Genomic DNA, 143,063 nt, shown 5'->3' with positions numbered 1-143,063 from the left:
ACTTGAGCCCAGGAGTTCAAAACCAGCCTGGGCAACATAGTGAGACCTTGAATCTACAAAAAAATTTTTTAAAAAAATTAGCCAAGCATGGTGGTGCACACCTGTAATCCCAGCTACTTGGGAGGCTGAGCCAGGATGATCTCTTGAGCCCAAAAGTTCAAGGTTAAAGTGAGCTATGATTGTACCACTGCACTCTAGCCTAGGTGAAAGAGTGAGACCCCATCTCTAAAAAATAAAATTAAAAATTTTAAAAAAGAGAATGGAAACCATTGTCAAGGATGGCAGAGAAGAAAATTAGGAGATGCCTGTGACCTTAAAAACATCCAGGGAGCTACTGGATTACCTAAGTCTAGGCTTCTCTTACAAAAGATAAAATTAAAACCTTATCTTATTTAAGTCACCACTTTTGGGTCTGTTACTTGCAGACGAAAGCAATTCCTAGTTATATAGGTGACAAGTTTGAGGGAAGAGTTATTTTCTTCGTCTAAGTTCCAAATCTATTTGATTAGATCCAGAACTGATATACTTAGAACAAAGACTCTCATAAATATGTTCCAGATGAAACTTTAAATTTGTCATCCATCCATCCAAAGCATTCTCCAAGTCTCTAAGAAGAGAGATAAGAGAGAGAAAAAGTCAAAGCATCATGACTAAGAGGGTCCCAGTTCTCTTGCTCTCTTCTCTCTGAGGCTACCGGACCTTTCTCAGATCAGAGATCCCTGTGGTAGATAGGAAAGAGTGGGGTTCACACAGAGCACCCAGCTTTCTCTGTGGCCTGACAGGCTGTCCCACCTGTTCTAAGAGCTGAGGAAGGGGTGGGGAAGGACTGATTGTATACATCATTTGGAGGAGACACCACTCTTTCTCTCCCAGACTTCAAACTCTGTAGTTGCCAAAAATAAGGTAACCTAACCTTACTGAATATACAGTGTCATGTCCTGGTTACAAGCACTGACTCTGTAGGCAGCTCACCAGGGCTCACAGCCCATCTGGGCTTCCTGGTGTCTTGACCCTGGACAACTCTCTTCACTGCTCCACATGAAGCCCTGACTACACAGCTGCACATGCGTCATGAAGGAACCATCCCACTTTGGACCATTACTCAGGTCCACAGTGAGGAGCAAAGTACCTGTCCCACCAGATCTCCATGTCCCAGAACCCCTGCAGCTGGGCGCAACCACGTGACAGGTTTACCCAAAGCAGTATGAGAAGTGGCTGTGGCTCTGCCGGCCGGGCCCTTGAGGCAATGGGCTTATTCTCCCCCACACTCTCCTCCTGGCTCTGCACGGAGCCACCACCTGCCAGGAGCACGGGCCTGAGTCAAGGTCAGGGAAGCCCCACTGAAGACCAGCATTGCCACATTGGACTGGTCTATGAACCAGAAATAAACTTCCCCTTTGTTTAGCCACTGAAATGTTGGGGTTGCCTTGTCACAGCAGCTAGCATCACCACACTGATATACCAATGTCACTGTCACTGCCTTCCCTAGGGCCAGTGCGATCCGTCTGTCTGATTCCTTTAACAGCTCCCTAACTCACCCCCTCCCTGTCTTGCCCTCCTATGATCCATGCTACATCCTACACCAAGGTCATCTTTTTTCCCACATGCAAAATCTTAACGAGCCTCTTCCTTCGTAAAATCCTTCCATGGCTCCACTCTCTGCTGTTGTGAAGTCTCAGCTCCCCAACTCAGCTTAGGAGAACTCAGCTCCTGCCACTCCCTCCTGGCAGCTCACGCCCCACTGCACTTCTTTCAGACCCTCACACCCCACCTCCCCCTTTCCATCCGCCCTTCACTCAGCCATATTCTCTCTGCCTGGAAGACAGCCCTCACCTGACCCCACCACACCAGCTCCCTGAGCTCAGACTTCCAGACTCCATAACTGTGAGAAATAAACATCTATTGTTCGTAAGCCACATTGTTAATGGTGCTCTGTAATAGCAGCCTGAACGAGGACGGTGGCTATTCAGTAAAATGCAGATCTTGTTATCATCTTTGTCACAGGGAGAGAGAATTTCAGGCTATAGCCATATGCACGAATTCCTAAATCCTCAGTAAAAATACCTTTATACCTGAACATGTAAAGCCATATATAGACTCTTTCAGGTAGGAGGTAGATATCTGATTTCAAACAAAGAAATGCAACATTTTGGCAACCAAGCACAGGGTCACACCTGTAGAGTTATTGTGATAATTAGAGACCCCCTTAAGACCCAGACTAATCTACACATGCACATTTTCACTTAATTTTGTTCAGGATCCGAGTAGGAACCTCACAAAAGTCAGAGAAGAGCCCCAAGTAAATAATTCTGGGAAGGGTTGCCAAACACTCCTCGGGTGCCCGTTCACTGGGAAAAGGAAAAGAAAAGCCCCATGGATTGTGCCTGCGGGAACTGCCACCCCCTGGGGAGAGTGTGAGGCCTTCTGGGACCTGCACCAAGGGTGACCCACAGTCAAGGCCAGAGCAGCGGATTTCCGGTTCACCCCAACAGAGGGATGAGCGGGAGTGAGGTCGGCTCCAGGAGAGCCCTGAGTGTGAGAAGAGACAGGCCAGGTGGGTGTGGGGTGGGTGTGGCCGCAGCGTGGCCAGACAGGCTGCTGGAGAGCCAGGTATGCCTGCGGGGTCTGGAGGAGAAGAGGGGTGGCCAGGGATGGGGCCCGATGCCCCATGGGAAGGGCACGGGCAGCTTACAGACAGTGTCCCATGAGGTCTGAGAAGACAACATTCTTCCATTCCTTTGCTCAACAAACAGCTATGGAGCACTTCCTGAGCACCGTGCTGGGCCCCGGGGAGAAGAAGGACGTGAACAAAACACAAAAACCCCTGCGTTCCGGAGCTACTCTCTGCTAGCCGCAGACAGGCCACGGATGAGACGGTGTGGGGGAGTGAGGAGGGCTGTGAGGTCGGGGGACAGGGCCAGGCACAGGCCACAGCGAAGTGCTGCACCTCAGTGTGGTCCCAGGAGGCCTCTCTGAGAGGGGACATTTGCGTTGAGATCCGGATGAAGAGGAGGCAGCCAAGTCAAGGTCTGGGGCAGAACATTCCAGAAGAAGGAAGGAGAAAAGGGCAGAGGGCTCCCTGCTGAGGGAAGAAGCTGGAGCCCCCATCTCTCCTCTTCTTACCCCACTCTCCCTGCTCCACTGTGGTGCAACTTCCTCTCCAACCGCCCCGAAGTGGGCCTTGCTGGGCGACGCATCTCATCCAGCTGGTTCTTCCCACTCTCTCTGGTTCGTATGGCTGGGGCTGTTTTGTTTTGTTTTTTCTAATTTCTTAGGATCTACAGTAGCTTTTAAATAAAATTTGTAAATTAAAATACGGCAAACTTTCAAATATGTGAGACGACCATGTTCCAGAGATGTGTCGTACAGCGTGGCGCCTCTGCTTAACAGCCGGGTCCCGCACACCTGAACACCTGAAAGCGTGTTGAGAGGGTGGAGTTCACGGTCAGTGTCTCAGTGGCGCCACAGCACCCAGCTCTGCAAAACGGAAAACCGGTTGTCCACAATGACCCCTTCCCTTCCCTCACCCCGAGTTGAATCTGTCTGAATCTGTCTGTTGGTTTCACCCCTTGCTTGTCTCTCAAACTGATCCACCGCTTCCCATCCTCCCCGACCCCGCGCCCTCCTCTTGCCAGGTGGGCTGCAAGGTGCTTCCTGCTTAGCATAACCCCTCCCATCCCTGCGCCCCGTGATCTGCTCTCTACACAGCAGCAGGCGCCTCTGTAGAAAAACATGGCTCACATCCTCTTCTGCGTGAAACTCTCCCGCAGCGTCCCAGCGCTCCCAGGAAAAAGATGCTAACACAGCCCTCTGCCCGCTCCTCCACTCTGCCCCAGCCACGTGGGCAGTGCTGCCTGTACCACATGGCATTTGCACACATGCCTGCCTCTGCCCGAAGCCTCCTCTTCACCCAGCCTCACCTGCTCATCCTCTGAGCCTCAGCTCCACCCTCAGAGCCCAGGGAAGCCTTGATCTGAATCCTCTTTTTCACATTCTCATAGGATCCAGGTCCTTTACCTTCAACCCCGATCTCTGTCATGTTACACGTTGGTTTACACGACTGGTTAATGTAATGTCTGCTTTCCCACTCCCCTTTCTCTTTCTCCCTCTCCCCACTTTAAGCACCCTGAAGGCAAGCACCATGTTCCTCCTGCTCCCTTACACCTGGCCTTGCATCTGAGGATGTCTTGGTGGCTCAGGAGAGCTGAGCCAGAGTCCCACAGGAGCCCACAGGTGGGGAGGCAGGTGGGCCTGGAGCTCTGGGCCCGGAGCTGCAGGTGGAGATGCCCAAGCAGAGTCTCTGGACCCCAGCTCTGGGCCTGGCAGGGAGAGGAAGGGAGTCACAGACAGCCAGGCCCTGTGGCGGTGTAACCCTGGAACCTTGCGATCGCGCTTGGCACCTGATTGCTCCTAAGGCAGCCTAGTGACGGCCAGAAAATGGTGACAGAAAGATACGTTCTAGCACCAAACCCAGCAGCTCTGCTGGCCATGCCACCTTAGGATTTATATCCCGACACCTCTTACTGTGCGCCCAGCAGTGGACGCAGAGCTGAGTGCCAGCAGAAACAGGCAGCAACACCAAGCGTGTGAGGAGACGCAGATGTGCGGCAGGTGGCTGGGGTGCTGGGTTCCCCTGCTCCAGAAGGCTCCAAGCCACTGTCATGGAAGCAGTTTGCTTAAGGAAGGGGGACTGGGGGCTACTTCCCCAGAGACGGGGGAGGAAGAGAGGAAACAGACAGAGGGATTTTGAGTAGAGCTGAGTGGAGTTGGGGGCATTTTCCAAGAAGCTGGGAGTGACCCGGGAGTTATTAAATGAATCTACTCAGCAAACACTCGGTGCTGGGTTACCGGGGAGAAGGCAGAGCCACTCCCTCACTGAAACGGATGCCCGGCCCAGGGAGGGGACAGAGCTCGACAAACTACTTCAATAAATGTAACAGGCACAGTCATAAAAGTAAATGTTAAATTAAATGGGAATCTGCTTTTCACGCTAGGATATCTACTAGGGTAACCATTATCAAAGGGACAGAAAACAACAGATTGTGGTGAGGAGGTGAAGAGATTGGAACCCTCCTACACCACTGCCGAGAATGTAAAACGGTGCAGCCACTATGGGAAACAGAATGCAGTTCCTAAAAAAATTAAACGTAGAATCACCACATGGTCCCGAAATTTCACTTCTGGGTGTGCACAGTGTACTGATTGAAGCCAGGGACTCAGATCTTGGTGCACCCGTGTTTGCAGCAGCACCAGTCACGGCAGACACGGGAGAAGCAATCCGAGGCCGTCCACAAATGAACAGATAAACAGAGTGCGGCATATTCATGGAGTGGAGGGCTGGTTGGCCTCTACAAGGAAGGAAATGCTGACACACGCTGCAACAGGGATGAACCTTGAGGACATTATGCTAAATGAAATACATCAGTCGCAAAAGGACAAACATTGTATGATTTCAGTTATATGAGGTAGCTACAGTAGTCAAATTCATAGAGACGGAAAGTAAAATGGTGGTTGCCATGGTCTGTGGGGAGAACGGGAGTTGTTTAATGAGTACAGAGCTTCATTTTGGTCTTTTTTTTTTAATTCCTTTTTTGTTTTGCTTTGTCTTGGGCTTCTTTTTCTTTCTTTTTTTTTTTTTTTTTTGAGACAGGATCTTGCTCTGTCACCTGAGCTACAGTGTAGCGGCACCATAATAGCTCACTATGGCCTCAACTCCTGGGCTCCAGCGATCCTCCTGCCTCAGCCTCCCAAGTAGCTGGGACTACAGGCATGGGCCACCACAGCCAGCTAATTTTTTTTTTTTTTTTTTTTTTTTTTGGTAGAGACAGGGGTCTCATTATGTTGCCCAGGCTGGTCTTGAACTCCTGGCCTCAAGCAACCCTCCCACCTCGGCCTCCCAAAGTGCTGAGATTACAGGCATGAACCACCGGGCCCAGCCTTAGATTTTCATGTGGGGATGATGAAAAAGTCCTGGCAATGGAAGGTGGTAGCAGCTGCACAGCAATGTGACTGCACTTAATGCCACTAAACCATACACTTAAAAATGGTTAAAAATGGTAAATTTTATGTCGTGTATATTTTACCACAATTAAAACAAATATTTTTTAATTTACAAAAAATTTAATTAAATGGGAATAAGAAAGAAACTAACTTCATTCTCCAAGGATGTCAGAGAAAAAGCTGGCCTGAGAGCGAAAAGCAGGGGAGGGAAGAAGCCGTGTTGGTATTGAATGCACACCGGCCACAGGACCAGGTTCCAGCTGCAGCTCTGTCTCCTGCTTGCTGGCGACCGTAGGCAAATCTCTTCACTATCATCAGCTCTGGAAGAGGTACAGGGCTGCTGGGAGGACAAGGATATGCTGAAAGTGGACAGATGGCCATTGTATGGTAAAGTGCAACTCAAGTGCATGGAAAGAGTGTTGTGTGTGCATGGCCAAGGTCATCCGCCGGCAGAGAAGGAAAGGTGATGAGCCAGGGGAGAGGTAATGAGGTGCTTCTAAGGTCTGGGTGAGAGTCAGGAAGGGTTAGATCAGCCCAGCGGGGAATGAGATGGGAAGACCAGGGGACAGGGCTACAAAGTTTGCTGAGCAGCAGGGAGGGCCCCCGAGCATGAGTTCTAGAGGCCCATGCAGCACACTTTAGAGAATTCCCGTGAAGTCGCCCAGGTAGCCTAACAGAGGAGAAATGACAAGCTTTGAAAATCATCAGGGGCTCCTAAGATAAAAGTGAATATATTTCTGAAAATACAGACCCTAATTTCCAGCCTGGGGAAAAAGAGTAGTAAATGAAGATTGATTGGAGGTCATTGATGAAGGTGGATGTTTTTCCAGATTCTGGCACTATCTCCTGGGGATATGTAAACTGATTTCAGCTGGCACACAGGCTCACACTCAAAAGCATAGCTGTTTCAGTTTTCAGTCTTTCACATGCCTTCCAGGACAAAGTCTCTGGTCGGTGGTGTTATGTTTTATGCACCTTTCTAAATTTTGTGAATCTTGGGCCTTTATTTGACAAATAGAGAATAGGCCTTGGATTCAGCAGTTTCCGTATGCAACAGTGTGTAGTTCAGAAATCAACAAATCCGGCCCACTGCCTGGTTTTGCCAGTAAAGTTTTATTGGAACACAGCCATACTCGTTCACTTACATATCCTCTCTGGCTGTTTCACTGCCATGCAGTGCTGAGCGGCTGTGACAGAGACCAACAATATGGTCTGCGAAGCCTAAAACTGTTCATTGTCTGGCTCATTACGGAAGAAGTTTGAGGACAGTGTATATATTCCTAAATACTTTCTGTCTGTTATAAGTCATAACACTTTTTTTCACTGATGATAATAATTGATTGAAGTAAAAAAGATCCATTTAAAAACAAAAACAAAATAATACTAACAAATGATTGTGATATTATATGATAAGTATATTGCAGCAAAGTTGTGGGGCTGGTACATCTATAGCTGAGGCTTGATAAACACTGGATTAGGGAGCAGGGGAAATGGAGGGATTTGAGGACGATAATGATAAAAAGCCACTTTGATGGAGGTAAGGGATTTGAAGGACAAGTAGGGGTCTGGGAAGGGGGTTTCATGAAAATAAGGGATTTGTATCCATCCAAGGGTGGAGAGAGGGCTCAGCACGTCCTAATGGACTCAGTGGGGGTGGCATGGCAAGGCCAAGGGACAGGGAGTTGCAACCAAGTGAAGCCAAGGCTGATAAAGGGGAGACAATGATGGTACAAGAGGGTTGAGAATGGATCCCTTCCAATCTGGGGTTTTTCCTACAGAAGTATCATGGGAGAAAGAATGTAGACATCCATGACAACCACAACAGTGACACTTGTCAGTGTTTACAGGGTGAAGGTTCTAAGCACTTTATACCTACAAACTCATTTAATCCTTGTAGTAACCATGTGAAACAGGGATTCTTTTACAATGAGGAAATTGAGGCCCAGAGAGGGTAAATGACTTGCCTAAGGTCACACAGCAGGTGAGTGGCACTGACAGGCACTCTCCTGAGCTCTGCACTATGAAAAGGCAAGGAGGCCTAGTGGACAGGCTGGCATGGCTAGACCCACCCAACATCTGAGCACTGCCACCCAGGAAGTGACTGGGCCTTGGTCATTCATAGAGTCAGGTGTGGGAACTGTGACATTGGGTCAGCTGAGCGCCTGGCCTGCCCTTCAGGATCCAGGTCATGGAAAGGCTGTCATCCAGTGACATCACGGGGAGATGACAGATCATGATGACTTTGCCGAGGGAGTGACAAGGTGTCAATTGTTCAGAGGAGGCAGAACCTTGAGGCAGAAGGACAAACCTCTCTGAGCCACAGGGGTGGCCAGAGCCCAATAGCTCAGAGAAATCTCCGAAGTAGAGGGACAAAGGGGCCCTAAGTGACCAAACCTGGAAGTCACAGGCCAGGCGCTGGGCATACACCTGCGTGCCATATCATGCTCATGGTTCAGAAGGCAAACACTCAGAGCAGTGTAGCAAATGCCTACTGCCTTACATTTTCCTGCTTTGTAATTTTTTCCATGATATTTACTACCATCTAAAAGTATATTACTCATGGATTATATAATTATTAACCATCTCCCCCCCTTAGAATGTTAACTCTGTGATGTTAGATTTCTGTACTTGATCTTGTTCTCTGCTGCCTGACACATAGGAGGTGCTCGATAGTATTGGTTTCATTTAAATCCCACTACAGCTCCAGCATCTAAATGTGTGGAGATCACTCAGGGTGGCCTGCTCCTGGAGGACAAGCTCCCTGGCTTGGCTGAACAAAGGGGACGGCCATTCAGAGCAGAAAGACCGTGCCTTCTCAGCCTCTCCCAGTGGCGCAGGGACAGCCAGTGGCATCTCAGTGTCCCAGGGTCGGAAGCTATTCGTGGTGCCTGGTACATGGTGGACCACCTTTAATGGGGCGCTGACTTTGCAGTTATGTTTGTGTTTCTGAAAACTTGGTTTGAGAGTCTAAATTTTCCATCTATAGTACAGCTAGATGTCAAAGGATGTCCAAAACAAATGAACAAACATTTTGGTTATGGGTTGAATTGTGTCCTCTAAATGTATATGCTAAAGTCCTAACCCCCGTAACTCAGAATGTGACTTTATTCGGAAATAGGTCTTTGCAGATGTAACTAGCTAAGATGAGATCACAGTGGAGTAGGATGAGCCTGAATCCAATACGACTGGTGTCCTTATGAAAGGGGAGTTTGGACACAGACACATGCACCCAGGGAGAACAGCGCATGAAGATGAAAGCAGACATCACAGTCATGCGTCTCCACGCCGAGGCCCGTCAGAGACCCCCAGCAAACCACCAGAGGCCAAGAGAGAGGCCAGAACAGAGCCTCCTTCACAGGCCTCAGAGCAGCTACCCCTGAAGACACCTCGATCTCAGACTCCCAGCCTCCAGAGCCGTGAGACAGTACATTTCTGTTGCTCAGGCCACCCAGACTGCGGTACTCGGTTACAGCAGCCCTGGCAAACCTATACAGCTATTTCCAACAGTGGCTCCAAGCCTTGGCAAGCAAACAAGTCACAAAGGATCTCTCTGGGAAGAAGAGGGTGGTGGCGTCCTTTTTGCTAAAGGGGTGCAGCCAACTGCTCCCCATCAGGGCAGCTGACTGCTTCTTGCCAATGACCTGCCTCTGGTCCACGCCATCCTCCCCCCAGGCAGTTTCTGTTTCCCACACTTGGAGCCACTCTCCGCGTACTTAGTCTTGCCTCCCGCCTCCTCTTTCCAGCCTGGAAAGACTCCTCCAGGGCCGGAGTCTCCATTGGCTTTGCACCCCACGCCCCAGTCGGTCTCTCCAGCCACGTACCCAGCCAGTCTGCCTCGGTGTACAGCAGTGGGAACTTCAGGAGACAGCAGTAAGAAAGCGACACAGGGCAGGTGTGGAGGGACACTTGGCAACTGACCGGTCACCTGGGGGGCCCACGGTGAGCGATATGCTAGAATGGGCAAGAATTATGAGAAGGGAACGGCAGACGGCAGACCCTAGAGCACCGTGCATCCCGTTTCTGGAAGGAAGAAAAGAGATATTTAGGGTTCTGGGGGATGCATAGCAAGGAGTTGATGCTAATCAGCTCTGGATACTGAAATAGTGAGTGGTTCCGATTTTGTTCCTTTTGCTTGTGAATTTATCATCATTTTTTCACCTGGAAATGCGTGTGTGTGTTTGCGTGTGTGTGTGCGTGTGTATGTGTGAAAACTGTAGTACCGTCAGCCCTCTGTATCTGGGGGTTCCACATCCACAGATTCAAGCAACCGTGGATCAAAAATATTCAGGAAAAATACAAATAAAAAATAACAATATAACAATAAAAAAATATAAATAAAAAATACAGTTAATAACTATTTACATGGCATTACATTGTATTGGGTATTCTAAGTAATCTGGAGAGGAATTTAAGTACACAGGAGGGTGTGTATGGGTTTTATATAAGGGACTGAGCATCATGGATTTGGGGATCCGTGGGGGTCCTGAAACCCACCCCTACTCCCCGGATACCGAGGGGCGACTGCAGTGATAACCTTGAGGAGATCCAGAGCCCAGGGAACCGGCATTTCCCTGGAATGCCCAGTGTCTGAGTCGAGTGAGGCCGGCCTGAGGTGGGGACAGAGAGAGAAGTTCCTTGTTACTTGCCCCTCTTTGACCCAGCACGACGCATGGGAGTTCATGGAGCAGCCGTCCTGGTTGACCCAAGACCAAGGGGTTTCCCATCACGCAGAAATGTCAGTGCTAAAATTGCTGTTCATCCTAGACCAGAGCGCCCGCCCCCGCCACCACAGGACTCTGCAGAGGCACCTGGGGGCCTGTGTATAGCCAGGCCAGGACGTGGCGGCCCGTCCCCGCACAGCCTCCGCAGCGGCATCCGGCCTGCCCCTGGGGGAGGCCATTGCCAGTCACCAACTGCTCTTCCCAGGAAACGCTCTCCCGGTCAAAGCCGGGGCAATAGGTCGGAAGAGCCTGGCTTCCCATCAATGGCAGGGGTCCCGTACAGGGGCCGAGCCCCTTCTGAGGATCACCTGGGAGAGGGATGCCAGTACCGGGAGGGAGGTTGGCCTTGGCTACCTCTCACTTTGAGGTGCTCCAAGTTATTACCTAGCTTGGGTCAAATATCCTGGTGTTTCCGATCCTACAAACTAGGGCTGTGTCATTATCAGCTCCACCCTCCCCAGTACTTTTCCTGGAAGATTCTCTCTCGTGTGGCTTATTTCACACACAGGAAAGTAAACGTGAAACACCTATTCGTTCTCATCCTCCCGGATGGCACAAGAAAGAACGGAGATTCTGTCCTTCATTTGTCTGGCACATGGAGGCCCAGAGAGGGTTGGTGCCTTGTTCAGGCCCCGCTGTGCATCAGGGACAGAGTGTTGTCGTCGGGGTAGCTCTGCAGAGGCGGCCAAGGGCTGCTACTGTGTCACCTCATTCAGTGTCCACGCCACACTCCCTGTGAGCAGCCACAGTGGTGACATCCCCCCGTTTCATACACAGCCCTGTAGGATGCACACAGTGTCTGGAAGGCACACGGGTGTAGTTCATCACGAGGACGAAAGTAAACACAGTCAGTGTAGAAAACACGGAGTCAACGGGCCGTGTAAACATCTGTTGGCTGTTTCCTGGGAGTTGCCTTCCAGCCCACACTGCGTCCACGGCAGACAGAGGCCAGCAGTCCCTTCTCTCCCCGCCGTCCTCTCTGTCCGCTCGGTCTTCTTCACGTCTACCGTTTTCCCGAGTCTGTCTTTCTCTGTACTGTCCCTTCTCACAGAAGCTCGGGTCCTTCAGTCTGCAGAGTGGAGACTCGACAAGACAGGACACCTTCTCTTGCTAGCATTGACCCATTCTGACAGCAGCATTCCAAACTCTACTGAAGCCACAAACTCTCTCCCGTGTCCTTTACATAAAACCTCCCTCCCCACCAGGAGGAGTAGGGCAGGAGGGGGAAGCGGGATGGAAACCCCACTCCACCACAGTAGATGAAGCAACCGTGTCCCAGAAACAGGACAACCAGGCTCTCTGGCTCCCTGGCTCCCACGTCAGAGGACAAGGCACAGGACGGCCCCTCCTCCTGGGCCACAGGACCCCTGAGTTTGGCAAATCCACTCGGGGGCACCCTGACTGCTCTGACACGTGGCTGGGTTGGTCTCAGCGACAACCAGCCCAGTTAACAGTGAGGTCAGACTGTTTTGGTCAGGACCATTCCTGAGGCATGAAACAGTTAAGAAATATCCTGCCCCACTGGCTGCCGTGCTCATAAAGGTGGACCCACGTGTACTTCCTTGTGGCTCCAGGACGCGCCGGCTGGCTCATTTGCTCACACCCGGCAGGGAGAAGAGGCAGCAGCAGGCAGGACCGCCACCTCCCATGCAAATCGCCCCCGGGAGTGCAGCTGGGCTCCTCCCGCTCCTCCTGGGCAATGCTCCTGGGGGGCCCGTGGGGGAGATGCCATGTCGGGCGCTGCGTGTTCTTTCTCATCCTCGCGCTCCTGCTGGATGCCCTGGGACTGGTCCTCTTGCTGCTGGGGATATTCGCTGTGCTGAGTTACTGGGACTTCTTCGTCTACACGGGGGCCCTGATCCTGGCTCTCAGCCTGGTGCTCTGGGTCATCTGGTATACCCTCAACATCGAGGTGCCTCCTGAGAAACTGGACTTGTAGTTTGGCCGTGGGCAGAGGAGGAGAGACGCAGGTGCCGTACAGGCCACCTGGCAGCGACACATTACAGCCTCCACCACCCACGTGTGTCCCGCCAGGACCAGGTGAGTACACATGAGATCTTCCTGGCAGGGTGGCCAGAGAGGCTCGGATGAGCAGAGACAGGCCGGGGCCTCTGGGGGCCAAATGAGCGAGCAGCCAGACCACTGCGCCCCGGCGGGGGGACTCGGTGAGCCTGGGCTCAGTCCTGCCAGGAGGTGGTGGACCAGCCAGGGGACATGGGGCAGGCGTTTTTTCCTCTGGGGACCCTTTTCCTCAGGAGGCTGGACAAAGGGTCTGGACGGCCCTGCCCGCTCTGATCTGCCGCAAGTGACTCTGACTGTTACGCAGGGCGGGAAGTTGGCCCTTCAGCTTGGAACTCGGGAGAAAAGCCCCCATCTGGATTCTCTGCTGGGAGAATCCCTGCTGGGGAGAAAAGCCTTTAGTGCCAGGAGAGGATGGAAAGTTCCCCACTGGCTGCCGGCGCCCTCGCATGCCTGGAGGGGTGTGAACAGGGCTGCGGGGGCAGCAGACAGAGCAGAACCACCCAGAAGGGCCCTTCTCGCTCACTCTCTTCCTGCACCTGCCCGAGGGGACACACAGGAGGGGCCTCTGTGCCCACTCAGTGCACCTGCCTCCTCTCTCAGCAGCGCCCCCCCTCCCTCCTCACTCACACTCACATGTGTCCAGGCTGCCCCGAGCCAGAAGTCAAGGGACCGTGACTTCGTGGATTTCGTCGACTGAGCGGTATGTCACAGCTGGGCAAGCAGCTCTGCGTGTAACCAAAGAGGCAGATAAAGATAGAGCTGGTCCAGCCCGTACGAGCCCGAATCAGAGACGGGCAACTCTCCCCAGGGGACTGAAGTCGAAGCCCTGGTTGGTTTGACAGCCATACCCTGCTCCCCAGGTGAGCCCAGACCTGGCGCAGGCGCAGCCGGGCACTCCCTTTTGATTATGAGACGTAAGAGCAAAGGTCAGTGCTGAGTTGGAAGAAGGAAATAATAATTGTACCTTTTCTGGGAGATAACATCTGGCCCTCGGAACTCAGAGAAAAGAGCTGTGTTACCGGGGACAAACCGAGGAGGTTTCAGGACAACAGGGTAAACTCGTACCTGGTAGATGTTATGGAAAGAGACGAGATCTCAGAACAGCTGGGTCCCACTTTGAGTTTCCACACTTGTTAGCTGGGCGATGCCGGGCAGGTTGCGCGGTGCTCTGAGGCCAGGGATTCGTATTTGTAAAATGAGGATAATATTCCCTGCCCTGGGTGTGGCGGGTAAGGCAGGCAACGGCTCTCTGCAATTCCTGTGGTTTTCACAAATGTCAGGGGTACAAAACATGTACTCTGGGATGAGGAAACTGGTCCAGAGTCCAAACTGGGAGTACCTTGGTGTCTCTCAGATTGGCAGTGGCAGGGGGTCAGCTCACACTTTGCATCATGAAACTTCAAAGCAAGAAGGGACCCCAGATGTGTTTGCTTGTTCACCAAAGTGTATCAGGCACTGTGCAAGGTGCTGGGGACGCCGTGAGGAATAAGACACATGAGAGCTCCACCCTCAGGGAGCTTACCGTCAGGTGAAGAAGACAGACATGAGCCAAATAGTCACCCTAACAGAAGTATGATAACAAAGTCCGGTCTGGACTAGGAAGGAGAGAAGAAATATTATGCCACAACAATGTCCAATAGTAAAACTGACCCAGAAGGTGCAGTCAGGAAAGCCTTCCTGGAAGAGGTGATGTTAGGCCAAACATCAAAGGAAGAGTAGGAGTTTCATGGAAAGTCTTACGGGGAAACTTCCAGGCAGAGGTAATGGCTTGGGTACAGGTCCTGGGGTAGCCGGAAATAAAAGACAGCAGGGAGATTGAAGGGCAGAGAGCAAGTGCAGGAGAGGGTCACGGCCCCGCAGCAGGCAGAGGTCAGATCTGGCAGGGCCTTGAAGGCCCGCTGAAGGATTCTGGTCATTACCTTAAGAAAATAAGAAGCCATTGAAGAGATGTAAGCAGAGGTGAGACTTGACTAATTGGATTCCAAAAGACCACCCTGGCCACAGTGCAGATTATTATGATGATTATCATCATAACCAGTTGAAACCCACTTGGGGAGCTAAGACACGTGCCCGGACCACACGGAGTCCCCAGGGTGAGGCTCCTTCCCTTGCTGAACAGAAGTTCAAGAGTTGGAGAGCACGGGCTGTACCAGACTGCATGGTGTGCATCTAGTTTTGTTCCTTCCTGGCTGTGTTAGCTGGGGCAAGCCCCTTCACCTCTCCATGACCCAGAATTCCAAATCTGTAAAACAGAGATGATGTGCTAGGAGGAGCCCCTACCTCAGAGGATGGTGTGCAGAGTAAGTGGATTAATATTTGTTCAGCCAGCGCAAGTAATGATTAAATAAAGCAATGGCGCACCATTAAACCTCAGTCACAACGCAGGTAGCTGGCACATTACCGAGGGTGCGACCTTCCTCCAAGGCAGACACCCCTGCAGCACCGTGACCCATTCCAAAGGCAGCGCAGCATTAAGACTTTTCCCTAGGTGCTAGGGTTTCTGTCCTGGCTCAAAGGGGCTTCAGAGGTTGAGAGATTCACTGTGTTCTTTATGGAACACAGTCATGCAAATGGCACTTGTTCCTTTTAGTCCCCAGACTCCGTGTCCCCAGGACCCTCAAAGCCAGCCAGCCCACCCACCTAGCCTCCCTTGGTCCCTCGGTCCCCTGCCACATCTCAGGGCTGGCTCAGAGCAACAGACTCCTGTTGGCTGGGACCTGCTGTTTAGGAGGCTGCTCCTTTGTGGGGCTGCCCAGCCCTCCCCGCCCATGACCTTGGGCAAGTCATTTTGCTTCCCTTTCGAATGAGAGATGTGATCTCCAGAGGCGGTTTCAAACTGTGCTCTGCCCAGGCCCCTGGGAGGGGTGGGCGCTGGGGTGAGGGGCAGAGGGAGGGGGCGGGAGTCCAGCAGCCCCACCCACCCGCCACACGCAAGTTCACCCACAGCAGAACTCGAGTGAACCCACAGTGAACACAAGCTTCTGATGTCAACAACATTTCTAAAGGCTCAGTTCCCTTCCATTCCGTGACCCTTGGCCTGGCTGTCACCGCCAGCCACACTCACAGTTCGTGGGCAGATTGTAACTGGCTTTGCCAGTTCTCTCATTCTCACAGCGGGGTCGAAGGCGAGAACGTGGGGCGCTGTGTTCACAGCCTGGCGCCACCAGTCCCAGCTCCGCCTCCAGAGTCTCCCTAGACCTGCCCAGCCTGCCCCGCCTGCCCCGGGGGCAAGGAGACCCACTGGTCAGGACTGGGCAGGGGCTGCAGCCTGCTTGGGCTCCTGGACTAGAGGACAGTGTGGCTGCTAAACCTCAAACCGCCCCCCAGAAGTTTCGGGCTGAGTGGCTCACTCTCATAGCCCAGCTGTGCGCCAAGAGGCAGCAGGTCGTTTGATGTTATCACTCGGTACCTGCATTTTCAGAATCTTTGTTTGCTCCATTTTCTATGTCTCGGGCATTTCCCGCAGATAAAGTCTCCAGGCACAGTCGGGTGAGGACTCCTGTCCCTTTACAAGAAAGTGTCCACGACTACACCCCTCCAGCAACACTCACAGATCCAACCTCCTTCGCCTCATGAACACCCCCCAACATGCACACACGTGCCCCTCCCCCACTGCACATACGTGTTCATGCACACAACACACCCCACGCACACACGCTCCCGCAAACCCACCCCACATATCCTCCACGGCCACACCCAGCCCTGCACACACGCACACCCAGAAACACGCACTCACAGAAACAAACACACCCACTGCCCAGCAAACAAAGCCAAAAGGCAGGGAAGGCTCCCAGCCCTGAGCCCTGGAAAATTAAACTCATTCCTCCTGTGTCAACTTTTTCCAACACACAGCCTCGCCTCTCTGCCATGGAGGAGGCCGATGGGGCTGCCAAGTAGGCTCAAAGGTGAGCCGAGCAAAAAGGCCTCCGTCCCTGCTCAGCGAGCCCATGCCCGGGCGGACGCGGTGCCAGGGCTGTGTGGAGGGCCAAACGTTTCTCTCATCTCTCCAGGGATTTTCAATCTAAAGGGAGAAATAAAGCAGGTACACGATACGTTACAAAAGCGCGTGGGAAATCACATTCCAGGAGGTAAGCACTGTCTTGCCAGGGCTCTGGAAACTGAGATGAGCCACGGAGCCTCCTGGCTGGGGGGAGGGCAGGTGTGGTCGTGTTTGTCTGGCCTGGTTCCCAAGGAACAGGTAAGAACGTGATGGGCGGAGATGGCACAGGGAGGGCAGTCCAGGCAAAAAGGACTGCAGAAGTGAAAGAACTAGTGTCCAGGAAAGTCTGAGCAGACACACTGGAAGGGAGTCGGGGTCTTCTGTGCTGACTGTGCAGGACTTTAAATGCCAGGTGAGGATTCTGACACTTGGCGAGGAGGGAGGAGGCTTCCAGGACTTTCCATAGCAGAGAGCAGCATGACCGGCCTCTGCTTCAGAGAGAGTGACCTGCAGCAGGGAGACAGGGAGACCATTCCGCAAGCCGAGGTAGCAGGTGATAAGGGCTTGAGCTGAACTGATGGCCACGGAGGGGAGAGAGGAAGGGCAGAGACTGAGCGGATGGAGAACGGCCTGTCCTGGTCCCCTGCAGGGGAGGAATGAGGGAGGTCAGGAGAAGGCGTGAGTTTGGTTACCATAATGCATTTTCTTTTGAACATACAGAGGTCGAGATGCAAATGGTGCGTATGAGCAGAACTACACAATTGGCATTGAACATGCAGATTTTAAACTCAGAAGAGAGACCAGAAGTGGAGGCGGAGGTAGGGTTTAGAGACACACCTGCGGATGAGATTGCAGAGGGTGAGGAGGTCAAGAGAAAGGTGAAGAAAACAGGGCTTAGGAGAGCAGAGAGGGAAGGAAGGAGGGAAGAGAGGAAGGAAGGAAGGATAGGAGGGAGGGAGGGAGGGGAAAAGACCACCGGGATTCACTGAGCCAGGCCCTAAGGCAGAGCACATTATCCCATTTTACCCTATCAACAACTCAATGGGAAAAGTATTATTATCATCATCATCATTATTATTCTCCTTCTACAGATAAGGAAAATCAGGTGCATGGAGGTTAAGTAACCAGCCCAACATACTGGAGCTGGGCAGTGGGAAACTAGGTGTATCTGACCCTGATGTTCATGTTCTTTCCTCTAGACTAGGGGTTGGCCATTGCGGCCCATGGGCCAAGTCTGCCCACCTCCTGTTTTTGTAAATATTCAGTGGAATACAGCCTGGCTCATTCACTTAATGTATCATCCATGGCTGCTTCATGCTTTAACATCAGAGTTGAGTCAGGGTAACAGAGAGCATATGGCCTATAAAACCTACAACATTTACTTCTGGCCCCTTGTAGAAAGGGTTTGCCAACCCCTGCCCTGGCCACCACAGATGCTTCCCCTAGGAGCCAAGGTCAGAGCCTGGGGCCACAGCTGCATTTGGGGAATGGTGAAAGGAAGGCAGGTTGAGGAGCCCAAGGGGAAGTTCCCAGTAATGATGAAGGAGGGACACCATGCAGGTGGCAAGGCGGACAGAGGGAGACATAGTATCGGGAGTGAAGGAAACTGACCATCAGACACTTCCGAGCCATCCAGAAAGGCTGAAGCCTGAGGAAAGGCTTTGTCAGGAAACGGTGGGGACAGACATGAGATAATGCTACTTACAGAGTGGCTGTGGGATGCGTGAGGATTGAGCGCAGATTCGTCTGCTAAGTATTTGGTGACGAAGTTAGGGGGGCCGGGCAGTCGCCTGCTGTTGTAGCTGCTTTGAGGTGGGGATTTTTAGAGGAAGGGATACAGAAAATTGCGCAGCATGGGAAGAGGAGGAGAGAGGCCAGTGCAGAGGAAAAGAGGATGCTGGAGTTACAGGTGCAGATGCACCTCTGACCACGTCCAAGGCAGAGCTGAGGGGCTGAATCCGGAGCCCTGCAAGGGAGGGTGCAGAGAGGGAACTACGATTTGATAGGCACCTCAGTATTTATTAGGCCAATCACTTGTTTCCATGAGTTCATTCTGTGCTCACAACTCTGTGAGTTACGTATTCCAATCCCCATTTTGCAGGTGAAAGAAACTGAGTCTCAAGTGGTCTCAGGGCTGGCCCAGGGCAACAGCTGTGGAAGGGCCACTCTAGGATTCAAACCCAAGACTGGTGACTCCATGGACTATGCTAGTTTCACCACATACAGGCTTGAAATCGATGGATTTGCGTCGTGGGTTCACCCATTTCATCTTCCTTTGTTCAACACAGGCTCCGTCTGATGGAGAAGAATCCAATCAAGACTCCCTCCCTTGGCAGCACACCCGCTAACAGCATCCAGAAGGAGCCGAGGCTGCAATGTCAGGGCTTTCAAAGCATTTGCAAGGATGGCCGTGAAAGGGTGTGAATTCCAGGCTTCTGGCAAATTCCAGGCTCCATCACAAGCCCAGCACCCCTGCACAAGAGCACGGACATCACTGTGGCCACCCCAGCTGCCTTAAAGTTCTCCCAGTGGGACATTTATGGCAGCAGCCTGCAGAGGACTTAGACACCAAAAGAGGAGTCTCATCCTCTGCTACTTCTCTTGTCAGTGTCCTTTTTAAAAACTATGAGCAAAAGTCCGAATGGGATCTCCTGCGAGAGCACATCACGCAGTATTGTTGCCGCTTCTTCTCTTGGGCTCCTGGGCTAGACTGTGTGAGCCTCTGGAGTCTGCACCTCGTCATCCCTGGATACCGCCCCATTGGCACACGGTGACATATTCCGATATGTTGGTTGCAGACGCCCCCGTGCTGTGGGGACACAGCAGCCCCGTCCGTTTGCACAGCCCAGCCACGCAGGCGGCTCGTATTGAGCTTTTAGTCACCTGACCCCCCTAGTATTTTTGTGACAAGAAAGCTAGCCCTCTGCCATGCTGTCCTTGTGTCCTTCATTTCATGACCTTAAGGGCAGGACTTCATTTTGTCTCCAATTGCATCTGGTCACCTGCAGCCCAATGACAGCAACTCCTGAGAGTTAACCGTCCTGGGCGAGTCACAGAGATGTGCTCTGCTCTGTCACCCGGGCCCGACCTGCTGCACTAGTTTATATGTCTCCTGGTCTAATTTTGTACTTATTATTTATATGTCACCCTAAAAACTTGTGTGTTTCTTATAAGCTGCCTCTTATGGTTAGAGGTGGTTACCTAAATAAAGAAGTAGATCTGGCCTTTTGTTTTACGGTGGTTTAACATATTTCTGAGTCACCCGATCTCATAACAATTCTCAAACTCCCAATTTCAGGGCATTTTCTTCCCGTTCGTTTAACCCGCCTTGGTCCGAGTCCTGCAGAGCTACTTTGGCACAACATCTGCTGGGAAGGAACACAGGTAGCACAGTGAGCTGGAGACAGAGCGCAGGTTACCCTGACACCGTGGAATCTTCTGGCATCTCTGTGCTCAGCCACCCGCCTAGTTTCTCTGAATAAGGCTGAGTTCAGAAACCTGAAGAGATACCTGAAGAGATATCATGGAAGAACATTCTAGTCAAGACACCAAGAAGAAAGATTTCTGTTGATCTTCCTAATTGGAAATTTGCTTGTGTGTCTGAGCTGACTGCATACCGTGAGGGGCCAGCTCCTCTTACCTGAGGCTCTAAAGTTAGCACAGAAGGCAAAGTCACATACGATCAAAGTCACTCTGAAGAATTCCTTAGTTCTATGTGTTGGAGGCCATGTAACTTCTCTTCATGAGACCAACACAGTTGTTTTGTTTCATTTTTAAATTCTAGAAATGGAACCATTTTTGTTTTTATTTTTGACTGGGTACCAAAGGCAATCATCTGGCAGCAGCCACGTTGCTCAAAATATGCAAATCCTGAAACCCTAGGCCCACACTCAGCCCACAGCACGTGTTGGCGTCTCAGAGAGACCGGAGGAGCTGAGCCTGGCTGAGCAGCAGGCCCTGACCTCACACTTGCGCTCCCTCCGGAGAACTTCTGTGCTGCTTGCAACCTCCTCACCCTCTTGCCTTCCAAATGCGTGTATGACGATTCTCCACATAGAGCATTTGTTCGACTCCCGGACGGTCTCCTCAATTAGAGGACATGCTGCCTTGGAGGATGAGGGCAGAATAAGTCAGTTGTAATCGGAGTAGGGGCTGAATTAAATTCAGTATCAACTGATTACTTGCTCTCCCTTGGATTAGTCCCAGGAAGGAAACGGAGACCCACACAGGAGGGATTCCTGGAATTTATCACCAGCCACCCAGCAACTGTCTTTAAGCCTAGGCAGTGTGCGTGGAAACTGGAGGACAATCCCTCCAGGGCAAGGCTTGATCTGCAACTGAGCATCTTCCAGGACACTGCTGGGAGACTCTTTACGGTACAGAATTAGAGGACACGAGTACCTAATGTCATCTTAAAAATCACGGAGCCACGCTTCTCCAGCTGTGTTCGATGCAGATTCAGATTCAGTGGGAGCTGGGGGGGGGGCGGGCCTGAGACTCTGCTTTCTTCACAAGCTCCCAGGCCCTGCTGCAGCTGCTGGTCCCTGTGCCACTTCGAAGAGTGAGGACCTCAAGCAGCCCCATCCTTTCAGAGGTGGGGAAGCTGAAGCCAGCGGGCGAAGTTGCTTAGCAAATCCAAGCGGCTGAACAGGCGCAGATCCAGGCCTGGAGCCCAGGTCTCCAGGCTGCCAGCCAAGTGCCCTTTCCCCTCTGTGCATGGCTGACTGGCTTCCCCAGCCCTGCTGAGCCTCAGGCAGAGCAAGCTGGCCAGCGGCCAGGGGAAGTGAGGCGTGCTCACGCCGCAGGTGGGTCACTCACCTGCACAGCTCGGGCACCGACCTGGCGTGCCACGCGCAGGGGGATAGGCAGCCTCCACGCTGCTCCGTGTCACTTCAGATGCCAGAGTGCTGAGCCCATGGGTGCCCATCACGCAGGGCAGGGAGGGAAGAGGAAATAGGTGCGGCCACCTTGCCAACAGGCACGGCCACGGAGAGCCAGGCTAAGTCTAATCTGGACTCCTCCTCCCAGAAAGTTCTTCCAACAGTCTGGGCCTGGGGGGCTCCTGCTGTTCCACAGGACATCTCCCCTCCTCCTGTTCGTTCTCCAGGGAGGCAGCTGGGCTTTTCAGGTGACCTGAACTCAGTCCACCTGGCCATTCCCGGGCTGAGTGACTTTCTAGGTGGTCCGCCCCTATTAGGAGATAATACTAATGACAGCACAACCACGGCTGACTCAGCATTGGCCTTCAGGACTGCAGCCTCCTCAATTGACAGACATCACAGCCTTTCTCCTTTGTAGAAATCAAGATGTAGAGCTCCTAGGTCATGTCCTCATGATTCCAGGACCACAGGACCTGTCATTTTAAAAATTATTTTCAGTAAAGTCTTCCATCATGATCAAGTCCACACTTCATGCAATCTCATGCCCAAGGTTTGTTGCAGAGATGACCAATGGGCACCCACAAAGCCTAGGGAGAAGGGCATACCAGGTGGAAGGGGAGTCCCCCACTCAGCAGCCTCAAAGCCCCTTGGATTCAACTCATCTCTTGGTGAAATTACAGTGTGGGGGAGGAAGGGGAGCTTGTCCTGGCTGGGTCACAAGCTGACTCCAGCACCACTGAGCCAGGCTCGGAAATGTATTTGCATGAAGGGCCAAAGAGCCTCCTGGGTAAAAACCAACCCTAAGGGTAAAGGGATTCAGGCAGACAAGCTGGGCCCAGTAACAGGAACTCAACATAGCTGTGTTCAGCTTCCTTCATCTTCCTACTATCTGTATGTTCCCCGGGGAGGAGGGCTGTGAGAAGGATCAGATTGAATTTGGGGAAGAAAGATATATAGTTATATATCTATGTGATACTTGTGTCTGTATCCCAGCACTTGGAAACGTCCACCATAGATTTGTTTTGTGTTAGTTCCTGGTAGATGCAGTGATGATCTGGCAGAAAATCGAAACAGTAGGTGCCACCTAATAGCTGACTGAACTTGTTTATGAGCTCAATTGGCTCTTCTAAGATGCCTAGAAGTTTCTTGGCAGGGTAGGCACACAAGGGGAGGGGGGAGCCAGGAAAACAAGGATAACAGCAAACCACTCCTTGTCAGGCATGTTGGGAGGCAAGACTGGGAATGCCAGAAACTAATTATGAGCCCGGGATGCCAGTTTTGCTGTGTGAGCAAGTGCTTTGTGCACAGCCAAGAACTAAGCAAAGGGAAGGCGGGGCAGGAGTTGTCGCTGACCATACCGCAGCCGCCGAGCCTCATGAGACATTCACTCCTTCATTCAACACATTGTCACCTGGGGCCTCATGCCAGCCCGGGCCCCAAAGACTGCCCCTACTAGGAGGTTCCTTAGCTTTAGAAAGGGAGGTGGAAGTGGGGTACATATTCCCACTGGGGCCACCCCTGACCTCTCTGCAATGCCCCACACTGTGCGGGGCTGTGTGCCCCAAAACTCCCCAAGTCAGCATGCAACGAAATAATTTGCGTAACACTCTACATACTATTAACATTTTACAAGTTAACAGACGCTTTACCTGGCCTGACTCTGCTCCCCAAATATGTACACCCAGTGCGCAATTATCTGTTTCTTTCCTTTCTGGCATCTTCTGCTCCAGCCCTCGCTCCAGCACTCGGGAACAGCCTGTATCCTCTCCCCTGCCTCCCTTCCAGCCCAAGCCACAGGCTTAGCCCACAGTGAGGAGGGTCCCGGGACCCCCAGGTTATATTCACTGGGACATGCCCCCAGCACACACAGCCTCAGCTCGGATGTCCTCTCACCCCAGCCCCTGGCTCTCTGATCAGTCCCCCTCCCTGCCTCATCGACCTGGGCTCTGTGGCTGTCCCCTGCCAAGGCCACACCCACCCCCCTGACTGCAGCTCTGTGGAGTCTGGACCCCTGCTGGAGCCCCTCACTCTGAAGAGGAGTCCAGGCCGCGACACCCTGCCCTAGGTCTCTACAGCTGCCTGGGAACAGCGAAGCTGTGATTCTCGCAGTGCACCTCTGCACCAGCAGCAGCAGCCGCCCTGCGAACATGTCAGAAACGCAAAGTCCCCAGCCCTGCAGAGGGTGACCACCTTGTCCCAGTTTGCCCAGGACTTTCCTGGCTTTGGTATTGAAAGTCTCACATCCTGGAAACTCTATTTGGTCCTGGGCAAGCCGGGACAGTTGGTCACCCTAACCCTATCCCAGACCTGCTAAATGAGCAGCTCTGGAGTGGAGCCCAAGCCCTCCGAGAGAGTCTGCCACCCACTCAATTCTCAGAACTTCTCTGGGAGAGTGGTTTGGATGCTGACCCTGTGCCCGCCTGAGGGCTGCCCTCTGGGTGGCCCCATCGCTCCCACCCCCGCCCCGGTACAGGAAAGCAAACTTTGTCCTGCTGTCACCTGGAGTCCACGCCAGGCTGCACCAGCCCCAGGCAGCTCGATCAGCTGTGGGGAACCTCACGTTCTGGCCAGCCCATGCTGTCCCCTGTCACCTGCAACCAGTATCCTGGCCGGCTAGGGGGATGGACAGGTTTTTCCTCCTGCCTCTTTGGCATTTCAGTTTTCAAGAAAATCAAGTTTCCCACTGTTTGGGAGGACAGTCTGGTGGGGTGGGGGAGATTGCTGGGCTAGTGTCCGATGAAGGAGGGAGGAGGCAGGAGAGGAGTGGGGTGGGGTGAAAGGTATTGAGGGAATGGAGGGGTGAGAGGGAGACTGGAACAAGGCCAGGCGGGAGAACAGTGATGGCAAAACTGCGGAGGAGAGAAACTGAGATGAGAGCAAATAGGAGGAAAGAGTGTTTCTGAGTGTGGTCCCCGGGCCAGCGGCAGCAGCGGCACCTGCAACCTTGTTAGACAGCAGATTCTCTGTCTCACCCCCGACCTACGGAACCAGAAAGAAACTCTGAGCATTGGACCCGTTTGTCTGCATTTTCAAGAGTCTTCCCGGCAATTCTGATGCCGGCTGCAGGTTGAGAACCACTGGGCCCAGCAGGTCCGCTTCTTCAAGCAGCACACTGCCCGTGGATGCCGGGTTGTCACGGTGTTTTTAATTTCTGCCTTGGGCATAGTGACTCAGAAGAGAGAAATGGGAACCCCCTGTGACACCCACACACACTGCCTCTCACTCTTGACCTCATGACTTCCCGGGTCTGCAGAGATGAGCACAAGTGGCTGGAACACCTCCTGTCCCCTCCATCGCTCCCACTGTGCTGTTGGTCCCGCCAGACCTTGCTGCCCCGTCCTGGAAGGTGTTCCGAGCTAGAGACCCTGGGGGGCCTCTGGTCTCTGGGGTGGTCACTTCCTTGTCTAATCAACATCGAAGCCCTCCTCCACTATGCTTCTCTCTTATCTGCTTTGTCTCGAAATATGTTGTCTACCAAAGAGACTGTAATCATTAAGGAATAATTAATTCATTTCCCCATGATTTATTAATGAAACACAGCCATAACCGGGTATGCAAAAAGCAGAAAACAGACCGATTATGATTTCCATTAGAGTTTTTGAAACATTTAAAACAATCCATTACAATTTCCATCAACCCCTGGGGATCTGGGAGGGACGGATGGAAACAGCGATGGCAGATTTCCACCTCATGTGCACAAAGTAGCACAAAGAGGCAATCAACTAAACACTCATGCCGCTGTCCCCCAGCCTCAGCTCTTCGGGACTTTGTCCCCTTCCACAAACCCCACCCCACCTTTACTGGGAATCCCCAAATGGCGTCTCAGCTAGGGTGACAGACAAGCCCAGTGCTAGGCGGTGAGGTCTGTGGGCCGCTGCTCGTGCCATCCCCTCCTGTCCACCCTTTCCCCACCTGGCGGCCCCTGCTAGACCCACCTCCGCCTCACCATTAAATCCCCCAGAGTACACTGGGCTGCATGGTGGGTGGCAGCGTGGGGGCAAGTCCCCGTGCCCCGGCGCGCCTGTCCATCACAGCGATCTCAAAGCCACGCTGCTTGGGCCATGCAGCAAGGTGCTGGAAAATGACATTTCCCAGTGGCACCCACAGAGCCCTGCTCAGACAGGAGTTCGCAGGAGAGCGGAGCTGCGAGGCCGACCAAGCGATGGAGACCAGCACCCTCTTCCCCTCCCAGGACTAAGGCTTCGCTCCTGCCCCAGGCTGAATGGGCTGCCTCCTCCCTTGTATAGGACGTTTGTCAACCAACGTATCTTAATGACAGAGGAGAGAAGAGTCAGGGCCTGGGATGGAGCTGGGAGTGGCCTACCTCAAACAAGGAGTGTCTGGAAACCCCTTTTTAATCTTTAAAATTTGTACGAATGTTGCCTTTTACTTTATGATACATTTGTGCTTGTTCACAGATGTCCCCAGATCTTCCAGTAAAACTGGCATCATTTTACTTTCCTCCAGCACAATGACATGGACCCCAGACGGCCACACAGCACAGCTGAGAATGATTCTTTCCCTGGAGGCCCCTAAGCCTGTCACACCTGGGGAACTGTGCCAGGCTCACCCCCACCTGTCTATAAAATCAGGAAGCACTGACCTTATCCCAGCCCGGTGACTTCTACGTGACAAACCCGGGACATACGATGGCTCCGGGATGTGACGTGACTCACCCAAGGCCACACAAACTGTGCTGACAAGACCTGGGCGGGAACCCACACTTTCTGACTCCCGGCCTGCTGCTCTTTCTGCCATTCCATTCTTCCTCTCCAAGTGAAGGCAAAGGTCTGGTGGTGAAGCAAGGACCCCCTCGGGGACCGAGGTTGGCCAGAGGGCCAGGAGAACGAGACCGTTCCCTGGGAAACCTCACTGTGCCTCTTCTGTAGAATGGGACTGCTCAGGCCAGCATGGACCCCAGAGGATGGTGTGAGATGTCTGCTTGGCGGCTACATGCGGGGCTTTGGAAAGACACACATATGTGACGTTGGGGATGTGGCTCTGGGTCCTGCTGCGGGAAGGCACGGGTGCAGCTCTGCCATTCCACCCTTCTTCTTCCTCTCGCCTTGCGTAGGGTGCAGTGCGGGGGACTCGGGGAAGCCCGCTCTGTAACGGTGATGGCGAACGACTGGGCCATGAATCACAGCCACCCTCCCATGCCAATGGAAGGCCTCAACAACAGGCCGAGTAACTGTGTTGCTGGGCATCAGCATGGGCTCCACCCAGGACTGCGGGAGCTGCCACCAAGTCATTGAACCTGGCTCCAGAGATGAAATCATTTACCATCACTATCACTTACAGTCAATTATGCAAGTGAACTTAGAGCAGCTTCCATAATGGATAAACACCTCAAATCGCTCCTTCCACGCCCTGTACTACATGTAATGCAAACTGGGAAGATCCCTAATTAATTCCAAACTGATTACTCAATATAGTTCTACCTTCCATGGATAAGGCTTATATTTTTACTGTCCTTCATTCCAAATTCTTCTTGGCCTACTTGGCATGGTGAAAGTCTTCATGCCTTTTATGCATAATTTTTGAAATGGGCTTGGTGGAACCTACAATAAAGAAAAAAAAAATCTCTTCTTCCCTATAAATCAAGGAAGCATGCAAAAGGAACTCAGAGAAGGTCTAGAGATGTAACAAAGGTGTAAAAGCAAGAAGAGGTAGATTATTTGGAATGCCAGTTGAATATTTCAAACATGAACCAAACAAGCAAGTTGGGTGGCTTGAGGTTGTGTGCTTGTAACTTACCTTATCCATGAATAGATCCTACTTTGTATTATAAATAGGATCATAAACACTTGAAGAGTTTCTGAATGTGCTGTACTAGAGCAGATGGGAGGGGGATGGCTCTGAGGGACACAGCAAAGGAAACAGATCATAAACCCAGAGTCCTGCCACACACACAGACACTCACACATACTTCCAGCTCCCTGACTGTGACGAGGCTTCAGTGGAACTCCAGTGACAGGGGCTTTAATTTGGAGTGTACTCTAGGACTTAGCATAACATAAAACCCTATAGTTTGGAAGTAACTCCCACAAAATTAAAAATTAACCACCGACTTGCCCCTCATACAAAGTGTAAGGTGAAGTTTCTCATCATTATTGCAAACACGCACTCACACGCCTGTGGTCCCTCTCCCCTTGCTGGTAACTCTCCACCTAGATATCAGAGTCAACAGAAGTAGAGAAAGATTTGCACGAGAAGTCAGACCTGGGTTCCCGTTTTAGCTCTGTAACTCGCTGTCCAAGTGACTTTGTCACTACACCTCCCTCCAAAGCTCCAGTTTCATCTATAAAATGGGCTCTCATAACCATCAGGTGATCTAACATATACAATAATGACCAACATCAGTTGAGTGCTTACTGTGTGCCAGCACTTTCCATAATTTATTCCCTGTAATACTTTTCATAACCTTGCAAGGTTGTTATGATAGATGACCCAGAGAAGTTAAGAAATTTGTCTGAGATTACAGTGAGTGACAGGTGGAGATGGAATCAGAACCAAGCAATCTGATTCCGGAGAACTTGGAGGTCTAAAAAGCACCCTATGGTTGAGGGCCAAAGGTGGAAGGAGGTCTGAAGTCAGCACTTCTGAAATTGTGGTCAGGGTAGCTCACTAAATTGCTGATTCTTTCAGAAGCCTGGCTCTAGAAAAATAAATAGATAAATAAATAGAATGCAGATTCTTTGCTTCGTCTTCAAACCCCATGTTGCTTCTCCCTAGTCTACCCCAAAGTAGGAATATTTCTGCCCAATGTCTTTGGTGCGCTCCAAGCATTGGGTGGGAGGGAGTGAGGGGGCGAACAAAACAGCCCGGCTATCAGGACCCCCTCACACCCCCAGCCTGGGGTTGTGCCCACCTGAGGCCCCGCTCACGCCTCTCACTTGTTTGCAGGTGAAACTGCCCTAAAGAGGCCCTCACTCTGGGAGTCAAGGGTGCTGGAAAGGGGAACAGGCACCAGCTGGGGGGCAGGGAGGGAGGGGGGAGCCAGGGGTCCTGGGACCCCAGACAGAAGAGTATGAGTCCCTTGGGAAGCTGTTAAGATATATAGATTCCCCAGACCTCACCTCAGGCACTATGGGATCCAAGCATCAAAAAGTGTTAAAAACTCTTCAAGGTGACTTCAATGGCAGTCAGGGTTAAGGAGGGTCCTTAGGTCAGGGGTCTGCAAACCTTTTCCATAAAAGTTTAGATAAGCCTTGCAGACCACAGAAGGTCTCTATCACTACCACTGCCCCTCCTCCTCCTCCTCCTCCTCCTCCTTCCTTCTTGTTCATTTCTCCTCCTCCTCCTTCTTCCTCTTTTTTTTTTTTTTTTTTTTTTGAGACAGTCTTGCTCTCTCACCCCAGCCAGAGTGCAGTGTCATCATCATAGCTCTCTGCAACCTCAAACTCCTGGTTCAAGCCATCCTCCTGCCTCAGCCTCCCAAGTAGGTGGGACTACAGGCATGCACACACCACCATGCCCAGCTGATTTTTCTATTTTTTGTAGAGATGGGGTCTTGCTCTTGCTCAGGCTGACTTGAGCTCGTGACTTCAAGCGATCCTCCCGCCTCGACCTCCCAGAGTGTCAGGATCACAGGCCTGAGCCACCGCAGCCCCAGCCCTCCTTCTTCCTCTCTTACAGCCCTTTGGAAATATAAAAATCTATTCTTAGTCCACGGGCAGTACGAAAACAGGCAGCAGGATGCATTTGGCCCACAGACCATAGTTTGCTGACCTCACCCTAGGTCAACAATCCTCAGACGTTAGTCTTTGGACCAGTCTTTTGGACTGAGTGGGGTGCTGGTAAACAGACTCTCGAAAACAAAAGCCCTGATTTGTAGCATTTGCAGATGTCATGGTGCTAATGTTCCCACCCTGCCCAACTGCAAACGACCAACATGTTGTCACTGGACACAGAGTTGGGAAGAGATGCTCAGGATCGGCTCTCACCAGCCGGTACCAGCCAGCTCCAGCACTTCACTTTATAGGAATCATCTGGAAGCTGATTAACAACACACCCCTGGAAATTCTGGTGCTGCCAAGCATGGGAAATGCTGCCCCTCATTATACAAAGAAACAATCCGTTGATACATTCATTGAACAGATGTTTATAAAAGGCACAGCACTAAGCTTTGGGGATCCCAAAGTGAGTAACACACATCCCCGGCCTCAAGGAGGGCACAGTCTAGACGAGGAGACTTCGAAAACAACAGGCATTCACAGTACAAGGGTGGACTGAGAGAAGTGGGCTCAGGTGCTGCGGCAGCCCAAAGGTGGGCACCTAAGCTGGGCTTGTGGAGCGGGGAATGGTCTGTTTGGGAAAACTATCTAGGACTTAGAAATAACACAAAGTGATGTGGCCAACCATGCCATGTTAGAGCACTTTCTAAAAATCCCTACCTGAGGGTCAGCTGACTCTCCTGGGGTATGTACCTTTGTTTGCATTATAAATTCTTGATTAGGGCCTAGACATAAAATTAAAAGTATAAAAATGATAAAGAGCTGGGCGTGGTGACTCACGCCTGTAATCCCAGCACTTTGGGAAGCTGAGGCTGGAGGATATCTTGAAGCTGAGAGTTCAAGACCAGCCTGGGCAACATAGTGAGGTCCCGTTTCTACAAAAAAAAAAAAAGTTAAAAATTAGCCAGATGTGGTGGCACACACCTGTAGTCCCAGCTAAGCAGGAGGCTGAGGCAGGAGGATGGCTTGAGCCCAGGAGTTTAAGGCACAATTGCACCACTACACTCCAGCTTGAGCAACCCAGAGTGAGACGCTGTCTCAAAAAAAAAGGCAGGGGGGAGGGAGAGTTTTTTTTTTCTGTCTGGGAAAGAAGTGTAAAAATAAAAACTGACACTGATATTTCCCAATTCCAGTATCATTAAGTTCTTTATCCACTACAGCTAGGAAAAAAATTAAGTAAAAATAACAGGATCACCCTACCTGGTTCTGGTCACCCACATCATAAAATCTTAGCTATTTCCCATAAGCCTGCACTCCCTAACAAAATTCATGTTATCCCTGATTTTTGCTATGCTACTGTCTGAAGATTTGCCATGACCTTTGGGTTTATCATGACGATGTTAGAAAGATGATGTTTTTCAATCATGAAAAGATTAATGCAAACTTGATGAGTTTGGTCATTTTGCGGTTTCTTTATTTTAAAGGCTCACTGTGTTTTGCATTTGGCAAGCTGGCCCTTCTGAAAAGTTTGACTCCCCAGCACACTTCAAAGATAAACTTTTTCTTTCATTTCCTAAATGCCACCATCTCTGAGTCCTTGACAGATGATAACTCCAAAGGTTGCTTTTTATTGCCTGGTTGGATATTAACCAGCTGAATTTCACAGTCTTGTTTTAGCATTCTTTTTTCCTTTGACTGTATAAATCCCAGTTCCTGAAATCTTCAGTGAACCAGCTATTTTTCTTTCTGCTAATTCTCTCATGTATCAGTCAGCTTCAGCTGTGTAACAAACGACTCTAAACCTAAGTGGCTTAAGACAGAAACCATTTCTTTAGTTTGTGGTTTTGTGTGCTGGGAAGTTCTTCTGGCCCAGGGTGGCATGACTAATGTCCACAGGGCTTGCTCACACACCTATAATTAGCTGGCAGGACACTTGGCAACTCAACACTTTAAAACGCCCTCACTTACGTGTCTGGCGATTGGCCAGTGGCTGACCAGAGCAAAAGGGACAACTGGGTTCTGTGTCTCAGCATCCAGAAGTCCTTTTGGAATCTCTGTTCATATTTCATTTGTCATGTCCCGCCAAGCACATCAAGCACATCACATGGCCAAGCAGGGTGGGCAGCTGCAGATGCAGGGACAGCGGGTAAGTTGAGGACCATTACGGTAACAATTCACCACACCTCACTCGAGAGTTGAATAAAAGTCTGGCATATGCTAACAAAATACTTTGAGAATTTTGCTTTTACAGGATGAAGAGATATCCAAGGGAAACACTGTAAAAAGAAAGGGGTTGGAAAAGCAAAAGGAAGAGTGCTCCCAGCAGAGGGAAGAGCAAGTGCAAAGTCCTAGAAATGCGCCTGCCACGCCTGCTCCGGAAACCTGCTCACTGCGGCCTGAACAAAGAGAAGAGCAAGTAGACTTGACCTAGAACTTCTGTTTTACTCAGAAATGTTTCTATTGAAACACAAACAGGTGGGCTGTTAGTAGCCAGACCATTGTAATCTGAAACTTTAACTGGTTTTGCTTTTGTTGCTTATCTTTGCCTCGTTAAACAGGCTGGGAGATGAAGAAAGGTCTGCCTGCCCTGGAAGCAGGGAGAGCCGGTCTTTGGCTAATTTAGGATCAGCTCTAACAGGCCATAATGGTCTAAAATGAAGAAACCAAGAGAGAGATGGAAGGACTGGCCTCTGGAGAAAGGAAGGGCTTCTCAGAGATGGAAAAGGAGACTCCAAAAAGGAGGGACGAGCGGAGGGAAGGTGTGGGAAGAGAGGGTTGAGTGATGACTGCAAGGAACCTACCCAAGAAAGGGGAGGGGAGGCGGTTGGGCAGAGCTGGAGGTGAGAGGACCTGCCACACACCAGAGTGAGGGTCCCATTCTAGAGCCCAGAAGCTGCACAGGCTCCTGCCTGCCGGTCACCACACAGGCTCTTCCCCTACTGGGGCCCATGAGGACGTCACTCTGACCACATCCACATCCGGTCATTTGCCCAGTGGCCAAATCGCTTCCTTGGTTTCTATCTGAGTACCTCATGTGGAAAACCCACCTCTATGCCCCCGTAAGGCTAAAACAGAGGACAGTTGGGGACCTAGTCTGCCAGTGGGACTACAGGGTGAGAGGAGTCCCCTCACTGTAATCCTATTCTCTAAGGCCTGAGGGAGGGAAGATGCAGTAATGCTGATGCGCCCCCAAGCTCCCCGCCATGGCAGATTTTATGTGGAAACATGGACCAGCTCAGACACCCAGTCCCCTCCCCAGAGGCAGTCATTGTTCACGGCTTCATGTGCATGGCTCCAAAAAGTTTGCATTTACACCAAGTGACCCATGCCAGCCACAACTGTGTATTTCAGATGTGTTTTCAAACAAGGAAAGTGGGGGAAAAAAACCAAACCAATAATCGAGGTTCTTAGAAGAAAACTGGATACAAGTTGCTGGGTTGGTTCTATGAAAATACTGAGTTATTTTATGCAAAGTAACTTGTACACAGGGGTGAGTTTCAAAGGCAGAGGGGATGAATGATTTAGCTGAGTTCCCAAAGTCAGGCTTCCTTAATTGCAGAAAGAGAAAGTGTCAGTCAGCTTTTACAATTACCCTCCCTGACATCTACATCTCACTCTTCTGATCACAGAAGAAAAGAAAGCTCAAGTGGCCTGCAGAGAACGGGGCCCCTGGGAGCAGACAATGAGATTCTCCCCTTAACAGCAAGGGGGGAAGGTGGGGCAGGGAAGGCTGGATTGACAGAAAGCTCAGCTCAAGAGCTAATTAAGTCTGCAGAGGAGCCAAACAGACCTCCTCCCTGGTTCACTGCCAGCAGGCAAAGCTTTCTGATGTTGCTCTGAAATCTGAGCGGGCAGGGCCAAGAAGGGTTTTTATGACAACAGCCAGAAGTACCGAGAGGAGAGGACTGTAAGAAAGGGCCTTGTGCAGCATGGAAACCACCATCTGACTGGGCAGAGAGAGCGTGAGAAGGGAATTTAAACTCTAACCTTAATATCTAAGTGATGATTATTTAATAATTTTATTTTAACTAAAGGGTGCAGGAAATTGTTATCAAATGAGATCTTAGGGGGCCATGCCATGAATTGGGTGCCATCTAGTGTCAGCTTCTAGAATTACAAGCATAGGCACACCCAGCTTTGGCTGGTCTTGGGCTGCTCAGAGCCTGCCGTACCTTTCCGTCACCTTTGCTCTCTACACTTTGTTGTAACAGTGCACCCACTCTGGCCTTGTTTTTTGGTCTCTACAAGGGTTAACACACGAAGGAAAAAAGTTAAGGACCAGAAAGACAGAGTAGCCTGCCCAAGGTCAAAGACAATTTAACGATGGAGTCAGTACCAAAACCCCAGGCTCCAGGCTCAGTGTGGTTTCCCCTAATTCCCACTACAGAGTCTGGATGCGCGGGAGACTGCAGCAGTAAAGAGTGGCCCTGGCTGCGATTAGAGTCACCTGCAGCGCTTCAGAAATATGCCAGTGCCCTGGTCCCACGTCCAGAGACTGATTTAACTGGTGTGTGGTGATACTCACGCACCGGTATTGTATAGAGCTCTCCAGATGAGGTTAACGTGCAGCCACGGCTGAAAAACCACTGTTAGAGAAATAAAACAGAAGGATATGAAGCAATTATGCTCACTTCTCAGAGAGCCGTGTTGCCACTAAAACACCAGGCACACCAGAGATTATTGCAAATATCACGAAGAACCCAGAACTGCCCCTCTGATTCCCATTTCTTCAACACACACAGACACAGAGATACATACACAAAGGCACACAGAGATGCAGACACACACACACACACACACACAGATACCACACACATATAGCCACGCACACCCGACAACGTCACAATACATTAGAGACACCTTCTGCTTTCCCTGGACTAAGACTCTCCTTCTTTTCTAAATAATCCAAACTCAACCCTAAATGGGAATTTCCCATTCCTATCCTCCCCTCCAGGATTATGGGTCTCCTTTTTGTTTACTGCACCCTGTTCATCACTGTTGTTGGATACCAGAACTCAGGAAAGTCTCCCAGACTCCAGCCCATTCCCTACTATCTCTGCTGAGAAGACTGCAACACCCAGAATGATCTCGGGTCAACCAGTTCACACCACCCAGAAAAAGGTTCCCCAAGGGTTGTCCACACAGAAAACTGGATTTCCTGAATTTCAAGTTTCACTTGTGCAAGTCAGGCAATGTTATCTGTATTTGGGAAAGTCTGGGTTAAAGTCTAGGCTACAGTCAGACACCTGCCTTCCTCCCCAGACCTGTCTGGCCAGACCCCCGGCCGAGGTGGAGCCAGCTCTGACCTCACCTACACTGAAGCCGATGATGCGGGGTTAACGGAGACAGCCACATGTACGCCCAATCCGTCTCTCCCCATACTCGGGGCTAGGAGACAGCGTCTGCATCAAGGCTTCAGGCCCCCTGGCAGGAGTACAAGGCACCCATGCATTCATTCAACAAATGCTTCCCAAGCAAGTGCTCTGTGCCAGCCACCGGGGACACAGCGCTAGACCAAACGGACAAAATCATGGAAGTTCCTTTCTAGTTGAATGGACAGACAGGAAACCAGGTAAGTAACTACACACACACACACACACACACACACACACACACGCACTTAGCATCATGCTAAGATGCTAAGAAAAAACCAAGGTAAGAGGAGGACAGGACCAAGTGCTGGAATTTAAGGCCGAGTGGCAGAGCGGGCGCCATCTGAGCAAAGGCGGAGAGGAGGCAGTGTGCAGATATCTGGGGGAAGAACAGGAACAGCAGACACAAAGATCTCGAGGTGGCAGCTGAGCCAGGGTGTTCAAGAACATGAAGAAGATGAGGTGAGAGGGAAGAGGAAGAGGAGGCACATCAGTGGGACCTTTCAGCCTTGCAAGGCCTCTGGCTTGTCCTGTGAGTGAGATGTGGCCATGTGGGAGAGACATGCAGAGATAACGGGGAAATGCGAAAGAGAGAAATGCAAAGTGCAGAAGAAACTGTCTCTGGGAAGAAGGTGAAGGGGAGAGAGCGTGGTGCTCACTCTTCTCTCCAGACCTCCGACTCTCCCTCCCTCTGCCCCTTCTCGTGGGCACCAGAGAGAGCCTGAGTGGGCTCTGTCCCGTGTCCTTGCAGTGGCAAAAGTCGCCACTGCCCAGGAAGGAGCTGGCCACACCCAGAGCCAGATGGGCCCATGGGCTCTGACCTTTCTGATGGGCCAGTTCCCGTGGGTGTTGGAAGGCAGGAAGGAGTCCAGGAAGAAAAGGGCTGAGGGGTCTTTGCTGGCCTGGCTGGAGCCCCGAAGGTTGGGTGAGGGCGGCCAGGGAGGGCTGTGTTCTATACCAACCTCTTACCAGGGCCCCACCCACGCCCAGCTCTGAGTGGCCAAAGGGACCATCGGCCCCTCCCAGGGCAAAACGAGGATCTGAGCTCAGAAAAGGCTCTTACCTCCCGTCTTCCCCACCTGGAACAGAAAGGTGGATTCGGGCCACGGCCCTCGTAGTGATGTCCCATGTTTTCTGACCCCCAACACTGAGACCCAGTGACAGTTTTAAGGTCACCCAGGCCAGAAGGTAGAAGGCAGGGACCAACCACTGACCAGGGCCAGCACATCTAACGGGGTCAGGGGTAGAAACAGATGCCATGAAGCCTATGAACCTCAGAAACATTATGCTAAGTGACAGAAGCCAGACACAAAAGGTCGTGTGTTGTATGAAATATCACATACTGTAAGAAATACCCAGAACAGGCAAATTAATAGAGGTAGAAAGTAGACCAGTACTGGCCAGAGGTTGCAGGGATAGGGAGTGGAGAAAAACTGATTAATGAGTACGGGGGGCCCCCACGGGAGGTGAGGAAAGTGTCCTGACACTAGGGAGAGCTGCTGGGTGCTGCTGTTGGCCTTGTGGGAAAGTACGGGCCCAGCTCTGCACCTTCAGGCAGTGGGCAGGGATGCGTGGGGTGATGCCTGCTTGGCCGGCCTCCCAGGCACAGGGATGGGGCTGTGTCCTTGGGCAGCGAGGAGTCCCCACAGACAGGCCCCAGGAGCAGACACTGTTCCTCTCCTGGAGCCAGCACTCAACGCCTGCTTGACCCGACCTTTCAGGAATGCTGGGAAACACCACCAGGAAGCCTGCCGCGTACTCAGTTCAGGTGCAGGCCAGATCCTGTCTAGGGACAGGGACCCACTTGGGAGACAGACTTGCCAGAGATCTCCTGATGGAGGAAGATAACCAGCGTGGTGAAGAATCTAAGAACCTTCCTAAGAGGAAAGGCCAAAAGAACCATGAGGTCTTAGCCAGACAAGGCGAAAGTTCAGGGAGACCACAGGTGACGTCTTTGACCGTCAAGATACCAGAAGGAAACTGGATTAATTCTACATGGACCCAGGCAATAGAATTAGGGCAAATGAGTGAAGAAGTGGAGGTTTTATTCAATACTAAGAAAAATGTTCCAGGAACTTAAGGTCTGTGAGCAGGGAGGCAGCCAGCCCACACTGTGCCCTTGCAGGAAAAAGGAAACGGTGCCCCGCCCCCGGCAAGACCACTTGCGAAAAGGCACCCCTGCAGGCTGGTGCAGCCCTGACCTACGGACTAGTGAGCTGAGCCCAGGCCTGTGCAGGCCACAACCTGCACAACTCGGGTGGGCAGCCCTGTGTGTGAGCACAGTGGGCCGTCCTGGAAGCAGTGAGTTCAGGATGTCCCAGTTACTATGACTGTGTAAAACAATAGCATCATTTCTTTTGTTCACAGACCTGCACATTGGGCAGGGCTCAGTAGGAATAGCCTGGTTCTGCTCCTCTTAGCATCAGCAGGAGAAGCTTGGAGGTTGAGGGTGGGAATCACCTGAAGGCTTCCTCTCTCCTGTATCTGCTGGTTGGTGCTGCCTGTTGCCCAGCACCCAAGCCAGCACATCTGCCAGAACACGCACACGTGGCCTCCCCTTGTGGCCTGGGCTTCCTCACAGCATGGCAGCTGTGTTTCAATGGCAAGAGCCTCGAGATAGAAAGAGACAGGTGAAAGCTATTTTGCCTTTTAGGACTAGTCTCAGAAGTCACATGGCATCTCTCCTGCCATATTCTATTCATTGAGGCAGTCTCAAGGGGAGGTGAAATAGACTCTATCTCTAAACTGAGGGAGTGACAAGGCTCTAGAAGCACATGTGGGACTGGAAATATTGTTGTGGAAACAATATTGTGGAAAATACACAAGAGGGGGCAGTGGGATGACCTGTATGGCAGGGGCCTGAGTGCACACAGCAAGGGACAGCTACTGCTCAAACTCCCCCTACAAAGCCAAGTCCCTGAGAGACCAATTCCCTGATACCATGTTTTTTCCAATAGACCAGCACTGCAGAAGGCCAGAGCCCCATGAAAGCACTCAGTAATAAGGGGCCTCTCTGTCCTGCGGAGAGAAGGACTTTGAGTCTCCAGCAATCCCCTGACACACGCTGTAAGTTCTAACTCAGAAGTATGGGCACTTTGCAGGAACCTGTTATAGATGCATCCTGATACCTTCATAGCTGTTCCAAAAGTGTGGCCCTTGTAGTTAACCCAAACTAGGCTCCAATCCCTTTCCGCTGCTGGGTGTCTTTGGGAAAGCCACTTGACTACTCTGAGCCTCAGTTTCCTTGGCCTGTAAAATGTGGAAGGTACGGAACTGTTGTGGGGATGAAATGATATATTCTGCATGTACCATGCCTTGCATCAGAGCCCTGGTGTGACCAACTGAGGCACTGAGAATGGAGCTGTTGGTGGGACCCCCACAGAGAGGAAGGCTGGCCCTGGGCATGCAGCTGTCACACTGGCCTGCTCTGGGTACAGGCTAGAAACCTTCCACCCCGCCCCGCTGCCACGCCCAGGCCACACCTGCCACGTGTCCAAGGAGCAGCTCACCCAGATGCAGCATCCCTGGACGAGGAGTCCTCTGCTCCAGAAGTCCCCCTTCCCTGCAGTCCTGCAGCTGAGCTGAGAGGAGCTGAGGAGACTAATAGGATTAGCTAATGAGGTCGTGGTGGGGTGGCCTGCCTGTTTCTTAGATGGCTGCATTTTCCAGCTGGTGATTAAGAGGCAGGCCCTGCAAGAGGCAGGCTCATTCCCATGTAATTAAATCTCCTCCAGATGCCAGTGAAGGCATGGGGAGGTTAAGTACATTTCCCAAGATCACGAGGCTGGTCAGGCTGCCATCTGAGCTCCTCAGGGATGGTTCTGGGATGCTGGGGAGCGGCAGGCCCTTTGGGGATGTGCTTGATTAGAGAGCTACTTCTGCCGGCTGGCAGTGGGCCCTGGCAGCTGCTATGAGCAAGGACCACAGATGAAACGCCAGCCCCTTCTCCCCGGCATCCAGCCAGCGCTGCCCACAGGAGAGGCCTCAAGCTCAAAGCAAGGGGCTCGGTGCCCTCGGTGACAGGGACTACAGGAAAAACCTTGGTGGTGGAGTGGTGGGGGGGGGCCCTCCAGCTGTGCTGCTGGGGGCGGTGGGGAGGCGGCATGACTGGGGGATGAAGTGCAGGACCCTAGAATCCCAGCGCTGCCTTTAACTAGCTGAGTGACATTGGGCAAGGTATTAACCACTGTGCCCCAGTTTCCTCATCTGTAAAATGGAAATAATAAAATTATTTATCACATAGGTTTGTGGTAAGCATTTAAAAAGTAATTGACAGAAAGCCCTGGCCAGGTGCTCATTGCTGGCCGCCTCTCTTGGCTTCTGGGCTCCAGGGGGTTTTGCCAAAGCAATGGCCACGAGAACCCAGGTTGCTTTCCATGCCTCCCTCAGGACTGAGCAGGAAGGTAGCAGCAGCATTAGGTGCTCATGCCTCAGACTCCAGGGGATGTGTAATAAGTGCTGACTGTGTTCCGGATATTGGGCTAGGTATTTACCTATGAAGTATAAGATATACTTTATGACATCAAAAGTAAGTGATTGCTATATGGGAACAGGCTCAGAGACCAAGGCAGGTAAGGACCTTCCCTGGAGTCTCACACCTAAAGCCAGCAGGACAGGGCTGGCATTCAAACCCAGGTCTTTGTCACTCCAGTAATCATCTTCCTGCCTTTGACTGATGATCTGAAGTTCCAGGAGAGAATCAATAGGAGAGCAGCTGAAGAGGTTCTTACTCCCCTTTGTCAAGGAAGCACGGGTGCCGCAAGACAGGAAGAACAACATTACACACTATTAATGTGTAATGTACGTCTGCATTGCTTTTCTTTATTTCTTATTCAGTGCTGGCCCAGGTGGCTGCATATTCTTCATAGCCCTGGCTGCCCACTCTGTCTGTGGCAGACAATAAATTTCCAGAGGCTTCTCAGAGGGATCGGAGATATTAAGGCAAGCTCTTGTTTGCAATGCGAAAGCCCAAAAAGCAAAAGGGACTTGCCAGCTCCACTAACAGTTAACACAGGTTTTCTCAACCTCAACACCACTGACATTTTGGTCCAGATAATTCTTTGTGGTGGGGAGACTATGCATTGTGGGATATGTAACAGTATCCCCGGTCTCTAGCTACCAGATGCCAGCAGCACACACACCGCCCTCCCCACTGCTGGTGGCGATGAACGAAAATATCTCTACATATTGCCAAATGTCCCCCGGGGGAGGGGGGGCAAAGGTGTTGAGAGACACTGTGCTAAACTTGAATACTATTCTGTAAGTTCTGGCTATTGTGCTCAGACAAGAAAATGAAATAATTCACTTTATTATATAGTATAACACATTAAATTTCAGATAGATTAAAGAATTCAAGGTTTAAAAGAATAGAAGAATTATTGTTGTATTTGCCTTTGGGGTCCTAGTCATAAAGTCTTTGCCCAGGCCAATGTCTAAAAGAGTTTTTCCTATGTTTTCTTGTAGAATTTTTATGGTTTCATGCCATACATTTAAGTCTTTTATCCATCTTGAATTAATTTTTGTTTATGGTGAGAGATAGGGGTCCTGTTTTATTCTTCTGCACCTGGCTATTCAGTTTTCACAGCAACATTTACTGAATAGGGCTTCCTTTCCCCAGTGTGTGTTGTCTGCTTTGTCGAAGATCAGTTGGTTGTAGGTAGTTGGTTTCATTTTTGGGTTCTTTATTCTGTTCCATTGGTCTATGTGTCTACTTTTATACCAGTACCATGCTATTTTGATTACTATGGCCTTGCAGTATAATTTGAAGTCCAGTAATGTGATGCCTCCAGATTTGTTCTTTAGTGCTTAAGATTGCTTTGGCTATTCGATCTCTTTTTTGGTTCCAAATGAAGCTTAGAATTACTTTTTCTAGATCTTTGAAATATGTTGGTATTTTGATGGGGATTGCATTGAATCTGTAAACCAATTTGGGCAGTATGGACATTTTAACAATGTTGATTCTACCTATCCATGAAGCTTCCACACAGCAAAGGAAATAACACAGTAAATAGACAACCAACGGAATGGGAGAAAACATTCATAAACTATACATACAATAAAGGGCTAATGTCCAGAATCTACAAAGAACTCAGACAAATCAGCAAGAAATAAAACTCCATTAAAATGTGTGCAAAACCCATGAACAGAAGTTTTTGAAAAGAAGATAGACAAATGGCCAAGAAACCTAAGAAAAAATGCTCAACATCACTAATCATCAGGGAAATGCAAATTAAAACCACAATGAGATACCACCTTAACCCTGTCAGAATGGCTATTATTAAAGTCAAAAAACAATAGATGCTGGCATGAATGCAAAGAGAAAGGAGTGCTTGTACACTGTTGGTAGAACTACCAATTAGTACGTCCTCTATGGAAAACAGTATGGAGATTCCTTAAGGACATAAATGTAAACTTACCATTTGACCAAGCAACCTCACTATTGGGTGTCTACCCAAAGGAAAAGAAGCCATTTTATCAAAAAGACACCTGCATGCAAATGTTTATCACAGCACAGTTCACAATTGCAAAGATGGGGAATCAGCCTAAGTGCCCATCAATTCATGAGTGAATAAAGAAAATGTGGTGTATACACACACACACACACACACACACACACACACCACAGAGTACTATTCAGCCATAAAAAATGAAATACTATCTTTTGCAGCAACTTGGATGGAACTGGAGATCATTATCCTAACTGAGGTATCTCAGGAATGGAAAAACAAACACCACATGTTCTCACTAATAATTGGGAGCTAAATTATGGGCACACATGGGCACAAAGAGATGTAAAGGACATTGGAAACCAAGAAGGGGAAAGGTTGGGAGGGTAGTGAGGGGTGAAAACTTACCTGTTGTGTACAATAAATACTATTCGGGTGATGGGCACACTAAAAGCCCCAACTTAAGCATTATAAAGTTATACACGTAATGAAAACATTTGTACCCCCAAAATATTTTGAATATTAGAAAAGAATCAAAGAATTAAAAGATACAGGTGAATGTTTATCTGACTCTATAGTCTAAATATGAAGACTTCCACAAACCAAAAACACTATAAATAAAAGATAAAATTCAATATGACATATTCTACATGACACATATAACATATATGTACATATGCATATTCTATATGACATACAAAGGATGAATAGCCCTACATTATAAATAACTTTCACAAATAGATAATAAAGCCCCACTGTTTCAATAGGGGAAAAATAAAAAGCAGAGGATATGAACTGATTTTGTGCAAAAGAAGAAAAGCAAGTAGAAGTGTCTGATATTTTTAGTAGCCAAAATATGCAAACTAACACAATTATAATGCACCCTTGCATATATAATTGGCAAATATTGGTTTTAAGTAATAAAACCCAGTCGTGAGGAAAATGTGCAGAACCTGGCACTGCACGTGGGAATTTACGGAGTTTTACCTTTTCCAAAGGAGAGTTTGGTGTTAAAATGGGCACACTTTTTGACCCAAACATTTTACTTCTGGAAATTCATCCAGGAAAACATGAAAGTGCCATCCAAGATGTATGATCAAGACTGCTTATCACAGCAAGAGGCAGTCAGCTGCATTAATGATGCTACATCCGTAAAGGTGAATACTGCACACAGTCTGTTAAAGAAGTGTGCAAACCGAGTTTTTCAAACTGGCCTTTTCTGAGTCCAAGTGCTTCCTTGTGTTTCAGTGGTGGTGTCTGGTGGGAGGTGCCAGGAGACGAGAGCCGGTGGGACTGGCAGCTTCCCACCCCCCTCCCGACCAGCCCAGCTCTACTTTGTCTGTTTTATCTATTAGGCTTCTGGAAAACCTCCCTTAATGCATTCAAGATCTAAAAGGTCATCGCTAAAGTTAAAGCTAAAATACTGTTGTAGAATCATAGTGTCGTGGCAGGAAGAGCATGGGTTTGGGGTCAAACAGACCTAGTTACCATCCTACTTCTACCACCAATCTAGCTGTGTGATCTTGGGCAGGACACTTTCTCCCTCTGGGCCTTGGCTTCTCCATCTGTAAGATAGGAATAATAGTGGTTCCTATCTTATTGTTACTACTGCGGGAATTAAGGTAATGGATGTGAAGTGCGCAGAGCTTGGTGCACAATAAGCAACAATGAGGATCAGCTGCAATTATTATTTACAACAAAATGAAATGCAAAGATGTTTGCAGATACATTGAGCAAAGATTCTACACAGCATAATCATACACGTGGCAAGGTACACATGGATCGTGTGTGAGACTGTGTATATAAAAGCTAGCACTCATTTTTGCTAGGAGGTAGAAATATCAGTGGCTCAGAGATAACTTTCTACTTCCTCTCCCAGAAAGTGCTTTTATGGATTGCTAAGACCCCGCATCTCTGTGTCGGTAGGGAAGGTCATCTGATATTGACCCACATTTTTTTGCAGTGTTCCCAGTCTCGACAGAGCTAGACTTCACCTCCAGCCTACCTGAGAAGTAGGATTGATATCCTCTTCGGCACTCATCTTGTCCACTAATGCTGGACATTTAGGAGATGATATATCGATGTCTGTATGATATCTGTGGGGATCATTAAACCCAACAGAGGATGTTCTCAAGGGAACTGAGGGAAGGATGCCGTACATCACAGGACGCCAGCAGCTCAGAAGCCCCGAGGACAAATATCTCCAAAACAGAGTGAGGATGAGATTGCCGGATGTGCTGGCCACCTCTGCCGTCTCTTTTGATATAAATGCTTTTGCTTATTATGGGGTGTCCTTGATATTGTGATAGGAAAAGGCAGAACAGGAAAGGGGTTTTAGAATGTGAGAAAAGGCATGGCCTGTATAAAGCTCTCAGTTTTATCTCCGCTGAGCTGCACTTGAGGCTACATTATCAGGCAGCCATCGAGAAGGCAATGAGATGTCACAAGAATCTTCAAATCAGTCTGACCTCTGCCCTCTCCGCCCCAGGAGCACCACAGCTACTGATGGGAGTTTGGATCAGTTTGTTTTGCAAAGGAACTAAGGGGTCCGCAGCATCCACGGCTAATGCAGGGCTGTCCCAGAGAAAGCTCTGGGAGCGTGGACGTGTGCTCCATCGGTGCTGTTCCACGGGACAGCCGCCAGCCACAGGCGGCTAGGGAGCACTTGGAATGTGGCTCGTGGGACTTGATGGATTTTTAATGTTATCTCACTTCAACAAATACATGTTTAAATAGCCGTGTGTAGCTCACAGCTCCCTTATGGGCAGCTCAGCATAACAGTAAGAACTCAGACTCTGGATCTGGACTGCCTGGGTCTGAATTGCACCTACTCTCACACTGGCTTTGAGTGAGCTATTTCAGCCGTCCCCATCCTTTTTGGCACCAGGGACCAGTTTCATGGAAGACAGTTTTTCCACAGTTGGGGGCAAGGAGCGAGGGTAGGTGGAGCTCAGGCTGTGATGTGAGCGATGGGCAGAGGCTGTGAATACAGATGAAGCTTCACTAGCTCACCCACCACTCACCTCCTGCTGTGCAGCCTGGTTCCTAACAGGCCACACACCAGTACTGGGGCTTGGGGATTGCAGAGCTATTTGATCTCTGTGTGCCTCACTTTTCTAAATCTGTAAAATGGGATTTAGCACCTAAGCTTCCTCCCAGAATCGCATGAGTTGCTGTACACCCCGGACCCGTGACAGCTCAGAGGAAGTGTCCTTGCTGTTGTTCTGGATGTTCAGTCTGCTGCTCCTGGTTCACTTCCCACTCTTCTCTCTGCTTCCGCTCCAGGAGGTTGTTGGTCTTCGGGGCTTCCAGCTGGGTGCAGCCACCAGAGCACTAGAGCACTGACGGGAAACCAAGGCAGGGGGAGAGAGAGGCCAGGGTAGTTATTCCCCCCACTCCCTCCCTGCCTGTCTGGGTTCCAGGTCCAGCCCCGTCTCCTCGCCCCCGGGCCGACAGGCGGTGTGGACTGGCCCAGGGCTGCGGCAGCTCCCGAGCTGCAGCGTTTGTCTTTGTCCTGCTCCGTGAACAGTCCCTTCACTAGACTGACCTCAACGGCTCCATCTGAGGGGGCAGGACCTGCCAGAGAGCCACTGGTATGTGCGTTGCCATCATTTCACCATCGCCCATCACAGCCCATGCAGCAAGGCTGGCGCTTCAGGGCCTTCCAGGCTCCCCCAGGGCTGGCAGCTTTCTCGTGCTGCCCCTAACCCTGACCCTGACCCTAATCCTCATCCGCTGCTCTCAGCTGAGAGCTTTAGAGTGGGAAGATGGTCGTCAATGAGAAGAAAATGTGTTTTCTCCACGAGAATCCCTGCTCCCGGAGGAAATCAGATACACTTAGTTAGCAAGCCGAAGCCAGAGAACGTCCTAATTGCTGCTTTCTGCTCTGAAAGCCTGAACCCATTTTCCCTGCTCCAGTGGGAGCGGCACTCTCCCCAGCCCGCCAGCCTGCCTGCTCATCACCCTCTTACCCACAGCTGTCACGGAGGACAGACGGGATGAACCGTGTCTCCTAGTGAAGAAACGCAAGCTGGGTCTCTGCCAACCCCAGCCCTCATGTCCAGAGAGGTCAAGGGTTGGTTGCTAGGTGCTCGGGGTGGGGGCCGAGGTGGACTTAAAAGAGATTGAGATGAAAGCCAGCAGCAGCTTTGCGTCTTGGGTGATCCATCCACTGTACAGCAAATACTTACCTGTGCAAGGTGCTGGTGTGACTGCGAGGGTTCGTACTTGTAAGCAGCAAAGGAAGTCAACTCTGGTAGATTTAAGAAGAAACGCAATTAATCGAGAGGATATTGAGTGCGTCCCAGAATGGCCACAAACACTGGAGAGCCAACTCCAAAAGTGGGCAGCCAGTCGGGAGGCAAAACCAAAATCATGCAGAAGAGCCAGGCCCCCCGCCCCTGTCATGTGGACACTGGTCCCCAGCTCTCTCCACTGGCTGCTGCCGCTGGGAACGGGACCTTGCGACGCCACCACCAGTGCACTCTCCCCCATCTCTGTTGCTTTGGGTCACCAGCTCCTGATTCAAGGTCCCAGGTAGGTGAGCCAGGGAGCTGGGAAAGCAGTACCTGAACCTTCTGGCTTCTGTGGGGGAATAAGTTTTGTCTCCCATCAAGACGATACGGCAGGAGATTCCCCAAGCACAGGACGGGTGAGATGCTGGACGCCATTGTCCTGGGGTACCCATGGGTGAAGAGCACGGTCAGTAGCCTAGAGGAACCAAAGGTCTCTAGACCAAGAAGGCTCAAATGTCAGTGCTCCTGTGCATGAGAATCAACCAAGGCAGTTACATAGAAATGCAGATTCGTCACGCCACCTCCCAGGACTGTGATTCGGTAGGCCCATGACAGGTCTGGGAACATACATGATTATGAGACAGTCGTGTACAGCTAAGATATGCCAGTACCACACACAAGGTGCTCGGAGGGCACAGGGGAGGCTCCCACCCCCATGAGATGAGCTGAGTCTTGGAGAATGAGGTGTGGAGAGCGGGGAAGGAGGGGAAGAGGACAATTCAGGCAGAGAAACAGGGTAGGCAAAGGTACCACCGTGAGACCCAGCACCGGATGGATAAAGGAATTCAAAGAAAAGAGACTTACAATTGCCTATCACAGCAGGAGCAGGTCAGGCCTGGGAGGTAGGGGCTGGGTTACCAAGGAGCCTTCTATACTATTCCAAAGGAATTCAGCTTTATCCTTTAAGCCAATATTTTTCTTTTTTTTATTATTTTTTAATTTTTTTTGAGACAGAGTCTCACTTTGTTGCCCTGGCTAGAGTGCCGTGGCGTAAGCCTAGCTCACAGCAACCTCAAACTCCTGGGCTCAAGCGATCCTCTTGCCTCAGCCTCCCGAGTAGCTGGGACTACAGACATGCGCCTCCATGCCCGGCTAATTTTTTCTATATATATTTTTAGTTGTCCATATAATTTCTTTCTATTTTTAGTAGAGACAGGGTCTCGCTCTTGCTCAGGCTGGTCTCAAACTCCTGAGCTCAAATGATCCACCTGCCTCGGCCTCCCAGAGTGCTAGGATTACAGGTGTGAGCCACTGCACCCGGCCAAGCCAATATTTTTCAAACAGATCATGACCCACAAGTGGGTCATAAAATCAGTTTAGTGGGTCCTTGGTCAGCAGTTTTAAAAAGCGATATAGAATAGAAACTCAGGTAAATATTGATTCTTGTAAATTTTACTTCTGTTATATAAATAAGTGTATTGTATAAAATAAAATCAATTGCAATGTAAACTAAATTTCTTGCAGTAAGTCAAGGGCAAGAAGTCTGAAAGCCATACCATGGGCAGCAAGGTGCTGTTTGGGGTTTTCTGAGGAACGGAGGGTATGGCCAGATTTGCAATGTACAGAGACGCCTCTGCAGCCGGTTGGGTGCACGTGGTGTGTACTCGAGACCAGAGGGGAGAGACCCTTCAGGCAAAGGCTGCCGTCGGGGAGGGGAAAGACGCTAAGGGCCTGAACTTCAGCAGTGCTCACCAGAATGGCGAGAGTTACAGGCCAAAAACGTAAAATTGGCGCAAATGAGCCGGAGGCTTGGAGGAGGCAGCGAGGAAGCACTCCCCGTTCCCAGCTCCCAGTGTGGGTGACCAGGAGGGTGACAGTGCCATTACCTGAGCTGGGGAACAGGGAGGAGACGTGGATTCGGCTGCTGCGGGAAGCAGAGCAAGTGGAGAGGACGAATGGAGGTGACATAGAGAGTCAGCAGTGCCTGTGGACCCCAAGGGGCTTTGTCCAGCAGAGAGCCTGAGACACGAGGCACCCGCCCTAAACCAAGCCCCTCTGATACTGTCCCCTAAGATGACAGTCTTGAGCAGAGGGACACAGACGAATTCATTCTGCACAGTTGTCCTAAAGAGAGAGTCACATTCCTGTTCTGAAGGATCCTGCAGTTTTCCACTAATTCTGTGAGATTCCCTATGCCCTTCTCAGACCTGTCCTTTTTGATTAATTTAGCCATAGCCATTTTCTTACCACTAAAAAAAGAAAGCCATTTGCTTCCCACCCATACTGATGGAGAACCCTAATAGACACGGAACCCACTCTGCTGACCTCATAAACTCTGGGTGGTGATGAGCTAGGTGACGTTTCAAAGTGCCCTGCAAACTGCTCAGCGCTGGGCAGGTGTAAGGAGTTAGATCTGGACACAGCCACCGTGTCCCTCGGGCCACTGGGATGCTGTTCATTCATTCGCCCGCTTATGAAATACTTGCGGTGAGCTCCCAGCAGGCAGGGCATGGTGGCGCTGGATTCGGCTTCAGAGAATACAGAGGACACTGTGGGGCCCTGACACCACCCACACACAGCACCACTATCCACAGCCACCCACCACCTAGGGTCACCCCTCGAGAATGAGGCAGTGTTTGTGATGGCTGCGAAGAAAACGGAGATGGGACTTGGATGGAGAAGGACGGGAGACAGGAGGAGGACGGTGGCCAGGCAGCGGGGCAGCATGAGCAGTGCCCCAGATGCGGCAACTCTGCTGTCCTTCTCGGTGGCAGCCGACAGCCTGGCATTGCTCGTGGTTTGTGCAAGAGAAATGGGGGTGGGGGAGAGGCTGAGGCCCTCCCCGTGGGGGCAGAGAGCTCAGCTCACAGGGAGTGGAAATCAGGGCACAGACTTGAGCTGATTCCTAGCTGGAGCACTTGGGAACAGACCTGGGGGGCATAAAAGCTGTCCGGTTGGAGAGAGGGGAACAGGGTAGACTCATGGCTCACAAACAGGTACTGAGTGTCTTCAAAGTCCTCTCCGACCCCACTGGCAGGACTGCGTTAGGCACCTCCTGCGTGTTCCAGTCACCCACGCTCCTCCAGGACAATCATCCCTTCCTGGCTTGTCTCCCCAAAGCCCTGTCAAACCCAAGAGGACAAGGACAGTATCTTGTTCGCTGTGCCCTTTATCTAGTGCCCAGGACTCAGCGGATGCTCCAAAAATGTTAAATGAATGAATGAATGAGGGGTCCTTCCTCCTGCCAACCTGCCCCCACGCCTCTCTTCTTCTCTCTTCCCTTTGACATATCAGACAAATGCTATATGACAATTGCCATATATGTCTGCGCCTGCCCCAGAACCTGCCACCTTGGTTCCCTCTCCTCAGGGCTGTGTGCAGAGCTCGTTTACCCACAGGTAAGCAGAGGCCAGGTCTGGCCAAAGTGAGGTGAGCGCAGCTTGGTCACGAATCAGGCAGCGGTCGAAAGCCCAGTCTGGCCCCAAGCCAGCCTGTCGGGCCTCAGTGTCCCCCGCTGATGCATGCAGGAACCTCCTGGGAGCGGAAGCCCCCTTATGGAGCTCAGCAGGGAGGACCTGCCCTTCCCTCGGGTGGAAGAGGGCGCTCACCTGGGTCCCTCCACCTCATTACATCCCACCAGACCCCTTCAGGGTCTGAACAGGGATCAGCAAACCTCTGGAAAAGTCCAGATAGTGAATGTTCTAGACTGTGCGGACCAGATGGCCTCTGCTGCAACCACCCAGCTCTGCGCTTGCAGCAAGACAGCAGCGGTGAGACTATTGCAGTGAATGGGTGTGGCTGTGTGTTCCAATAAGCCCTTATTTATGAAAACAGGTGGCTGGCCTGATTTGGCTCCAGGGCAGTAATTCAGAACATACAGTGGACCTGCCAAGTCCCCACAGAGTCTGCCCCCCACCCCCGCCGCTGGGACAAAGAGTTCTAGAGCAGTGGTTCTCAGCGGGGGGTGATTTTGCCCCCACAGAGGACACTTGGCAATGTCTGGAGACAGCTGGGTTGTCACATCTGGAGGAGGGTTATGACTGGCACCCTGCTAGAGGCCAGGGATGCTGCTCGACATCCTACTGGGTCTGCACAGTAAAGAACTATCCAGCCCCAAATGCCCACGGTGCCCAGGTTGGAACACCGGGCTCTAAAGCAGTGGTTCTCAAGGTGGGGCTGCTACCACCTGGGAAATTGTTAGCATTGCAAATCTCTACCCCTCCCTCCGCACTGAATCTCTGGGGACACTCTGGGATAGGAGCCCAGCAATCCGTGTTTTGACAAGCCTTCCAGGTGGTTCCAATGCTCCCTAAAGCTTGAGGACTGCCATTGAAAAGAGACCCAGAGGGGTGAAGAAAAGGCAGGTGAGGATGGCAGGGTGGGCAGACTCGGAGCCTGCCAGGCGCCAGGCTCTGAGCCAGGGAGGGGCTCTGGTTCAGCAGGATGATTGTGATACGCAGAGAGAAGCCTCCGGGCGGGAGCAGGTGGCAGGGGTGGGGAGAGGGAGGCATTGGCAGGGCCAAGCCCACACACAGGGTCCAAGCAAGGCTCCTGGGTCGAGAGGGGGCTCGGCCACACCTAGAGGAGGAGGAGGAGGAGGAGAGGGCCAGACCAAGAGGGGTGGGGGCCAGTCTGGGCAGGGAGAACAGCGTGTGTCCCAAGAGGAAGAGGGTCCCCCCTGGGAAGCGGCAGGATGTTCAGTACATCTCTAAGAGGCAGGGGACGTTGGGGGTGGGGTGAAACTACACTGGGCAACAACAGTCAGAACAGAAGGCCACTGTCCCCCCACGTCTCCCCAAGCCCCTGCTTCTCTCCACAGCCTAGACTTGGACGTGCTGCACTCCTTGCAGAGGCAGTTCCCATTTTGCTATGACAAATGGCACCCTGGTTGGTGACACCTAAGGGGCCGTTGGGAGCACTTTGCAGTTTGCAAAGTGATTGCCCCAGGAGGCCTCCCATGTGCTGCTCTGTGCCCAGACGGGGGGTTATACAGGTGTTTAGTTTCCCAGTACGAGAGACGAGAACATAAAGGGAGAATGCTCCAAGCCAAGCATAGGCCCAGGTGTGCCGAAGGGCACAGACATAGGTGGGGGACAGGAGTCACAAGTGTGCATCTAGTCTCAGGAAGCTGCTAGGAGGAGGAGCAACTTGCAAAAGGAAGAGCAGGGCCCCCAGATGGAAGAGGAGGAGGGGGAAGAAAGGCATCTTGGACAGTCTTTCTTCCACTTCTCACCACAGTCATGAAAGGGAGGATTGACTATCATCTCCATTTTATGGATGAGTAAACTGAGGCTCAGAGAGGTTAGGTAACTTGCCCAAGGTCACACAGCAAAGATATGGCAAAGCTGAGACTTATACTCCTCAGTAAGGAGCCGATGCTCTCTGCTGGAAGCATAGAAGTGACTAGAAATCAGGAGAGGACTTAGAGCCTGGCTTGCATCCCAAGGGCCTGCAGTGGAAGAGCGGCCAGCCAGCCACTGACAGCACTAGCCAGGACATCTCCAACCTCCCTCTCCATGCAGGGGCCCCACCCCTCCCCCATCTTAGTTCCTATAATTTCTCCTTGAGAGGAAGATCGGCCAACTGGGACAAAACTATTCCAAGTTTCAAATAAACACAACCCTGGGCGGTGAGGATTCCTGCATGAGTCTTTTCTTTGTGCGACTGCAAGATAACCACTCCTGCTCTTCTCCCCGCCCCCGACCTGCCCCTGCTGATGTTGTCAACTAGAAAATACTTATTCGAATAGTCTCACTGTGTAAATTTTCCTCCCTGACATACATTCTGCTAGATTGCAAGAGTGAACCAAAGATTTGTATCTTTGCGATTTAATTAAAATGTGTTTGCTTGCTCGTTAATAAAGACAAGCTTCACCACCGTTCATACCTTTTCTTGGGCTCTTTTCCTGCCTTTGGAAGGCCCCCCCCCCCCCCCGTGGAAGCTGGTGCTGCCCAAAGGGGTGGGGAGTGTGCGCTGCTAGAAGGCAGCTGCCAGGGCCCCCCACTGCCCACAGGTCGTCAGTGCGCATCCCCTCCTTGGGACCGGAATTAACCGGGAAGAGAGATGTGCTGGGCACATCAGAAGAGCAAAGAGTGCAATGGCCATTCTCTCTGCGCAGAAGGAACTTGCCTGAGCAGCAGATGGTTTCCTTCATGGGTGCCCTTGAGCTCATGGAAGAAATAAATGCAAGGAGTGAGCAGCCACTGTCTCCCGGGCAGCCCCTGCTCAGCCCCTGGGAGAACAGCACAAACTCCTGGAAACGATCACAGTACAGGGACCCCTGCATTGCCTGGAACACAGAGGGCCAGAAAGGTTAGCGGTCAGTGTCCCAAACCACATCCTTCCTGGATCATTTCCTTTAGCCACGGTGACTCACGCACCCTCCCCCAGCCGAACCCAGCCCCACCCAGCCCCAAGCCAGTGAGTCCTTTGTGTGGTTCGTGGAGTGCAGGTGTCAGGGAGAGACAGCACAGCGATGGCCTGAACGGTCCAGTCGGTCCCAAGTCCAAGTACAGTATTTGCTTCACACTTGGTTCTTAAAAGAGAGAATTTTCTAGAAAAGTGGAGGATGCGGGAATATGAGGGGACACTAGGGCCAGCAACTAGGAGGCCTGGGTCAGACAGCATCGGGAGGCAGCCAGTAGGGCTGTAACAGGGAAAAGGGGCCAGACCTGGACTCATGGAGCCCACTTTGCCTCCAGCAGTGGGAACATACCTGGGCACACGCTTCACTTCTCTGGGCTCCACATTCCTCATCTGTAAAATGGGACAGTTACAGATCTTCACAGATGGAACCAGGGCAAAGGGGCCCCCACACATCCCTCACTCCACCCTCCTCCACCACAGGTGGCCTGGTCATTTCTCCTGTCCCTGTACTTTATGGGGAGTTCATACTGGGAGTTAGCTTTCCCGGGAGTGTATTGTTTTCCCAACCAGATAAAAAAAATTCCTGGAGTTCAAGGCCTATGTTTTATTTTATTATTTTTATTCTTAGAAACAAGGTCTCATTCAGTTGTCCAGGCTAGAGTGCAGTGGCTTCATCATAGCTTGCTATAACCGTGAACTCCTGGGCTCAAGCCATCCTCCTGGCTCAGCCTCCCGAGTAGCTGGGACTACAGGCGTGGGCCACCACACCCAGCTAATTTTTCTATTTCTTGTAGAGACAGGGTCTTACTATGTTGCCCAGACTGGGTCTTGGAAAACCTGGGCCCAAGCAATTCTCCCGCCTCCCAAAGTGCCGGGATTATAGGCGTGAGCCACCGTGCCCAGCCAGGGTTTGTGTTTTAAATTCCCCACTACTGCACAGCATGTTGAACCTGCGTCTCAACCAGTATTTCCAGAGATGTTCACATATTAGTGGCTTGAAAAATAGACATAGTAGAGACACGAAATATATCTATTGGATGAGTGTGTGAGTGAACAAATGCATGGATTTAGCCTCCATGTAGCTCTTCCTCCTCTCCTGGATCCTTTCTCAGGGGCTTTGCAGCCCACAGTTCTGATTAATGGCCCCAGTAGGGCAGGCAGGGGCCAGGCTGCTGTCCCCCAGAGAGGGCAGACAGCAGGGCCCAGGAGCTCACCAGAGCAAACACTGACACAACACCCACAATGAGCACTGCGGGACTCCCTGTTTCCTCTGCTCTTTGTTCACGGTCCGTGCTCCCTGGGGCTGTTAGAAGCCTGTGCCATTGCTAGGGAACCATCTCCCTGAGCACCCAGGGAAGGAGGACCTGCGGTCACCAGGGATCAGACACCATGCCTGCTTCCTGCTGCTGAGAGGACCCTGAGGGGATTTGTGAAGACACCAGGTAAGACCTCACCTGGACTGTCCCCTGTACTAACCGAGAGCTTTCTCCTGGGACCAACAGAGTTTACAAAGCAGATAAAGTTAAATGCCCAGGTTCTCCTGGAAAGCGATGATGGCAGAGCAGTGGGCACTCCATCCTGAGGAAGGTGATGCCCAGGCCACAGCCTCAGAGGGACCAGGAAGTGCTGGGTGGTATTTGTTCCTGGGTGTGTCATCCCCAAGGGAGGTGTAAGAATGGTCCCCTCCCCCAACTTTTCAGAACCACTGAAATCAGCAATTCTCCACCAATGGTGATTTTGATTCACCCTCCTCCCCATGGACATGTCTGAAGACATTTTTGGTTGTCATGATGGCGGGGAGTCCTCCTGGCACCTACTGAGTGGAGGGCAAGGTCGCTGCTCAAACACCCTACAATGCACAGGACAGCAACCCATAGCAAAGAATTAGCCAGTCCAAAATGGCAATAGTGTTGAGTTCGAGAAACCCTGACCTAAATGTGGAAACGAACGAATGAAATGAAACAGAATGAATACATGCATGCAATTAACATCTGCATGCCATGCACAAGTGTGGGTATCTGTATCTATGTGCGTATCTTTGTGTCATTTTGTGTCTCCACATCTCTATATATACACAGCACACACATATCGCCACAATGTATATGGAGCAGGCATGGGGATGAGATGGAGAGGGGAAGAGAACATTTATTGAGCACCTACTATGTGCCAGGAACCACACTAGGGCAGACAGGATAGATTTGCTAGAAAGCATAGAAATTCAAAGCATCTGGGATGGCATTCTTATTGATCAGGATGAGAAAAATCCAACTTCTACCAGGTGTGAAGGCCCTTTTCCTCTAACTGGGCTCATATAAGAATCCGTCAGAGAAGACAGATTCCAGGGTGCCAGGAAAATAGGGGCAAAGGAAGTCTCAGGCCATGGTGCTTCCTTCCCATGATTGTCATCTGATGTGCCATCTATCAATAAGTCCAGTCCTTCCTCATCCGGCTGCCAGGCACGGATTCTCCCAGCAGGCCCAGAGGGGGACCTTCACAGAATGAGTTTTCAGCCCCAGAGGTGCCCTGCTGCAACCCAGACTCCACGGGTGCCAATGTGACACCTCCCTCCACGGGGGGCTGCAGGGAAGAGGGGTGGAGGCGCCTGCACTCACCAAAGAGTAATATCTCCAAGCATTTCTCAGACTTGGAGAAGCAAACACTCTCTCCACCTGCCCATCACATCCTCAATCTACCCACCACAAGTCTGTGCATCCCGACAAAACCTGGGCATCGGACCCAGGGTGCTTGAAGCATCTAGTGTCCTCCTTGAAGCACAAAACCTTTTGCAACTTCCTGAGGTCGGGTAGCCCTTACTCAGTACAGAGAATATCTCTCATTCCTTCCAAAGAAGTGTAGCATTGAAGTCAGGACAAATAAACATCTTTATAAATTATCCCACCACCAGGAAGTCTTTTTATTTTAAATCCTTACAACAACCTAATGTGTAAGCATTATTACTCCCATTTTACAGATGAGGGAACCGAGGCTTAAAGCACTGAAGAGATTTGCCTAAGAGCACGGTCGCAGTTTGCGTTCCCAGGAAGCAGACCCTGAGTCAAAGTTCGGTGTGCAGGACTGGTAGGAAGAGAATGGACAGAAGCAGGATTGAGCAGAGGGAAAAGCTGAGCTACAATGCAGTCTCGATGAAGGGCTCAGTCAACCCTGGGGGCAGTTCTGGAGCTGTGCTGGCCTGTGGAGTTGTTCCAAGTTGGGTATATGGGACCAGGCTTTCATACCCTGGCTTTGATCAGTCACTGACCACAGGCTGCCCCTGGAAGGGGGCATGACCTTGGGCCAGGCAATTTTTTTCAGGTGAGGAATCCAGGGCGGACAACTGAGGGCCGCCTCCGGCAGTGCTCTCAGCAGCTGGGCAAATAAGTCTTTCCTTCTGGAAGAGAAATCTGGGTGCAGGTCACAGTGTCTACCCCAGTCACCTCACTAATAAAGGACAGAGCTGGACTTGTGTCCAGAACCCCAGCTCGCCTCCTTTCCTTCACCATCAAGTCTCTGTCTTCATTCCCTGATTTACATGAGGGCCAAGAGGCCCCCGGAAAAGGACTCAAGTAGCCTCCACGATTGGAGTTCTAGCTGGACCGGAGCCCAGCTGCAGGGGTGAGGACGGACAAGAGAAGCCAACTGCAGGGCTGGGGGTGGTGCAGCTGCAGGGTCCCAAAGGGAACAGAACTCAGCCCTGCTCACGAGACAGCTCACCCTTTACACCCTCAACCCCCGTAGTCTGACTTGGCCTCACTTAACTCTCCTGCCCTCCAATCCCTACAGACCCCCAGAGGTTCCGGCCGGGTCCATCTTATCCCTACAGGACTCAGAACCTGGAATTCTCATAACCATAGGATTTTAGCCCTGGAAATTAGTAATCTCCAAGGTGTTCCACAGAGGAGATGAGAATCAGGTGGGCACAGTGGGTTCTCAAGAACATGTGAGTCTGGGGACGCAAAGCTGGTGGAGGTGGAATTGGGGTAGCAAGGCAGGGAGACGGCCCTGCTTCATCAGGCACCACCTCTCACTCTCCTCTCTGCACCTCCGGTGCTCATCACACAGTACCAGTCCTTTCCTCACTCTGCAAGCCTCCTGCACCCCCTTTGCTCTGTTCATTCCTGCTCGTTCTTCAGGTCTCTCCTTCCCTAGGAAGCTTCTCCAGACACCTCCCCTAGACTAAGGTCAGTTCCCACCCCGCTCCCCCTTTTATTCTCTCATGACACCCTGTATTGCTCTGTGCTGCATAGCACTGTCCAGCTTCAATCATTGTGCAATTGCTTATTCAATGTCTGGCTCATTAGAATATAAGCTGCGAGACTGCGGGACTGGACCAGCACGTCCCCACCTCCCGGAATGAATAAACTCGGGAAGGGTACGTTCTGTATTGCAGTGTTCTCCAATTCTTCCATTTCTTAGCCACATTTGTCCTGCCTTCTTAGACAAATGCCACATGCTTCAATGGCCCTTAATGAGACCTAATGAGTCTCTTTCATCCATCCTCTGCCCGCCCCCACCTCCTCAGCCCCGAGTCCCGTGTCAGGCGCAGGGTGGCCGGTACACAGCAGTTTGCGGATGGATGGACAAGTGCCTGCTGCCTGGGCCTCCAGAACACCCCTGCCAGGAAGGGAGTGAGGGAATCCGTGCTTCTGCAGGGGCTGAGGGCAGGAGAAAGTTCAGGACTGGGCCTCCAGGCAGCAAGGAAGGAATTAGCTCAAATCACATTAACATGGTTCTCAGGAAGCGGCTGCCAAATTAGAGTCTCCAGCCGCAGCAGCTGCCGCCTCTTTGTAATAGAACATTAATGCTCCTTCTGAGCAATTACTGCATTTGCAATGGTTTCTTAATGTTCAGCTTCTGGAGCTCTGAGAGGAAAGGGCTTGTGTTTCCAGTAACCGCTCTCCACTGGTAAGGCTGAGGGACGAGCTGGGGAAATTCTCCCGGCCAGACCAGGGAGCCAGCGCCCAGACAGCCTGGGGCAGACGCAGGGGCTCCCCACTCCTGTGCCCGGCTTCCCCGGCCAGCTCACACCCCCAGGGCCTTGCCAGGGTTGGGCCTCTATGCACCAGAACCTCCCCGAGCCTTCTCCATTGCTCCCTGCACAGCTGTGCAGCTTCCTTACAGCCTGTCCCTGCTAAGTGCTCCTAACAGCATCCGGCACCTCTCTCAACACAACACTTACCACACTTATCATTCCGATCTTAATGGAATTTCCCCTCTTGATTATTAGAGTAATTAAGGTTCATCGCAAAAATAAAGCAAAGTGTAAAAGAAACCAAGAGATCACATTGCCATAGCACCCAGAGGTCCTAGCTCTCTGACGTTTCCCTATACACAGGCACACATAAAGATATGTAAACGCCAGTTTTAAAAAAATGGATCTGGTCGTACCATCGACCGTGTTTTGTGACAATAGGATGACCATACTTCATTGTAATTGCTACATAATTGTCTGCCTTCCCCGGTGAGATGCAGCCTCGGTGTGGGCAGCACCCAGCCAGGCTCACTATTGCTTTTTGAGCAGAGCATCTAGCACGTGGCAGTGACCACACCAATTAAAGTGCCCAATTAAGTACCCAATTGAAACTGGCTAAACGCCCCCCTCCCCAAATCCCAGGGAGAGAATGGAAAAGGGAAAGCAAAACCCAGATACCCGCTAGCAACGGGTAGATGGATAGATGGCTGGACACAGAGGCAGACGGATGAAAGAATGAATTAGCTACCGAAGAGAGAGCAGCAGGAGAGGCTGGAGCAGCCCAGTGAGCTCTCGGGAATGTGACCAGGACGGTAGTGCTGTCACTACGGGAAGACAGCAGCAAAGGCAGAAAGAGGCGGGGGGCAGGAGCTGGCAGCATGGTATAGAAGACAGGGAACAGCCAGGGGGAAGCAGCTGAGACGCATGAGTGATGGGACATTATAGCAAAACCCACCAGGTCCTGCTTCTGACCACCTGGACCAGACACAGATGTCCCACCCCCGGGCTCTGTGAATCACACCTCCTGGGGTCCTGCCTCCAAGAACCCACCCTGGTCCTGTGCCAAGATTTTTGTCTTCCTTTTTGCCTATAGCACAAACCACTCCACCGTCCTCCTCCATTTGTTTCTTGAGCTATTCAGAGTGATTTTTTTCTTCCTTCCAGCCAAAGGAGCTAACTGAATAAAAAAATCTTTATTAATTTGACCGAGCATCCACATTAAAGAATAAAGTTGTTGGACTAGTAGAACTAGTCGTGAAAGGAAACTTTGACTTCTCACTTGATTAGCAATTAGCAACAGCTGCTTAATCTATCCTGGGTTCCCCACCTCAGAGTTAAGGAGACAGTTATTGAATGCTTCCCATGGAATGCGCATTTTCTAAACACTTTACATATACCCACTTACGTAATACTCTCAACCCTGTGAGGCATCACTGCTTTCCAAAACCATATCCATTTCTCAGATAAATAAAAATAGTATGAGGCATGGCTGGGATTTGAACCCATGGCGTCTGGTTCTAGAATCTGTGTTCTTAGTTACTATATTTTTCAATCTCTCAGTATGGACTACCCTTTCTAATGCACCCTAAGTCTGAAGTAGTTTCAAACCTCTTTTTTCAGTCACTGTATTATATTCAGTCAATATAGAAAGCAACTCTGAGCAGAGCTTTTCCGGCTAAAGATGGGGCCCTCAGAGTCACAGCCTCTAGATCCTATTCCCTGACCCTTGGTCCCTTTGCAATGACCCCCAGGGAACCACCCTCTTCCCCCGCAGGAAGCGTGGTTTGAAAATCCCCTGTGTGTGTGTGGATAGAGGGAGGGAAGCTGAGAGTCTGGGCTGTGGGCTTCCAGGGAACTCCACCCCCAACTCACTGCGACCTTGGCAAGTCCTGTCACCACGCAGATTTCAGGTAACCTCCTGCAACTCCCAGGGGACCAAACCCTTTCTGTCCATCCCTGGGTGCTGCTTGCTGCTTGGGCCAGGCTGGTGACAAAATTATCTTCTGCCTATATAGGCTAGAAGCTAAAGAAAGGAAAATAAAAGGAAAGAGCAATGTTTATTCTGCCCCCAGCTCCTAGCTGGCCAACTAGGTACAGAAGCAAAACACAGTAACTCCCACGTCGTCACGGCTGGAATCAGGGTGGGGGAACTGTGACCTTCCCCGTCCTTAAGTGCGGCCTTTTGACTGAATCCTTTCCTGTAAAGGATTCTGGCTCGAACCCTTCCCATCTCTCTTCCTCAACTTTGAAGGGTTATTGTGTCTCTCCCTCTCTCTCTCCTCCTGTCTCTCTCTCTCCCCCAACCTCACCCCTGTCTGTGTGTGTGTGAGAGAGTGTGTGAGTGTGTGTGAGAGCGTGTGTGCAAGAGAGAGAGAGAGAGAGAGAGTTTCTCAGTCTCTGTCTCCTGCTCTCTGCCCTGCTCCTTTCTCTCGGATGTTTGAACTTCATCAGACACAGCCCCTGTCCCATCCGCCGAGCAGGCACTGTGTATTTGCTCCATGATGAATGGTGGAACCCACAATCTCCTTGCTGATAAAGGAATCCTACTTCTTGCCACAGACCATGATGTCTTATAAAAACATTTACAGAGAACGTAATTCAATTTTTTAAAGAGCTATAAGGCAGGTCTCCCCACGGAGATCAAAGGCCCCCTTCCTGCCCGTGGCACACAGGGCCGCTTCTATTTGTCTGCAGAGATAAGAAGGGCCAATATCCAAGCAGAACTAATTTTAGAGCATGCCCAGCAGACGTCTGATAAATGTCTTGACCGACTGTTGAAATGTGTAATAGCACTTGTCTCGCAGCCACCGGAAAGCTGTGTGCTCCGGGGGTGGAACTGCTGGGGGGTGGTGTGCTTAGAGTCGGTTCAGAGAAATGCACCCCAGGCTGACACAGGGAATCAGGGGTCAGAGGAGGAAGGAATTTAGGCAGCAGAACCAGACCATTGGCCAGCATAGTCCTGGGGGCAGTAACTTCTGGGTCATGTGACACTCTAGCTTCCAGGTCAGAAAAGCAACATCTGACTCACACCCAGGATGACACTGCCCAGGAATTAAGTACTTTTCCATTCAGGATCTAACTTCAAGACCAGAGTCGGTCTTCTCCTTCTGATTCTGCCCATTTTCTCCATAATGGACCTTTATTATGATAACAATAATCATTTTGCAGGTGCATTTTCTGGGCCAGGCACTGAGCTAGGTGTTTTTGCACTAATTCATCCATCCTACAAATCTTTATTGGCATGCTGCTGGGTGCCAGCTCTGTTCTAGGCATTGGGTGTACAGCAATGAGGAAAACAGTTTAAATCCCTGTTGTTGAGGGGCTCACGTTCAAGTAGGAAGGGATAGATGATTTTTTAAATGAGCAAATATGGTTGGGTGTGGTGGCTCACACCTGTAATCCTAGCACTCTGAGAGGCCAAGGCGGGAGGATCCCTTGAGGTCAGGAGTTCGAGACCAGCCTGAGCAAGAGCGAGACCCCGTCTCTACCAAAAATAGAACAAAATCGACTCTAAGGGGTCATGGGCCTTGCAGAGATCATACCAACATGGGATTTTATTCTGTTGGAGAGCTTGAGATAAAGAATCATGATAGTTTTTGTTTTTTTAAGGACACTTCTGGGTAATGTGGGGAAAAGAGTTTAGGCAGACAAGCGTAGAAGCCAAGAGACCCCTTAGACAACAGGTGCAGTAGTCCAGGTGAGCGGTGTCAGGGCTTTGGGTCAGGGCTTTTGGTCGGGGGCTTGGGTCAGGGGCTTGGGTCAGAGGCTTGGGTCAGGCTGCCAGCAATGAGGGTGGGGAGAGCCTCCCCACTGTGGATATAGTTCAAAATGGAAGCAGCCAGCTATGTTGTTGAATTAAGTGTAAAAGAGAAAAACAGGTCAAGGATGACCCCAAGGATTTCGTTTGAGCAACTGGGAGAGGTAGTAGTGCCACTGGCAGACGGAAGAAGCCAGCTGGGGAGTGTCAGCAGAAAACAAGCCCAAACGCAGTAAGATAATGTAACTCTTTATTATGAGCCAATTATACACCGAAGGAGCCTTGAGCTAGTGGTCTTGCTGTGGTTGGGTTACAGTTTGGTTTCACACATTTCAGGGAGACAGGAATTACACGGGAAGTCAAATCAATACATGGAAGGCGTACATTGGTTGTCCAGAAAAGGCGAAATATCTTGGGGGGATGCGATTACAGGTTATAGGTAGGTTTAAAGATTCTTTGATTTGTAATTGGTTAAAGAAATGAAGCTTTGTCTAAAGATTTTGAATGTTTACGTTAAGGAAGTCTGTTAATGAGTGACAAGCCACTGGTCATATGCCTGCAGGTGCGGGCTCAAGCGTTGCCTTGTATCGCCTTAGGCCGGTTAATGAGTTACTAACGATATCTCCAACAAGGGTGGTGGGTAAGATGAGCCATGTCTGATGTCCCTTCTCATGGCAACTCAGCTTTAGGGTATTTCTGGGGTCGTCTTGGCCAAGAGGGGGTGCGTTCAGTCAGCTGGGGGGCTTAAGATTTTTATTTTAGTTCAAGGAGGGATCAAGGATTTGGCTTTGGACACATTGAAATGAAATCACGCAAGGGCAAGGAGTACGGAGAGCCGAGAGATGGCTGAGGACTGGGCCCAGGCGTAGCCCAACGTGTGACCGGGGAGATGAGGAAGACTCAGCAAAGGAGGCTGAGGGAGAGAAGCCAGGGAGGTGGGATGAGACCTAAGAGAGAGTGGTGTCTCCGTGGCCGAGAGAAGCCGGTATGTCAAGGGGAGGGCCCGGAGCAACAGGAGACTGAGGCTCGACCTTGGCTGTGACAGGTCACTGCTGACCTTGATAAGATCTTAATCTGCAATTCCAATACCAGCCCTGCTAGCTAAACACCACTGTCTCCATTTTACAGATAAGGCCACTGAGGCCTGGGGAGGGCCCTGGAGTGATTGTACCCAGGGCCACACAACCAGTGAGTGCTGGGGACCAGATTAGAATGCAGATGTCTGGGGCCCTCAGCCACCCAGGCACCACACTCCTACGGCCCCTGAGGGCCACAGGCCTGTGAGGTGGGAATGTCGGCATGCAGCCCTTTTTGGAAGTAGCTTGATCCAGTTCAAAACATAAGCCTGGCATTTCATCTTCACTGGTTTTACTCCTAGAACTTGCTAGGCTTTCTCTCAACATAACTCTTAAGAAAAACGTGATCTTTTCTAACCAGACCGTAAATGAAACAAGTTTTAGGGGTTAACTCTGCTACCCGAGAGGTCTCAGAGAGGAGGTGGCTGCCCTCAGTGGCTCAGTCCTGTGTTCTTGTAACCTCGCTGCCCTGACCAGGATCCCACCAGCTGCCCCTTCTAACAGATCCAGCCAAGATTTAGTGCCCCCACCCTACCCATTCCCACTTTCCGGGCCTCCCCTCATCCCCTTTAAACTAACGTAAAACAACAATGAGCAATTTTCTATCCATGCATCTTTGGATTGTTTTATTGATAACAATGAATATTAGCAACTTATGAAATACATTTTTAGCTTACTGTACACTATTTTTCGATATTTTATTATGAAAATTTTCAAACACAGAGAGAAGTTGGAAAGTACCCACCGCCTGGCGTCTACCTGTAACATGTCACTCTGCTGGCTTCGTCACACATCTGTCCACCAGTTCCTCCCTCTGTCCTCCATCAATCCATCCTGTTTTGGATGCATTTCTAAGTAAGCTGCAGACATCAGTGCACTCCACCTTTAAACACGTCAGCATGAGTGTCTTTAGAGTTCAATATTTGTTTAAGGGGGTTTATTTTTTAGATAAAGTTTGCAAACAAAGAAATTAACCACTGTCGTGAGTACAGGTGCTGAGTTTGGACAAACATACATACACGTGGGTAAATGAAACCTCCATCAAGATACAGAACATTATCATCTCGCCAGAAAATTCCCTCACGCTCTTTCCCAGTCAGTCCCTACCCTCACCCCAGAGGCAACCACCATCCATAGTTTTTGCTTGTTCTAGAATTTCACATAAATAGAATCACAGAGCACGTACTCTTCTACTCTTCTGTGTCTGGCTTCTTCGGCTCAGCAAAATGTTTTTGCACTTCATGGAGGCAACAGTGTGTTTTTTTTAGCAGTTTCCTTTTTTTGCTAGTAGTATTCCACTCTATGATTATATCAATTTTGTTTATCCGTTCTGCTGATTGCAATAGTTATTTTATTTTAAAAGATTATTCTTTAATGAATTTCTAGTTAGGATGCTCCTGACTTTCTGTTCAGAATTCTCTCATCATCTGCTGAAAACCGGGTCTGAGTCATGGTCGTCCGGAGGCTAGTCTTTGACATCAGAAAGCTCTGGATTCTCATTTCAGTTACAACTGTTACTAACTGGGTAACCTGGGGCCAGTTACTGCACCACTCTGCTCCTTAATTTTTACATCTATAAACTGGGAATAAAAATATCTAAGGGATGTGGGATGCTTATTAGAATCAGAATAATTCATTTATCCGTTGGCTCCATCCTGCAACAATAGCTAATGAGCACCTGCTGTGTTCCAACTGTGCTAAGCCTGGGAAAGCAACAGGAAGCAAAAGCAGACGTAGGCATTGTCCTCCTGGGGCTTTAGGGCTTGTGGGCTACACAGACACCAAACAACTAATCGCACAATTCAGTCCCTAACACAGGATGGATGCAGGGAAACCAGTTAGGAGGTGGCTGCAGCCGAGGGGAGAAATGCTGATGGCCTGGACTAGGTGTTGGGAATGAAGATGGAGGGACACTGGGCAGAAAATCCTACGGGCATCCATGGTGGGCTGCCTGGGGGGACAGCAGGAAGGAAGAGGTGTCAAGGATAACTCCCAGGTTTTTATAAAGACTGTATTGGCCCCCACATATGTCCACATCCTGATCCCTAAAACCTGTGAATGTGACCTTATTTGGAAAAAAGGTATTGCAAATGTAATTAAATTGAGGATCTCAAGATGAGATCATCCTAGATTATCCAAGTGGGTCTTAAATCCAACAATAAATCTCCTTATAAAAGACAAAAGAGGAGAAGGCACAGACCCAGAAAGGCAATGTGAAGGAAGAGAAAGAAATTGGAGCAATGTGGCAAGAAAGGATTCCACCCTAGATCCTTCAGAGGACGCACAGCCCTGCTGACACCTTGACTTTGGATTTTTGGCCTCCAGAGCTGTGAAAGAATAAGTGTCCCTAGTGTTGAGCCAAAAGGTTTGTGACCATTTGCTGAGGCAGCCCCAGGCAACTAACACAAAGAGCCATTGACTGGGTAGTAATGTCACTCTCGGACAGGGGACTGGAGGGCTCAGGTCTTGTGGAATAGGAAGAAGAGGAGAGTTTAGATCTAGAAAGGTAGGATTTGCAGAGGCTTTAAGATGTCAGGAGATGAAAGGGCAGCAGCTGGGCTTACAGTAAATACTCAGCAATCGATAGCTATTACCATTATTTCCTTTCGGGATAATCCTATCTTAGAAGAAGTGATTGTTCCTCGCAAGCATATCTGGTTTTCCTGGAATCCTGGGGCAGCAAACAGGTGTAAATTCTGCCAGCAGCACAGCAAAGCTTAGCTCTTCCCTTTGGACCTAACACCCTGTTTGGGCATAACTGTTTCCTGGTACAAAGTTCTATTTGAATCACTTCTGGGCCTTTGGACTAAAATCAGGTGCAAAGTTCTATTTGTACCTGTTCACCTCAGGCTGATACCAACTCCATACCCACCCAGAAAGTCTACATCACAACCTTCCGGAGAGCTGGGGGGAGGCCCAAGCCCCCTTTGCCCTCCTCCCCTCCATCCTTCCGCACCCACCTGGCTCCATTCGTAGCAGAAGTCCGCCATCTTGTGGACACGCACGGTTCTAACAGCCTAGTCCTGAATCAGGAAGTAAAAATCAGACAGGAGGTGGCTTCAAAGTCACTTAACCTGTCCTCCTACCTCCAAATACAGCTTCATCTAATTGGTTCTAAAAGTCAATGACATGGGCGGAGAATCTTTATGGTCTCCAAAATAGCTAAGGGGCAAGTAGAATGGCGTCCAAACAGGCCTGAAGGATTGCCCCTTCCACGACTCTGGTCTACAGATCCCTTCCACCCTCTCCCGTGCGTGAAAGGACAGCAGCTGTTTGGTGAAATGCTTCGCTCCTGGGAGAGACAGCCTACTCCACTGGCTCCCTCATAAACAGGGGGCCTCTCCATGAGGTTAAAGAAGTCTAATTTCTGGCTCATTCATTTCTCAACCAGTATATTTAAAAGCTAGTTTGGGGCCAGGCATGGTGGCTCACACCTGTAATCCCAGCACTCTGAGAGGCCGAGGCAGGAGGATCACATGAGGTCAGAAGTTCTAGACCAGCATGATCAAAAGCGAGACCCAGCCCCCATCTCTACAAAAAAAAAAAAAAAAAACTAGTTTATCCTTCAGTCCTCAGTTTCTCTATCCATAAAATGGAGATAATAGTATTATCTACCTAATAGATCTGTTGTGGACACAAAATAAGTTAATATAGACAAAGTGTTCAGAATTCTGCCTAACCCAGTAAACTCAAGACATGTTAACTATTACATCCTCCACCATCAAACCCAATATTCTGACAGTGTTTAAATGTATTCCCCCTCACCGTTGATATCCAGGTATGTCCGGGTATTATGGGAAAGAAATAAAAACATGAGTGATAGTCCTTACCTCCTGCAATTTGTGGCATAGTGCAGAAGCATGAACAATACATGTATACGTGGAACAATTAGTGTAAGGTAAAAACTAAGTGCAATAAAAGAGAAAAAAACAAAAATATAAGGAGAAGCAGGAAAAGAGCATTCTCGTTCCCACCTGAGGAGATGAGGGAAGTCCAACTGAGGCCAGGTAAACTACTTGCAAAGCCTGACACTCTAGGGATATTGTGTGAGGCAAAGGCCACGTGGGGACGGGTCCACCACTTCTTTGGAGAGCTCAGCTACCTCCAGCAGCCTGACCTCAACCATGCAGCTCAAAAACTTGACTTGGTCATCAGATGGAGAGTGGACTCATTTTTCATTCCCCGCACACAGCGCTGTTGGTTTTATCTCCTCCGTGGTGCTTATTCACGCTTCTTACCCTCCGTGGCCACTGCTGCCCTGCTAGCCCCAGCGTCACCTCTCTCCTGGTCTGCTGCAAGCTCTCCACAGCCAGTCACTGCTCCTTCTCTGGGCTCTCTCCAGCGCATCCCCCACGCGGCAGCCCAAGTGCACCTCCCTCTTGGGCTCCCTGCTTGGTGCTCCAGGGGCTCCTCAGCGCACCCAGGATGAAACGGGACTCCTACCTGCACCTCTCCAGCCTCATCTTTGCTGGCTCGTGCCCCTTGCTTCCTGCCACGCCCTGCAGACCTGCAGAGCCGGGTGTCTCACAGGCACTTCTCTCATGGCCTTAAGTACTGGTCCACGTCTTCACCTGCCCTCACCCATTCATCTCAAATCCACCTTCGCAGGAAGTTTCTGGAAGCCCTTGGAAGAGGCCAGATCCCCTGGTGTCACATACTCCCAGAGCAGCCCCCACTTGTGTTTCACAGCACCCACCATGATGGCCGGCTGTCAGCGCCTGCCTATTCATGTCACTGTGGTTTAGTCTGCAAGCTCTGCAAGGGCAAAGACTGTGTCTCTCGTTTCCACGGCCACATCCTCAGTTCTTAGTGCTCTCTGGACATGCTGCTGGGAGAGGGTCCACTCACCGATGATGACCCTGCTTCAGACTTTGTCCAGCCTCCTTCCCCCGCCCATAATCCAGAGTAGCTGACCACACTGCAAGCAGGACAGACAAGGGAGACTGCTACAAGGCAAACAAGCCTACACGAGAGGATTAGCATTCTATCAACATAGACTTCGAAATACACCTGGTGCATTGACCGTTGTTGCCAGCAGATGAGCCCGTTCTCCACTCTGTAGGCCGGCTGGGTTGGAAGCCAAGATCTCCAGAACTGACCTCTGGAATCACAGCAAGTTGAGACTGTGAGGTGCCTCTCAGCCCACATCAGCCCCCACAAGGTTGACCTGACCAAGGCCTGTGAGTGTCCACATCTGGTCAAGAAAAGCACCCTTTCCAGCCTGTGCGGGGACGGGTTCAGTCTGCACTTGTCTCCCAGATGGATGTGACTTTGTCTGGGCTTCCACAGTGCATCAGTGCCCCTTTGCTGACATTCTTCTTTCCTTAACACATATATTCATGTGTCCATCAGCTCGCTCTCTCCCATGGCACTGGGAGGCCACCTGTGTCTTTATATGAGCTTATGTCTCTGTTCCATCTCTTAGTATTGCATTTATATTCCCCTGGCATAGAACAAGCAAACACCTCTGTTTCCAAGTTCTCAAGGACAGATGTCCACATTCTGCCAACCACTGTTGGGTTCCAGCAGAGAAGCAAGTCTGGCTCGCTTCACACCTGTGTCTTGAATTGCTTTTGTGACCACTGTCACTGACAGCAGGGACTCCCAGCGGGACGCAGGGTCCTTACTGCAGAGGGAAGCTGGCTCTGACAGGCCCCTACTCCCTTCAGAACCTCGTCCTCTCTGCAGCAGTGTAGCACTGCCTTTCTCATTACCTCTTAGACTAAGCCTTCCCTTCCCTTCCCTATCTATGCAAAGTCTGCACAAACCTACAGCAGGAGGCTTTAGGGGATTTCGCGCATTGGCTTAACTCTTTGAATCATAACTTTACAAGTCACCATTCTTTGTTGCAAATGACAGAAGCCCAATTCACAAGGGCTTATATAAAGAAGAGAGTTTGTCAGCAGACAAAACGGAAGGGTTGAGAGGTAGCTCCCAGCTTCAGGTATGGCTGGATCCAGAACCTCCAGCGATGCTGCCAGGTACCTGCCTTTATCTCCCAGCTCTGCTTCCTCTGCAGAGAATTCACCCTCAGGGAGCCGTTCGCCCTGTAAAGCTTTTTCCTGACAGCTCTAGGCTCACATTCTACCAGCTCAACACATTCAGCACAAAGAAAGCTTCTCTTTAATAGTCCATGTAGGCCACTGCACTCTATCCTGGGCGACAGAGAGAGACCCTGTCTCCATTAAAAAAAAAAAAAGTCCATGTAGGCTTACCAGATTTAGCAAATATTTGGGACACGCTTATATTAAAAAATTATTCATTGGTGATCCAGAGTTCAAATTTAACTAAGCGTCCTGTATTCTATCTGGCAACCCTAAGTCTCGTACAGTTCCTGGGATTGAATCTGGGCCATTTGGATCCAGTACCCATCCCAAACCCAGCCACAGTGAGAATGGGATCCATCAGCAGGCAGGCCAAGGTCACCTGCCTACCCTTGGGATGGGGGAGGGGTATGGTCAGCCCCAAAGTACACATGTGCCGATCGTGGGAGACAGGTCCCCACAATAATCGAGGTGCTGACTGTGGAAGAAAGGGGAATGAGCCCCGCACAGGCGAAAACAGCAGACGGCCACCACAGTGACTTTGAAGGTGCCAGACAACAGTGAAAATGATGGAACTTCACGATGGCTGTATGGCACATAGGAGCTTAACAGCGTTTGCACGCCACTCTGTCCCCTGTAGGGATTACAGTCGTCCCCTGTGTTCCTTTGCTAGGGCTGCCATAACCAAGCACCACAGACTGGGTGGCTCTGGAGGCTGGGAGTCCACATTCAAGGGGTCGGCACGGTTGGTTTCCTCTGCGGCCTCTCTCCTTGGCTTGCTGATGGCCATCTTCTCCCTGTGTCCCTGCATAGCCCTCCCTCACTGTCTGTGTCCTAATCACCTCTTCTTATAGAGACAACACTCATACTGGATTAAGGCCCACCCTAATAATCTCGTTTTAACTTAATCACCTCTTTAAAGAGCCTGTCTCCGAATATGGTCTCACTCTGAGGTACTGGGGGTTAGGGCTTCAACATACGAGTTTTGAGGGGGACACAGTTCAGCCCAGATCAGTCGCTCTCTCTCCTTTTTTCTTTTCATTTGAGGAACAGGACAGCGAGGGTGGTCATAGTTTATTTCCAATCCCAGGGCTGACTCAGTCCTGGAACTCCAACCAACGGCAGGCCCTGCTGCCTTAGCCACACCCCTACCAAAACGTGTACCCACCCCTGCAGCCGCCAGGCTCCCTTCCGGGGGGTGGCACAGCAAATCTACCTTCGGGGTCCTGGCGCCCAGCACAGGGCAGACAGGCAGACGTCGTTCTTGTAATAAGTATTTCTGGAAAGGAATGAAACTGAAAAAAAAAAAAAACCCTCCTAAACAGTTTTCAGAGATTTAGCTAAAAGGAAAGGAGGACGGGCACACAAGCTCATGATTTGAAGTGATAAAGACTCTTCAGAACAGCAGAAATGATGAAGCCTATGGATGTGTAAATGAGCCCGGGAAAGAACTCATCAGAAGGGTAAATTACCAAACAGAAAAAGACGGCCACAAGCGCGGCGAGAACAGTGCATATTTCAGTGTGTTTAGTTCATAAGAAATTCATGAGCAATTTTGGAAATTTTGTTGGTTTTGGTGGTGGGAGAGAATTGTAAATATGTATAATATGTAAATACCTTTTATAATAAAAGCCCATGAAGATAAACGAGGCTGTCTGCAGAAAAGCTGTGAGCCGTATCCGATGTTAATATAACTGTCGTCACTCTAGAAATTACCATAATGCTTACAGGGATTTGAAAGTTCCTGAGCTTTGGAAAGAAATGCATAAATACTAACCAGAACACACATACCCCCCTCTTTTTTTTTTTTTTCTCCTGTTCCTTTCTTTTTCTTTTCTTTTTTTTTTTTTATGTTAGGAAGGTAGCCTTAGTGAAAGCAGGCTTTGGAGTTGAACCTGGTTCAACTTCCTTCCACGGCTGATGAGCTGTACGACCTTGGGCAAGCGATCCAGTCCCCCTGGGACTCATTTTCCCCATCTGTGAAATGGGGATGCTTTGCCAAGGACCTAGGGCGTCGGCGTAGGAAGGGCCCAAGCCACGTTGCTACCGACCTCCCCGCCCCCGGCGCGCGCCTACCCGCGGCCACTGGAGGGCCTTGGGGACCGGGCCGGGGCGGGCGTCACCGGGAGGAAGGGGCCGGCCCCCGCGCGCTCCGCCCCGCGCGCTCCCACCGATGGCGCCGGCCGCGCGGCCCTGGGCGCGGGCCCTGTGGCGGGGCTGCAACGGGCTCATGGCCGCCTTCTTCGCGCTGGCGGCCTTCGTGCAGGTCAGCGGGCCGCGGCGCCGGGTGGCTGGGGCGGGGGCGGGAGGGGACAGAGGACCCGCCGGGCTCGGGCTCCTCCCCCAGGCCGGGCGCGCAGTGTAGACTGCCAAGCCCGCAGAGTCGCCGGGGCCGTAAGTTTATGAGGAGGACGAGAACCGGGGCTTATGCTTGGGGGACCCCCAGTCTCTCCCCTGCTCAGACATAGATGCGTTCGGATGCGCAAGCCACACGCCTGCGACCCTGACCCACAGGCCTCCCTTGCGCTCAGTCTTGTGCTCAAGTGCTGGAAGGAGCCGGTTCAGCGCGTGTCCCTTTGAAGGGGACCTAAACAGAGGCAGCCCTGGCCCCTTTCCTAACATTCAGCCTGTGGGTGAGACAGAACACAAGTCAGGGGCCTGGGGAGGAAGCGGAGCAAAACCCTTTATAGCATAATTATCCTTCCAGGTCTGCTCTGGAGCCCCTCCGTAATAATTTCCCCCATTTCTCGAGACTGGAGTCTCCTTAAAATACCCATTCTAGGTTTGGCGCGTCCCCTTCAGAGCTCCTGTGCGGTTCGTTTCAAAAACGTGTGGCTGCACACACACACCATCTGTCGTGTTCAGCCAGAAATCCCTTCGAACCAGCCTCATCTGCGAGACTGTCTGACGCAGATTTTGGCTCCGCCGTGCCTGTACGTCGTCTGGCACGGAACAAATGGATGTAAAAGCAGACCAAAGATAGGGACGGCGCAGGACGGCATGTCTGCTAACGCCTGCGTGTTCTGGCATTCCAGGTGAATGATCCAGATGCGGAACTGTGGGTGGTGAGTATGGGCTGCTGTGACAGTGTCCTCCCTTTGACAGAATTGCGGAATAGCACGAGACGCAGTCTTCTGTCTACCTCTCCTCCCTGCTTGTTTACTTAAAAACTTAGAAACCAAGCCCTTTGTAAGCTCTTTTTCCTAAATATTAGTAGGGGGATCAGAGTGACAATGTAGAGTGTGTGTGTGTGTGTGTGTGTGTGTGAATTCCAAACTTTCTAGAGACAGAGGTCTTTCCACAATATTCCCTTGGAATAGGAGGCCCAACTGAGGACCCAGAGACCTCGCAGGAGTGATTGAACCGTTTCTTTTGCGTTTCTAGCCAGAAACTGCAGCAGACCTTTGGTCGGGAAATGACAGGCCTAAGTTCTGTGGTGCTGCTGATTTAGGGAGTTACATTTATAAAAGTCATTAAAGCCCGTTAAACCTACAGTGTTCATTTCACACATTAACTGCCACGTGAGTTGTATTTAACTCATGCTAGTTTCGAGCCCAGGGCCCTGTGAAGCATATGGAACTCACACGTCTGTTCACCTTTGCCCTTATGAACTATTTTTCTAGTTGCATATAAGTCACGCACAGAAAACAATAAAAAAATAATTTTTTCATTAAATTAGAAAGGATCGTTTTGTTTTCGAAGTTTTTATTCTATTTTCATAATAAAACACTGTGGCCCCGGGGAAAATTTTTTTTTTCTATCGTGGCAGTCAATGTGTTAACCAGTGCTCTGATTTGAACCATTAGAGGAGAAATGTGTGTCCCATACATTTTCTGAAATATTTGAATTTTGCCCAGTTTCTTTCAATAGAAACACAAGACTGTACAATATCACTGAGGAGTTGATTCTTAGCCTTTAGAATAATGTTGGCCATGTGAGTAACATGCATGAGAGCATTTATTAATAGAATTATAATGCAAACTTCTAGTCCATTTTTTTAGTACAGTAAAACCTCATTCTAATAGTGCTTATTATCCAGATTCATATGCCCCCAAATCAAATCAAATTGCGTTTTCTTGGCACTATGATTCACATCTTGTGTTCCAAATATTATTTACCCATAGACAAGTCTCAAACATCCAGCTTAATGTTCAATTTCCAAAAGACTGCTGGATATATCCATCTGTATGTCACACTGCTCCTCAGATATGCCCAAGGTCCTACCTAGCATCCTTCCCTGCAAAACCCACTCCTCTTCCTGACTTGGCATCTCTATCATCAGCAGAATCATTCTCGGAGTAATCCTCTCTCAAAACCTCAGTCATGTTTGACATCTCTCTGTCTCTTACCACTGCCTTTGAGATCCCCTCAAAAGACAAAGTAAGTTTGACCGGGGCAGGATGGCATACCTGTATTCCCGGCTACTCAGGAGGCTAAGGCAGGAGGACCACTTGAGCCTGGGAGTTTGAGGCCAGCCTGGGCAACATAGCAAGACCCTGTCTTTACAAAATTAATTAAGTAATCAATTAAACAACAATCTAGGTTTAATTGCCTATCTGTATGGTACCTGTACATTATACCATTAACTTCATGCTCAGATGATATAATATGAAGAATAGACCCCATGTCCCCACGGACATCCTCTCTCATTCCCCGTTCAGCCCTCCGTTAGCTCCCACATGGACCCCTGGAACAGCTTCCCAATTCTTCTGTCAGCCTCACATCTCTTCTGTTCATAGAACACTTCCTGTATTACTGTCTGCTTCAAAAACTTTTGTTACTTCCCAAGATCCCTTAAGTTGAAACTCCCAACTTGGATTCAAGGCCCACCACAGTATGGCCCCAGCCCACCTTCAACAACTAGGTTGTCGAAGCCTAGTCCAGCAATAATAGTTAATGTGTCTCACCCCTAGAATTCCTGTGTGTCATACTCTACCCAAGCTTCAAAGATTATCTCAAATGCTGTCTCACCCAGGAATGTCTCTCTGCCTCTTTCCTGTAGTTTCCAGCCATTCTTCCTTTGAACCTTTTTTTGTAGCACTAACACATCTGGCCTTGCATTAGCACTGTCTCTGTTTCTGCCAGCTCCCAGGAGGACAAGGACCAATCTTCCCACTTCTTGGTAGCCTTTAGGCAACCTAATGTAGAGCCTCCCTGATGGAAATCCTTCCTGTATTGACTCTTGAATGAATGGATGAACACCTACTAGGTGGGCCTTGGGGGCTGGTCTATACCAAACTCACTTCCATGTCCCTGCTTCACCTTGCTCATGGAGGATATTTGTATGAGGATGCATACAGCAGCTAATAATGGAAAATCTGACTAGTATCAGGTTATAAAAATGCAGAATATTTCACTTAACACATCCAGAGGTAGCTGTTTAATAGTCAACAGTGTCATCAAGAACCTGGGCTTTCTGTCTTTCTTCTCAACCATCTTCAATGTGTGGATGATATCTCCTCTCATGTTCACAGAATGACTGCTGAAGCTCCATACATCTCATCCCCAGAAAAGAGCACCCCAAGTAAGAGGAAGCAAAACAGAAGAAAAGTAAATTTTCCTCCTGCGTTTTCTTTTCTTATGTGAGAGAGAGAAATGTTTTCCCAAAAGCCCTTTGGGCAGGGCTGCTGTTCAGTGTGTGTGTACCAGCATGGCACATTGTCAGGGCTCCAGACTGACTGATCAGGACACAGGCATATTGGCTGCTAATGCTTTGAGCATCAGCCTTGCCTCTAAAAGACTTCTTACGTTTCATTGCTGGAACATGACCACCTCTACCTACAAAAGAGGCTGAGAAAACAAATAGGTGGAGAAAGGAGAGTGGTATTAGGCATGATACCACAGTATTCAATGACTAGGTTTTCAATAAGCTAAATACTATAAATGCATAACATAACACCGTTAGATTTTTTGAAAATCCACCAACAAAAATATGAAATATAAAAGACTGAGTTCGTTATTGAGTGTTTATACTGTGCATTGTTTTAACTTGTGCACTAGAAACAATTATTTTCAGTTTCTCTGACCTCAAATTTTTTAAACCTTATTCAAGACAGAGAAAAGTATTTAAATAAAGATTAACAGGTCACAGCTGCCATGGGAAACTATTACTTAGTTGATTGTTTCCTTCATATGTTTACAATATGCTGAAATAAGAAGGTTTAGAGACCCTTTAGTCTATTAATGACAGATATACGTTTGGATGCACATTTTCAAAATCTCTGCCAAACGTTTCTTACAGAGAGCACAATTAAATATTGTATAATGGATGTGTGTGTGTCTTTAACTTCTCTCTCTCTCTCTCTCTCTCTCCCTCTCTCTCTCAGTGGCTAAGTCATGTAGTTTTTCACTAGAAAAGTAGCCTCTTATTGCTCTAAGTGTAGTCCTTGGAACAACAGCAGCAGTGGCCCCTGGGAGATTGTTAGAAAATCGGAATCCTGTGGCCTAGTCCAGACGTCCAGAATCATACTCTGCATTCTAACACGATCCCAGGAGACTGGTGCACACATTAAAGTTTGGCACTGGTCTAACCCTCAGTCACATGACTGTCCACCTGTGCTAGATTACTTGACTTTCAAATGTCAGTATGGGCCATTATTCCAATAATCATGAGGGATGGAGTGGGAAAGATGAAGACAGAGTCTCTAATCCAATGCTCTCTCTCCCCAGGGGCAAGACAGACATGTTTTTATACTGAAAACAAATAGCTTAAATGTACAGCTCTGACAGCTTCCAAATAAACAAGAGGTTTCTGACATAAGCATAGCAACTGATGTGGTTAAACTGCTACATTTCTCAAAAAGTCCCCATGTGTCTTATAAACCAACCCTCCCTAGTTGCTCTCCACCTGCAAAACACACACACACACACACACACACACACACGCACACTAGTTAAGTTTGTCTAGAGCCTGTTTGCTATGAATGAGGCTTAGGAGTAGGGCCTCGTGAGGACAAGCCTTCCCACTTCCAAACCAACTTCTTAGCAGCTTCCAAAAGGAAGAGCCCAGCCTTATCATTGGGACAGCTGATCCATACATTGTTAGGAAACTTTCTGTAGTCTCACAGGGTTGGAATATTGGGCCGGGTAGTCCAGGCGGTCAAACCCAGCAAGGCCATCTAGCTAATCATGGCTGCTCCTGCCCTACTTTTCAAAGAACATTTTCTTGTGTGCCAGTGGGGAAAGGCCATTTGGGTATGGAATTTGCTTGGGAGAGACTGGGCGGTCAGTGTGTCTTAAGACTCAAACTCTGCTCAATGCTGGAGCTCAAAGATGAACGGGCCATTCCTGGAATAGCCTACAGTCTAGGAGGAAGGTAGATAAACTGCAACCAGAAGTGGCAAGTGCCACAAAAGCAGAGGCTACCGCTTCCTCAGCCGTTGCTGAAGCCTAGAGGCTGCATTGCAGCAAAACAACCACTGATCTCATCTTTCTTTACTTCCCGGACACCTCTGAACACCTCATGGATTGGGCACACTTCTCTTTTTTTTTTTTTTTTTTTTTTTTGGAGACAGAGTCTCGCTCTTTTGCCCAGACTAGAGTGCCGTAGCATCAGCCTAGCTCACAGCGACCTCCAACTTCTGGGCTTAAGCGATCCTCCTGCTTTAACCTCCCGAGTAGCTGGGACTACAGGCATGCGCCACCATGCCCAGCTAATTTTTCTATATATATTTTTAGTTGTCCATATAATTTCTTTCTATTTTTAATAGAGACGGGATCTCGCTCTTGCTCAGGCTGGTCTCAAACTTCTGACCTCGAGCGATCCTCCCGCCTTGGCCTCCCAGAGTGCTAGGATTATAGCCGTGAGCCACCACGCCCGGCCTGGGCACACTTCTTAAGCCACATAATTTCCTCTCTTTTTGCTAACAGGTGGTGTATGCGATACCTGCAGTGTTGACTCTGCTTGTTGGATTTAACCCTCTTGTCACAGGTATAGACCTTGCATTCTGAAGGGAGATACAGCGAATCAGATTTCCTTGTAATAATGAGGTTTATCTGCCCGACTCTCAGGAGAAAAACGGGGCTCCCTAGGCCTTTCTTCTCATTTCTGGTAATAAGAGGAGATAATTCTCATCTAGATTGTTCTTACCCATCTTCTGGAAAACATTATGAGGATCTGCTGTGCTCAGCCCTTTAGCCACTTGGACCCAAGACCCCTGATGCTGGTGTGGAATCCTGGTTATGCAGTTCAACCCATGAGAGAGAAGGGTTTCGGTCACTGCACTGATTTCTTAAGTCACCAAACTAGTGTAAAATAGGCAACAATCTAAGTGCTAATCTTGTGTCCCCATACTCAGTGGCAATCAATGTCTAGCATATATTTTCTCCTCACAGCCCCGTTCAACTCATTTTTTTACACATTTTTCTTAGTAACACCACTCCCATTAATCATTTTCTTATTTTGAATTTATTCAATACCTATGTATATGAACCAGCACTCAAATATAGCAACTGTTTATAATGTCTAGATTTTTCATTAATATATGTTGTTCTTCCTAATCTCCCTACATACTGTCATGGTACCTACAGCAATGCATTGCATGCTTTTATATATGTTTTTCCCTACCAGGCTGTGTAAGCCCCTTAAAAGCAGGATCATGTTTTATGCACCTTTGCATAAGCCGAGCCTACCTATATGTGCCTAGGCCAGTTGGGCTGCTATAACAACAGTATCATAGACTAGGTGGCTTATAAACAACAGAAATTTATTTCTCCCAGTCCTAGAGGTTGGGAAGTCCAAGATCAAGGTGCTGGCAGATTCAGTGTGTGGTGAGGGCCCACTCCTGGTTCTTAAGCGTGGCCTTCTCTCTGTGTCCTCACAGGGTAGAAGGGGCAAGGGAACTTTCTCAGGCCTCTTTTATAAGGGCACCAATCCCATTTGTGAGGGCTCCACCCTCATGAACTACCTACCTCCCAAAGGCTACACCTCTCGATACTATCTATCACCTTGGGGGGTTAGGATTTCAACATATGGATTTTGGGGGACACAAATATTCAGTCCACAACAACATGGCCAGGCATGTGGTAGGTACTTACTGCTTGTCAGAGGAGTGAATGGCTGTAAAACAGAATTTACTGTATATCTGTTCTGTAACCTGCTTCTTGGACACCTTGCATGGACATCCCAGGTGGGTGTACATGTAAAAAAAATCCACTTAAAATAACTAGTTAGTATAGCTCACAGGCTACCTAGCTCAATGCTGAGCAAAATGTAGCTGCTTCACTTTTTATAGCACTAAAAAACTTGCAACCAACCTTAAGTTAGATGGTTTTATACTATAAAACAGTGTCTTATAACAGAAAAAAATACATTTATATTGGTTTTCTTATTGAAAGCTATTAGTCCTGATAGATTGTTTTTCAGTTTCTTTAAAATAGCTTATAGTAGTGAGTTTGGAAGTTCTCAGGGGCCTTAGAATAAAGAATAATGATTCCTACCTAGGTGGGGAAAGTTCTAGCTCCCCAGATGCCCGGGCTCCTTATATAGGCCCCTAGAACTCGGTCTACATCTTTAAGGAGGATCAGTTAGGGCTACTTAAGTTATAAGCTATAAAAAAAACTCAACTCCACTGTGCTGTGAGCTAAGAAGAAAACGTGTTGGTACGGTTTACTGGAAGGGCTGGGTGGTGCTGGCTTCAGGCACTGGTGGTCCCTGAACTTCAGCCCCAGGCTCCCCACGGCAGCCCTGCGCCCCCGTTCACATCTCCATGCTGAGTCCAGCAGGATTTAGACTCTGTTTCTGCACCCTACTGAAGTCAGAATTGAGTTGTTGGCCCTGATTCATTGTCTGTCTGTCCTGAGCCACGTCGCTGTGGCTGAGGGGACGAATGTGTTGACGGACCTGGCTATGGTCCAGTTTGCTGGGACACACGGACTGGGGGTGGGCAGGGTGGATTCCCAAAGAAAATGAGGGTAGTCATCCCAGGAAGGGGAGGTTACGTTTATAATTGGTGCTATGACCTCTGTGTTGTCCCTCAAAAAAAGAAAAGTTTTTCCAAAAGCCTTTTCTGAAAGCAAACTGGTACAGCAAAATGGGTACAGAGATCGTTTTCTGTGGGGTGTGATTCCATTACCAACAGCGTCAGGACGTCTGTTCTTAGGAAACATCATCTGGAGGAGTGTGTCTGCGGTACACGTGTTCCTCTGTGTGGCCTGGGCCGTCAGCCTGACGTACTACCTCTTGCGTCATGGGCAGCAGAGCCTCCTGCATGAGGAAGAAGGCAGGTGAGCAGTGACTTTTGTCCTTTGGAGGGGTGGGACAGAACTGAGGAATCTTGTCTTCCTTTATCGTACCTTATCTGAGCACAGCAGTGATTGGCTTCCCCCAGCCAGACCATGCGAGCAGGGCAGGTGTTATCTCCCTCGTAAGCTGAAGGAACTGAGGGAGAGGGGGAGTCAGGATTCAAACCCCATTATTCCTACTGCACACAGTCGTTACATTACGTGTTACATTGTATCACTGTCAGCCAGTGGGACTTTGGCCTCCTGTGGCTAGCAGCGGCAGCATACAGTAATAGTCCGGTTATCCACAGCGCTGTCAGCGTTCTGATCCAGTTCTGGTTTAAGCCAGAATCTCATCTACAAGTGTGATCAGCCACCTCAGAGGTCAGGGTTTGAAGTCAGCCTCGGTTTGCGTGGTATGTCTCATGTCATCTCCGCCCTCTGTGACAACCATTTGTTCCTGTCTTATCACCTCGTCCTTTGCTTCCTGCCACCCTTGACTTCCTTGGCCTCATTCATAAGCCCTTTCCCTTCTCTACACCACTGCTGACAGCTGCCAGCACCACGGGTCAGAGACTGTAAGTTCCGCGTCTCTGAAAAGGTCCTGCTTTGTTGCAGTCCCTAATCTTTAGAAACCTGGAGAGCAAATCAGGCTGGGTCTGCAGGTGGGATGTAAACCAGCTGGGCTGAGCCACCTCCAGCATGAAGCCCATGAGCTATGGAGCACTCAAGGTGGGGCCTTCAGTGGAACTACGGTGGAATGTGATTTTTTTTTATTCTGTTATAATACACGTATCTAGAAGCATATGCCCACCCCCAAATTATAGTCTGATTCATACCACAAATCATTCCTCTCTCCTAAGAAATGACCCAGTCTCCTGCAATATGTTCCCAAATTATGTATTGGTTTAAGCTCATCCTGCCTAATACTGACGCCTCTAAAAAAATGTGAAAATAATGACTGATCAAATCTGGGATTGTTTTCTTGGTTGCACTATACTCCCAGTGACCTGCAATAAGTAATGTGTCTGTGTGGGTTTTTAAATATTTATTTAGTTTTTGGGAAGGTCCACTTATAAGTTGGGGAGCAGTCATGGACCCTACATATCTGCCTCTTAAGATGGAATGTATTTCCATATAAGCCTTTAAACTGTCTGAGAAAAGTAATTTATGAATCACGGCTAGACTTGAAAATATTCTATAGATGCTGTATACCTTGGGGGAAAGTCACTCAATCAGAATGTACTATCAAGTAGTCAGAGAGAGAATGTGACGATATGCATCTTACCTGCAGCCACTCCAAAAATATGAAATGTGTGCTCTGTTATAGGGAGCTCTCTGGTCTGGTGATTATCACAGCATGGATGAGCCTGTGCCGCAGTTCATCAAAGTAAGTATTTAACGCATCAGTTAAAATCAGATGTCTTCAAGGGTGATAAAATCAGGTAGTAAGTGAAAATATTGACACACAAGTGAAAACAGGAATTTTTTGAAAGAAATCTTTCCTTTTCCTAAGGGAAGCTAATAATGCAGTTGATTCAAAGTTTCATGATCACTCATGTTCGTGAATACCATAGTTTTCTATGTGGTCCAGTACAGTCATGGGCAGTTGCCAGCCTAAAAGGTATTCTTCAGGGTAAAGGAAAATGATCTCAGAGGAAGCTCGAAGATTGAGAAAAGAAAAAAAGAGGAAAGAAAATATCAATGTGTGAGGACATATATGTGAATACTAACATGTAGAACAATAATATTGATGTTTTGTGGGTTTAAACATATATTGGATAAAAATACACGACAATAGTAGCATGTGAGTTGGAAGGGAATAAATGGAGTTAACGTGTTCTAAGGTCCCTTAATTGTCTGGGAAGAGATAAAAGTACCAATTTATCTTAAACTTTGATAAGTCAAGGATTCATGTTGTAATCCTTAGGGTGACCACTAAAAGAATAAAAAATGATTATAGAAGGCAAGAAAAGAGACGGGGAAAAAACAAAACAAATGGAACAAATGGGAAGCACATGTTAAGAAAGAGATATAAAGCCAAAGAGATCAGAAATTATATTAAATGTAAAGGTATCTAATATTCCAGTTAAGAGTCAAAGATGTTCGAAGTGTTTGAAAAGATTAAAAACCCAACTCTACACTGTTTACAAACGACAACCCTTCAATATACAGATACAGAAAGGTTTGAAGTCAAAAGATGGAAAAAAATTTACTATACAAATACCAACCAAATGAAAGCCAGTATAGCAATTTTAATAACAAAGTAGACTTAAGACAATTATTAGAGAAAAACATTTGTGAATATTTTAAATTTTTTGTTTTAATTGTTTATTTTGAAAATTTTCAAACATATCTAAAAGCGGAGAAGCTAATATGATGAATCAGATGTGTCCATCACCCATCTTCAACAATTATCAGTATGTCCAATCTTGTTTCATCTAAACCACTATCCATCTCCACACTGCCAGACTATTTTGAAATAAATTCCAGACATCGTATTGTTTCCTCTGTATTTCAGAATGTATCTCCAAAAGAAAAGCATTTCAAAACTAACCACTCTCATCATATGAAAACTAAAAGAACAATAACTCTTCAGAATTATGAGTTTTCCACTTACTGTTTAGATTTCCCTAATTATTTTATAAATGCTTGTCCCTTTGTGCCCTATACTTCCTATAAATTGGTGGTTAGATCTAGAAGTTTGACTATATTATGGTATTATAATTATTATTTATTATAGACTTCTCTATGTTAAATGATGGTGTTATGTATTTCCATCATAATATACATAACATCTACCTGTTTCTCTGTGCTATTAATAGTCTTTGATGATTATTGCCTAAATCTGTTAACTCATTTGGGTTGCAAAATGGTGATGTTCTAATTATATCATTACTTGTTCATTAGCTAGAAACGTCTATAAAGAGAAACTTCCACTTATTAATTCTTGACTATACTGAGGTTCATATCATGAGCAGAAAGGCAAAGGAAAAGGAGTTGATTCTCTCTTTTTATTTACCAGTTTTCAGAATGAATTGTTTCTTATCTGGGCATTCGCCAAAGGTGATCAGTGAGTTTTGTCTCTTTGTTTTGTTCATTTCTTTGTTTAGTACCATTATAAAGTCATGGCTTTAGACATATTTGAAGTGTTTCAGTCCATGGCAATTATTATTATATCTTTATTCTGTCTTATCTTTTGACCTCTGGCACTTATTCATGTTGGCTCCTGAATGCTTTTTCACATGACCATAGTAATTTTTGGTGGCTTCCTTGCTTTCTGGTATGACAAGATGTTCCAGACTCATGTTATACCCAGGATCGTGTTTTATGCCCTAGACCTGGAATCAGCCACTTTTGCAATGTATGTGTGTGTGAATTTATACATCTGTCTTAAATATATATGTGTATATGTACATATATATTTACATATACATATATATACATATTTACATATACATATATATACATGTACATATATATTTAAAGGTAAAATTTCTTATGAGTTCATACTGATTCTAACTATTCATATTGAGCATACCAGTTTTCATTTAACCTTATCAGAGATCTTATACCTGTATCTTCTTTTAATCATGGCAAAATCTCTAGTCTCAGTGACCTCAACATAATAACTCACTCGATTTACCCTCCAATACAAACACAATCTCAAAAGAACTATATGACTACTGAAAACAGGTTGTTTTGTTTCTGTCATTAGGGTATATCCCACAAAGCGATGTACACTCAAATTCTTGGGAATGGTTGTCCTGTCTGCTAATGCTGTCAAGTGAATACACAGTTAAGTTCATTTTTTTCTAGGGATAATTTTATTTCAAATATATTGATATTATTTTATAACGAGGTAAAATACCTATATGGCTCCAAAGTCAAATCTGCAAAATAAGATATATTAAAAAAAATCTGTATCTGACTCTGTATCTTCCCTTTCCCTATTGGTGAAATTTTTTTCAATTCTATGATTTATTCTTCCATGGTTGTTCGATGGAGTGAATATGTGCATTTATTTGTATTCCTGCTTGTCTTAGAGAAGTGGTAGTATATTATACACAATTGTATTCCACTTGCTTTTTCACTTACTACATCATGGAGCTCATCCTACAGTGTATAAGAGCTCTCCTTATTCTGCTGATAGATAGCTCCATAGCGTATCCAACGAGTCCTCTACTATTTGGACCGTATCCAGTCTTTTGCTCTTGAAGATAGTGTGGCAATAAATAGCTCCATGTATATATCTAACATATTTTTATCAGCATGTCTTTGAGATGAATTCCTGGAAATGAGATTGCTGGGCCAAAGTGTAATTGCATAGTTAATATTTTGATATACTCCCAAATTCCCCTCCATATGGCTTGTTGCATTTTATATCCCCTCCAGCAACAGATAAGAGTGCCTCTTTGCTCACAGCCTTGCCAACAGAGTATATAGTCAAAACTCTGAATTTTTACTAATCAGATAGTTAAGAAAGGAGTTTTATTAATAACTTGCATTTCTCTTATTAACAGCAAAGGTGAGCACATGTTTTGTATTTTTTTTTCTATAAAATGTTGGTCCGCCTCTGAGAAATGTTGGTTTAACCTGATTCTTGGTAAAGTTGTTGATCTTCTCTATTTTTAGAAGCTCTTTATCTGTGATATAAGCTGAAAATATTTTTCTGCAGTTTGATATGGTCCTTTTACTTTACTTATGCAAAGTATACTTTGCTAAGAAAAAGTCTTTCATTGTTATTTTTTAATGTAACCATATTTATCAATCCTTTTCCTTATGACTTCTGGATTTGGAGGCATAGTTAGGAAAACTTTCCTCACTCCCAAGTTGTAAAGTAACTTATCTCAATTTTCTTCTAATACATGTATGGTTACATTTTTACCCTTAAATATTTGATCTATTTAGAATTTATATTGGTGTCATGGTATGAAGAATGGGTCCAATTTTATATTTTTTATATGGCTATGTGGTTATCTCAACACCACTCATTTCTTTTATTTATTTTTGGAGACAGGTCTTACTCTGTTGCCCAGGCTAGAGTGCAGCAGCATCATCTTAGCTCACAACCTCAAACTCTTGGGCTCAAATGATCCTCCTGCTTAAGCCTCTTGAGTAACTGGAACTACAAGTGCACACCACCATACCTGGATAATTTTTTAATTTTTTGTAGAGATGGGGTCTCAATCTATTGTTCAAGCTGGTCTCAAACTTCTGGCCTCAAGCAATCCCCCTGCCTCAGCCTCCTAAAGTGCTGGGATTACAGGCCTGAGGCACCACATCTGGCCTCAACACCACTTATTCAAAGGTGGATTTAAGATGCCAAAGAAAGACACTGTTTAATGACGAAAGGTTCAGTTCATCAAGAAGATATAACAACTCTAAATTTGTACGTACCTAATAACATAGCCTCATAAAAGATACAACAAAAATTGACAAACTAAAAAGAAAAATTGAAAAATCCACAATCATCTTGGGAGATTTTAACATATTTTCCTCAGTTATTAATAGAACAAGCAGACAAAATATATCAATGTAGATATAAAATATTTTAATCACATGACAAGCAACCAAGAATGGCAGAATCCACTTTCTTTTCAAGTACACATTGAGTATTTACAGAAAGACTGTATGTAAGGCCACGAAATAAGTCCCAACAAATTTCAAAGAACTGAAATCCCTTTGTGTTCTTTGACCACAGTGCAATAAAACTAGAAATCATTAAGAAAAAGATAATTAGGCAATCACTGTATATTTAGAATTTAGGAAATACGCTCATATAATATTTGGGTCAAAGAAGAAATCACTATAGGCATTAGAAAGCATTTTAAGCTGAGTAAGGAGAACACTACATATCAAAATTTGTGGTATACAGCTAAAAATCATGCTTAGAGGAAAACTTACAGTCTTAAGTACATATATACATATTTTTAAGTGGCTGAAAATCAATGAATTAAGCTTTTAAGAAGTTAGGAATTTTCCAGTTTAGGAAGTTAGACAAAGAACATCAAGTTAAACTCAAAGAAACAAGAAAATAAACATAAAAGTAGAAACCAATGAAATTAAAAATTGACATAAAAATAGAGAATTAATAAAGCCAAATATTGATTCTCTAAAATGGTTTATAACATTGATGAGCCCTGGAAAGACTAAGAAGGCAAAAATAAAAGAGCAAGAACAAGCAAGAAGAGGCACAAATAATATTAAGAATGAAAAAGAGAACACCATACATATCTAATGAATATTCTAAAAATCATAAAATAATATGAAGAACTTTATGCCAATAAATTTGAAAATACAGATTAAATGTACAAGTTCCTTGATAAAAATACAATTTACCAAAACATACACAAGAAGAAATACTCAGAACAGTCCCATAACTATTAAAGAAACTGAGTCAATAATTTAAATTTTTCCTAAAGGAAAACTCTAGACCTAGATGGCATAACTAGAGAAGTATACCTAACATCTAAGGAAGAAGTAATGTCAACTTTCAACAAACACTTCCAGAGAATAGAAAAAAAATAAGCACTTTCCAACTCATTTTATGAGGGCAGATAACCTTGATATCAAAACTTGACAAGAACATTACAAAAAAAGGAAATTGCACAGCAATCTCACTCATGACCATAGATGGAAAAAACCTAAACCAACCATTAGCAAATTAAATCCTGCAATATATAGCCTAACCACCAAGTTGGGTTTATTCTAGAAATACAAAGTTACTTTAATACTCAAAAACCAACCAATGTTTTCTACCACATTAGTGAAATAGAAGAAGAAAATAAACTATCTTCTCAATCTATACAACATGAGCATTTGATAAAATTCAACATTCATTCATGATAAAAGCTCTTAGAGAATGAGTATAGAAGGGAACTTAACCAGGTAACGGTATCTATACCAAAATACGGTACTTAATGGTGAACAGTTGAAAACATTCTCTCTGAGATCAGAAATGAGATGAAATTAGCCACTCTTGACACTTCTACTCAACATTGTGCTACCTATTGTCCTAGCCAGTGCAATAAAGCAAGAAAAAGAAATAAAAGGCCCAAAGAGGCTGGGTATGGTGGCTCATGCCTCTAATCCTAGCACTTGGGGAGGCTGAGGAGGGAGGATTGCTTGAGGTGAGGAGTTTTAGACCAGCCTAGGTAATACCCCATCTCTACCAAAAAAAAAAATTAGCCAGGTGTGGTGGTGCATACCTGTAGTCCCAGCTACTCCGGAGGCAGAGGTGGGAAGATTGCCTGAGCCCAGGCTTTTGAGATTGCAGTGAGCTATGATTGTGCCATTGCATTCCAGTCCGGGTGACAGAGCAGACTCTGTCTTTAAAAAAAAAAAAAGGCCAGGGAAGAAATAAAATTTTCATTATTTGTAGGTGACATAATTACATATGTAGGAAAAAAAGAATCTAAAAAATTACTAGAATAAGTGAGTTTAGCATGATTACTCAATATATAGAAATCAACTGCATTTCTATCAGCAAGTAACAGAAAGTGATAAAAACAAAGTTACCATTTATAATAACATCAAAAAAAATCATCTCCCTAGGAATAAATCTAGTAGAGATATGCAAAATCTCTACACACAAAACCATAAAACATCATAGGAGAAATTAAAGAAGACCTAAATAATCAGAGGGCTAAATCTATATTGGCAAAAGGATAAATAAATACACTAACGGAACACGGTAGAATCTAATAGAAACAGATCTATACATATGTAGACCTTTGACTTATGACAAAGGTGGCCCTGCAGGGTAGCAAAGAGAGGCAGTCTCTTCAATAGAAAGGACTGGATCAATTAAGGATCCATGTGGGAAGAAAGTGAAACAACTCCTACCTCACAACTCTCATAAAAATAAATTCCAGGCGTGTTATAGGTCTGACATAAAAAAGCAAAACAATAAATCTTCTAGAGAAGGTAAGTTAATATCTTCAAGATCTTGGTGAGGGAACCAAGATAGATAGAACACAAAATAGAACACTTTAATAGAACACAAAAATCATTAGGAAAGGATCAATTTTAACATTGTCTTATTACAATGACTTGTTCTTCAAAAGCCATCATTGAGTGGGACGAGATATTTGCAACACATATAAACAACAAGGATTTTTATTAAGAATATATATAAAGAATTTCTACAAATTGGTGAGTTATACTTCAATAAAACAGTTGAGAAGAGAGCAAACTAAAACGTAATGATGTGTTTCACCAATTCAATCTTTATACTTGTTTCCAAAGCAATCCATAATTTTTATTGGATTTTTATTTATAATAATTTTTATGTCTCTTTATAGGAATCCAGTTGGTGGAAGAATCCAGGTGGCTATTGCCATTGTAATCGCTCTCTTCCCATTTATGTCATGGGTCTACATATACGTAAACAAGGAAATGCGGTCCTCCTGGCCAACTCACTGCAAGACAGTAATTTAAATGACTTCAAAATTCCTGTTTTTAAAATAAGTATTTTCAGTCAATTTTTTAAAACATTGGGGTAACTAATCAGTTTCACAGGAGATTATCTCAGCTCATTTGGGCTAATAATAGAGATTTTTTTTTTTTTTTTAAATCCTAAGAACTTTTTAAGGATGCCTACAATTCAATGCATAGATGGGACTAGTAAGACACGGGGTCTCATAGTCTCTGGAAGTCTCTCTGAAGGGTACTGTGTAATGGAAAAAGCATAGAACAAAAGTTTAAAAATATGAGTTCTATTCAACTTCATCTCTGTGACTTGGGGAAATATATAAACCACCTTGTGGATATTTCCTTATTTATAAAATAGGATTAATACCAGATCTCCTACTTAGACAGTTGCAAAGATCAAACCAGGTAATACAAGAGCATTCTGAAAATATAAAGCTCTTGCACAGGTTACAAAGGGCTGCACATGATTAAAGGAGAGGAGAGCAGGGTTTGGGTAATACTATGAAATAGAGGTTCAAGAGAGGACGATAGCCTGGAACTAATCTCAGCAGTTCCTGACCTGGCGCAATGCAATGAACTAAATGAGAACTACATGAACCAAAGGAAAAGGCATGTCTTGAAAAGAAAGGGAAGTTGAATAAAGGCATTTGAGACCAATGAGGAAGGAAACAGGGACTATTAATCACATTCTAAATGAGAAATAAGGCCAAAATCTATACACATTCTTTTTAAATGGCTGTCCAGAGTAACCCCGAGGAGGAGACAGTTTAGAGCTACACTCTCCACTGTGGTTGCCACTAGCCACATGCTGCTGCTGAGCACTTGAAATTAGCCAGAGTGGCTGACAAAGTCAATTTTAATTTTTTTCATTTTCATTTTAAAAACTGATATTCAATTATTAGAAAACTTTTATGTGTGTGTGGAACAACTTGGGCCTATGAGTCTACTTTTTCAACTGAAAATTTTGTATCTAAATACAGATCAAGTATTTCCAATGAAAACTTAGTGCCCAAATGAGTGGGCTGTAAGTGTCAAATGCACACTGGATTTTAAAGATACGGTACAGAAAGAATGTAAAATATTTTATACTGATTACATGTTGAAATATTTTAAGATATATAGGGTTAAATAAAATATACTATTAAAATTGATTTTGTCTGTTTCTATTTACTTTTTAAAACATGACTGCTAGAGTATTTTAAATTATTTGTGCAGCTCACCTTGCATTTGTTGGACAGTCCTGTTCTAGAGCATCGGGCTGACAACTGTTCTACATGTGCTAGCATCCAACTCTGTAGCCAGCATATTGTTTGAGGAGATCTAGGAAATCTTCACTCAAAAAGAATTAGTACCTTCCATACGTCAGGAGAGTGAAAATGAATCTGGTAGTTTTCCTCTTTATTTTTATTCCCTTTATTACAATAGTAAGTAATCTGTGAATACTTGTTAAAGGAGGTATATGTGGTTTTTTTTTGTTTTTGTTTCCACTGAACAGTGAGAAATTCTGAGATTAAGATTTGGATGAGGGAAAAGGGGAAAAAAATCTATTTAATATTAAAATAAAGTGAAATTTAAGGGTCAATAAAATACATGTAAAGGATTTGAGTTTTCCAGTATACATTTAGCTTACATGATATTTGTGGCTTTTATGTCTTCTTTAATATTAACTCCTAAAGTCACACACAAAGAAACAGACTCATTTGCAAATTCTGTATAGGCCCTACCCATCCTCCAAGTCATGCTTGCCTCTGTGCTTGAAAGATAGTCATGTTCAAGATGCGCTTTCATCTTATCTACAAATTCTGTGAATATTCATAGTGCCTTTTGCATCTTCAGAGTTAAGCATGTAATAGGCACTTTTGGTGGTACTGTCTTTCAAGAGTCTTTATTCAATTGAAATCTTTTTTCAATTGAATGTAAGTATTAATAAGTTTAGTATTTCTATTATCAAAACCCCACAATTGTTTGCCTTCTCATTGGTCCTCTTCTACCTCAGCCTGTCCTTACTCACTGCCCAGACTGCCACCCGAATCTAATCATGTGTTCCGCGGCTCAGCGACCCGAGGGCTCCTCACTGTCCAAGACCTCCTGGCTCATCATTTGAGGCTCTTCACAACACAGCTCTAGCCGACCCTTTCCTGCTTGATTTCTTGCCACACCTCAAGCACCTTTTGACGAATCCTCATAGCATGACCTGCCACTTCTAAATTCAGCATATCCTTTGATGCCTCTGCTTACGCTAGTCTACTTGAAATACTCTTCTCCACTTATTTAAACCATTTTTCTCCCTTTTCCGTGTCATCCCTGACGACTTCAAACAAAATTAAGTTCCACCTCCATGGTCCGTCTTAGCCCTTTCTTTGTATGACAGCAAATTTCATACATGTATGTCTGTGGAGCTGTCTCTCATTCACGGTAAGGTCTGTGAACGCAGGAGCACATCACAGTCACCCCTGTGGCTGAGTGATGGCCCTCAGAGATATCCAGGTCCTAATCCCTGGAAGCCATGTTACCTTAGATCACAAAATGGACTTTACAGATATGATGGAGGATCCTGAGATGGGGGTTACCCTGACTATCCGGGTGGGTCCTAAATGTAATCACGAGTGTCCGTATGAGAGGCAGGAGGGAGGCCGAGGGAGATCTGACTACACAGATGGCAGAGAAAGTGCTATGACAACAAAGCAGAGACTTGAAGATGCTACGCTGCTGGCTTTGAAGATGGAGGAAGGGGCCATGAGATGAGCCAAGAAATCCAAGAAATGCAGCTCCAGAGGCTGGAAAAGGCAAGGCAAGGAATTCCTCCTGGAGCCTCCTGACAGAGCGTGGCCATATCCACGCTGTGGTTTTAGCCAAGAGAAAATGATTCCAGACTTCTGACCCCCAGAACTGTAAGAGACCAATTATGTATTGTTTTAAGCCACCAAGTTTGTGGTAATTTGTTACAGCAGCCATAGAAAACTAATACACCTTTATATCCTCATAGTGGCTAGGTATGCTCAACAGGCACACTTATGCTAATATTTCTCTTATTGTTTTAGGCCCCAAATCAAACTTTCTTTACACTTGAACAGTCCCCATTTGCCATCCAGTAAGTGTTTGTGTAAATAAGCCTTAGCATATATGACAACTGAGTTCAATATGTCCCATTTGTCTGTAAGAGAGTCAAGCGTAAACCCATTGCCTGCTGTAGTCTCATACGGCACTAGCTGGTGGCCCAAACAGACCAAGCTGGCAGGCACACAGTGGCACTGGCACTTGCTCCTGGCTTTGGTTAGAATCACAAGAGGACCAGGTGACTTCTCTGGAGGCCTTTCTTACAGAGATGGAGTGCTACACATTCACCTGTGAAACAACTGTTGGTGTTTTTTTGTTTACAAAATGCAACTACAAGCCTATAAAAGTCTAAGCATAGGTATTGTGATTGAAAATTGTCCAAAGCTCATTTACACAGCAGTGTGAACAGAAAAGTTTACCACAACTATTTCTTTAATTATGAATTTTAAGTTACACAGTTAACACATGAATACATTCTTATAAATAGTAAAAAAAAATTTCAGGTAAGGACAAAAAAAATCTTTTATGAAGACTATATGCCCCTTCTTCATTCTCCTCCCTGATTTGTTTCTAACTTATACTGGATAAGTTATCCAAAATGACAGTTCCGAATATTTTATCAACTAAAGCACATTGACCCTATAAATACATTTTGTTATACAAGCAGAAAAATAAACAATGAGATTGAGGATTTTTATTTTTATTTTTGTTTGGGGGGGCAAACACAAAGCTCACTTCTCTTTGTGAGATCAGACTAAAATACATCAGACTAAAAATGGAATCCTGTTTACTTCTTATAATTCATAATTCTGTCTGGAACTCTGCCTCTCCCTTCCAACATCATTTTGTCAGGATAGACATGAACTGTGCCGAACGCTTGGCTGTCTGGAGCTGTTTCAATAACTCCTTCTAGACTGACATGATGCACACCAAAAGGATCTTCAGAGTAGCCACCATCGTGAGTGTGACCAGCAAAGAAACACACCACACACTCATGGGACCAAATGACTGCCAGGGCCTCTCTGTAGTTCCAGGCCAGGCACACGCTATCGGAGGACTCTGGGTAAATGGGAAGATGGCCTGTTAAAGAAAAGAAGAGTTATGAGCCTCTTAAGAAATATGTCTTCCATCAAAACAAATGGCTAAATTTAGTACTAAGAAAAAAAAATTTGTGTATTGCTACCTCATTATCCAAATTGACTAAACCAGAGAGAACCCACGTACAGGAAGAACTAGATCATCTCTACAGCCAAGTCTCTGGAGCATAGAAAGAAGGGCAGGACAGTTCACATGAGGTGGGAGAGGCTCCTGTGGAGGCAAAACCCTGAGATCTCTGAGGCCTACATAGTCTCAAGCTGCCCAAACATGGAAGACTGAGGACAGATATCCTGTATCCTGTTCAGGGCACCCAGAAATCAGGCAGGTGCTGCACTGAAATCCAATCTCATTGAATGCCTTAAATATGAATGTCATATACATAGAAAGATATAATACTAAATAAAAGAACAGTTTAGGGATGGGCCTTGGATTATGTGTCATTTATACGGAACACTCAACGCCTTAGAACTGCAGCCCCCAACCTCCGGGCTATGGACTGGTGGTTGAGCTACGGACCACAGAGTGAGTGGTGGGTGAGTGAGTGAAGCTTCATCTGTATTTACGGTGGCTCCCCGCCCCTTGCATCACCACCTGAGCTCCACTTCCCTTGCCGAAAACATTCGGACCGCTGCATTGGAATTTACTCATGGGACTTTAAATGCCTCCTGAGATCAAGTTAGCCAATGTCCACTTCACAGATGAGAAAACTGAGTTAAAGCAGGGAAGATTTTTACTGGGGTCCCACGGGAGACATGCGGAAGTAGAGCCAAGAAAACATCTAAATCTCAAGGCCAACACATCTATAAGTTCATACCATATATCAAGCCACAGTTTTCATTCTAAAGTACAGGCAACATAGCTCACTGGTCTCTGCTTTTTCCTATGAGATTACTTTTTTTTCCTGTTACTGTTCATTTTTATTCTGAAATTTAAACACGCTTTTGTTTAATATCTATTTGTTTGTAATACAAGTTAAAAGAAAAAAAAAAGCAGGGAAGGGGTAGGAGGGAGAGGTTGACAGATCCCTAAAGCAGGAAAGGGATCTTGAGCACACATGCACAAACACACTAACTAGAGTCCAAAGGGGCTGTGTAGCTTTCTGTGTAGCTTTCCATACTGACTCATCTATCAAGTAACTGCAGCTTTTGACACAGTTGCTCCCTTCTCCTGGAAACACTTGGCTTCCAGGACACCACTAGTTTTCCTAATGGTGTCTTCCTAGTTTTTCCCCAAACTTGACAGCCACTAACTTCCAATCTCCTTTGCTGGTTCTTCCTCCTTTCCCCAGCATCTTATCAGGAGTGCCTACATGCTTGGTTCTTGCACTTCTGTATCACCTAATGTCTTGGTGATCTCTTAGTGATTTGCATGCTTTAAATATCATCTATATTCTTCCCACTTCCATATTTATATATCTAGCCCAAATCTATTCTGAATCTCCAACTCAGACGTCCACACTGCCCACTCAACATCCCCACTAATGTCCAAGAGGCATCTGAAACTTACTATTTCAAAAACCTGTGCCCCTGCCCTTCCCACTCAAACTCCCTCACCCTGCTGTGTTCCCCATCTCAGCTAATATCGTTCCAAATGCATGGCCAAAACTCAAAAAGTAGCCAAAATGACCTCTGAGTAGCCACAATGAAAGTTAAAAAGCAAACAAAAACAAAGGGAAATTTAACTTTTAAACTTTACTAAAGAAAATCTGAGAAATTCAATTGTTAAAGGCTTGCGCATCCAGTTTCTAAGCTCATGGCAAATGATGGAAGAAATTGAAGAGACTGTTAAATAGATATGTATACTGCCATCAGTAAAAAGAAAAGGGAAGGATACAGGATAGAGTGGGAAAAGGGACTAGGATATAAAACATGGATTCTAGTCTCAGTTCTGTTAGTTGCTGTATGATTTTGCTATGTAATTTAATCACTGTGGGCTTCAGTTTCTTTATCTTTAAAATTAAAGGGTTTGGCTATATGATCTCTAGGTCCCTTTCAGCTCCAGTGCTTCTAAAAAGTAACAGGTACAGCCTAGCCGTGGAAAACTAAGAAGCAGACACAAATCAAGAAGTATCCTAGTTTGAGACCACTTATTATAGAGCCAAATGGTGTCACATCGTCCCAACAGTCCCTGAGGGTACTTTATCTTTTCCAAGTCTTAAATGGCACTTGATATTCCAACAGTATCAGAAATACTCCTGCTCCATCTACATGTTTTTACCACATTAGTGGAAGATTAATACATAAAAACCACATTTATAGACTGAAATATAGTTTTATATTATCAACTATCCAAATAGCTTATCATTTCCAAAGGGTTTTCATATCCATAATCTCATCTGGGGCACTATTGACAACACCGCAGTCTGTAGGCTCGACATTTGTCCAGGGCTACACAGCTCATATAAACAATAGCCAGAATGGCGCCCGATCCTTCTGGCTCTTAGTCCAGTCTTCTCACCTATTATCCCATATTGATTCTAATTCTAAAATAAGGGCCCTAATCTCAGCCCCCAAAACAAGTCCACCAGTCATGTTGCAAATCCAAATTCGGTTCTTCGTGTGTGCACACATGCACTCACACACACACACACACACACGTGCACATGCGTATATGTGAGTGTGTTTTAAGCACCTCCAGATCCCCACAATCTCTGATGGCAGTGTGTCTGTTCAAAATGATTCTAAATGAAAATAATATACATCTTACTTCCTTGTGACCACGTAGTAGACACAGTTAGAGAACTGAAAGTACCTACTGCCAGTGGAGTCTGTAACATGGATCCTCTATTATATCAGCTTTGTTTCATCGAGGCAGTAGTGGCCTCTGTTTGGTGGCCACTTCAATAATAAGCATGTCTGATGGGGCTGAGATTTGGTGTGGGGCCTGAACTGAATTTCTCAGTTAAAAATTACTGGCTAGGGTGGCTCATACCTGCAATCCTAGCACTTTGGGAGGCCAAGGCAGGTGGATCACTAGAGGCCAGCCTGGGCAATACAACGAGACCCCATCTCTACAAAAAATAAAAATAACTAGCCGGGCGAGGTGGCACACACCTGTAGTCCTGGCTACTGGGGAGGCTGAGGCAGGAGGATTGCTTGAGCCAGGAGTTCGTGACAGAGAGAGACCCTGTCTCTAAGAAAAAAATTAAAAATAAAATTAACCTCATAAATTGATCTTCTTTGGGATCCCATTCTACTTTGAAACCCAAAAGGCCAACTCACAGGTTCTAATATATGGCAAGATTTTTTTATTTTACAATTCTTTCCTGATTCATTCTTAAATATTAATTTTATATACAGCTTGTTTCTCAATAAAAATTTTTAAATTAAGCATCCATTTTATAGAAAAAGGATATCAAAACGTAAATATTGTTAGTATATTTTAAAGTTTAACTGTTCCCAATCTCTAATATGCTAGTGTAATCAGATAGACAATTTAAATACTTACTCACGATCACCACCTTTTCTTGGTTTGTGTCAGAGAATGTAAGAACTTCATTCAACCAGTTCAGCTGTTCTTGACTGAATCCTCCATTAAACTGGACAAACTGGGGCTCAGAAAGTCCTGAAATAAATTCAAGTAAGTTAGACCCACCAAATATCATTTTCCCCCTCCGTTGGGCATTCAAATTTAGCTAATGCAGGCAAACTTGTTCTTTTCTTTAGGAATATTTGATCAGCAGCAACCGACTTAAAAAAGGAAATCTCAAGAAATCAGAGCAACATTTAAATAAACCACACACCTCACTCCTAGTCTTGACATTCCCCTGCTTACTTCACTGGCTTGCCACTACATTGAAAACCAAATACAGACTTCTTACTACGGCCACCGAGCCACTAAGCAGTCTTTCCCCTGTTTACTCTCCAAAGCCATCTTGTACCCCCTGGCCCTTTTCTGTGTTCTTCAATAATGCCAGAGTCTTATTCCACTTTCATGCCTTTGCATTTGCTTTTCCCTCTGTCCGCTAGCCCTGAACATCCTTCTTTCCAAGGATGACTCCTTCTTGTCATTTAAGTCTAGGCTTAGATGTTTTTCTCCTCGGAGAGGCTTTCTCTGATCACCCAATGTAAAACAGTACCCCTAGTCCTTTTCTATAACATCACACTCTCTTTTCTTGGTAGCACTTATCACTGTGGAAATAATCTTGTTTCTGTTTCATTTATCACCTGCCCTGCCCACCTACTGCTTTTGTTCCCTCCATTCCACCCATAAAAAAAGTGATACTGTCAGTATTGTTTACAGCTCTGAATAGTTATCCCTAGAAAAAGTGCCTGGCCTAGAATAGGCATTCAAGTATCTGTTAAGTAAATCAATCTTGATTCAACTGTAACCAATCCATGTGAGATCAGGCTTGTGAGAAATCCTGACCCTGAACAACAGCGACAATATACTTTTACCTTAATTGTCCATCTTCCTGCTGAATAAAAGGTAGCTGAAGAATTTAAAGACAATGTATTAGATTCTCAGCTCAAAGGGATAATTCACCTTGAGGACTATTCAGTTCCGTATTTGGGTTGTGCTCCCTCAGTATCTTCATACACTGCTGATATTTTGGAGAAGACTGATCCATGCCCAAGACACTCAAGTCATAAGCATCGAGTAAAATAAACCGGAATTTAGGGAATGGTACAAAATGGTAAGCATAGTAATTCTCTGAAGGCACAGTCCCAGGATGATGTACAATCTGGTCTTCTAGAAACTTTGTGTTAAGTTCAGAGTTTGTTAAGTAGTCTCTACTGAAGTTATAGAACTCATGATTTCCCCATGTATGGTGAACTGGAACTTTAAGCTTCTTGAATGTGTTCATAACAACTTCTAGGGACTTTTCTGATGTTTTATGCTGTGCATTATATCCATCAATGACATCTCCAAGCTGAAGGACACAACGGAGTGTGCTGCTTTCATTATTCCAGTCTGCAATGGCCCCCTGCAAGTGAAGAAGGCTGTGTCTGTAGTACCGCCGCCTGTTTCCATGGAAATTATAGCCATCTTCTAAATCCGCATATTGAATATCTGCAATCACTCCAAAGGAGAAGAAACGCTCTGAACTCTCACTTAGGGTTGCAGGATTGGGCTTATCATCCATAACCTCCAAACAGGTCTCTAAATAAACTAAACAAAGTAAAAAAGATAACTAAGTTATAAACATCTTTATTTCCTAATTTGAAGATAATGGAAAAATAAGTATTAAACTTACTGGTTAATTTACTAGGCGGCTTGATATCGGAAAAAGTGCATGGGCTTTAAAGTCCAATGCTCTTAGGTCTAAATTACTAAACCTCTAAAACGCTTCAGTTTTCTCTCCTGTAAAATAGATGATAACCTCTACCCTTCAGAAGAGTAACAATTTACAAAAGCGTACTATCCTATCAATGAACAGGCATTCTGATTCTAGTAAAGCCAAATTCAAATCTGGAATAATTCTAATTTTTGAGAAATTCTCATTTTAAAACACATACACACATACCTTCCCATAAACATCAAATAATTCTATCAAAACTTCAAGTTTTTTTTGAAAAGTGGTTTGTATATTACACTCATTTATTTTAAGTACTTTATAAAAGGGTCCCATTATGGGTTATTTCATGTCAGACTGACTCTGTTCTCATCCTTGGTGGGTAGATCACTTGAAGTTAGTTTCTCCTATATTATATCTGAAGTGACAGGGGATTTGGGGAGCAGTAAAGATATGAAAGGAGAGAAATAATCTTAAACCAAAAAAAATATCTACCACAAAAACTATGATGTCGATGTGACTATTATCATTTCTGAGAGCAGTGGTTCCTGGTTCTTCAATAGTTTGATTCTAATTTGAACCAGGTTTTTTATCCTGAATATTAACCTACCCCCATAATCAAAACAGAAAATATGAAATCTTTTTTTCTTACATATAATCTCTGCCCTGCCTCAGTGGCCAAGAAGAACAAGAGATTTAAACTTGAAAAAACCATTATTAGATTGTTTAAAATCTAAATTATAATCTCTTAAAAGACCCAAGAACACTAATGATTAAAACAAAAATCAAAGACCAAGATCCTAAATTATCAACTATTTTTGTTGTAAAGACTACAGTAATAAACTGTTGCTGTGGTGTCTGAATTTATTAAAACCTAAAAATTCATCTTTCTAAAATTACTTTCAGATTCCTAGTCTCTAGTCATTTGCCAAATACACCTACAGAGTCCCTATTTAATCCCCTACAGACATGTGAGATTCCTATTGTAATAGCGCTTCTATCAGAGACGGAGGCCACAACTCCACAGTTGGAATAAGGATCAGACTTCAATTTGACTTATTTGAGAGTTAAGGCCTTCTTTTCATTCTAAAATAATTGTCATTAATGACACACTCTCTGTCTAATTCACCCAATTATGAGTTTCAGCTACTTTCCTTTCTTCCTTAATCTGGTTGGGTATAACTAACCCTAAAATACATAAAACACTAGGAAAAAAGATGGAAATCCTTCAAAATGGTTTGGTGTTCTCATGCTACTTTTATTTTTTATTTGCTCATTTCTTCCTACAGTCCCTATCTGAAAACATCACTAGATACCAAGTCAGTAAATATATAAGCAGGGTATATAAGTGAGAGATAATCTGATTTGAAAGGTGAATTCTGACACAATTACAAGAAACAGAAAACCCATCTAAGTTCAGCTGAAAATCTCTAGCCTTGTTAGGTTTCAAACATTTGTGATTCTAAGGTCAGGATTAAAAGGAGAATCAAATCAGAAGATAATTTAGCAAGTATATCACATAAACATTAAGAAAGCTTAAGAGAAAACTCTTTCTGGGTATGCTCTTATCCCTTGCAAAACGAGCCTGTTTGTTTCTATCTTTAAACTCAGAGACTTTATGGTGATGTGTATTATGGATCTCCTTGAGGAGATTTATTCCTAATTAATTTGATCTTCTCTCCAGTAGACAGCTGTTATTTTTGTCTACCTAGCATTCATTTCCTGTTCTTGATGTATTAATAACAGCACCCTAATTTTCCTTCAGGCATCTATCCAGTTCCCCATTCTCAGTTCCTGTATGACCCCCACCCCCGGCTGGGGAAGTGCAATGGCAGACACATGACCCAGGCCTGGTCTAGAAAAGCCCAGTTTTCCTCTGGCCAGTTAGGGGTAGGCATATAACTCAAGCTAAGTTGATCAGCATCAGCCCTGGGACATTTGCTGGAACTATTAACAAAAGTACTGCCACTACTTCTGCACAACTGATAAACTAAGACTTGAGTTTTTAGAGAAAAGTTAACTGAGAAGCAGTTAACAGGAAAAAGTTAACAAGAAGCAAATCTGAATGACAGAAAGTAGATTCCTGTCAACATTAGTTGAATACCTGCATCTACCTGCCCTGGCTGGAAATACTCTTGGTCATTTAGTTACATATATCAGCCAATAAATTCCCCTTTGAGCTTAAAGCCAAATCCAGTTGATTTTCTGTCATTTGATACTGAAATCCTGTCAAATACACCTTCCACTGGAATGCCATTCAGTTTAGGGAAACTCAAAGCTATATTAAGATTTGGCAACCTTTTAAAGAAAGGTAAGCATTGTGGAGAGAACTACTAAGGGGCACACACTTTAAAATAGCATTGTGTTTTAGGGTAGAAAAGAGATCTAAAATGTTGACTAGATAAGCTTTTAAAAACAAGGTTAGAGATAAGGAGGTAACTTACAATTTTATTAAATAAAGAAATTATTTTGAAAAACAGAACCTTAAATTTGTACAGGTTGAATATTCTTTATCCAAGACACGATCAAAAGAGTTTTGGACTTCAAATTTTTTCAGATTTGGAATACATTTACCAGTTGAGCATCCTTAATCTGAAAATCAAAAATCCAAAACACTCCAGTGAGCATTTCCTTTTGCATGTCATGTTGGCACTCAAGTTTCGGGTTTTGGAGCATTTTGGTTTTCAGAAACATATTCAGGTAGAGAATCAGGGTCAGAAGTGAGTAAGGGCAAAAGAACCAAGTAGGCAGGGAATTGAATCTCCTAGCTAGTTTAGACTTTCATTTTATGGTTCAGGGAGATGTCAGGGAGCTCAGAAAGGCTGGTCCTGGTGAGTAGAGGGATCAAAAACCCAAAGGCACCTACAGTGAGGAAACAGAATATACATTCTAACGTCACGAAACTTTTTCAAAATACTCCCTCCTCTACCAAATACATACACACAAAAACGCGTATGTAGAGAATAATAAATTTTGAAGTTAGCAATGAATACATGAGATTCACTACTTTTATACATATTTAAAAGTGGCTATAATACAAAGTTTTTTTAAAAAATCTTCTAAAATTTACAGAAAATAGAATCTGGAAAAAGTAGAAGACTCAAGGAAATATTTTGCCTTTGAATAGAAAAGAGAATGACAAATTTTGAGCTGTTATCAGGAAAAAAAAAAAAAAAGGTGTAACCATTGCCTGGGGAGAAACGCCCAAGAAGTCTTGAACAAGCGGGCCCAAGGCGGTTGGGTTACAGTGTGGTTTTATACAATTTAGGGAGACAGGAATTGCAGGTAAAATCATAAATCAATACATGGAAGGTATACATTGGTTTGGCCTGAAAAGGCAGGAAATCTTAAAGGGGCTTGCAGCTTATAGGTAGGTTCAAAGATTCTTTGATTTGGAATTAAAGAAATAAAGTTGGCTGGGCGTGATGGCTCACACCTATAATCCCAGCACTTTGAGAAGCTGAGGCAGGAGAAATGCTTGAGGCCAGAGATTCAAGACCAACCTGGACAACATAAGGAGACCCTGTCTCTACAACAAAATTAAATAAATTAGCTGGGTGTGGTGACTCATGCCTGTAGACCAAGCTACTCAAGAGGCTAAAGCAGGAGGATTGCTTGAGCCCAGGAATTCAAGGTTACAGTGAGCTATGATCATGGTGCCACTGCACTCCAGCCTGGGCAACAAAGCAAGACCCTGTCTCTAAAAAGCAAAAAAAAAAAAGAAAAGAAAAGAAAAGAAAAGAAAAAAAGAAAGAAAGAAAGAAAGAAAGGAAGGAAGAAAACTTTACAAGATTTTCTCTCAAAATTCCTACAGAAAATCACGGTACAGGATAAGCAGCCAGTATTTTGTGAAAACCACCTTAGGCATAAGTGATTTTTAAGAATAAGAAGAAATACCCAGAGATGTTTAATTGCTGAAAACTTGCTACAATTCAATACTAATAAACCTTCTCTAATACTTAAGACAGGCAGAAAGCTGAAGTTCCTGTAGAAAGCCCTCAAGCATCTATGATGTACTTGTGAAAGATGATATTCTGAAAAATGTTTCCTTTGCTCTAGTGTCAATGAAAAAAAAAAAAAAAAGAGAGAGGGGTTGTTACAGAAAAGTCCAGACATAAGGAGAGAATTTGTTAACAGAAGATTGTGATAGAAGCTCAAAGCCTTCCTGAGACACTAAGCAAAATGTCTCAGGAAGGGGTGAGTGAGTAAAACTTTTATATGCAAAGACAACAGAAAGATGAAAAGGGGAAGAGTGTCTTAAAAACTGACTTTGTTAAATATTGCAGTAACAGGAAAGTTGAGGCAGGAAATGTTTGTGGTTAGGCACAGGAATCAGGGGTTTGGACCTAAGATGAAGCAAACACATTACAGTACTGGCAAGTTCACAAAAAGTTAGGGCCTCGATGTCCTCGTCAAACCAGACTAAAAGTTTTATCAAGCGCAAAATGTGATCAGCCTAGTTACAAGTGATAGAGCAAATTATCACATGATATTAATCCATGGTCTATCTCAAGAAAAGTATCTAAATTGGGAAGGAAAACAAAACCACTTGGTGATCTTGGCAGTTTAACAGTAATAAAAGTTATAAGGCTTATACTCTTTAGGTACCTTTTAGCGCTAAAGTTTCAAAGGTCCGTGAAATCAGGCTCAGAGGTATTATTAGCAATTCATCCAAAATATAGTTTTAAAACACCTACTTTGTGCCAGGAACTGTTTTAGATGCTAGTATTTTATTTAACATAATCAATTTAATATGAAGAAGTTACATAAAATGCTTTCATAAACAAATAAAGGTAAAGCTATTAAAAGTCAGTTTGGCAAATAAAATTTAATAGATCAACAGGAAACACTGAATTCAATTTTAATTTATGTGTGTTTGATCAGTTGACCTATAATTGAGCAATTAAAGAAATGAACAATAATTTTGCATGCTCATTGCCTGAACAGGCAAGGTACTTTGATGCCTTTTTGTCAATTACACGAAAAATTTCTCCCAGGGCAAACAAATACACAAAAATAAAAGGGTAAAAATCTTATCCACAGGCAACTTTAATATAGAAAAATTAGTTTGATCAACAATTTGAAGTGCTGAGCAAACACCGAAGAACTGTGAGTGGAAATTTCAGAAAATTCCAGCTCAACTTAGAATCAAGAAACACTATACTGCCCCCTTATAGGAAAAAACAAAACAAAACAAAACCTAAAACCAATCATGCTCCGGTCCAACAATCACTAGAGCATGAGCTGCTTCTGCTCAGTGGAAGCCCCTTGAAAAAAAGCCACACGAGAGTGGGATCTGTAATTAAGCAAGAGAGAGAGAGGGCAATTTCTTTTTTCCCTTTTATTGTTTTTGCAAATCTACCACGGAGGTGGGGGCAAGAGGGGAGTTAAGATTACAGATATTGAAATATAAATAAAGGCAGACACAATGAATGCGAGTTAAACTTTCACAAGGAACGAAAAATAAACTTATGAATGCTCTTAACCTCAATAATTTGTGGATGTACTCGAGTAACACAAGCAGTTCCAGATGAGGAATCCATCAACAAACTTCCAATTACTAAAATGAAAGGGACAGGGGAGTCAGTGAAAGTATTTTAAGCAACTGGGAGCCAGGATACTAAGTTAAGGAATGGGATTATCACGCAGTATATACTTCTACATTGCTATGCTTTATCAATTAGGTTACATTATAATGTAGTTAGAATAACTAGAAGCGCCGGATACTTCAAGTCTCCCGTGTCATTCTAACCACTCAAATTATCCTATTAGCAATTTTAAAAAAGAGTCAAGCGCATAATGGGTCTGCTTCTACTTTAAGGATGCAAAGGGGTCAAAAACCTTGCAGTTCTTCTGGACTGGCCTCCAGTTGAGAGAACTAAAGGGACAAGGATGAGCAGTCAAGATGGGGATGGGGGCTGCCCAGTCGCGCCAGTCTCTAGGAAGTGATTTTTCTCGTCCAAGCTGGAAGTGTCCCCGGGGCGAGGAGCTAGCTGCGGTCGCCGAAGCCCCAGACCAAAGCTGGGCGCCCCCAACGCTCAGGGCTGCCCGGCCTCGGCCCGGCCACGCAGCCTGCACCCCGAAGCCGTCCCCTCCCCAGGACCTCGCAGACCCTCAGCCCCGCGCGCTGCCCACCCCGCTCGCCGAGGTGCGCACCCCCACCCGCGCCCGACCCGCCTCCAGCCGCAAGGGACTACCTGCCGCGCCGGCCCTCAAGCGAAAAGCTCCCTGACTACCCGCTAGGCAACCGCGCCACCAACGAGCGGAGCGGAAAGAGCGGCTCCCCTGACTTCCGGGGGAAGCGGAACAGTACCGGAAATCTCAGGGCGGGTCAAAGGAGGCGCGGTCTCCGAAGCTCATGGCGGGGTTGTTACTAGTCCCTGGCCGAATTATGCGGCCTCCGGGTGGCCAACTTTGGCGTCTCTTGCCTCGTGGACACGGGCTTTGGGGCCCGGCCCAGGGAACCGCGAGAGTCTTGCTGAGGCAATTCTGCGCGCGGCAAGAGGAGGTGTGGCGGGCCTTGGGGCTCGCTGGCAGGTGCCTGGGAAGCAGGCCTCTCAGCACGGCGATGCCACCACCCCCGGGGTCGTCAGCACCCCCGGGGTCGTCGGGGCCGGAGCAGAAGGGCCACAGAGACCCGACGCACCTCTCGAAGCCCGGAGTGAGTGTATACCTGGAGCTTTTCTGCTCCTGGAGCCTGCTTGTCGTGGCTATCAGCCAGCCCCACCGGCCTTCTTATCCCACTTGGTCATAACCTCAGAAACTACTCGGCCTGGCTTAAAATTGCCCTCGTGCGGCGGGCTTACCTGGGTCAGAGAATCTCATCCTGCGTTTCCCCTGCTTTGCGGGTAGTCCCAGTCCTCCGGAGAGAACTTGAGAACCTACACCCTCTCTACGTGATTAGATACCCAGGCTTGGGTTTTATGTTAGCTTTTGCACCAGAAAAATAAAATGAGCTTCAGGTTTTCTGAACCTCAAGTTTACCGTGATTGCGAAGTCAGAGCACCTTTATAATTTCTGCCACTCGAACCCCCTTCAGATATTTCGTGTATACGTTGAAATTGAAACAAAAAGTGGACGTTAGTTACGCACGGATATGCCTTTTTCTTGGGTTTTTCTCGAGTTTTAGTTCTGACCCCAAAAGAACTTAAGAGCCACTCCCGTCTAATGATAAGTAAGAGAAGTGGGTTTTCGGAGCTGGGGAAGGTTAATGAGTTAGGCCTAGTTGGCCAACATCTTCCTTTTTGGGGACTTGCAAAAGAGTACAAAGAAATAATTGATGTAATTTGCAAGAAGCCCCACTTTTAGATGCCTCTTCTATTTTGAGTTTGTTACTTCTGGAAGCCAGAGTTAGGTTAAACTTCCGCATTTTATTTATTATTATTAATAAATAAGCTTCTTGGGGTGTTTTTCCACATGAACAGAAACTAACTTAGGAACTTTCTCCTGGAAATGAGTGCTTTTGTAATTGTCTGTATTCAGATACCAGAACTAATGGCATCCACAGAAACTTTCAATGTTTTCTCATCCCAGAAACATTTTGCTCGTTTAATAAGATCATCGCCGGTGTGTATATATGTTAAAAACTACTATAATAAATTTAGTATGGTTAAATGTTTGCATCTTACTAGGATTTTTATTTTTGAAATCTCTGCCCCAGTAGCCTGTTTCCTGGAAGTCTTTAGCAATCACATTTGCTATTGGAGGAGCTTTATTGGCTGGTATGAAGTTCTTCAAGAAAGAAAAGATGGAAAGTAAGTGGATATCATCTGATCAGCTCTGAATAAAGTCCTTCCTGGCTATGTACTAGCATGTTTTTTTGTTCTTAAACTTTTCATTTTGAAATAATTTTCAATTTATAGAAGAGTTGCAAAGATGGCATAGAGAGTTCCCATATACCTTTCACCCAGCTTCTCCTAATGTTAACTCCTGCTTTACTATGGCACATTTAGCAAAACTAAGAAATTAAAATTAGCACAGAACTATTAACTAAACTACATAGTTTATTTGGATTTCACCTGTTTTTCCATCAATGTCTTTTGTCAGTTCCAAGATCCAATCTAGGATACACTGCCTAACAATACTAAAAGACTTTTGTGGTCAGATTTGCATGTGGACAGGTGAAGTTTGGAGGGTGCAAAGATGACTAAGATGCAGTCCAGCCCTTGAGGTGCATGACAGGGAAAGACACAGATGTAAAGGATTTCACTAGATAAGATTCTGCCAGGCCAGACAGAAGCTTAGGATGCTCTTTGAGCCAAAGGAAGACCCAATCTTGGGATTTGAGAGGACCTCCTAGGGATCAGGCATAGAAACAGTGTGAGTGGATACTGCAAACCAGTGGGTATCAGCAGAGGGAGAGGCCAGAGGCTGACCATGGATGAGGGGAAGATAGAGCCTGGTCAGGGAATGCCAGGAAGTGCTCTGGATTAGAACCTTGAAACATTTAGAAATTCTTCATAAGAACTTTATATTTTAGTGACTATTCCAGGACTTTTAAGATTTGGTTTAGAAGTTTTAGGTAAATCTTTGAAGTATTGCCTAAATCTTTCTATTATTAACTTTAGAGTCTCTTTTCATGATGTTATACAGAGGGTAATGTTTAAATCTGGGAGTGAGAATTTATAGCCTTTAGAATATAACAGCAATATAAGTTCCATACTGAAATATATGACATTATTGGCATGACAAGCAATATTGATAAGATTTTCATATTCCAATAAGCAATAAGTTCCTTTAGTTTTACAAAGAAACAAAACTGGAAAGCTAAGAAAATAGTGGCAGAGAAAATTCTAGAATATATAAGCTTCTTTGACTTCAGTCTGGAATTTCAAATGCAATGTTAACATTTGTTTTATTAAAAAATTTTATTATGAGGTCAGGCACGGTGGCTCACACCTATAATCCCGGCCCTTTGGGAGGCCAAGCTGGGAGGATTGCTTGAGGCCAAGAGTTAGACCAGCCTGGGCAATGTAGCAAGACCCCATCTCTACAAAAAATTTTAAAAATTAACCAGCTGTGGAACCTGTAGTTCCAGCTACTCAGGAGGATCATGTAAGCCCAGGAATTCGAGGCTGGAGTGAGCTATGATTAGGCTACTGCACTCCAGCCTGAATGACAGAGCAAGACCCTGTCTCTTAAAAAAAAAATTATGAAATAATCCTAACAGTGATACTAAATAATTTAAGAGTGCTTGCTGACGTGATGCTTCATCATCTCCAAATACTTTATGGTATATTTCCTACAACAAGGATGTTCTCCAACATAACCACAATATAACCATTAAAATCAGAAAATTAATGTTGATATGTCATTACTTTTCAATCTTTAGACAATTGTCAAGTTTTGAATACAGTTCAGTCTTCAAGTTTTGCTACTTGGTGTTCTTTATTTTTTTATTTTTTGAAACAGAGTCTTGCTCTGTTGCCCAGGCTAGAGTGCTGTGGCATCAGCCTAGCTCACAGCAACCTCAAACTCCTGGGCTCAGGTGATCCTCCTGCCTCAGCCTCCCGAGTAGCTGGGACTACAGGCATGCACCACCATGCCCGGCTAATTTTTTCTATATATATATTTTTAGCTGTCCATATAATTTCTATTTTTTTAGTAGAGAGGGGGTCTCGCTCTTGCTCAGGCTGGTCTGGAACTCCTGACCTCAAGCGATCCTCCCACCTTGGCCTCCCAGAGTGCTAGGATTACAGGCGTGAGCCACTGCGCCCGGCCTACTTGGTGTTCTTTATAGCAGAAGGATCCAGTTCAAAACCACACCTTGTACCTAGTTGTCTCTTTAGTCTCCTTCAATTCGTAACTGTTTCCCAGGCTTTCATGAATTACCTTGACAACTTTGAAGGTTACAGGCCAGTTATTTTGTAGAATGTCCCTTAGTTTGCATTTGATGTTTCTCCATGATTAGATTCAGTTTGTGCACCTTTGGCAGAAATATCACGAGAGCGATGTCGTGTTCTCATTGCATCTAGTCAGGAACCACATAGTATCAGTTGGCGCATTACTGATAATGTTCAGTTTGATCACTTGATTAAGCTGGTGTGTCTAATAGGTTTTTCTACTGAAAAGTTACTCCTTTGTGTAATTAATATGTATTTTGTGATGTGTATTTACATATTCTGTTCCTCATCAAACTATTTATGTCTTTGGACTCAATGGTTTCCTGTATATTCATTGAATTTTAATCCATATTCTCTTTATTTTGATGTTTAAATTGTTCCAGATTGACCAGTGGGTACACCTTCGAGCAAGCTTCGGTGTCTTTTTGACATCTCCAATGTTCTTTGAGTTCTGCTTTTCTTCTGCTGCAAGAGGCCCCAGGTTTATCTTGTACTATCTCTGCTCTGGCCCTGTGTTTAGCCATTTCTCCAAAAAGCTATTTCTTTTTAGCAGAGAATGATGTTTAGAAGTCAGGTTCTGGGCTCATTTCTCTTGGGGTGTGTCTGCTCCAGGGTCTTCTCAGTGGACAGAGATAGAAAATAGATGTATTTACATCTGTATTTATTTTGTATCTCTCTATATAAAACCATAAGCTCACACTAGTACCTCCAGTGTCATTCCACTACTTCAGGATTCATTCTAGTTTTCCCCTTCTCCATTGTTGACTTTCCTTTTGTAACTCTCTTATCTTTAATATATTTATTTATTTCATCAATCCCCCGTATGTAACTAAGGTCCCATCACCACTGCTCCCTCCCCATGCACCTGTCGTTTTCAGCATGCTCAGGCTTGGACTCCTCATGCCAGGCTGCCCACCTCAGCCTATCTGGGTTCAGACATTCTCTTCTAGGCCACCGTGGCCCCACCCCCACCCCCAGCATGGCCACACTTCATGGCTTAGGACTGAATTGTTCTGGAAGAGAAAAAAATATTTTTACCTCTTTTCTCTTTTCTCACTTTTCTTATAGTGCTTACTACATACCATAGCATTTAATTTGATTTTGTTTTATGCTTATTTTTCTGAAAAGATTTTTTGAGCTCCTTGAAAACTGAAACTGTTTTTTCCACATTTTGTGCCTCCATAGTCATTATATAGTACTGACCATGTATCAGGCATTTGTGTACATCTGGTTAGACTGAACATTTTTTTGGTGTGTATGTTTGTGTCTCTTGAAGAGCTAGAAAAGGAACGGCAACGAAGCATCGGAAAGCCTTTGCTTGGGGGACCATTTTCTCTCACAACTCATACTGGAGAACCTAAAACTGACAAGGACTACCTGGGTCAGTGGGTACTGATTTATTTTGGTTTCACCCATTGCCCTGACATCTGTCCAGAAGAACTAGAAAAAATGATTCAAGTCGTAAATGAAATAGGTAAGAAAGCCATCACTAACTATACAAAGTGTATGTTTACTTAATGTTACTACCTTTTTCACATTTCTTGTATTACCGTTAGGTGGGGTGTTGTAATCATGTGGTTTGCAAGAGCATACACTCTCAGCATTTGGCTTCTTTGTTGTTTTGATTCCTGTGACCTTATTCTCCACCAAAGGAAATATAATTTGATGCTAAATGTTAGATCACTTAAAAATGTCAGTGTGCTCTGGATCTCACTTAACTCTGCTTTTGTGTCCATTCCTGTATCATAGCCTTTTATCACTGACACTGCCGTCACCTTTTCCCCAGTGACTGTGATGGTTAGTCTAGGAAATCTGTGGAATGGTACTGTAGTCAGTGGCATTTTATTAGTACCAATAAGAAGAAAGTGGCCGGAGACAGTGGCTCATGCCTGTAATCCTAGCACTCTGGGAGGCTGAGGTGCGAGGATCACTCGCGGTCAGGAGTTCAAGACCAGCCTGAGCAAGAGGGAGACCCCATCTCTACTAAAAATAGAAAGAAATTATCCGGACAGCTAAAAATATATATAGAAAAAAATTAGCCGGGCGTGGTGGCACATGCCTGTAGTCCCTGCTACTCGGGAGGCTGAGGGAGAAGGATTGCTTAAGCGCAGGAGTTTGAGGTTGCTGTGAGCTTGATGCCATGGCACTCTAGGCCAGGCAACAGAGCGAGACTCTGTCTCCAAAAAAAAAAAAAAAAGAAGAAGAAGAAAGGATGCCTCCTTCTTAAAATGAATTGTTTCAGGATATTCAGTTCTTATTAATAGTTTGCCTTGCCCTTGACATATGGTGGGAAGGGAAAACATTACAAACATTGGATTGAATTAGGAGATGAGATAGCCACATGATGTGATCTGGGGTAACAGCATTTATACACTGGTATTTGACAGGATGTGTATCTGATTCCACTACAGATAATGCTTCTGTATATGGATCTGCTCTTCCTAGAAGCCATCCTGCCCCCTTTCCTGTACTCTTCACTTGAATTTTAAGAGGTCCCTCTGTGTTTCCTTAAAACTTTGCTGTCACACTTACTATACTGTCCTGTCATTGCTGGTTTCCTTTGTCTTTTCCCTTAAGGTATGAATACTGACTAACTGGAACTTTCTTTCAGATAGTATTCCATCTCTACCAAATTTAACTCCGCTTTTCATCACCATTGACCCAGAGAGGGACACAAAAGAAACCATTGCAAATTATGTGAAAGGTATGTCTTACACTTTACATCTATTTAGCTCTTACAGTTTTTGAAATATCAATTCATTTGAACCTCACAATGCCTTGTAAAATAGGAGAAATGGTGTTGTCACCAGTTTTACAGGTGAATAAAAAGATGAAGCTCAAAATTGTTACTGTGGCTAGTCAGTATGTAATTAAGAAACAGAACAAATGAAAATTTTCCTTCATAACAGATAAGTCAAATCCTTTTATGATTTGACTTGGTAGAGATCTGGAGAGAATACTTTCTAACTATTTAAATCACATTCTTAATTTAGTTTTAAGAAAATACATGTAGTTCTGAGATACACTAAAGTTGAAAAATATTATGAAATAAGTACTATAGTTTTCATTGCAGCATGTGAGAAAAAAAATTTGCTTTGCAATTAAGTTCATACCAGGTCAAAATATCTATATCTTATTTTCCAGCAAATAATCCTGATACAGGTATGAGATTCTACTCTGAACTTCTGATAAAGGGCTGGACAGCCAATACTTACCATTCCAAAATAGCAGTTATAACAAAGTTCAGGGCTAAGGGTAAATTCATAGCCTGTATTTGCTGTTATGTTTTTGAAATTTATGTGACTGAGCCAGTAAGAAGTCACTTAAAACATCTGGATTCATCAGACTACTGAAATGATAGCCCAACATTTAACAGCAATTCCTTCTTCCAAAGGTATAGAAGCCTATTTGTGTTGTTTGAGTAAACTCTAAATTGAGAAATTGTTCAGGTTCTGAAAAGGCAGGATGGCTTGTCTTTCTTTTCTACTCTGTGAGTAAGTGAAGAGAAGGATGAATGAAACTTGACATAGCTGCACATCCAAACTTTTTTTCTTAACTGAATTGCTGAAATTGCAGTATTTTTCTAAATACCAACTTAAATTTTTTACAAATGCCTCCAAAATGCAACTAGCAATGATTACATCATCAATCACTGTATGTAAGTGATGTTGGAGAATATTAACATGAGGTTTTGATATTTCAGTTAGGTACAACAACTCAAATGTCTACTCATTTGGGAATATTATGGTTTGGTTAATATATGATAAAAATAATTGCCAGTATAACACATGTTTAAATTGAAGATTGTGTATAATCCACTGAGTTCATTAGGAAATGACTGTGCTATTGCCCAAATTTCTGACAAACCTGCAAACTGTGGACATAAATTCTGCTTAAATATATATAATAAAAACCTCTAAACTTCAAGAAGAAAATATAAACCTTTGTAACCTTTGGTTAGGCAAAGATTTCTTACATACCAAACAATACAAAATTGACAAATTTGGACTTCATTAAAATTGAAAACTGCTCTTTTAAAGGCACTATCAAGAGACTGAAATGATAAGCCATAGACTGGCAAAAAACATTTGCAAATCATGTACCTAATTTGTACTTAGAATATAAATAATATATTAATATATATACATACATGCAAAAAGGAAGAACCCCATAAAAATGGGCAAAAGATGTGATGGATACTTCATTAAAGCCATACAGATGGCAAATAAGAGGATGAAAAGATGCTTAACATCAATAGTCATTAGGAAAATGCATATTAAAACTATAATGAGATATTACTAAACACCTACTAGAGTGGCCAAAATTAAAAAGGCTGATCGTACCAAGTGTGGTGGGGATGGGAGGAGCTGGAACTCCGATATTCTGCTGGTGGGAACACAAAAAATGTACATCCACTTTGGGAAACATTTTGTCAGTATCTTAAAAAGTTAAACATACACCTATACGATCTAGCCATTCCAATCCTAGGTGTTTACTCAAAAGAAATGAAAGCATGTGTCCACACAGAAACTTGTACGTGGATGCTCTTAGCAACTTTGTAATAGCCAGTAAGTGGGAAAAACCCAAACGTCCATCATTGGACGTATTTACAGCCCACTGATTTTCCACAGAGGCACAAAGGACGTTTGCTGGGGAAAGAACAGTCTCTTCAATAAATGGTACTGGGAAAACTGGATATCCATATGCAGAAGAATGAAACTAGACCCTTATCTGTCACCATATACAAAAGTCAATTTAAAACGCATTAAAGATTAAGACCCAAACTATAAGACTATTAGAAGAAAACATCGGGGAAATGCTTCAGGACATTGGTCAGAAAAGATTTTATGGATAAGGCCTTAAAAGCACAGATAACAGAGGCAAAAATAGACAAGATGGTTTTATATAAAACTAAAAAGCTTTTGCACAGTAAAAGAAACAACAGAATGAAGAGACAACCTGCAGAATGGGAGAAAATGTTTGCAAACTATTCATCTAGGGATTAGTATTCAGAATATGTAAGGAACTCAAACATCTCAACAGCAAAGAACAAATAATCCAATTAAAAATGAGCAAATGATCTGAATAAACATTTCTCAAAAGAAGACGTACAAGTGACCAACACATATATGAAAAAGTGCTCAAAATCCCTAGTCCGAAAAATGCAAATCAAAACCACAATGAGGGCTGAGAAGCCAAAAGAAGCCTAGAAAGTTAGTCAGGGCTTTAGGTCTAGCTTAAGAATTTGGGGCTGTGTCCTAAGGCTAAGGGAGCCTTGGAAAATTTTTTTTAACAAGATAGTGCAATGTGTGAGTTAAAATTATTTGGCTTCAAGGAAGAGAAATCAGTTCAAAGCAGCTTAGGTGAAATGAGGGAATTTATTATATGTATTCACAGGAATTTGATGAATTCTAAGAGCAGGAATATCTGGAAACTTAGGGAAGCCAGGAGTCAGTCTGTCTCTGTCTGTTGCTTATACCATCCTGTGCATCTGCTTCATTAGTTTCTCTTTCTCTGTTTACAGCGTTAATTTCTCTACTTCTCCAAAAATAGGGTGGACAGTAGCCACCCTACAATCCTCAAGTTATAAATTATGGTTCTCTGTGGAGGACATTATGCTAAGTGAAATAAGCCAGGCAGAGAAAGGCAAATATGGCCTGGATCTCACTGATCTACTTATTCCTTCCTTACACACTGTTGGTGTGAATGTAAATTAGTGCAGCCATATGGAGAACAGAATGGAGGTTCTTTAGTGTATCTCAGAACTACATGTATTTCTTAAAAATTAGTTTTAAATTAAAAATACGACTTTAAATATTAGAAAGTATTCCCCCCACATCTTTACTGGATAGTCATAAAAAGATTTGACTTAAATGTTATAAAAGAGAATTTTCATTTGTTCTGTGTGAATTCTTTTCCTTTAAATCATGAAGAAATGTTTGGGGACTCACAGGAAGAAAGTGGCGACAGGGCTGCTTTACGACTGATACTGCTTTTTGAAGTCGAGATGGTAGTTTGACTGGCTTCTTATTTTCACTGTTTTTCTCATTTTTTTATTTAGAATTTTCTCCCAAACTGATCGGCTTGACTGGCACAAAAGAAGAAATTGATCAAGTGGCCCGAGCATACAGGGTGTATTACAGCCCTGGTCCCAAGGATGAAGATGAGGACTACATAGTAAGTAAATGCTCAGGTTTTAACCCATGTGCCCCGCTCCCAGATCCCAAATCTTCATACAGCTTTAAATGACTGGCTTCGGAGATGAAAGAAAACCTAAGATTGTTGCAGATTCCTTAGGAATGTTGGATATTTGAAAGGATAATAGAAGCATATTTTTTTTAATTTATATTCACTGTTCTCATAATTCAATTGCCTGTTTTTCTCTTCTAGTGACACACAAAATTATAGGGCAATATAAAATTAGATACTTGGGTACCATGTTGGAAATAAAGAGGAACCATCATTTTGGGGCAAGGCTTATTTTAGTTTAAAAACACTGTATTGGTTCTCTGTGTCCCCAGTGAGGAGGTATAGGAAATTGCTCCTTTTGAGACGCAGTTTTAGGCCATGGGGAACTGTACTTTTTGGTTGAATGAGAATTCTGAAAAGCAAGAGAAAAGACAAAAACTATTGGAAGATAAACTTTTATGAGGTTTATTTGCATTCAATTATATGCCTTGCACAATTAGGTTTTTAATTTATTCTTTTTAATGATAAGGAACAGGAATTCTGTTAAGTTGTACTTCTGAAACTCTTACATTAAAGGAGCCATCTTCACGTTCATCAGCACTGCCCCAGAAGTCTCAGGCTAATGCCCAAGTGACTGTGTTTCTTTTCTTATCAGTGGTTTCACATGAAGCACCAACAAAGGGCATAAGGACCACCCCTGTCCACCCAGTTTCTTCTCAACGTAGACATTTTTCTCCTATCAGATTAAGAGTTGACATTATATCTTAGTATGATTTTAGTTTTCTTCCCTCAATTGTCATATTCTGGTTTTTCTATAATATTGTTTGGGCAAAGCACAAGAGTCTTTCCAGCTGCAAAGCTGGTTTTGTGGAAAGAAAAATGTACAGGACCCTGAATCACTGATCCACCAGCTCCCTGTGGCCTGTCCCAGGTGTGATGTGTGGAGGAGACCTCTCACTGTGGTGCTTTGTCTCTACAGCCCACCGTGGTTTCTCTGTCACCTTGGAACCTGGGACATACTGTGTGCCCCTGTAGCCTGTGGCCCAAACTAAAAGCAGGTTTGTGGCCCCTTTGCCTCAATTAAGCCCACACAGCAATCTTATCTTCCAGGTCTGCTGCCTCAGAGTTAGGGAAACTTGGATTCATTGGAAAAAATGACAAGAGAAAAATGGGCATTTTTCCTTAAGCCCTGACTCTAAAGAAAGTAGAGGGACTCTCCTGTGGTTTCTTGCTACACAAGCAGCATGGGAAGGATGAGGGAAGAGCAGAGGGGCACAGTGGCCCAAGAGGAAGCCATGGAAAAAGAGCTTTCTAGACTTCTTTCCTTTTTTCTATAGAGAGTTGTATTAACTGGTTTTGAGTTTAACTGATGATAAGCTCATCAATCTGACTTCCAGCATTAAATGAGTTTTATTAAATCATTTAAATGCATATATAAACCTAAACTAGGTAACCCTCCCTAGTCTTGTGCTTAGAGCTCATAGCTGTGAAATTAAAAAGAAATTTTACAAATCAAACAGCCTATAAAACTTAAATTTAAGACATTCAGTTAAAGTGACAGGATATTTTGCTGAAACCAGAGTGCTGCTGACCACAGGAATGGGATTTGGGTCAGACTGCTATCAGATGCACAGCTATAGTCAGCTGCCCCTCGGTGTTTCTCTGTTTAAAATACTTTGAAACGTTTGTGTAGCCTGCCTTGATGGGTTGGTGTTGACTTGGCACGAATGTGTCATGTTCATGTTATCTGCCTGTAACCAGCAGTGTACGGCTAGTGATATCATAAACAAACCAAACATAGGCTTGGCACTGAATTTTGTACTCGTAATGCACATAATCCAAAATATGAATATTAATTTTTTTTAGTCTTACAAATTAAAATGCAAATATGTAATTCTTATGGAGACTTTCTGGACCGTCTGGAATACATGCTAGGCCCCATTTTGAGAAACACTGGTCTCCTGCCATAAGAATTTGCCCTTATGGTAAGAATCAATGAGGAACTCATTGCTGTATGTTTGCTAAATCAACCAATAGGGGGAGACACTCTCCAGCTTCTTAGGTTTTTCATTAGTATGACTTCTGTCCCTTGAGGTCACAGCTTTTCATCCACAAGATGATTTGGGAAACTTCTGTTAAGATTAAAGGACCTGCAAGGAGTGAGGGACTGCCTTAAAGGTTACCCTTGAGATGTAATGGATTGAGGTTTTCTGAATCTCAAACAGCAGTAACAAAAGGTAAGCTTCTGCCTTTTGAATGGACGCTTCAGACTGATAATGTATATAAACTGGACATGCCAAACATTTGAAATCCCATAAAAAACTAAATTTGCACATTATTGCCTTATATATAATGCATTATGTAAGTATTAGAAAACACTTTTGAAAAAAGAATACAAATGGCTTTCAAACCTAAGAAAAGATGTTCAGTTTCATAATAAAAGAAATGTGAATTATATAACAAGATGCCATTTTTCACCTATTCGGCAATAGTCAGAAAGTTTGAAAATATATTGTCAAAATTGGAAAAACAGGAAATACACTGTTGAGTGAATTTAGAACAGATGATTTCGTGCATTGTTGATAGGCATTAAACTGATTCATACACCCTCTTCAGAGGGCAGTTTGGCAGTTTCTCTCAACATGTAAGGTAAAATACTTTTTAGGTCAAAGAGTCTACTTTTTGGAATTTATATACCCTGCAGCATCGTTTGTAAAGAAAAAAGGCTGAAAACCAGCCAACTATTTTTTTAAAAAACTATTATGTATGTATTAATACATTAAAATGTTCAATATATTGTTAAATGAGAAAAAAGTACTGTATGTTATCACTTATATATGAAAAGAAATAGGTGGTGATGGATGTATACACACAGTAGGGAATGCAGAAAAGTCTCTGGAAGAATAGAGAAGGAACTGTTGGCAGTGGCCCCCTCCAAGAAGAAGAACTGAGGGAATCTGGGAGTCCAGAATGGGAGGAAGGCTTTCCTTGTATGTGTTTACTGGATATTTTTTTTTTTTAATGTGCATGTATTACCTTCTCAAAAAATAAAAAATTATACAAAAAAAAAAACCTTGCACATTATAAAACCTGAGTTGCTGCCCTCCAGTAGAATTAGAGATAGTGGCAACATGGTGGTAACACTTTGAAATTGGGCAGATCCCAGATTTTAAGATTAGGTCTGGCACTTACTAATTATATAACTTCCCCTCTCCAGCTTGTTGTATCATTTGTAGAGGAGGAGGATACCTATCTCATGGGCTACGATGACACATGAAAAAACTTGTCAATAAATGCTAGTTTCTCTTTTTCTATACTAGGAAGTACTAGAACTTGGAAGATCTCTGTATTAGAATAAATGTAAATTTGCTTTGCTCACAACCCAAAGGAGTATTGATAAGTGACCACCAATAGGTTTGACAGAGAGAAAGCAATATTTTTATTGTGTACTAGAAAGTAATTTATATTAAGAACACTCAAAAGATAGTCCCACACACCGTAAGTCTGTTTTTTAAGGGAGAGAGAACAGAAGAGAAAGAATTGAGAAAAGGAAGAAATAGGGAGAAAGAGCAGTGTAAGGTGTAGCGTACGGCTTAAGGAGAGAACTGGAGACTTAATTCTGATTTCTGTATCAGATGCGTGGAGAAACTTAGATCCCCTGTCTTGCTCCTCTAGTAAATTATTTCACGACACATGAAATCACCAGCTGTTTGGGCTCTTGCTGTACATTCTTTCCTTATGTGGGTAGGCAAGTGGCACTTTCCATTTGCTAGCTTCTCATGAATGTGTATATATAAAAAAATAATAACCTCACGCACATATAATGTGTGCTGGGATATATTTGGGGGAGTAGCTCCAGTTTGGTATGTGTGATCACATTCCTGTCTTTCTTTTTGTCTTGCCAAGTAGCATTCAAGCCTGCAATAAATTCCAAGGACTCTTAAGTGACAAATCTGCTTATTTAAAATTGGATTTTGTGGAAGCATCTAACTAAAGAAATTGATGACTAATCTAAATTTAAGTTAAGAAGTTTGCCAGGAAAATGGATGATGCATTTAAGATGACTCCTTAGGGGTACAGCAACTCTGGCCCCTGAGGATTTGCTTTCCAGGCTTTGCTTCAGATACGATTGCTCAGTGCAGTGTGTGTAAAAATTTCCCAGGGGAGAAAAGCGTGTCTTTTCTTGTTTCTGTTTAATTACTAATATCAGGACTAAATATTGTGTTAGAATTTATAGATTATTTAATTATACCAGTGATTAATTTTCTGGTTTCCTCTCATAAAACATGGTAAACAGAATTTAGGCAGTAATGAATGACAACCAGTTCCCCCTAAAACATAAAGCAATATACCTAACAACTTACTAAAGAAAGTAATTTTTCATCAACACTTTTAATTCCATGTGACATCTCTTTGTGCTGTGGGTAAGGGGTCAGATGACACATTTTACTCAAAGTGAAAGTGTTTCCAGATAAGCATTGCTGTATTCCACAAGCACTGACTGTTTTATGAAGGCCTGCAGCAGACGTGTCTTAAAACATGGATTCTTTTTCTCAGAGAGTGTGTGTAGATGAGTGTATTAAGGATTGAACCACAAGAATTCCATGTTCTAGCTGATGTTATAAGTAATAGCCAGTGCAGATTTTCAGAACACAAAGGATTATAGGCAGTCCTTCAGTGTAAATGTGCTATAATGAGCTTAGGCCCATTCCATAAGTAATAGATGCTACAAAGGTTATTTGAGCAGGAATGTAAAGTTCTCTTATCCTGCGGTATTTATTCAGTAAAATAAGCAGTTTATTTTGATAATAATCTTTTTGTTATACCCCCTCTTTTCTCTGCAGGTGGATCATACAATAATAATGTACTTGATTGGACCAGATGGTGAGTTTCTAGATTATTTTGGCCAGAACAAGAGGAATGCAGAAATAGCTGGTTCAATTGCTGCACACATGTGGGCACACAGGAAGAAGAGCTAGCCAAGGCCACGTTGCCAGAAGCAGTATTCTCTTGCTAAAGAGGAAGGAAGCTTTGTCTCCCGTAGGAGCCAATATATACATGCAACCTACAGAATGACCTGTGGACCTTGAGAACATCTCCATTCTGGATGGGATGTTACCCTGGGGTTCAACCAAAATAGATTCTTGGAAATGTAAAAAGTACAACCTAAAGTCTTTCAAATATCTGCGGTGAGACCAGAAGACCAAGATAAAGTGCAGCCAGTGAAGAGTGGACTTGGTGGAAGGACACAGCCGGGAGAGGCACAGCCAGTGGTCTCCCCTCGTGAACAGGCCCTCCAAGCAGCTCTGCTCTCCAGCATCTTGGACCCCTGACATACAGGTTGTGGGACTGAATTTTGCAGAAAAGAGTGTGATTTCCATGGCGCTTTGGCTTTCCGCTTGAATTCTTTGGTCGCTGATAACAGTCTAATTAGGTTCTCTACCATTCACAGTTAATCTTTACACTTGAAAGCATAAGTTTAATCTTCCTTATTAATGAATATCACTGTCGGGTTTGCCTTTGATTGCGCTGTCAGCAGGTGTCAATTTGACTAATGAAGAGGGAATCTATTTGGAGAAAACCTTTAGTCCAATTTTTCTAGGGGTCTTTGTTATGAGTTTTAGCTAAATGATGTGCCAAGTTTTCAATGACATCCCAAGTGGAAATAAGAGAATATTGATCATGAGTGTGATACAGAGTACTTTTCTGCATATAGAAGATTGCACTTTGTGTAAAATAAAGGTGATTGAGTTTTGCAACTCAAACAAGCATGACCTTTCTCAGGGGTGAGGAGTGGAGTGGGTGCCTGGGTGGCAGCACACAGCTCTCAGGGCAGAGTCCCACAGACTCCAGTGGGTGGGTAGGTGGATGCTTGTTGAAATGCAGGTTCCTAGGCCCGGAGCTAAATTCACTGAGTCTGGGGTGGGATGCGGAGACCTCCATTCATAACAGATATCACAGGTGACTCAGATGCTGGTGGTCCAGGGACCACACCTTGAGAGTGTTTTGAAGGGAAATAATTTCACCCATCTTTGGTGTGTCAGGAAAAAAAAACGATTGTTGAGTGATAGAGTGAATCTTGGCTTTTGTTTCTAAATGTAACTGCCCTAGATATCGAGGCTTGACTGTCACCTTTTCCACCTGAAGCTGCTGTCCTGGGGCAAAGTTCTCTAAAAGTTTTTCAGTAAATCCTAAGATGTAGCAAGTATAATGCCTAGTCAGACAACAGATTCTTTTTATGTATCAGTTATGTTTTTACATGCATATAAATTGGTTTTTAAATTCTCAATACTTATGTTAACCTAAGTATTTATATCAAAGTAACAGTATGTGAAAAAGAAAAATTCTATAGCTGTTAGTGGCTAATCATGTCCCCCAAAATTCGTATGCTGAAGTCCTAATCTCAGCACTTTAGAATGTAATTGTATTTGGAGATAGAAACTTTGAAGAGGTAATGAAATTAAAATGAAGCTGTTAGCATAGAACACCAATACGACTTGTGTTCTAAAAAAATAGGAGTTTAGGACGCACATATGCACAGTGAGGAGACCACATGAAGACAGAAAACAGCCATCTGCAAGCCAAGGAGAGAGGTCTCCAGAAGAAACCAACCCTGCTGACACCTTGATTTTGTTTCTTTTTAATTTTGGGGTTTTTTTTTTTGAGACATTGAAAGCTCTGTCACCCAGGCTAGAGTGAAGTGGCATCATCCTAGCTCACAGCAACCTCCAATCCCTGGGCCCAAGCGATCCTCCTGCCTCAGCCTCCCACGTAGCTAGGACTACAGGCACACGCCACCATGCCTGACTAATTTTTTTATTTTTTGTAGAGACGGGATCGCACTGTGTTGCCCAGGCTGCTCTCAAGCTCCTGGCCTTAAGCGATCTTCCCACCTCAGCTCCCAAAGTGCTGAGACTACAGGGTGAGCTACCATACCCAGCCTGACACCTTGATTTTGGCCCTCCAAGCTCCAGAACTATAGAAGAAAATAAATGTCTTGTTTAAGCCACCCAATCTGTGGTATTTTGTTAAAGTAGCCCTAGTACACCGATACAATAGCCTGTTCCTTAATAAACAACTACAAGATTTAGTTTATATAAACCACTCAGAAGTAGTTGGTCTGGATTGGAATGACTTTCCTAGGAATCTTGTGAAGAAAGTGAGGAATTCAAGGCTGCAGTGAGCTATGATCATGCCACTACACTCCAGCTGGGCAACAGAGTGAGCCCCTGTCTCAAAAGAGAAAGAAAGTGAGAACTTACAAAAAGACTAGTCTTATTTAATAAGAGAGATATTAAATATCTCCAATGCCAAACGTTTAAAAAGATGGTCTGTTCTAAGCCACCAAACATTTGTGCGGATCTCTTTGCAGCAGGCTTGCTCTTAGAGAAAATCTGGTCTTCATTCTCAGCTGCTACAGGTTAGAGCCTGTGTAATGATCCAGAAAGGGAACAGCAGCTTTTGAAGAAACCTTTTATTTGCTCTTCATTTCTGTGTCAAGTTTAAGGCTTAAAATCAGGATGTTAGAAGCAGGGAAGGGGGCCTCAGAATGATGTCTTCCAAGTCTCCCTATTTATGCATGCAAGGGGACAGGGGACAATCCTAGAGAATTAAGGTGCAAAACTCAGGTGCCAGTTTCTAGTTATGTCCCTGCTTGTTCCACTGCTATAGTGTGCTTATGGTGACCACGTGAATCCAGCCAAAACTAGGGGGGTCCCATGTGCCAGTGGACAGCCTTTCAATTGTGAATCAGAAAATCAAAATCAAGGCTGCCTTTCAATGGAATATGACTTGCAGATATTTACCGGGTGGGTTAGAGTGTTTTCACAAGACTCCAATAGAATTTGTATTTTAAGAAATGCCATTTGTTTATTTGAAAATTGTAAGAATTCTGTCAGTGCAGTAAGCACGAAAGTACTTAATGCATCTGGCTGTTCATGAGGCAGCTGATAACTTACGTGTAACAGCTGAGATTTACTGAATACCAGTAAAACATTCATGGGAGTCAAGAGACTAACATGAACCTAGTAAAACTATTTGAAATTGTAAATGCATCTGTATACTTTAAAATAGCTTTTATCATTTTTAAATTTAAGGTTAAAAGAAATTAAAGTTTTCAAATCATCTATAATCTCCCAAACAACTTTGTTTTTGTTTTTATCCTGCATGTAGCACAATTTAAATCTTTATGTGCATGTGGGTGAGCTACCTTTAAAAGACCAGTTATAGGCCAGGTGTGGTGGTTCATGCCTTTAATCCCAGCACTTCGGGAGGCCAATGGGGGGAGGATTGCTTGAGACCAGCCTGAGACCTCGATTCTATAAAAATAAGTAAAAAATCAAATTGAAATAAATAAAAGAGCAGTCACCCATGCAAGCATTTTTTATCCATTTTCTTTATACCTGTAGTGATGAGTTGTATTACTCTGTAATGACATGGGTGGTTGTTTCTATTCATTAATGAGATGCAAGTAATAACCTCTTTAGCCATGTGTTCCTTAATAACACCTTTAGAAATTAAGAGGTAATTATTTTTTGTTTTTTCAATGTATTTTAAAGTTTCTTGGTTTTTCCATAATTATACCATCCTCAGTAGAGAAAATTTTAAATATACAGAAAAGTTGAAGGAAGAAATTTTTAAATCACGATTACTCCACTACCAAACAACAATACTTTTTTTAATCTTCAACATTTTAAAATTAATCTTTTATTCCAGGAATTCACAAATTGTTCCTTTAAAAAATTGGATATGACAGATCTAGCTGTCTCTTCTCCCCGACCCCATCCCAGATCCCTGCTCAGAAGTAACTGTTCTTCAGCATTTGGGGTATGTGTTTCCAGAGCATTTGTAACCCACTCAGGCTGTGTTTCTAGGCTGCGTTTTGAAGACTAAGTAAAGGGTGTTATTACCATGACACAGAGTACTGCTCAGTTTTGATAATTATTGAACTTGGTAAATACTGAAGATAGCCGAAAGTAGCTGCTTTTTCTTTCTTGCCAAAGCTCGAGATTAACTAGAGAAAAAGTTAGTTTGCAAGGTAAGTTTCGGTTGTCTCTTCACCCCCAACACACACCCCCCCATTATTAAATGATGGTGACATTTCAGTTATGTTATGTCGGTATAAATTTCAGCCATTCTCTAAGAATGGTGCTGTAGAACTGAGAACCACCCAGGAATCATTAGGGTCGGCAGGGACCTCTAGTTCTCTGGGGAGTGACCTCTGCTTTCCTTAGCGGGTGGGCACCAGCGGGCACCAGCGTCTCCCCTGCAGGTGTCGGTGGGTGTGCGGTGTTACACAGCCTGCATCTTCCAACTTCACGCTGTTGCATCTCAGGAATTTGCTGCGCTGTAACCAGCTTGGTTTGAATCCTGACGACATTGCCTAGGTTAACCTCTCTAAGCCTCACTTTTCTTACCTAGGAATGTTAATAGTACTGTTTGCACAAGGCTGATGTAAGAGTTAAACGAAACCATGTAGAACACCAGCATGTGCTCAGTAAGTGATGGCTGCCGTTATTTTTGTTCCTAATGCAGGTGGCCCTTGGGGGCTTGTTTGGCAGCGTTTTTGATGGCAGTGGGTTTGCTTCCTGATTGTTGGTTAGAGTGTTCTCCACCCCACCCCCATCCCCACTGCGCTGCCTGCACTGCGCTGACTTCTAATGGTCCCCTACGTCGGCTCCCCCACCCCCAAACTCCCACATATCTAAACCTGGAACTGTTTATCACTTTGCTTTAATGAACTAGTCACACCTGCTTTCTTAAATGGCATTAAAATTGAGAGAAATATTTGTTGGAAAAAAACATAAGGCTCAAACCAAAAACTGTGGGGCCCCAGGAACACTGGCGTGTGATTGTACAATTAGAGCAGGCAGCTCGCCTGGGTTCTTAGAAGCCTGGTAGGCACAGGGACCTCGTGAAGCTAGCTCCTATTCAAGCAGCTCTAGAGGCTACTGAGAAGTGTAATCTTCAAAAGTTCCAAATGGAACGCCTCATTCGGGTCAGATTATTGGGAGGCTCTCAGAGTAGACACAGGCCTGGCTGCTCTATCAGACTGTAATCATTTCTATCAAGGATTTGTGGCCTTGACAATGAAGTGTCACTCCCACCTCAAGGTAAGAGACCAGCTGCTATCTCTCATTGGTCAGAGTTTCCTGGGGCCTAGTTTCCGCTGCTCTGTGCATGGTTAATTAAATTCTATACCCTCTTGTCAATTCTCATAGGCTCACAAGGTGATGCCTAGCTTTCTTCCATGAGTTCAAGAACAAAGGTGGATGAGTGAGCCAGAGTGTTTCCTTCTCTTGGGCCCAGGACAACCAGCCTGGAGACTAGCTTTGCTCAGCATCCTGCATGTCCTCTCAACAAATATTTATGGTGCATCCACGTGGCAGACACTTGCGTGTGCTAGGGAGACAGAGTGAACAATACAAAGTCCCTGCCCTTGTGGAGCTTACTTTCAGTGAGCTGGACAGACTGTAAACATAATATGTCCGCAGATAGTACTAAGTGCTATGAAGAAAGTAAACGAAGGTAAGGGTTTAGAGAGTGCTGGGGGCGTGGGTGTCAGTGTGATCGTGAAGACAAGAGCCACGTCCTGCAGGGCCCCGTGGTTCACTGCAGTGACTTTGGTTCTGTTGTCAGTGTGGGGAAGCCCTGGAAGGATAGAGAAAGAGCCTGACCCAATCCATCAGCCCCAGGGGCCCACTGTGATGACCGCTTCGATTCACGTGGGAGGCTGAGGATGCTAATGTCACCCTCATAGGCGGTCTTTAAAATCACTCACCCTGTGTACTTGTTCATGAGAACATTTATGTGGATATTTAATTGAAAGAAAGTGAGTTTTCTTTTTTCTTTTTTTCTCCTTTTTATTGTGGAAGTTTTGAAAGAGTAGACTACTTTCATGAACTTGTGCCCATCACCAGGCTTTGGTAATCACCAACAGCTGATGTGGTTTCGCCCATGCCCCCACCCACTCCCACCCAGCCCATTCCTAGCATGTATTCCTAAAAGAGACCAACTCTGTCTTTTCAAAAACATGACCATGATTCCATTAACACACCAAAAAGGGGTTTTCTTTTCCTCTGCCTAGTGTCAAATATCCAGTTAGTGAGAACTCAAGTTTATAATTTGGTCCTTTGATTGCAAGGAGCCACAACACGGTTCATTGTGGAGGTGTGTTCTCTCCATGTCGTACGTGTGACTGTGTCCATGTCTGCACCCAGTTCAAGGAGGACATGGGGGCTTTAGAGAAAGACAACCCTCCCTCGAGACCTCCCCTCCATTTTCAGCCATAGCGGTGGTGTATTCAGGTTGGATCAGATTAGAAAGACCAGGGACAATTGTGTTAGGGTGAAGCACAGTGCTGTGATAACAGGGAAAACTAACCTAGGGTGATAGAAGTCAGGACAACATCTCTGGCAAGAGTTCGAGTGGTTATTGATTGAAAAGAGGGCACAAAGGAAGCTTCTGGGATGTTCTATAGCTTGATCTGGGTGATAACTTACATAGCTAAAAATATATAAGCTGTAAACTTAAGCTTTGTGCATTTTATTGTATGCAACCTTTAACTCCAAAGGACAAAAAAAAAAAAAAAAGAAGAAGAGTTCCTGTGAAAGGTGGGCTTGAAAGAAGACAGGTCTGTGATGTGCAGAATGCGTTGGACAACACTCGGCAGCTTGCTCTGGCTCAAAGCAGTCCGAGCTGATGTCACCAGTAGGTTGTCCAGCTGAGAGAGGGTCTGGAAGGAGACCGCACGGAAGGTGGACCCTCAGCTTGCTTTCACAGAACCAGAGGAAGAGTAGGCTGGGGTGTGGCGTGGACGGTCAAAGCAGGCTAGCTGCACTTAAGCCCAGAAGACATTGTCTTTCTTCTCATCCCCACCTGAAGGGACAGGAAGTCAATAGCCCCAGTGACCCCAATGCTGGAGGGCAGGAGCTAACGCTGGGACAGCTTTGAGAGGCCAAGAAGTTTGCTCAGAAGCTTTGGGAGACATCAGGGACCCGGAACCCCAACACTGAGGGGAGAACAAACTGGAAGAGAACGAACGGCACGTTCCTCACTGGCTACTGCGGTGAGCAGCAGCTGGTCGTTGTCAGTCAAACTATGGGACCGCTCCAGTCATTCTTACTCCCTCTTGACCGAGTTAGCCAGGGACACTACCCTTGTACTTGAGCCGTCGGAAGCATTCCTGGGCGGGTCCGCAGTTGGCAGCCCATTACCCGTTTTCCATTCAAGGATGACGCAAAGGGAAGGGGCTCGGGCTGAGCTCTGTAGACGCAGGTGAGAGCCTCCCAGTCCCAGGAGGTTGTACCGGCAGCCTTGCCCTCTGCGTCTGCTGGGCACCAGGTTCTCCTGACGACCTGGAGGTGGTTCTGCCTTCACAGTATCAGACGTGTCACAGACTGTCTAGTGCGTCCTCACTGTGTAGGGGACTTGCTTGCAAGTGCGTAGAACTTCCTCTCCAGCCCTGCTGCCCTAGTGTGGCCCCAGGGCCACCAGAGCCACATCACCCGGGAGCTCACAGACGGCGTCGCAGGCTCCAAAGCAGATCGCTCCAGTCGGCGTCTGTGTTGTAACAGGTTCCCCAGGTGATTCTTTCGCACATTGATCCCCCCAACAGAGTCAACTAATTTTCACCCCAGAGGGAAGAGGAAACGGAAAGAATAATAAGGTAATTAATTTTCCCTGACCAGGCAGCTCTTTAATTAATTTTGCCTCCATGAAACACTTAATTTGAAAAGCTGCTCAAGTAAACGCATTCCATTTTCTGATAATTATTTTACTGCCCCATTTACAAAATGTTAATCACAGATGTCATCGCTCCCCGTCAGAACTTCTGGTGGGCACAGGGTACCACGGGCTGCTCCCCTGAGTTGATGCAGTTCCATCTCAAAGCAGAGAGAGGTGCTGTGTGGTTAGCCTGTGAGGCCTGATCGGGGCTCAGCGGTTCTGAAATACCGAACCGAAATCAGATCGAGGCCCCCTGGGTCTCTGTGGGCCCTGGCGTGGTCAGCCGAGAACCGCTGATGTAACCGGGTGAAGCTGAGAGGCTAACTCTGCCCGTCTCCCGGCCCGCTCAGGCTCTGGTAAGACGAACTCAGTGACAGAAGAAAGCAGGGCAAGAGAGCCCCGCAAGGATTAAATTCCATTCTCAACGGGACAGGCAAGTGGTCAGGGTTCAAAGCAGGGCAGGCCTTTGGATGGCTGGCCTTTCCCTGTGCTGGCCTCGGGGTGCTCCCCTCTCTCATGGCCCCCTGCCCACGCGAGTGCAGAAGGCACCGGCCCCATAGAATCAAAGCCCTGTGTGCAACGTGAGGGGTCCAGCATGGGGCAGTCATTCGCTGATGAAATCAACATTTTTTGAGCATCTGTGTTAGGCTAAGTACCAGGGATACATGAGCAGACTCAGTCCCTCAGAGTGCCTCGGAGATCAAATAACCACACAAGAGATAAAGAGTAGGACAGTGTTTAGACTTTCTGCCCCAATGTGTTTGCCAACCAGTGCGCCTAAAATTAAACTCTCTTTTGATTGTTTTATGCCTCTAGTCATCGCCCAGTTGTAAATATGCAAAAATCAATACTTTTACTATATTTAAAAATGCTTAAATTCACAATAACCATACAGAATCTATAATAAATAGAATAAATGTGATGATTCAGGATCCACAGGAAGGAAATTATAAAATTTTGGAAAAAAATTTTAAGGTATTAATAAATAAAGAAGCATAGTTTGTTCCCTGATGAGAAGACTCAATGATGAAAATATGTCAATGTTCTCCTACTTAAATCTTCAACACCATTTTGATACTATTTCAGTGGCAAACGGTAGGTTACCAGGGGCATGAGAGAATTTGGGGAAGTGGTGGAAATGATCTACGTCTTGATTTTAGTAGTGGCTGCACAACTGCATACATTTGCCGAAACTCACTGAACTGTACACTTAAAAAAGATGAATTTTAATGTATAGAGCTCAATACACCTTACTTTAAAAAATTGCGGTGGCATTTTTTGGAGCTCAACAAAAATATTTTGAAATTAATCTAGGAAAATAAATGTGAAAAATAGTTATAGGAAGATAAAGGAGGTTAGTGGAAATAAGAGCAAGTAGGAAAGACCTGCCTTATGAATATGAATTTATGTTACTAAGTCATATAATGATTTTTTAAAGTGTAGTAATTACATAGTATTTAACAGAAAAATCAAGTTAGGAATAAAAGGATGGAAATTGATCTATGTTATATAAAACTTTACTATATAACAAAGGTGATGCTGAAGATTATTAAAAATTAATATTGGAACAATGATTAATGAGATGAAAAAAGATTTTTATTGTATAATATATCCTCCATTACACTGTACGCCAGGTGGATTAAAAATTTAAGCATAAAAAAATAACATAACGTAAAAGCACTAGCAGGAAATATATGTGAACAGTTATACTATCATATTTGGGGGTCATATTTGGGGATCAGTTTCCCCATGATGTCATTCATGGTGTGCTGGCCACACTCCTAGAGGAAGCAGCCCACGCACAACTGTTGCTGAGGGGCGAACCCTACCACAGGATCATACCCCCCCACCCCCACAGCACAGAGTTGGCTGCTTCCTAGTCTGGACCAATCAGATCGTCTCTCTCTGGAATATGAACAAAGAAAGTCTGTGGCAGGCCGGGCGTGGTGACTCGTGCCTTAATCCTAGCACACTGGGAGGCCAAGGTGGGAGGATTGCTTGAGCTCAGGAGTTCAAGACCAGCCTGAGCAAGAGTGAAACCCCCATCTCTACTAAAAATAGAAAAAAATAGCTGAGTGTGGTGGTGAGCACCTGTAGTCCCAGCTATTCGGGAGGCTGAGGCAGGAGGATCCCTTGAGCCCAGGAGTTTGAGATTGGTGTGAGCCATGATGATGCCACTGCACTCTAGCTGGGGTGACAGAGCGAGACTCAGTCTGTAAAAAAAAAAAAAGCAAGTCTGTGGCTGACCTGCAATGGGAGTTGAAGCAAGGAAGTTGTGATGAAGAGGGCCAGAGACAGGCCAGAGCTGCCATGAGGAGCCCCGCGCAAGCTGAAACGATGAGGGTAGAACAGTAAGCAAGGAAGCCACTGCCAGAGAAAGAAGCAGGTAGACAGAGGTAAGTGGGAACCTTAAAAAGGAGACAGGTTCCTTGAGCAGTTCTCCAAATTTTTTTATTAAAACAATTAAAAAAATTAAAAATTTGCCATGTATCCTCCAAGATATGTACATTTATTTATTTATAAACTACATACATATATGTACTGCTGCATACATATATTTAGAAGTGGTTGCCAAGGCAGTGCACACACACAAACAAAAAGCCAAAGTTTGAAAGGATAAGAGAAATTAGCTCAGGTGGTAGACACATGGGTATGTATTATTCTATAAACTGAATGCATATTTTCTGTATACTCTTATGTGTGTTTGCTCTGTTTTCCTATAAAAATTAAAAACTATATCTGTTTTTTCATATTTTATACATATTTTCTTCCCACACTCCAATGTTGTGTGTGCTCCTGACTTTGGAGACCACTGCTTTAGAGTTCCTGAGCATTCCGGTTTTAGATCAACTCTGCATTGTCCTGCGGTACCCATTGTCCCCACCCACCCCGTCCCTTTCTCTGGAGGTTCTCAATGAGCCTCTGTTTCTTGCATCCATGAAAGCCAGAAGAAGAAAGTAGGGAAAGCTTTTGAAAACGTGACACCAAAGGCAGAAAATATAAAGTAAGTCACTGCTAGGCTTGATCAAAAACATTTAACAAAGAGTTACCACCACCAACATACAAGCAATGTTTACAAATCCATAAGGAAATTAAAGATGCACACCCTACGAAAAAGCAGGGCAAAAGACATAAACAGCTTCAGAAAAGAAGAACATCAAATAGTAAATAATTTAATTCAAACTGTGGAATTTTTGTCTCAGGATGACAACACATAAAAGAGTGATGTTACTCATTGAGGATGGGGAGAAATGGGCTCTTAACATGGAATTGGTGGAAAATAAAGTGTGACAGTCTTTCTCAGTGGCAATTTATCAATATGTAGCAAGCCAGCTATTCCACCTTTATGCATATGTTCACAGAAGGAACCGTAGATATGCACAGAGATTTGTTTACTGCAACATTTTTGTAACAATGGATCATGGGAAGAGTAAATAATGAAAAACAACCTACATGTCCAGCTATCGGGGATCTGTAAGATACACACCTACAGCAGATAAAACAGTGGTACATTCATAAATGGAGTGCCAGTGAACCATTAAAATAGAGCTGTTGATTATCAATGGTACATATGAAAAGATATTCAATATATACTTCGAGTGAAGGAGTAAACTGCAAAAGTTTGATCCAATTTTTTGCATAAACACAAAAAATACTAAATTGCTAACAGTTGTTGAAAATGGTGATATGTTTATGATGATTTTTATTTCTTTATTTATTCATTTGAGACAGAGTATCACTCTGTTGCCCTGGCTAGGGTGCAGTGGTGTCATCATAGCTCACTGCAACCTCAAACTCCCAGGCTCAAGTGATCCTCCTGCCTCAGCCTCCCAGTAGCTGGGACTACAGGCATGCACCACCACACCCGGCTAATTTTTCTATTTTTTGTAGAGACAGGGTCTCACTCTTGCTCAAGCTGGTCTCAAACTCCTGGCCTTGAGCAATGCTCCCACCTCAGCCTCCCAGAATCCTCGGATTACAGGTGGGAGTCACTGCACCCAGCCTATTTCTTTATTTTAAAATATCTATTTTCTAAACCTGCCTAAATGAACATATATTAACTTTGTAATAAAAAAGAGTCATTATTAGGAAAAATAGTCTAGTGCCAGGAAGACAAATTGTTTATCCCCGTGTTGATTTCAATCAAGTCATAGTTGCGTCCTAGGACACAGTGCTAAGTGGGATTATGAAGCTGTGACCAGGCTCAGATGTTGTGTGCTACGATCCACTGATAATGCCTGCAGGGCTTGTGGGAAGAGGTGGTAGCTACCTTGATCTAGTACTCTCCAGCCATGAAACACAAACGCTGAAGTTTATTGTTGCAGTGTGTGCTCAACTGCTTTTGGTTGGCCCGAAGCATGGCAGGACTCAGTTTCCTCATTCTGAGCCAGGGGAAGTCTAGGAAGGAACTGCTCTTGGTAACACACTGTTAAGGACATTCACCCTAGAATGTCACATGGAGATGTGTGACACTTTGAGATAAAGACAATGCTTTTCTCTTCTTGGTGGCAGTGGCACACACCTGTAGCCCCAGCTACTCAGGAGGCAGTGGGGCGGGGGAGGATAAAGACAATATTTTTGTTCAAGTGGCTCCTGTGCCTTAAATCACAGACTCAGAAGATACCAGAGCTGAAGAGGCCTTAAGAGGTCATTTAGTTCAATTCCTTTTTTTATTTTCTTCCAGAGGAGGAAATTGAAGCCCAAATATTTCAGAAATTTTGATTTGTATAAGGGAAAAATTATTTGTCCCGTAATTCTAAAGAATGCCATCGAGGCTCAAGTCCCTGTGGGAGCAGTAGGGCAGCCTGGTGCACACGGTCTCCCACCAGCCCCGCCGCCCTGGGCAGACACTCCCCTCTGAGTCATGGTTTCCCCAGCAATTAAGTGGGGATCATGCCACCTGCTCTGCCTGTCCCCTGGGATTATTACGAGGCTCAGATGAAATAAGAAACAAATGGGGAAAACATTTGCAATATACACGAGAGATTACTAAAATCATTGATATATGAAAAGTCTTAAAATATTAACATTCCAAGAGAAGAAGGGCAAAGGATGTGAAGACTATTCATAGAACTACAAATGAGCAGCCAGTAAGTATGTAAGATGAGGCTCAAGGTCCCTCATAATAGAAGAAAAGCAAATTAAAACGTCAGTAAGTTACTGATGTAAATTCTTTTTTTAGTTTTCGGTTGAACCATTTGACGATTGTCATATAAGTCGTGATATCTCTCCAAATATTTCAGTATTAAACTCCTATAAATAAGCAATCTCCTACATAACTACAATACGTTTTTCATACCTAAGAAAATTAACAAAAATTCCAATGAGTACCATCTAATATCCAGTTTATGTTCAAATTTCTTCAGTTTGTCCCCCAAATGCCTTATCAGGTTGTTCTTTTTTTCCCTCCCTTCCTCCCTCCTTCCCTCCCTTCCTTCCCTCCTTCCCTGCTTCCTTCTTTCTTTCCAACCTAGGATCTAACCTGAATTCATGTAGTATTACATTTGGTTCTATCTCTTTGGTCTCTTTCAACCTAAAACAGTCTCTCCAGATTTTGTTTAAAGTAATATTGATTCGTTTTTAACTATCTAAGCCAGTTTTCTTGTAGAATGTCCCACATTCTGCATCTGATTGTTTCTTCATGACATCACTTTCCTCTGTTTCCTGAAAATGTGAAGTTGTGCCTAAGGGCTTGATTAGATTCAGGTTGAACATTTTGGCAAGATGATTTCATAGGGGATTCTGTGTAGTTCACCTGCATCCCACTCGATGTCAGGCTGCCTCCCTCTCAGGTGCTATTTCATCACCTGCTTAAAGTGGTGGAAACATCCTTCTCCCCAATACCCCTTCACCCGAGGTTTTAGCATCTATCCTTTGGTGATCCTTGCCTGGACGGATTATTACATTGGGGGTGACAAAACCATGACTTTTCTAATTTTATCATTCTGTCTGCATTTATTAGTGGCATTCTTCTGTAAAGAAGAACCCCGCTCCTCCACCCCATCTCACCTTAGGATCCCCAGATTATTCTCTCTTCAATGTGTTGAATTCAAACCCATTCTTTCAGATGCTCAGACTGATCCCTACTTATTGCTCCAATTCGAATGAACATTTACAGGGCTTTTCCTACCTTCATCTCTAATATTTTAGACTGTGTCTCTTAGAGTGAAAATCTTGGTTTCTTATAAGTATATTTAGTTATGTGCATTATCCAAAAATATGTAAAATCGTTTCAAATTACAATTCAGCATTACCACTAATAATCTACTGAGGAAATTTCCCAATTTCTTTGCAGTTCTTTTTATGCTTTGACTGCATCTAACTACAAATGTACAGTCAGGATACTTTTCAAAATTGACAGAAATTGAGTCTTTTCTAAGTATGGTTATGTTATTAATTTGATGTACATTAGGTTTGTTAATGTTCTGTTTGTATTCAATTTCAAGATGTACTGTTTTTCCCTTTGTAAATTTCAATTTATTTTTGAATCCATAAACCATCTACATGGCTCAAAAATCAGAATCATGTAAGAAGGCATATTTTCATAGTCTCCATTCACCCTCTATAAGTTATCATTTTCATTAGTTTCTGGTTTATCCTTCTTATATTTCTGTTTGCAAAAATGAGCAAATATGTATATACATTCTTATGTCTCCTTTCTTACCTAAAATGTTGCATTCCATACACACTGTTCTGCACCTTTAGTTTTTTTACTTACAATATATCCTGGAAATTATCAGTTCATGGAGATCTTTGCAATTCTTTTTTATGGCCACACAGCATTCCGTCATGTGCATATAGCATAGTTTATTCAATCAGCCTCCTACCAATAAACACTTGGGCTGCTTCCACTCTTTTACTATTAAACAGTGCCACAATAAATAACCTTGTACTTACGATGTTTTAGTATCTGTGAAAAGTGTATCTTAGGGGTAGGTTCCTAGAAATGGTTTGGCTGGGTCAATGGGAAATTGCATATATAATTTTGTGCGTTTTTTTCTAAATTCTCCTCCATAGCAGTTGTATGATTTTTCACTCACCAGAAAAGCACATGTGTCTGTGTTATCATAGCCAACAGGATGTGTGGCCCAGGGTTTGGATTTTCTCCAGTCCAGTTGGTGAGAAGGTGTGTTTTCAACATGCGTTTCTCTTAAAATAAGGAAGGGTTGAGCATTTTTCATATGTCTCAAGGCCATCTGCACATCTTTTTCTATAAATTCTCTGCTTGTTTGTTTGTCATTTGTTTCTGTCTGAGGGTTTTTATTGTTCTGTTTTGTCTTTTTCTTCTCAAAGTCTAAGGACTATTCATGTATTGAGGTTGGATTGCCCCTTTTTGAATTGCACATATTTCCTTTCATTTTGTCTTTTCACTATGTGCTTTCTTGCTGTAAAGATTTTTGTTTCTTATGATGTTGAATTTATCTTTTTTATTTTGCTGCTCTGAATTTTGAGTCATAGTGGGAGCCTTTCCCACTCCCAGATTGTAAAGGAATTCCCCCATGTTTGCTTTTAGTCTTTGTTTCATTTCTTTACATTTTTTTTGAAACCCATTTCTTTACATTTTGATCTGATATATTTGTTATTTAATCTGGTGTATGGTGTGAGGTATGGATCCAAATTTATCTTTTTCCAAATGGCCATCCCATCACCACTCAGTAAAGAGTCCAGCTTTGCCCCCCTGGCTTGAGATGCCACCTTCATATATGGAAGTTCCATATGCACTTGGGTCTCTTTCTGGACTTTCTGTGATGCTCCTTTGGTCAGTCTGTGCCTTCCTGCACCAGTGTGATGCTATTCATGATGTAGACTTTATGATGCATGTTTTAACATCTGGCAGAATGTCTTCCTAAGACTTTTCTTTTTTCAAGATGTTCTTTACCATACATGCATGAAATTTAGAATCAACTTTCTAGATCCAGAAGAAAAAAATTTAGCATTTTTATTGGGGTTTCATTAAATTTATATATTAACTTGGGGATAATGGATATCATTATGATGGTGAAGTATCCTATGCAATAGCAAGGATCATTTACCTTTGTGTCTTTCAGCAAGGAGTTTAAGGTTTTATACATATCTTGTTAAGTTTATTCTTAAGTATTTTATCCTATCTGTCTTTTCTTCCATTTGGGGTCATATCTTCCAAGTGGTTATGCAGAGCTTTTTCTGTTTAACAGCTCCTCAGGTGGTTTTAAGGTATAGTCACGTTTAAAAACCACTGCCTTAAATGAAAATTCCATGTTATCCTTCAAATTCAATGTCATGGCTTAAATCTTAACACTGCAAGTTAGCCACCCCTCTTCCAAATTCTCTGTTACCACAGTGCCATTTGTTCCCATTTCATCCCTTCGGTAACCTCACAGTGATCTCTGACCTTTCCCTTCCATGCCCCACCTGTAGCTGTGGATAAATTTATCTGCTTCCTGTCTATGGCATTGTTCAGACATTACTTATAATTCCTATCCCCAAATCCCCTGGCAAGACCCTGGGCCACGCCTGCCTCTTTACAACCTCCTTTCCCTTGGAATCCAGCTCCTCCTGTCCTGCTCAAAGCATTCTCCCCTGCTTCAATCACGTTGCTCCATGCTCCCAGCCACAAGGGCCCCATCCATCATCTGAGTCCAAGGAAGACATGTGACAGCAGCTGCCAGCTGCCCCACCCCAGGTATGAGGTGACCTCCTCTCTGCCAGCTGAGTGTCTGGGACCTGACTCTCACCCTCGTCTTCGGTCCTCTCCTTAGGGTTTCTGCTGCTGTGTGTGGCCTCATCTCCTAACCCGGCCCCCTTTCAGCACCAGCTCTCCCTTTCCCTTACAGATGGAGGTCTGATGTGTCCAAGAAGTTTGCTCTGATTAACTTTGCAAACTTTCCGGTTCACGTCATCCATTCCCTGATTTCTTCTCACGTAGCCAGTGAGGTGGTTCACAGCACGGCTCTGACATCAGACCGAACCCCATTGTAATCCCGGCCACTCACACACTAGCTGCGTACCCCGAGCAAGTGTCTTTACCTCTCCCGTGCCTTGGTTTCCTCTTCTGCAATACACAGCTAGTTACAGTGCCTCTCTCACGGAGTTTACGTGGGCACCGGATGAACCAATGCTCATGAAGTCTCTAGAGCAGCGCCCAGAGGGGAGACAGTGCTGGCAGCCGCTGCCCCTGCGTTGACAGTGAGTGCGGACAGCGTGTTCCACAGCCCTCTTGAAAGCAGCCAAGACATTCCTTTTTATTTTACTGGCAGTGTGGGCACCTTTCTTCATACTATATCTTTTTGAAAGTATTAGTTAATTAATTTTTGGAATAGGTAGTACATATCCCAGGCACGTAGTTCAAAAGTTACGGAAAGGTAAGTAGATAATTCAAACGAAAGTCTCCTTCCTGTCCTCTGTGCCCTCAGCCACCCGGTTCTGCCAGAGGAGAGGAAGCTTCTGAGAAACCAGGGGCTGTCTGGGGCCCATGACTTGGCTTGGCCGGACTGTAGCTCTGCGGGAGCCCTGTGTTTGCTCAGCTGCCCGCCTGTCCTCTCCTCAGGCCTGTGCCCTGCCGTCATCCTGTAGGACACCCCCTGGGACCTCAGCTGCTCAAACCACTCTTCCCGCTTCTCAGGGCCCCACACTAATGGCCCTTCGCAAAGCGCCCTTTTCTTCCCTCCCGGGGTCCCTGCCCTCCTGGGCAGCTGGAGTTTCTTTCTCCCTCATTCGAGCGCTGCGGGCATGAGCGCCTGTTTGGTCCACTCCCCACTTTTGGTCGTGTGCTACACAGCTCACGTGGGTGCATGTTCCAGCCTCTTCTCGCCCCTAGAGATGGACACCCCCTCGAAGGCAGGGACAGAACCTTCTGCATCTGTATCTCCCCAGGGGTGTTGGGTTCTGTGCCTGGCACACCAAGTGTCCAATAACGCCTATGGTACTAAAAAATAAATAAGATGGGAGGAATGTTCTAGACTAAAAGAAACTAAAGAGACATAACCACTAAGTGTAACTAGTTTCAATCCTGATTTGGGGGAGCGGGGGAGAACTCAGCTATACAATTGTTGGAAGAATTGGAGAGATTTAAATGTGGACGACCTAAGAGATGATATAGAATTATTGTTAATTTTACGAGGTGAGAAAATGGCATTGTGGAGATAGTCCTTGTTCTTAGGAGTTACATACTAAGGTATTTAAGGGTGAAGTTACACGATGTCTACTAACTTCTCTCAACCGGTACAGCAAACTAAGACAAAGGAGACAGCGAAGGAGAAGGGAAAGAGGGAGAAAGCAAACTGGCAAAGTGCTAACGGTTGTTGCTTTTAGATATGGGTGCTCACTTATTACACTTTCCACTCACTTGTATGTTTAAAATTTTTCACAATAGAAAGTTGGGAAATGTGCGTACAGTTAAGTTGAACTAACAAGACAGTCGCGGCCTCTCTCTGCTCGAACTTCTTCCTGAGACTCTGGGCACTGGCTCAGGACCCCTACCCTTCTCGTCAGCGCCAGGGAGCAGTCGTGGCCCAGAATAAGCCGGCTCCTCATTTCCAGTGACACCTAATCCCCACCACAGTGGGACGTGGAGCAGGCACTTGACCCGGGGAGGCACGTGCTCCCCAAGGCTGACTTCATGCTCTGGCAGACAGTGGTCCTGGGAATGCTACCGCGGGGCCAGGAGTCCCGGTGTCCTCTCTGGAGACCAGACATCCAACCGCAGAGGGAAGATGGCTGGGGAGAAAGCCGCTGAGCATCGCAGGGGGCTGCAGCCGCCTGCTTCTCTGCCTCCTAAGCCGGCTTGCATTCTTCAGACACAATACGTACTTTTTCCAGCTCAGCAAGGGATAAATGCAGCTCTCTGCCCTGGCTGTGGGGATTAGCTCAGGCTGTGTGATGGCTGAAAGAACAAGGGCTCCTTCTGTTTCCAAAGCTGGCTAAGAATGTACCAATAAGTCATCTGTCCCCTGTTTATCAGAGGAGGGATTCCACAGCAAGACAGTACCCGGCTCGCCCCTGGCAGCTCCCTCATAAAGCAGCAAGACGTTCCCTTCTTTAAGATTTCTCTCTTTGGATGAAAATCTTTTTAAGAAAATATTATAAATGTCTCTTCCCCCCCCCATCTCACTACTCAGTGTTATCATTAATAAAACCAGTCACACTGCGCTGTAATAGCACCAGGCAGAGAGAAAACTCTGATCTGTCAAACATCTACAATGTGCCAAACATAGCACAAGGATGGGGTGCCCAATGTCTTAATGTCCTCCTGAATGCACATAACTGGTCTGGGAGGCAGGAGGCGAACCCCCATTTTATGGATGAGAAAACAGAGGTTCAGAGAAGCACACTGCTCGCCATCACAACAGTGTGCGAGCGGCCAGCTGGGACTCGCGCCCAGGCCCGGTGGGCTCTAAGGCTCCGCGCTCTTCCTGCTCCGACCTGCGGCTGCAGGGGTTACATGTTCGCCCCTCTCCTAAAGATAATTTTCCAAATGAGCAGAGTTTTCTATTCCTGATTTCTAGCTTTTAAGCTGCTGCCTGTGCTGCAGTTGGTGTTGTCACTGCCAGCTCCTTGGCACGCCTGGAGAGCTCTGTCCCGTCCCCGACTCTGAGCCTCCTCTAGGGCTCCCGCAAGCTGCCTGCTGCTCCTGCCTTCCATCTTCTCACATGCAAAAGAAGGTTGTTTCGCAGATGATCTCTCAGATCTTGCAGCTGAATGCTCTAGGATTTCTCGAAGTTTCCTCCCACGCTTGCTTATCTGTGGTTGTTGAAGACGAAGAAGTTTGATGGAGGGAAGGAAGGAAGGACGGGCCATTTTGGAAAATGGGGGCAGGAGGCCGGCAGCGTCTCAGAGCTTGTGTTAGGTGCGGTCTGCGACGTGGGTGCTCTGTCACAGGGAACTTAAAGAAATCTCGTGCGGAATATTTCTTTTCTGTCTCCTGACGGTGGGTGAGGATGTGGTGATACAGACAGGTGGGCAAACTGGCGACTACAAAAGGGGAAAAGCGAAGTGAACCCATGTTTCATTTCCCCACAGTCCCTCCCGGCAACAGCTCTGGGTGCTTAAGGGGGAACGTCAAGCGCCCACCCCACCCATGGCCTGCCCCGCACACACCGCCCCCCCCAAAGGGCGGCCAGGGCCCCTCGCACTGTCCCTGGGCCCCCTGGGGTTTGTGAACACCTCTGCTCCCCTCGGTGACATTTACCTGTCCCATGGCTGTCCTGACCAGGTCTGTCGGGGAGATGGCCGGCCAAACGCACAGTGGCTTGGGCCAGCGTGTCACTGGGCAGGCAGGACAGAGCCCCAGGACACCATTCCCTTTCAGGACACAGATGGACACTTGAGGAGTGCTCTCCCCTTGGGCGAGGAGGGCTCCGAGTACGGGCGTTTCGGTGCACATTGGAGGAGGAAGGGCCATGGGATGGGCAATCCCATAGCAGGACGGCAGCAGGGGGTATGAGGGCTGGCAAAGCCTTCCCACCTTACGCCCCCGGCCTCGGCCGACCTGGCCTGGCATTTGCAGAACAGGCATTTAACACACATGTGCCGCTTGGATCTGAAACCACCCCAGTCTCAGAAATGCATCTACATAGTCTGTAACACAAACAATTCGGGTAAAGCCTGCGTCTTCCACTTCCTCTGCAGGGGGCTGGGGCACTGTGGGTGTTTCATACCCGTCCCCTCTTCACGGGGACCCGCACCCCGTTCCTGCCCTGTCTCTCCGCGCCGCCTCCGCGCCTGGGCTCGGTGTGGCTGCGTCGGAAGGGCGCAGTTCTTATTCTCAAGAGGGAAATGTTGACAAACAGTTCTGTCTAGAACAAACAACCACAGGATGCCCACCCAGCCACCCTCCCAATAATCTGGTCAGGGGAAAAAAAGAGTAAAAAAAAAAAAAAAAAAAAAGGTAGAATGGGAATGGGCAAAAGTGTCCAACACGCCCTTATTCTTCTCGAGGCTTTATTTTTCCACTCCTGATTTAGAAATGACCGCATCTGTTAGACACCCCCCCCCGCCCTTTCTCCACGGGCCCCCACCGCTCCCCGTGCCCCCCACCCAGGCCGGCAGCTGGTCCTTCCTAATTGGTGATACATCTTAATAACAACGAGTCCTCAGCAGCTGTCGCTGCGAATGCCGGCTGGCGGCGGGGCTCCCTCGGTCATTTGCTTGTTGGTCCTACCAGTGCTCAAGCAAGGATTAAGTCAATAATGATACTAATGAGACAGAACATCACACGGGAAAACAGGAGAGGGAGAAGCAGAAACGAGGACGGGGGCAGGGAGAGGCCGATGGAAGGAGAAGAGGGAGAATTATTACTATCATTTTTATTATTCCTGGCCCAAGTTTTACAATCTCACAGCCATGTGGCAACCCTGGGTTATGACAAAAGTCTTGCTCAGAATTCCAAGAGGATCTCAGCTTTTTCACCCTCAGTGTTACTCATTTCCCACCTCCCGAGATTTCTAAGCAAAGCGCCCATGTGAACGTCCTCTGTCCCCACGCGGTAGGGGCCCGCGCTGACTTCAAAGCAGACACCCCCCCCCCCCAGCGAGGCTGCTCCAGCGGGTCAAGGGACGAAGCGGCAGCCCCGAGTTCAGAGAAAGGCATCCCAATCTCCCGACTGTCCACAGTTGGAAAATGGTTATGGATCCTGCTCATTTCTATATATACCTTGCCCTTGGCAACCACAAAAAATACGTGTGGAAGAGGCCGGTTCTCGGCTTGTGGTGGGTCATTCTCTTTCCAAATATAGAGAAGGAATGAGCCGCGGGGGTTAGCGGAGGCCTATAAAAGGCCCGGGAGCAGCCGCCCCTCTGTGGCTCGCTCGTGGGCGGAGGTAAGTCGCGGCCCTCCTCTCCCAGCCTCTGCTGCGGTGCGGCCCAGCGCCCCGTGCTGTGGCCCGGCAAGGCGGCGCCTCCTTTCCCGCTGAGATGATTTCCTAAGATAGTCAGATGTGGGCCAAGGTCTCCCTGGGCCCAAATGCCCAGCCACCCTCTGCCTCCAGCACCTCACCCTCCTCCCACCTCTCCCCTGTCCTCCTCTCTGGACACCAGGAGTCCGTCCCCCACAGCCTGTTGTTCCCCTGTGGCCTCTGTGAGCTGTGAAGCAGGCCAGCGGGGCTCAGGCCTTGCCCTGGCCTCACCTTCCCCGCCCGGGCTGTGCCTGTCAGGCGTTTTGTCCTCGCGAGACCACGCGGCTGTGGCCACCAGGTGTAAATGAGCCAATCTCAGAGTTCTCCTGTTTGCAGAAGACAAGGAGACCTGATCCTGGCCTGGTGACACCAGCTTTTTAACAGGGATCGTCTCTAACGCCTGCTTCTGACCGGAAGTTGTGCAGACTGAGGCAGGTGCCACAGGAGGCTGGGAGGAGCCCCATTTCTGGGCGCTTGAAGGCATTTCCTACCTTAATGGCCTACCTGTGGCTCGTGTCCCACCTGCTCCCCCAGCCTGCCTCTTCGAATTATTAGCTCTTTATCCTTACTAGGTAACTCGTCAAGAGCTGATTCAAAATGGAACCAGACGCTGCCAGCTGTCACTAAGTTTTTGAGCATATGTCGTATTGTCGCAGGTCCGATATCTCCCCGGCTGCTCCTGTCTTCTGCTCTCCTGCAGGTGGGACTCTCAGGTGAGAATTTGAACCCTGTCCTTTGGCTGTGGGAAGTCTCCGGGCGACCCAAGGTTACCAGTTCCTCCCTCCCCACCCTGGCCTTGAGGGCACAGAGAGCCCCGGGAGCCAGAGAGAGATGACGAGGAAAAGTCAGGCAGGAGGGGCCCGAGAGGAGGCAGCACCTGGGGACACTTTCAAACACACGCTGACGTCAGAGGCTCGCGGCTATTCTTAGCCCCTGAAGGAAGCAAAAGGCTGGTCCCCTGGTGCGAGGATGCAGCCACCTTCATTCGAAATGGTTCCAAAATTCCTTAGCTGTTTGCCTTTTAGCACACTCCCTTTGAAAAATGCACTTATTTTCAAATGTTCCATCAGTAACACCTGGGTTTTCCAGAAGAGGAAAAGGAGGTCTCAGAGCAGCCCTCACCTGAGGCCCCTGCACCGGTCTGAGCCTCAGAGAACTGAGGAGCTTGGATGAAACAGGCTCCATGCCCTTTGCACAGCGTAGCCACTCAATAAACACGAGCCAGTGGGATTTTCCCAGCACTTGAGTCCTTTGGCCGGGCGGAGGGCTACAAGGCAGGAGGACAGCCTTGTTTCTGGGGCCCGGCCTTTGGGGGCTCCCGCAGCTGCGGGGGCAGGGCGGGTGCTGGGACAGGCCTGGAGCTGCCTGGTGCCTGGCTCAGGAGGCAGCGGGTCACCCAGCGGTTTGCCTTCCAGCTGACACCATGAGCAGTGACACTGAAATGGAAGTGTTCGGCATAGCTGCTCCTTTCCTCCGAAAGTCGGAAAAGGAGAGGATTGAGGCTCAGAATCAGCCCTTTGACGCCAAAACCTACTGCTTTGTGGTGGACTCAAAGGAAGAATACGCCAAGGGGAAAATCAAGAGTTCTCAAGACGGGAGGGTTACTGTGGAAACCGAAGACAACAGGGTAAGACTCATGCACTCCCTCTACAGGCCGACTGGCCCTCTGCCCACCCCTCCTGTTGGCCTTGGATACGCATCCTCCCCACCCCCGGCCACTTCCAGATGTGGCTTTGGCACTGCAATGCCTCATATGACATGGCCTTAGTCCTCCCAGGTGTCCTCAGAGAAAGCAAAGTAAATACTGCCCTCAGGTTACGGGGTGGGAGAAGTGTCTGATCAATCAGAAACCTGATTAGTTTTCAAGTGCTTTTGTCAATGTTCATGTCACCCTAGGCTAGAAGGGACCAGCTCCATGAGTCCCAAGAGTGTGGAGTTGGGAGTCCAACACTAGGGGGAGCTCTTCTAGAGCACTCTCCTTTGATAACCTAGGTTTCCCCCTAATACTTCTAGCAATGACCATGTAACTGAGGAAGTAAGGAAAACTTGTAAGGGACCCTAGTGGACCACAAGCTCAAATAGCAGCTGTGAAATAGCAGCCTCCCTGTGTCATGAAGGCGCTGAGCATTGTAGCCCACTACATTCCGGCCCAAGCCATTGTGGGAATGCTGGGAGGAATTCTGGATTTCACTACTTTCTGGAATCTAGACCAGAAAACTCTAGAAATGTCTCAAGAACCCTCTTCCCTACCTTGCCGGCTGCAGAAAAAGGAAGACAGAAACAACAAAATTGATTAAAAATAAAATACGAAAAAGAAACTCTGAGAGACAAGTAAAGGAACTACTGCCATTGTGTTGAGCACGAAGGAAAAAGGCATTAAAAACCGCCCTGCAGTGCTACCAAGCATTAAGGCTCCCCGAAGGTGGCTCTGTGTATATTCAGATAAAGGAGCTAAGAGTGGGCTTGCAAAGCAGCAGGGAGGCTGAGGCTACACACGATGAGTGATAAGCTAAGAGTATCTAAGAGACCGTGCACAAGGAGCTACGACTGGCTGGGAGTTTGAATGAAGCCCTGCTGAAGACTGGGAAAAGGTAGGTTTCCTGCTCACTCTACCCAGAGGCGGGAGCAGGAAAACTGAGCATTTTCAGGGGAGGTGGCAGGGAAAAAGGAGCTAGGCAGAGCAGAGGAAAGGAAGACAAGCTCCCCAGCCCCCGGGAGCCTGAGGGCGTAGCAGTGGGGGCCTTTCCTCCTGAGAGAAGTGTGCAGACACTTGCCAGTGCTTGGAGCCCCTGCTCTGCCCCCTGGTCCCATCCACGCGGCTTGTATAATATACTGTGTCCCCAGGAAGGGCAGGGGGTGGGGGCTGGGGGCTCTGTCATGAGCATGCTCTGGGAGGGGGTGCAAGGGGGCAGAATGTGAGGCTGGGGGCTGGGCAGCTGCCTGCAGAGAGCGCGGAATGTTGGCTCGCTCTGTGGGCACCAGCCTGGCGATCTGATGCCACCTGCCTCCTCCTCTTCTGTTCCTGCCTCAGCACCCCCCGGGATGTGCCCTTTTCCCCGAGCAGAGGAAAGGGCCTTTCAGCTGCAGGAGCCGGACTCGGGTCCAGCCAGCATCACTGAGCTGAAAGGTTCCTGCTGGCTGCCGTTCCCTGCCACTGTCACCCACACGCTCCCATACAGATCCTCTCTCGCATTTCTGTCACCCTTCCTTAACCCTGGGCCCACTGGAGAGGGGTAAAAAGCCCTGAGTAACAGAAATAAACCACGTTCTATTGCCACCGCCACAAGCCACCCCATAACCTTCCCTTCTGTCGCCGTCAGCTGGGCTTTCTCTAGCGCTTGCACCTTCCATCGCGGCTTGGAAGCCTCTCCGTGGGGGCAGACAGCTGCAGCGTGGTGACTTCCCCTTTCAGACCCTGGTGGTCAAACCGGAGGACGTGTATGCGATGAACCCCCCCAAGTTTGACAGGATCGAGGACATGGCCATGCTGACGCACCTCAACGAGCCGGCCGTGCTGTACAACCTCAAGGACCGCTACACGTCCTGGATGATCTACGTCAGTGAGGGCTTTGGCAGCGCTTCTCCCGGGACGTTGGATGGGGGGAGGGGAGGCAGGTGGAGATGTGCGCGTGGGTGCTGGGATTTTGACAGATCTGTGCTTGACTAGCCGGTGAACAAAACAGGGGAAATGGAGGGGAAAAAAGAAAAGGGGAAGAGAAATAAAGAGGATGAGTGAGCAAGAGATGCGTGGGGCGGGAAGGACGGTGGGGCGGAGGCCGAGCGAGCCGGAGCACAGGAAAGAGGGAGCCAGGCTGGGTCTCGGCACTGTCCCTTACCAGCTGTGAGTGGCTGGAAACCAACCTGTCACTCCCCTCTTGGAGTCTCGCAGCCTCATCCAAAGATAGAAATGGCATCTCCCCTCCAAGTGTACCGTAAAGACACATGAGATAGTAATAAAGGCAAAAGGTTTCACATCATACATACACACGTGCATATACACACACATGGACTCTTTTCTCCCACAGACCTACTCGGGCCTCTTCTGTGTCACCGTCAACCCCTACAAGTGGCTGCCGGTGTACAACCCCGAGGTGGTGAACGGCTACCGAGGCAAGAAGCGCCAGGAGGCCCCGCCCCACATCTTCTCCATCTCTGACAACGCCTATCAGTTCATGCTGACCGGTATGTTCCCAGGAGGAAGGCTGGGGATGGCGCAGGTGCTGGGCTGTGCTCGGGGCAGCTGCCCCTTGGCCCGGGGGCCTGGCACCGTGTGGCGTCCAGCGCCAGGGAGAGGAGGCGAAGGGACTCACAGGTTGTAGGAAGGAGTTCGGGTTTAATGCAAGTGTTGGTTAAAACATACACAATTGACACTTTTGTAGATTAAGAAAACAAAAATTGACAATTTCATATGGTTCAACCCAACAGGATGAGAAGCCACTGGCTGGTTTTAAGCAGGGACTTAACATCTCTGAGTCTTATTCTCAAGAAGGAGGCTCTCGATGTTGATCAAACGGTACAAAGTTTCACTTAGGAAGAATAAGCTTTAGTGATCTACTGCACAAAATGGTGGCGATAATTAAAAATAATGCATTGTATACTTCAAAATTGCTAAAATAGATTTTAAATGTTTTCACCACAAATAATGATGAGTATGTGAAGTGATGGATTTAATTAGCTTGATTTAATCATTCTGCAATATAAACATATCTCCAAACATAACCTTAAAGAACCCCATAAATATGTAGAACTATTATTTGTCGATTAAAAATAAAACTTAAAAAGTTGTAAAACTAGGAGGCTCTTCAAATTCCTACTTAGGGCTAAAAGAAATCAGTAAAGGGAAGGATTGTGTCATTTGACTCTGACTGAGGAATGGGGTAGAAT

The 143,063-nt window shown here is 46.1% G+C and overlaps 5 protein-coding genes across 7 annotated transcripts in view; 4 read left to right on the top strand and 1 right to left on the bottom strand.

Moving 5' to 3' along the window:
- The first annotated feature begins 12,420 nt into the window (after positions 1-12,420).
- TMEM238L (transmembrane protein 238 like) lies at positions 12,421-12,680 on the top strand. The gene has a single exon (XM_069482715.1). The coding sequence runs from the start codon at positions 12,421-12,423 to the stop codon at positions 12,658-12,660; it is 240 nt and encodes a 79-aa protein (XP_069338816.1). The 3' UTR covers positions 12,661-12,680.
- Positions 12,681-69,622: 56,942 nt separating this feature from the next.
- On the top strand, positions 69,623-87,267 carry TMEM220 (transmembrane protein 220). Of its 3 annotated transcripts, XM_069483254.1 has the most exons (6): positions 69,623-69,770; positions 70,540-70,569; positions 75,374-75,434; positions 77,605-77,728; positions 79,056-79,115; positions 86,032-87,267. In XM_069483254.1, the coding sequence occupies exons 1-6, from the start codon at positions 69,678-69,680 to the stop codon at positions 86,165-86,167; spliced, it is 504 nt and encodes a 167-aa protein (XP_069339355.1). In that variant the 5' UTR covers positions 69,623-69,677; the 3' UTR covers positions 86,168-87,267. The 3 variants fall into 3 exon arrangements, with proteins under 3 accessions (XP_069339355.1, XP_069339356.1, XP_069339357.1); XM_069483255.1 differs by lacking the exon at positions 70,540-70,569; XM_069483256.1 differs by lacking the exons at positions 70,540-70,569; positions 79,056-79,115.
- A 2,676-nt stretch (positions 87,268-89,943) lies between these two features.
- On the bottom strand, positions 89,944-101,774 carry ADPRM (ADP-ribose/CDP-alcohol diphosphatase, manganese dependent). The gene is made up of 4 exons (XM_069483253.1): positions 101,750-101,774; positions 94,802-95,428; positions 93,764-93,880; positions 89,944-90,298 (listed from the first exon to the last, which is right to left on the bottom strand). The coding sequence occupies exons 2-4, from the start codon at positions 95,400-95,402 to the stop codon at positions 90,006-90,008; spliced, it is 1,011 nt and encodes a 336-aa protein (XP_069339354.1). The 5' UTR covers positions 95,403-95,428; positions 101,750-101,774; the 3' UTR covers positions 89,944-90,005.
- Positions 101,775-101,905: 131 nt separating this feature from the next.
- SCO1 (synthesis of cytochrome C oxidase 1) lies at positions 101,906-117,403 on the top strand. Its single transcript, XM_069483252.1, has 6 exons — positions 101,906-102,213; positions 103,216-103,306; positions 106,671-106,868; positions 108,006-108,098; positions 111,456-111,571; positions 116,428-117,403. The coding sequence occupies exons 1-6, from the start codon at positions 101,911-101,913 to the stop codon at positions 116,560-116,562; spliced, it is 936 nt and encodes a 311-aa protein (XP_069339353.1). The 5' UTR covers positions 101,906-101,910; the 3' UTR covers positions 116,563-117,403.
- Positions 117,404-139,602: 22,199 nt separating this feature from the next.
- Positions 139,603-143,063, top strand: part of MYH3 (myosin heavy chain 3) — a 20,588-nt gene continuing 17,127 nt past the window's right edge. The window contains exons 1-3 of the mRNA XM_069483251.1: positions 139,603-139,806; positions 141,592-141,735; positions 142,205-142,361. Coding sequence (XP_069339352.1) covers positions 139,603-139,806; positions 141,592-141,735; positions 142,205-142,361 — 505 coding nt within the window. The remainder of the gene's footprint in view (positions 139,807-141,591; positions 141,736-142,204; positions 142,362-143,063) is intronic.

This window comes from Eulemur rufifrons, chromosome 9 (genome assembly GCF_041146395.1).
Source record: "Eulemur rufifrons isolate Redbay chromosome 9, OSU_ERuf_1, whole genome shotgun sequence".
Lineage (NCBI taxonomy): Eukaryota > Metazoa > Chordata > Mammalia > Primates > Lemuridae > Eulemur > Eulemur rufifrons.
Note: the sequence above shows the minus strand (reverse complement) of the source record. Positions and strands in the feature narration are given on the sequence as shown.

Excerpts from the sequence above, each read along its gene's own strand:
- TMEM238L (XM_069482715.1), top strand. The coding sequence starts at position 12,421 with ATGCTCCTGGGGGGCCCGTGGGGGAGATGCCATGTCGGGCGCTGCGTG.
- TMEM220 (XM_069483254.1), top strand. The coding sequence starts at position 69,678 with ATGGCGCCGGCCGCGCGGCCCTGGGCGCGGGCCCTGTGGCGGGGCTGC. Across the intron at positions 69,771-70,539 it reads CGCTGGCGGCCTTCGTGCAG|GTGAATGATCCAGATGCGGA; the intron begins GTCAGCGGGCCG and ends CTGGCATTCCAG. Across the intron at positions 75,435-77,604 it reads ATTTAACCCTCTTGTCACAG|GAAACATCATCTGGAGGAGT; the intron begins GTATAGACCTTG and ends GTCTGTTCTTAG.
- ADPRM (XM_069483253.1), bottom strand. The coding sequence starts at position 95,402 with ATGGATGATAAGCCCAATCCTGCAACCCTAAGTGAGAGTTCAGAGCGT. Across the intron at positions 93,881-94,801 it reads GGAACTGAATAGTCCTCAAG|GACTTTCTGAGCCCCAGTTT; the intron begins GTGAATTATCCC and ends AATTTATTTCAG. Across the intron at positions 90,299-93,763 it reads AGAAAAGGTGGTGATCGTGA|GCCATCTTCCCATTTACCCA; the intron begins GTAAGTATTTAA and ends TTTCTTTAACAG.
- SCO1 (XM_069483252.1), top strand. The coding sequence starts at position 101,911 with ATGGCGGGGTTGTTACTAGTCCCTGGCCGAATTATGCGGCCTCCGGGT. Across the intron at positions 103,307-106,670 it reads CAAGAAAGAAAAGATGGAAA|AGCTAGAAAAGGAACGGCAA; the intron begins GTAAGTGGATAT and ends TGTCTCTTGAAG. Across the intron at positions 108,099-111,455 it reads CATTGCAAATTATGTGAAAG|AATTTTCTCCCAAACTGATC; the intron begins GTATGTCTTACA and ends TTTTTTATTTAG.